The 121,896-nt window shown below is 45.5% G+C and overlaps 1 protein-coding gene and 1 long non-coding RNA gene across 2 annotated transcripts; one reads left to right on the top strand and one right to left on the bottom strand.

Annotated features, from left to right (window-relative positions):
* Positions 1-832: 832 nt before the first annotated feature.
* LOC116988914 (protein spinster homolog 2-like) lies at positions 833-77,748 on the bottom strand. Its single transcript, XM_033045942.1, has 13 exons — positions 77,167-77,748; positions 58,115-58,180; positions 37,559-37,695; positions 28,835-28,986; positions 27,563-27,629; positions 22,973-23,115; positions 21,333-21,485; positions 19,670-19,859; positions 15,381-15,446; positions 14,310-14,408; positions 13,354-13,517; positions 5,025-5,065; positions 833-3,262 (listed from the first exon to the last, which is right to left on the bottom strand). Exons 1-12 carry the CDS (start codon positions 77,378-77,380, stop codon positions 5,029-5,031), a joined length of 1,488 nt encoding a protein of 495 aa, XP_032901833.1. The 5' UTR covers positions 77,381-77,748; the 3' UTR covers positions 833-3,262; positions 5,025-5,028.
* On the top strand, positions 1,938-21,744 carry LOC116988916. Its single transcript, XR_004416086.1, has 3 exons — positions 1,938-1,973; positions 13,449-13,451; positions 21,729-21,744. It is a non-coding gene; the product is annotated as an uncharacterized LOC116988916 (long non-coding RNA).
* Positions 77,749-121,896: the final 44,148 nt, after the last annotated feature.

The raw sequence follows: 121,896 nt of genomic DNA, 5'->3' as shown, positions 1-121,896 counted from the left end.
ATATTTTTAGACGAGATAAGTTAGCTTCCTAGAATAACCGTACAGTATGAACTGAATGGTTGATGTGGTGGCGATGGTTCATTTGCTGGCTCTGGCTGGTCTGTAATTCAACCAGAAGCATTGAAGGAATTATTTTCAGAGTATCGTGAACCTTTCATTACATACAGTGAAAGATAATTGCAATTGACCAAGTAAAATTGGTGGTTTCTGCTTTATTACATTTCCACATCAGTGTAGTTGAATAATGTGTGAATTTGCATTACTGTACACTGCTATACTTGCTCCTCATTGAATTATTAACACCTTCCGATCACTCATTTGACTGAAGTTGGAGCAAATTCAAAGCTTGAATTTCGATGGAAAAGCTAGTGTTCATACCCGTTATCCCACTTTGTAATTAGAACTGTTATGGGAACAGTTAGCTTGATGAAAGAGGTTCAAGGTTCTTGAAATTGGATATCAGTTGATCAGATGAGTGCCTATTTCTTTCCTTCCCATAGGACCTCAAAGATGAGCACCACTTCTTACTGCCTACTTCAAACTTCCTGCAATCTTTTGTACTGAAAACAAATGTTTTGAATCCTGTAACTATGATCGTTTTGAATAACCATACAGTATGAACTGAATGGTTGATGTGGTGGCGATGGTTCATTTGCTGTATTTCTGCTCTTTTGAGTGTCCTGGATATTGTATGCAACCCCTCAAACTAATCCATAGCTTTTATAAAAACTGAAAACACAAGCTGCGATGTGCACTTGCAATGAAATATTCTGCTCTTGGACATTGATACAGTTTTGCTTAGGAGGCCAGGAAGTAAATTACAGGACAAATATGCATTCAAATAGTTTATTTAATTTACTTGACTATACATAAATTTTGCTACAACCTTGTGTATAATTTATATACTTTGGCTTTAAACAATAAAATATATCTGAAATAATCAGATAAAATAGATTATTTATTTTAGAAAATAATTCTTGTTTGACAAGAAATATCAGACACTTGACCAGTGCATGTGGAATTTGTATAGAAACACATGTATATGACACAAAAGATGCAGCTTACAGCCAGCGTATGTATAGGATATAATTACTAACAATATCAAGCAATGCCCGTTAGGAGTCTCGCAGCAAAGGAGAGAGACACCTTATTTGTAAGTGAACAAACCACTCTTGGCATCAGTTTGATTTCCAAAATGATAAAACTTGTAATCATAATTCCCTCTGGAAGAATTATTTTGATATAAAGGAAATGGAGGACAAGTTGTTCTTGTTGAGGAAAGCTTAATAATAATTTGGGCTTCACACGACACCAGATAACACAACTGAGACATCACGTGTTGATTAGATGCATCATTTATGATGCTCTTCATTTTTATGGTGTCTATATGAACCTTTTATATGCTTTGGATATTGGCAAGCCAAAAGCTTGGTGGCTATGAAAGCTTTATCTTCTTGGTTAAAGCTGATGATAGATGTTTAAGTAAATATCCAGATTTGGAGCACATTTAAAAGTAATATGGAAGCCATTATTTTGTTAGTAAAATTAGAGCACTGTGTAAAACAATGGTGTGACGTCAGGTTTAACAACATTCCATTGGGAACCCAGTTTGATTACAGAACTTACTTTTATATCCCACATCTATTTTCTGTTGATCAGCTATCGTGCTATAAGGTTATGACGCTGTTTAATTTGTAAGTGAGGTGAATTTTGACCATTCAGCCTTTAATTTTTCCTGCTGGAATTATGCTTAACACCACATTTCTACCAAACATCCTTGTGCATTTTTAACAAAGTTGTGCACAATTCAACATCGATAATATGACCACTTATTACTGGTGTCTTGTAACAATGAAAATCAATGCAGTTTGTTTTCAAGAGACATCTGCTGTAATATGCTGGAATAGAAGACTTTTTTGTGTTTTTTCTTTTTCAATACATGGCAGATGATTTGGTCAACATTATCTTCAGAGGTATATTTTACTTTCATTCTTGACGTTGAATTGAGAGAAAGTGATACTGGGTTGTGTATTAAGCAAATAGGGATGCTGGGTGTGCGGGAAGAGCCTTTGCATAAATCGTCCTGATGAATTCTGAACTTTGCTATCAGTGTTGTGGTAACAACGTGAGTTGACTTGCCGTGCAAATGTTGGGGAATTGTTGCAGGTGACGCCTTGCACAAGCTATTTGGTTCATGAGAAACATTCAACAGATTCCAGAGAGGCCAGTCTGTTCAGAAAAATGTTGGCGGCCTTATTACACTTTGTATGCAAAACCTGTGTTTAATTTAGTACGTGTCTGAGCCACTGGGCATACAACTGCATCATCTACACCCCCAGGGCAGTCTGTGACATTTCAGAAGATGAATAAAGAAATGGGAGGAGCTGGAAATTGGTTCAGGGGGAAAAAGGAACTGTCAAAAACCAAGTGCTGTTAGATATTGCACACTGCTAAACCCACCCACCAAGGTTTAACATTTCTACTGCCCCAATGGTATAAAACTCATAAGTAGCTGACCAAGGAAGAGGATGAAGATGGCTGGGAGCGTCTCCATTCACATCAAGTGAGTTTTAAGAACACTTTCAGAAGCCAGTGCTTGCATTGTTGTCACTTTACGATGGCAACACATCCTGACCAGTAATGCCTCTTGCTATGCTTAATTCACACTTAACATTGTTCATACGAGCAACACCTCCTCAGCTAACAGCTGGGTCACTCTGACTTCATTGTAATGTTCTGTGGCTGATATATATATATAATACTGACAGAAGGTGTCCTGTAGGTAACAGCTGCCAAAGACCACCCCCACAATAGGCTTTTCTCAGTCCTCAGTGACAATAGGGTTCAGCACTGAGTGAGGGGAAGGATATAAGGAGCTTCCTGGCAGCAGCCGACAACCCTCTCGTGTCACAGTCACCCACAGTGCCAATTTTTTTTTTTTTGCCTTGCTCTGAAATAAATCCGATCTCTACCCACAAATTGGCCTTGGGGAAAATATAAAAGCAGACACAATGGCAAAGGTGCTCTCACAGAAAGATTTCCATAATTTAAAAAAAGACCAGAATTGCAAGCTATGCCCTTTACGAAGGTGGGCTCCTTCTAGTTGAGCCATTCTTGGCATTCTTCTCATGATTCACCGCTTCCCCGGCAGTAGATATACCTCGTAACTTGGCGGTGGGAAACTTTGTTCTGTTGGCAGCAACCGCCTTGTGGATCGAAGGCGAGTGCGGCAGATTTGGGAGCCGTCTGAGCCTGCTCCAGCCTTTAATGTAGAGGAGAAATAAAGCATTCAGTACAGGGATGTGATGTGGATGCGTGAGAGAGAAACAAGTAGCAAGTCACATGGCTGGTGAAACAAGACGAGGTCAAAACAGCCATCAATACTAACGTGGAATCCTGGGCTAGCCTGAAATAGGGACCTCACTCCGTGAAATAAGCACTTTCAACAATCAAAGACTGTTGCGAGTCACAGAAACAGCCCACCAACTCCACACTCCACAGCCCACCAAACCACCCATTTCATTATCAAGCAAGCCCAATTTACAGTGACCAATTAACCCAACGACCCACATGTCTCTGGGATGTGGGGGGAAACTGGAGCACCTGGAGAAAAACCCACACAGTCACAGAGAGAATGTGTAAATTTCACACACAGACAGCACCAGAGGTTAGGAACTAAATGGGGGACAGGCACTTTGACGCAGCAACTCTACCTCCTGCACCATATGCCTCCATGATTTATAACCAGCCTCTAATCATGAATTCCATCCAGTCGGTATCATATTTCAGTCAGGTTACGCTCCAACCGATTGTGGTCTATTTCTGTCTGATCAGTTGAGAGAAAGTTCTGTGCTAATACTGCAACATGCACTGGGTCTAAGTAGCCTCACCTATACTTTATAACACTAAGGATGTGGAGGGCATCAGAAATCTACACTGGGAGCCACCCCATTCAGAGCTGGTCTTTGAGTGAATTCCCATCACCATGTCTAGCTTTGTCTAATTGTGTGCGGTAGATTCCTTAAGGTAATGTTCCCCCATTGAGTTCCCTTAATGATTCTGGGACTGATGTGTTTTCAATCTGAGATGAAGCTGCATTTCACAACCCTCGCTGGACATGTGCCAAGCTCACTCTTGTTTGCCCTTGGTGAGGAGCTCCCTCATCTCCATAACCAGCTTGAATCAAGATTTCTCTTTTAATCTTTTCCAAATTGGGTTAGGGCCAACTTTCCTCGAAACATTGTGGATAAATCAGTCAAAATAAGGAAAGCTAGCGCTGAAAAAAAAAGGGTTGGAGTAACTCAGCGGGTCGGGCAGCATCTTTGGAGAACATGGAGAGGGGACGTTTCGGGTCAGGACCGTTCTTCAGAAATAGCCTCGTGCTTATTGCCTCCTCCAGGTAACCCAGCCTGAGCAGATGAACTCACTGATGAATGGGAACTAACAGTAAACAATGCTGCAGCTTGTCATCTATGGTACAGCCCAGGGAATTTGCACTTGGGACAGAGACCCTGTTTGATTGTACGTTTTGTCACTCATAAACCACATTACAGAGACTGAGAGGGAATGACATACAAAGTAGATCACGCCAGAAGTGAGTCTACATGAAAAAAAATCCCCTCTGCGAGACTCACAAATGGAAAAAAAACAGATTATCTTCACATCAACATGAAATGGAAAGCTCGAACTACAATTCACTTTCTCTCATATCTGACATTTTCATGGAGAAAGGCCACACTGACACTAAACCACAGAAGCAAAACAACATCACAGTAAAAATTGCTCAGATCTGGAAGTGCAATTTCCTACACATCCTTCTGCTGCATTCTGTCCAAACCCAGCGATAAATCGCAGCCGTTAGTGCCCTGGAGTCTCGCTTCCTGTGATGCAGACCCCGTGACCTCCTCGTTCAAAGAAAGTTATTAAATAAAAGGAAATCAACACAAATCACATCACAGGCACTGTCCCGTTGTTTTACACAACTTAGCGTTTCGTTAAAATGTGTTTTTAGTTTCTTTGCTCACCTTATCAGACTTTCACGGAAACCAGCTTCATTTCTTCAACCCTGCGGAGAAAGAAAATTCAAGGGCTCAGGCAGAGAAGCAAAAGTGAACTGATGTGCTGCCCCCCCCTCCCTGTGCCCAGCACATTCAGAGGCTCATTGCTATCTTCCCGGGGCATGGTCCTGCCAGGCTGGTGCCACCCCAGCTCACAGCATCCAAGGTTATGCTGCCATCTTCCCAAGCATGGTACTGCCAGGCTGGATCCCCACTGGTCCCAGGTAATGCATCTCTCACATCACCCCCTTGGTCCAGTGGGCACAGATGCCCCCACCACTCAAATACCTTGCCGGCCTCCCTCCCCCACCACACACCGTTGAGCCCATTCCTTCCTCTGCAAGGCACATGCTGTCCTGCATTTTCACCTGTGCTGTGTAAGGATATCAGTAGCTTGGGAGGCAGGTCTTGTTTGAGGTATATATATATATATATCTCTATGATCACCAGAAATTAATTAGTTGGTGAACTGCACTATTGGGGCTGTTCATTGTATAGTAACATTGTGATTAAATGAGAATTTAAAAAAAAAATGCAGTTGATAGAAACCCGAATCACAATCAGAAAGTGCTGGAAACACTCAACTGGTCAGGAAACATCTGTGGAGAGAGAAACTGAGCTAACATTCCGGGTTTGAGACCCTCACTCAGCACTGCGGAGGAGAGAAGTTCTTACTGTGTAGGAAGGAACTGCAGATGCTGGTTTAAACCGAAGATAGACAGGAAAAGCTGGAGTAATTCAGCGGGACAGGCAGCATCTCTGGAGAGAAGGAAAGGGTGACAAGGAAGGGTGACAAAGGAGGAAAGCAGTTTCCCGTGACTCATTCTAGAGAAGTTCGTATTGTTAGCTTTGTGTTTCTTTCCACGGATGCAGCAGTCAATGGTGAATCAGCTCGGCCAGGAAACTGCAGGCAGGAGCTCAAATTCCACCGCAGCGGAGGTATTTAAATCACATTCATTAAATGAATCCTAGAGTTAAAAGGATCAGGATTTCCCCCCCCAAAAAAAATAACCATATCCTCTAGGGAAGGAAATCTACAATCCTTACCTGATCTTACTCCTGACCCAGTACAATGTGTTGCGTTTGAGGACCGAAGGATTCGTTCCAGCAACGCGCACACCCCTGCACTCTGCCTGCTAGTCCTTCTGCATTACAATACCAGCTGTTCACCATTTGCTGGAAAGCCCTTGGGATGTGAAAGCTGCTGGTCTTTCTGAGTATTTTGGAAGTTGCTGAGGTTGTGTAAGGTGCAGTGGAAAGGCAAGAATTTCCTCTCACATGGTGGGGAACAACATTCCATTGCCGGGTGCCTCTATTTATTTTTCTAAAACTTGGTGCCTTCTCCCCTCAATAATTGCTTTCTCAATAATGGAAAGGATGCAGCCATTGAAATGAATGGACTGAAATGGCAGATGCACTGGGTCTTGAACAAGGAACTTAAATATAAATGCAAAAGCTTTAGGGCAGGGTTCAGGAAAATTATTGTTTCAAACATTCAGTTGTGAAGCCCTCAGGAAGAAGTTTGGAGCAGTGACCCAATCGATGTTTAAAACAGGAAAGAATAACAGGGAAACAGAACTGCAGCTGCTGTCCATGTGGAGGAGATGTACCAGCATGGACTGGTAGGGCCGAATGTCCTGCTTCCGTGTTGTATGCATGTGACATGGACCAAGGTTCAACACCTTTAGTCCTCTTCTGTCTGGGTATGTTACTGCCATTGGGACTTATTGTTGAATGTAACAATTTCAAGTAACCCTCTTTTTACCCGCTCTCTCCACAGGTGTAGCTGTACCGTTCTGTTTTAATTTTGGGTTTTATTTTTCCAGTTCTTTTACCGACTGCGTGTTTTTAAAGTATTTGTTGCTGAGAACTCCGTACCCTACCGCAGATAATCCCCATGTTCTCCCCAGCCTTCCTCTACCTATGAAAGCAAGCATGCCATATGCCTTCTTTACTACTTTGGCCACTTGTGCAGCCACATTCAGGGAGTTCTGGACTTGGACCTCAAGATCCCTCTACATCAACGCAGTTAAGGGTATACCATTAATTGTATATCCCCCCCCCCCCCTCCACCCCTCCCCCCTACATTTGACCCCCTAAAGTGCAACACCTCACACTTGCTCAGATTAAACTCCATCTACTATTTCTCCTCCTATTTCTATGACTGACCTATATCAAGAGTCAAGACAAGTCGTGAGTTTATTGCCATGTGTCCCTGATAGGACAATGACATTCTTGCTTTGCTTCAGCACAACAAAACATAGTAGGCATTGACTACAAAATAGATCAGTGTGTCCATATACCATTATATACGTAAATACACACATGAATAAATAAACTGAGAAAGTGCAAATAACAGATAATGGCCTATTAATGTTCAGAGTTTTGTCCGAGCCAAGTTTAATAACCTAATGGCTGTGGGGAAGTAGCTATTCCTGAACCTGATCATTGCAGTCTTCCCGCTGTATACGTTGAGTGTCTTCCTCACGGTCTAGATTCCCAGCAATCTTGGTGTCATCTGCAAACCTACTAACCAACCCGTCTATGTTTACATTCTAGTCATTCATATTTATCTATCACAAACAGCAGAGGTCCATGCAGAACTCCACTAGTAATTTTCAGTCGACTTTTAGATTTTAAGGGAATCAAGGCGTGTGGGATTAGTGCAGAAAAGTGAGAGGCAAAAGATCAGCCACTGATGTTATTGAACGACAGAGCTGGCTTGAGGGGCCAATTGGCCTACACGCGCTTCTATTATATCCTTGAGGCTTGGCAGTGCACAATCAGAAGTTGTAAGTGGACGTGTTTGGCAATGATCTGAAGTGAAGGGTCGCAGGAGAGCACTAACAACTATAGTTGAACAGCCTCCAGATTGACATTCCAACATTCTGTAGACAGATTCCCCCCTTCCTGAGAACCTGCTAACACCCACAGTCCTGGGCAGGCGTAAACAGGCACTTCCTAAACAGCCATTGTTCTCCCCTTATCTGGTGGTGGCCTCACAATATCACATTTGAATTATTGTGTTAGCACTTCCTGTCAGTTCAAAATGCAAATTATGTTTTTAGGAAACATCAACATTCCAGAGATTTCTTGGGGTTACATCTGTAGCAAAAAAATAAATTGTTGACCAGTTCCTTAGAACAATAAAAATGCCTTTGGCCTCAGGGGGGAAGTCCACTAAACTTGTTTTGCAAACTTGGATCTTTTCATCAACTTGCCAAGAATAATATTCGGAATTAGTCAGGTGAAAACAGCACTTAGAGATAGTCATCACCTTGGTTCTCGACCTGCCCGTGACTGTCCCAATCTATTTTTTCTCTGCTCCCCGTGACAAATCTGTGAGGAATGCTCTATGGCTTATTTCATCCTGTTTTGGGAAAAAATATTTCCCTGACGGTTGGAATGGTGCTGGATAAGCAACAGAGGGACTTGCATTCAACAATGTATTGGGTGACACAGTGGTGCAACAGGTAGAGCAGCTGCCTCACAGCACCAGAGACCCGGGTTCAATCCTGACTATGTGGTTTGCACATTCTTCCTGTGACAGCATAGGGTTCTTCCGTGTGCTCTGGTTTCTTCCCACATCCCCAAAGACGTTTGTAGGTTAATCGACCTCTGTAAGTTGCCCCTAGTCTGCCGCTAGCAGCTGAGAAAGTGGGATAAGATAGAACTATTGTGAACGGGTGATCGATGGACCGAAGGGCCTGTTTCTACGCTGTATCTCTAAACTCTAAACTCAACAAATTATTGCAGTTGAGCTAAACAGTGAAGGAGTAAGTTGTTCCTAGGATTGAAGAACACTGGTGAAGCAATTCAATTATTAAAGAAAGGCATACTTGCAGTTATTTATTTAATGCCTTTTGCATTCTCGTCGGCTTCAAAACAGTTTATTGGCAGGTAAAAGCTTTGGAATAATGGTCATCGTTGTAATGTAGGGAATTGTATAATCTGTGTACATGGCACGCTCCCATAGACAGCTGGATGAGAATGGCCATCTGTTTAATGATGTTGATTCGGGGATTCATTTCGGGCAGAGCACCAAGCTGCATCTTCAACACATGCAACACTTCCTCAGAACTACATCCGAGCTCCAACTTATGCTTGGTCTCCAGGCCCTGAAACGACCTTGAACTGAAAGTAGATGCATGGGAGACAAGCGAACCTCAGGCGAGGCTCTCATAGTGGACAACAGGAGTGCTGGTCCTGCACTGGTCCACAAGTGTCATGGAGTCATAGAGTGATATATTCATAAAGTGTGGAAACAGGCCCTTCGGCCCAACTTGCCCAAACCGACCAAGATGTCAGAATGTAAAAATGAGGAACTGCATATGCTAATTTACACAAAAGGACACAAACGTGCTGGAGTAACTCAGCGGATCAGACAGGATCGCTGGAGAACATGGATAGATGACATTTCGGGTCGGGACCCTTCTTCATTAGAGTTAGATTTAGCTCTTAGGGCTTAAGGAATCAAGGGATACGGGGGAAAAGGCAGGAACGGGGCACTGCTTTTGGATGATCAGCCATGATCATATTGAATGGCGGTGCTGGCTCGAAGGGCCGAATGGCCTACTCCTGCACCTATTTTCTATGTTTCTATGTTTCAGATTGGAGTTTCCCCAGACGGCGTTGATTAAATCAGCTTGGCAGCGTGCTGTTGGTGCCATTGAAACTTGCTATTCTTCGAGTGGTTCTTTCAGCATGGAGGCTGATTTACTGTGTGTCCATTCAGGTCCTGGCTCTGAGTTAGGGCAGGAAGGCAGACGAGGAACATTAGATTAGCAACCTTCCTACTGAATTGCAGAGCTGGCTTGAGGGGCTGAATGGCCCATTCTTGCCCCTGATTGTTACGGTCCTGTGGGTGAGAAGCAGGTCCTCCAGTTGTAAATGATTTAGTTTCACACTTCACTAAACCACCATTCACATTCACAGCCTCCGGCCCACTGCCCACATACATTGGCTGCAGGAAGCAGGAATAGCTGGTGAACAGGCTGTGGCAGGTAACAAGAGCTCTGATTTCAGCTCCTTAGCTGGGGATGCAGTGCAAAGCCAGCTCCTGCAGAGGGCTCCTCTGGCCCACTTCTGCTCCCATGGCTGCGTCTGGTGTAAAACCTGCCATGCATCTGGGAGTGGGGTCCCTGACAACCATACCCGAGCTAAGGGGACAGTGCCAGGAAATCAGTCACACCCCATGAGGTAAGCTCAGCCTGGCAGGCTTATAGCAGTGGCGCAGCGGTAGAGTTGCTGCCTTACAGCGCCAGAGACCCGGGTTTGATCCTGACTCCTGTGCCGTCTGTATGGAGTTTATACATTCTTCCTATGACTGCGTGGGTTTTCTCCGGGTGCCCAGGTTCCCTCCCACATTCCAAAGACGTACATGTTTGTAGGTTAATTGGCTTTGGTGAGTTGTAAAATTGTCCCTAGTGTGTGTAGGTCAGCGCACAGGGATCGCTGGCTGGCCGGTGTGGACTCAGTTAGGCCGAAGGGCCTATTTCTACACTATCACTAAAGTAAAAGTCTGAAGTCATAGGTCGGTAGTATAGATCTCGAGCTCGTGCACCCATGTACAAGCTGTCACGGGTGCACACACGAGGGCTGATTCCTTTGCACAAGGCCGGAGTTCTGTGTATGCTCATTTTTTTGCCAACACTCAAAGGGAGGACACGCACCCACACAGAAGGAATTGTTGTTGATGAGTTTCAGACCTGTCGGGTAGCTCAAGCATTCAGTAAGACAAACTGTGGGAAGGATTTGCAAATGTCACCCGAATCAAATGATTTGTTTGGGATTGTTATTTTTTAATGAGACAAATACACCTATTAATGGCCACAAGATGAGCTCTGAGCTGTCAAGACAAAATAAATCTGCATAATTGCCATGTCAATTGAAATAATTCTGATTGGGTGTTGGTCCACATTGGTTAGATTATTTGATTTTATTATTGTCACATGTACTGAGTTTTGTTTGCGTGCTATTCAGTCAAAGAACAAACTATACAAGTCATCCCACAGTGCACATTCTCTGATGTATAGCAGATATTTTGAGATGTACAGATAGGAATGAAAGAAGGGGAAGGGTTTCGAAGTATTTAGAACATAGAACAGTAGGGCACAGGAACAGCCCCACAATGTTTGTGCTGAATATGAGGTCAAGATCAACTATTACCAGCCCGCACATAATCCATATCCCTCCATACCCTGTATATCACGTGCCTATCCAAACATCTCTTCCGCTCTCATAGCTGCGTTCACCACCACACCCAGCAGCGCATTGCAGGCACTTACTGTACCACCCTCTGTGTAAAAAAAACCTGCCCCGCACATCTCCTTTGAACTCTGCCCCTCTCATCTTAAAGTTACGCCCTCTAGTATTTGGTATTTTCATCCTGGAGAATAGGTTCTGACTGTCTACTCTATCTATACCTCTCATTATATAGTATATCTGGTCTCCTCTCAACCCTGGGCATTCCAGAGAAAACAATCCATCCAACCTCACCCTGGAGCAACAGCCTATAATCCAGGCATCGTTCTCTGCACCCATTCCAAATCCTCCACATTTTTCCTGTAATGGGGTGAACAGAACTGCACACTGCTCCAAACCTAACCAACATCCTATAAAGTGGCATGACGACTCTTTTACTCAATGCCTCGATCAGTGAAGGCAAGCGTTCGATACGTCTTCTGCCGTATGTCATATGTGCCACTCTATCTACTTGTCACTGTATAAATATAGCAGAACCTTTGACTTGGAACGATTTTGCATTTTCTCAATAACAGTGCTTCTGATGTAGGATCATTCTGACTGAAAGACTAATTTACCACATTCATCCTTCTCATCCAATGTATGTTTTGTGTGTGTTTGCTGAGCCTACGTGCCCGCGATGCTGCTGAATGGGAGATTTTCATTGTAATTATTCCTCAGGGTACTTGTGCATACGACAATAAACCTGACTTGACGAGACACATCTCACTGCTCTAGTATACCAATCCTGAATTTACATTGTGAGATACATCGCCTCAGGGCTGTAAAATGTTTGCAGCTACTGAAGCTCGTATTCTCTGAAATCATTCACATACGGTCTCCCAAAGCAGATTTTCAGGAATAAATCTACCTGATTTGCATTTGAAGGAATCAATAATAACTAATCCAATCATGTCCCCAGGATGTCTGTTCTGTTGTAGATTCATTACTTATTGCAATATTGCTGATGCAGTTTGGTTTAATATTTACCACCATTCAAATGCAGGACATGTCCTCTTGTTCCATTGCACTGAACATGGCAAAGTCATTAGAAATTATTAAATCCATTATCCCCCCCCCCCCCCCCCCCCTCACTGATTTCTAGTGAAAACTTGCTTAGCAAACATAATCACTCTTTATAATCCTATTCCACATGCCCACAAATATTCTGGCCCATCTATCATATCGTTGTACTTTCCAAAGGTTGTAACAACCATTTGTAGAGAGACATGGCCCCAATAACCATGGAAGCGCAGATGCTGGTTTATACCGAAGATAGACACAAAGTGCTGGAGGAACTCAGCGGGTCAGGGAGCATCAGAGAAAAAGGATGGGTGACCTTTCGTCTGAAGAAGGGTCCTGATCCAAAACGTTTCCCACCCTTTTCCGCCAGAGATGCTGCCTGACCCGCTGAGTTACTGCAACCCCTATAACCATGTCCATTACTCTGTATCAAATCACCAACAATATTCCAAGCAGCAAGGTCTCTATTCCCATTCGAGATCAAGAAGCGATTTTCCTTTTCGGCTTTTTGTCATGGGGCTTTATGTGGTTGGTTGCAGGAAGGAACAGCAGATGCTGGTGTACACAGAATGCTGGAGTAACTCAGTGGGTCAGTCAGCATCTCTGGAGAAAAGAAATCGGTTACGTTTTGGGTCGAGATCCTTCTTCAGAACGCATCTCAAGAAGGGTTTTGACTCGAAAAGTCACCTAATCCTTTTCTCCAGAGGTGCTGCCTGACCTGCTGAGTTACTCCGGAATTTTATGGCTATCTTTTATGTCGGTGGGAGTGGCCAGGTAATTCAACCTCTCCCCCGTTTCACATAACGGCCGCAGGATCCACCAAGATGCAAGACAGAACGCCACAGGAGATTCTTCTTCCCTGTGGCTATCAAACTTTACAATCCCTCCCCCTTCTGTCGTGTGGTAGACTGAGACTGAGACTGACTCCCCTCCCATGTATTTAGTGTTTTCTATGACTGGTGGCAGATCAATTTCCCTCCTGGGATAAATAAAGTTCTATCGTATCGTATCATAGGTCTTTGGTACTCACTGTTGATGTGCTCGGTTCCGGTCTTGGACAATGTAATGGGCTGTGGCCAGGAAGAAGGTCCCTCCGAGGACAATGATAAATGGGCACAGCATCAGGGCGTAGCCCAGGCTGAGGAACTCCCACAGATCCAAATCGGGCTTACTCTGCCTGATAACATCTGAGATCTGCAGAGATGAGAAAAGAGATTTCAAACAAGGGGTCAAGAGTATTTAATTGTCAACAGCACAGGGACCAGAACAATGACATTCTTACTTGCTGTGGCTCTCCAGGCACATTGACGTAACGACTCAATAAACAGCTCAACAATAAATATAAAATATTAGGTAACCAGGCAATAATAGTGCAAGGTGGAGAATGCATTGGAACATGATGGAGGGGTGAAAGAGCAAAGAGAAAGACTGGAAGGTCTTGGGTCAGAGGGCAAATGTCAAGAGTAGCTGTAACAATGGAGATGGGGCAATGAGAGGTCTGCCTGGTCCCAACTTTGAAATCTTGCTGGTTCAGTTTATCTATTGCCCCACTATTGTTGTCCGTGCCTTCAGCTGCCTCCTCTCCTCCCTCATTAAACCCTTCGTTGTTCGCCATCTTCCTTTGCAACTTGGAAAGAGGCCATTCAGCCCATTCCCTCACAAGCTCTCCCCCTTCCCTCACAGATTTTCCCTGGAATCTATCCTCCCCACATTATCATCGCCTCCTCCCGAGATTATACCGCTCACCTACACTAACTTCCCTATCAAGCTGAAACACCTGTACGGAGCCAGAGAGAGCACCCAGAGGAAACCCGAGAGGGCACAGGAAAAGCATGCAAACTCCACCAGACAGCACCGGAGGTCAGGATAGACCTGGGTCACTGGAACTGTGATCTAACAGCAATGCTCATTGCCCCATGCCACATCTGACTGCACTCTTGACTCATTAACATGCAGGAAATCAATGGTAAACATAAATATACTTACCACACCGATTAGGTACGGGCTTCCCGCATCTCCAAACAAGTGAGAGGTGAAACTCTGCAAGGCCACAGCTGTGGAGCGACGGGTCGGGATAACAACGTACTGGGAATAAAGAGGCAGGATTATTGCACCATATCGCGACAACGGAACGGGAAAAGCACATGGATTTCAATACACTACCGCCAGCGGCGGCACGGTGGCGCAGCGGTAGAGCCACTGCCTCATAGCACCAGAAACCCAGGTTCAATCCGGATTATTAGAACTTTACCGTACCCCTTGGGAATTTGGTGTGGCTTTTCAGTTAGCAGTTTGACAGCTTCCTAGCTCAATTCTACATTCTAGGTAAGCAGTCAATGAAGGCAGTGTGTGCTGGAGGCAGGTACAGGCTGTGCAATTGATGTCCTTCCCTGTAGGGATGTTGAGGAATTGATTTTGCTTTTTACAGCACTCTGACAGCTTTAGTGACACTATTAATGTAACACTCAACTTACTCTCATAAACCAACTTCAGATTCCCAGTATGGTGGCAGGATTGACTCTTGCATCCTTTGGTTTTAGTTTAGTTTAGTTTAGTTTAGAGATGGAGCGTAGAAACTGACCATTCGGCCCATCGAGTCCGCACCAACCCATACGCAATCACCCATACACTAGGTCTATCCCACAGATTAGGATCATTTACTTAAGCCAATTACCCACATCTCGTTGGAGTGTAGGAGGAAACCGGAGCACCCGGAGAAAACCCACACAGTCACGGGGAGAACGGTACAAACTCCATGCAGATAGCATCTGTAGTCAGGATCAAACCCGGGTCTCTGGCGCTGTAAGGCAGCAACTCTACCTGTGTGCATCACTCTGCCTCCCAGCCCATCCTCTGGGTTTTTTGATGTAACCAACACCTTGAACTTATCAAACAGGGAAGGGAAAGCCCATTGATGATCAGCATAGGCAGTCGGTGGAGAGAGGAGAGGGAAACATGTCCTGGTTCTCGTTCCCACCTTTGTTTCTTCGGACTGCCGGTGGGAGAAGCGAGCGGGTTTATCTGAGATAAATTGCAAAACTTGCAACAAACACTTACCATTAAGATGTCTGCTGTGATTGCCCAGTTCAAAAAGAGGAGTATTTCCCCAACAAATATACACATCTGTGAAGAGAGAAGACTTGTGGTTAGACTCTTCCAAAAAAAAAAAGTTAATACATTGCATGAAAAATGATTATACTCTAGCATCAATAATCGTCAACATCTCTGAGACGTTTGGATTCTTGGTTCTGGTGTCATGAGTTTCACGTCAAGTGTAGACCAGAGGAGTTCAGCCAGGCTGGGAGAGGCGAAGGGATGAGTGGGTATATCAGGGAGAGGATGCTCTCAGGCAGAAGACCACTAATTCCTGGTTGCTGACCCCCACCGCCAAATCTAATCACCGCAAGAGGAAGGGTGGGAGAAGAAATGAGGTACAGGAGATAGGAAGATGGCAGGAAGATAGAGTGGACATGGAGAGGATGTTTCCAGTAGCGATTCTAGGACCCGAGGGCAGAGTCCCAGGATAAAAGGACGCACCTTTAGAATGGAGATCGGAAGGATTTCTCTAGCCAGAGGGTGGCCAACCTGTGGAATTAATTGATGCAGAATGTGGTGTAGGCCAAGTCATTGGGAATTTTGAAAGTGGAAATTGATATGTTCTTGATTAGAAAGAGTGTTAACAGTTACAGGGATAAGGCAGTAAAATGAGGATGAGATGGGAAACCAGATCAGCCATGGTCGAATGGCAGAACAGTCTCAATGGGCCGAATGGCCTATTTCTGCTCCAATGCCATGATCTTATGAATTGGGCCCCATGGGTCTGAGATGTCACCTGTACATTCCTTCGTCAGATGCTGCCTGACCTGCTGAGTTCCTCCTGCACTTTATATTTTGCTCAAGATTCCAGCATCTGCAAGTTTATGGTGTCTCTTTTTTACTCCTGTTTCAGACTTGCCTTTATCAAGGGACTGCATTTTCCCTTTGGCATTCTTATGTAATATTTAAAAGCATTGATGCTGTAGAAGCTTTTTGGAAGGTGGCTCCCAATGCAAGTGAAGTCTTTCTGCAGAGGTTATTTATAGTCAATTATTAGAGGAGCTTTTATTCTTCAAAAACATCATGTTCCTGTCGCAGGTAATGTGTACTGAATGGAACGCATTCACCACCTCCTCAGCAATGAATCCAGGCTGCACAGACAAGATGGAAATCTCTGGCACATTTCCCAATATCCCCCGGAGTTGGTTGGACTAGATCCTCACAGACAAGGCAGTCGAACTCAAACTGGAAAATGATCAAATATATTTGGTGCTAATCAACCAGGAAGTCTAAAAGGGCAGCCAGTGCGGGAGACGGTGATGTTACATGGCTGGGAGCAATCACCCGGAAACATCCAGCAACATTATAAGCAAACAATTTCTCCAGGTTGTGACACTGTCTCAGACCTGACAGAGGTTACTCTGAAACACAATAACGACCCTGGCCTTTGCGTGTTTGTAATACTCCTCGGCAGTTTAATCAAAACATCCTCATAAATCTCAGGGCGGCGCCTTTAATCTCAAACGCATATGAGAAATTTAATAAAGGTTCACTCTGATTTTTCTTTCGGACTCCAAAGAGAAAATGATGGGAAGGCCATGCGGTCAGCCTGTCCCCCTGGACAGAATGGGCAAGCTGACATTCTCCGTGACACTTCTGTCAGGACCAGAGGTTGCAAATTGTCTCCGTATAAACCCGTGTTTCGAGGGGAATGGGACAAAGGGGAAGATGATGGAGGATCTTAAATCAGACAAGATGGCTTGTATTGATACAGTTAAAGAGTCACACAGCATGGAAAGTCTTTCAGCCCAAATTACCCAACCAAGCTGCCCCGTCTACAGTAGATCTACACCATCTGCCCATATCCCTCGAATCCTTTCCTGTACATGTATTTATGCTTGTATTTATGCAAGCTGTTTTACTAGAGGAGCCAACCAGTTTTAATAGTGCTGATTAAGTTATATTAATTGGTCAGAATGTCAAGAGTAATTGCCAAAAAACAAAGTGCTGGAGAGATTCAGCAGCACTAGAAGCCACGCAGGACAAGATGTTGGCGAAGGCAAGTACTGAGGAAGGGACTGTGACTGCGGTAGCGAGACTGGGTGAGGATGTGGTGGTAGAGCAGGATGAGGGGGAGCAGGAGGAGGGGAGCAGGAGGAGGGGGAGCAGTGGCAGAGGGTCTCAGAGAAATCCCGTCAAAGAGTGGAGGGAAACCTTCTTGAAACTGGGCACGCCTTGAAGAGACTTCACAATGGAGCAATAAAATGAAGAGACACAAGAGACTGCAGATACTGGAATCAAAAGCAAAACACAATCTTCTGGGGGAACCCAGCGGGCAGGGAACAAGAGGACTAAGTGGAAACATCCTCTCCACATCCACTCAATCCAAGCCTTTCACTATTCTGTATTTCAATGAGGTCCCCCCTCATAATTCTACACTCCAGCGGGTACTGGCCCAGTGCCGACAAACGCTCGTCATAGGTTAACCTATTAATTCCTGGGATTATTCTTGTAAACCTCCTCTGGACCCTCTCAAGAGCCAGCACATCCTACCTCAGATATGGTGCCCAAAATTGTGTGGCAGGTGCAGTGCCAACTCGATCTAAATAGACGATGGAATTCGCAGATTAAATGATGAAACCGTGAACAGCTATAAGTGGCCTCTGCCCCGATGGCGGGGTGGGGTGGGGTGGGGTGGGGTGGGCTGGGGTGGGCTGGGGTGGGGTGGGGTGGGGTGGGGTGGATGGTGGGACGAGTGCTGGTACATCTGCTGGCTGGTGTCTCTGTGATGCAGCTTGGAAGGAGCTCTCGTGACTTAGTGCGTCCGTGTCTGTGCTGATACTAAACACTCGGGCAAGACTGGAGTCAGTGGACTGGAGGGATGGGATGAGCTGAATGTCATTCCCCATCCCACACCTTGTTTCTGTTCTTTATTGAACCTCCCAATATTCCCCACTGGATAACGATCAGCCCAGGTGGGACACATTATACGAGGCAGTGAGCTGCAATTAAATGTCTTTGATTAAAAGCATCCCAGCTGGTGTCAGGTTTGACGGGGAACACGCCTGAAAGCAAGCCAGAGAACTGAACGACAGCAAGGGAACGCTCTCCGCACAGCAGTGAGCACAGCCAGCTGGCTACATCTGTGCTCGACGGCTGGGCAGAAGATTCAACCCTGTCAGACGTTATTCCACTACGAGTGCTGGGCGGTCCCTCGGGACCAATGATGCCGCCCGTCTCACAAGACGGAAGCAGCTGAGGTGTCACCCCCACCCCCACCACGGCGCTTCAGAGATGCTAGCTTTATTTTATCCTGATGGACATTGCTGCCAAAGTGGTCACCTACTGTCAGAACATTGACCGTGGGATGATACAACAGGCCTTTCAGCCCTAAATTGTCTGTGTCGATGCGATGCCGAGCTAAACTAATCTCATCTGTCTGATGAGAAAACAATCCTAGTTTGTCCAATCTCTCCTTATAGCTGAGGCCCTCAAATCCAGGCACAATGTTGTGAAATAGAGTCCTAGGAAACTGCAGGTGCAGGTTCACACAAAAAGACAAAAGTGCTGTAGTAACTCAGCAGGTCAGGCAGAATCACTGGAGATCATGGATAGGTGATGTATCGGGTTGGGATCCAGTCTTAAAAAGGGTCCCAAACTGAAATGTCACCTATTCAAGTTCTCCAGAGATGTTGCCTGACCCTCTGAGTTACTCCAGCACTTTGTGTTCTTTTTGTGGTAAACCTCTTCTGCACCCTCTTCAAAGCCTCTGCATCCTTCTTGTAATAGGGGTGACCAGAACTGCACACAATACAGTACAGTTAGTACGGATGTCAGGGATTATAGGGTGAAGGCAGGAGAATGGGGTTAAGAGGGAAAGATAGATCAGCCATGATTGAATGGCGGAGTAGATTTGATGGGCTGAATGGCCTAATTTTGCTCCTATCACTTCTGAACAATACCCTACATGTCCATGTGTTTAAGAAGGAACTGCAGATGCTGGAAATCGAAGGTAGACAAAAGTGCTGGAGAAACTCAGCGGGTGCAGCAGCATCTATGGAGCGAAGGAAATAGGCAACGTTTCGTGCAGAAACTCTTCATCAGACCTACATGTCCATCATGACTGTCCCCAAGAGAGGAGAACTTGGCCACCTTCTGTTGCATCTGGTAAATCCGCAAACCCTCAAAGTTCAATTTTCATTTGTACCAAATGTTTGTTTAATAAGGTTCAGGCAAACCATGTGGGGTCGAGAACCTTCATGGAGACTTGCACGAATGCAGCCACTGGCTGAAGCACAGGTTATACTCACATAGGCTCCCACAATGTTGAATCGGGCGAACACAAAGATCAGGCTGATGAATATGGACGAGCTGAGCATTCCAAACGCACACACCAGCGGATCGGCCCGCGAGCTTTTAGTCCGATACCATCGCGTCGCTGCCACCCCCACAATCAGTCCCAGGAACCCGGTCACGCAGGTGATTGCTCCAAATATCAAACTGGAAGACAATGAGTGGTCGGTCCACGTTAGTAACGATTCACCAGAAAATCACAATGGCCACACATGTCTACAAAGCTCCCAGACACCAACCTGAACGTGAGTCATTTTCACCCTCGAACCCCATTTCTGTCTTTTCATGGGTGGGTTATCTCTCCAACAATGTCAGCCCATATCTAAACCAGATGTGCTGAGGTTCTGAATAAATACCATGGATTCACGTAAGATTAGGTGATGTGACGTGGGTTTATTGGAGACGTTGTCACCTGTGGCCTTGGTGTAGACCAGGGCCCTCAGGACCTGACCAGGGGGAAGAGGTCAGCAAAGAGGTGGGAGCCGAGACACAGCTTGCACTACGCTGCATCAGGGGAGACATGATCATGCAGGGGGGAAACAAACCCTGGCACACCACTGATATTAAAACAGAAAACACTGAAAATACTCAGCAGGCCAGACAGCATCTGTGGGAAGCAGAAAAGAGTTAATGATTTATGTCACGGGCTCTTTGTCACAGCTGGGGAAAAGATATAAGCAGGGCAGTTTTAAGTTTGGAGAGGATGAGAGAAGGATGGAAAGGGAACATAGGGTGAGACTATGGATGTTATTGGGATAGATGGCAGGGGTTAATGGGGTCTATTAGAGGGTGATTACACCGATAAACTAGCCCAGTGTGTTGTTACCGGCAGTGGTGGGACATACATATCTGGCCAGTCAGGGTGCACTAACATTGAGGGGAAAACTGAGCTCTATTCAGGGATGGATGAGGTCAGATGCAAATTAACGTATCTTGTGTGGAGAGAGAGAAAGCATAAAGGAAGCGGTAGAATTTGGCATCCAGTCCAGAAGCCTGCACTGGCCAGAGGGAAGATGGTGGCTTCTCTTCAAGGGTACGTTGGGCCTTGTTGTAACAGTGTAGGAGCCACTGACACAGGTCAGAGTGCACGTGGGATGGAGAATTGAAGTGAAGGGTTGAAGGGTCTGACGAGAGTGGCCCCCACGTTCTCCCCGTGACCGCATGGCTTTTCTCCGGTTGCTCCGGTGACCTCCCACACTCCAAAGACGTGCAGGTTTGTAAGTTCATTGGCTTTGGTAAAGATTGTAAATTGACCCTAGTGTGTAGGGTAATGCTAGCGTACAGGGATCGCTGGTGGGCGCAGACTCGGTGGTCGATGGGCATGTTTCTGCGCTGTATCACAAAAACTAAAACTTAAACATTGGAGCAGAATTAGGACATTCGGCCCAATTAGGTCTACTCCGCCATTCAATCATGGCTGAACTATTTTTCCCTGTCAACCCCATTCTCCTGCCTTCTCACCGTAACATTTGACATCCTTACTAATCAAGAACCTACTGTATCAATATCTGCTTTAAAAATACCCGATGACTTGCCCTCCAAAGCCGCCCACGGTGATGAATTCCACAGGTTCACCACCCGGTGTAGTTGGTCTCACCGCGCTTCCCACGGCAACCGTACCTGTCTTTGCCGCTGCAAGGCTCCACAGTGCAGGGCTTGATGTTCTTCTGCACCACCTCTGCCCGGAACAGGTAGAGGGGGATCCAGACTCCCAGGACCCCGGTGGCAAAGGACACGGAGGCAGATGCCAGAGTGGAGAACACGAAGCTGGGTCTGTGGGAGAGGGAGGCGGGAGGGAGTCAGAAGCCGGTAGACATACAACCGCGCCGACGTTCCCCGTTTGCCGAATGCAACCCCAATCAGAAATAGACTGATAATCACCAGAACGCTTTCCCCACCTCGGCGCGCCAGGAAGGGCATCTCCAAGTCGGGAATACCATGGAATGCTTCTCAGTACAAACAATTCCCAAGGAGCTCAACCACATTCAGGCTGAAGCAGCCTGATACCGCAGACAGACACAAAATGCTGGAGTAACTCCGCGGCACAGGCAGCATCTCCGAAGCGAAGGAATGGGTGACATTTCGGGTTGAGACCCTTCATCAGACCATTCACCTTCCCGAATATGTTCGCTCCCTCCATCACCCCTACACAGTGATTGCAGTGTAGACCCACCATCAGGATGCACTGCAAGGACTACCCATGCCTCTCTGACAGCACCACATGCACACAAGACCTGGGGGATGGAGGACAAGGCAACTGGTGTTCGGGAACACCACAGGCATCCAGGTATTCCCTACTAACCATGCACCATCCCGACTTGCAAACGCGCCACTGTCTCTTCAGCATCTCCGCACCTCTACCTGGATCTCCCTTCCAATGTGCCTTCACCACATGAACTACAGAGGTGCAAGAAAGGGAGGGAATTCCCATGGCCAACTAAGGATGGGTCATAAAGACAGACTATCCTTGCCAGAACCCACACAAATATGTACAATATCACCTGTTCATAAGTGATAGGAGCAGAATTAGGCCATTCGGCCCATCAAGTCTACTCTGCCATTCAATCGCAGCTGGTCTAATTCTCCTACCTTCTCCCCAGAACCTCTGACACCCGTACTAATCAAGAATCTATCTATCTCTGCCTTAAAAATATCCACTGACGGCCTCCACAGCCTTCTGTGGCAAAGAATTCCACAGATTCACCACACCCTGACTAAAGAAATTCCTCCTCATCTCCTTCCAAAAGGAACGTCCTTTGATTCTGTGGCTATGACCTCTGGTCCTCAACTCTCCCACTAGTGGAAACGTTCTCCCTCCACATCCACTCTATCCAGGCCTTTCCCTCTCAGGCCATTTCTCTCTCTCTTGGATGGACACAAAAAAGCTGGAGTAACACAGGCAACATCTCTGGAGAGAAGGAATGGGTGACGTTTCTGGTCAAGACCCTTCTTCAGACTAATCAGGGGAAAGGGAAACAAGAGATGTTGAAACGTCATCCATTCCTTCTTTCAAGAGGAGCTGCCTGTCCCACTGAGTTACTCCAGCTTTTTATGTCTATCTTTGGTTTAAACCAGCATCTGCAGTTCCTTCCTACACAACTCCCTCTCTTGGATTCCTGATAGGAACGAGAGCTCACGTCAGGCCCCAGGAGCTCCAGCATGGTGTCCCTACTCACCCCCCCCTCCCCCCTCTGTTCTGTTGGGTGCGGGTCTAGTGGGAGCTCAGTTCCCACAACGTGGTTCCCTGTGCGGTCTCTTACATCTTAATGACGGCCTTCATGTCCTTGCTCCAGGACGTGCTGGCCCTGAGCTGGACCTGGTGCAGATCCGCCGCCCCTCTCTTAGGCTCCGGCACCAGCAGCATGATGAGGCTCCCAGCTGCAAAGCCCATGGCTGGAGTCACCTGCTCACACCGGAGAGAATAAAGACACAATTAAAGCAGGAACAGGTGGAGAACAAGCAGAAGAAACTAGCAGTGAGCAAGGCTAACCCTGCGCCTGTCACAGGGTTTTTCTTCACACACCCTTGCCCAGGAATGGTTCCAAGTCCCTGCGTTCCCGCCCCTCCCCTCCCCCCCCTCCTCCCCCCCATCATCCTTTATTTAGCTTTCAGCTTAAACTTTAAACTCTATTTAGAGTTTAGAGATACAGCATGGAAACAGGCCCTTCGGCCCACCAAGTCCATGCCGACCAACAATCCCTGCACATTAACACTATCCTAAACACACTATTTACATTTATACTAAGCCGATTAACCTACAAACCTGTACATCTTTGGAGTGTGGGAGGAAACCAAAGATCTCGGAGAAAACCCACGCAGTCACGGGGAGAACGTACAAACTCCGTACAGACAGCACCCATAGTCGGGATCGAACCCGGGACTCTGTCGCTGTAAAGCCAGTAAAGGGCCTGTCCCACTTGGCGATTTTATCGGCGACTGCAGGCGTCATTGACTGACGTATCAGGGTCGGCGAAAGATTTTGAACATTTCAAAATCCAGCGGCGACAAAAACAATGTTGCGACACTCGAGGAGACACCGTGCGTTAATGCGTCATCATGCCGCATCACGACGCGACTTTTTCGGTGACCTGATACGTCAGTCAATGATGCCGGCAATCGCTGAAATAATCGACAAGTGGGACAGGGCCTTAAGGCAGCAACTTTACCTCTGCGCCACCGTGCCGCCCCCAGTCACTGGAGCGTGTGTTACAGCTCTTCAAGGGCACGTTGGGCCTTGTTGTAACAGTGTAGGAGCCACTGACACAGGTCAGAGTGCATGTGGGATGGAGAATTAAAGTGAAGGGTTGAAGGGTCTGACAAGATTGGCCGACCTGAAACGCTGACTGTTTCTCTTCCCACAGGAGCTGCACGGCCAGCTGAGTGTTTCCAGCATGTCCTGTTTTGGCTCTAGGTTTCCAGCACGTGCAGTCTGCTGACGTTCACCCACCAGCTATCCACGTGTGGGGAGAGGTGGAGGGTGTGAGTTCCAGAGGAGCAAGCTGGGGCGAAGGTAGAGTGCCCTGGGGAGGTAACGAGGCATCAAGGAGAAAGATTCCCCGCTGGCCTCTCCGCATGTTGGCATGGCCACTTCCCTTTCGGGGTGGACTGCTGCCAGCCATACCCGCTGTGCCAGTTCACTAGGAATGCCCGGGGGCAGTGGTCTTCAGCCAAGGCACAAAATAAACCACAAATCTATATCTTTGTAGAGTTGCTGCCTCACAGCACCAGAGACCCCGGTTCAATCCTGACTACGGGTGCTGCATGTATGGTGTTTGGTCATTCTACCCGTGACCGCATAGCCAGAGGTGCCACTTCCCTTGGGATTTGTACCGCAGCCAGCCAAACCCGCTGTGTCAGTTCACTAGGAATGCCCGGGGGCCTTTTCCTTCACACAACCTTGCCCAGGAATGGGTCCAAGTCCCTGTGTGCCCCCCCCCCCCCCCATCATTCACTGGAGCTTGTGTTACAGCTGAATGCTCTGGAGGCAAACCATAGTGGGCTGCGGCCTTCACACAGAAACCCAGCCTTGCCCTCCACACTTGAAGGGTTTTAATTAAACTTTGGAACTCTTTGAACCAGTAAGATATTTAAGAGACTTCCCAGCAAATATTGGGGGGGTTTTTTTCCATGACTATAAAAAAACACAGAGTTTGCATGAGCAACTTGACAAATGGAGTAGAAATTGTGCTTCTCGTGAGGTCTATGATCTCAGCAAGAAAATCCATTTGGGGCTTTGTGTTTACCCTTCAATAAGACGTGTCTCCAGAAATAGAGAGAGTACCATGACTATGTCCTGAATACACTCGTGAATATGATCAAGAAAGCATTTGACAGGTTGAGTTTGGGAATGTTGCTGACATTTAACAAGGGCTTGATGGGCTGTGGCAGCAGTGAGGTGCTGGGGTGTTGGGGCCAGTGTTGGGCTGGGGCCTGGGCTGGCGCTTGGTGGCAGGAAGGGGAAGCCCCTTCACCAGTAGACCTGGCCAGCGAGGCATCGAACCAGGCACAGCATGATTCAGCCCCTCACCTCCCACAGTGTGGCACTCCCCTGTTCCCAGCACTACCCTCACCTCTGGCAGTGAAGGACACCCCCACCAAACCTTCCCCCCCTTCTCCCCCCCCCCCCCCCCCCCCCCCCCCCCCCCCCACTCCCCTCTCCCCCAGTCCTACATTGAAAGAACTGTCCAGATTGTGGCAAGTGGCACTGAGGTGAGAATTGAAGTGTGTCAATGAAGAGGGATATTGACACCAAAGATCCTATAGCGGTTCCTATAGCGGATCCTATAGCGGATAGGATCTTTGATTGACACCACTTGTACCATGGAGAATGGAAAAGAAGGTGCCTCACTGAAGATGTTCGCTGCCTTTGCATTTCAACGTGCTGAGTGGTTTAGATATTGCCCCAAGACATGTTATAAGCTGCGGATATTACTCGGGTTGGGCAATAAATGCCAGCCCTGTCAGCAGTGCCTGCATCCAGTAAATCAATAAAATAATAAACGGTTCATATTTTGTCCAGCGTATTCACTTGGGACCCAGAATACCTTCTGTACGTCAAAGAAAGAATGTGGTCAGCAGAAATGCAGCAATATCTAGATTCACAAGGCAAAAGCAATATTACACTGAAGCATTAAATTATGATACAATCTTATGGAAAGTTCCATCATGGTCTGACAGTGCGTTACTGTATCTGCGGCTTAAAATGGGCATTCATTGTTTTCAGCCACAACAGCTTCAGATGTGTTTTGCTGGCTCCACATGGCACAGCCATTCAGTGGAGATGGTTGTGTGTGTGTGTGCGTGCTTATGTGTGTGTGTGCGCGCGTGCGTGTGCGTGCGTGTGTTTCTGTGCGTGTGCGTGTTCGTGCGCATGTGTGCGTGTGTGTGTGTGCATGTGTGTGCGTGCCTGCGCGTGTGTTTGTGCTTGGACTGGGATCTACAACAGAGGAGTGGAGTGGACACCACAGTGATCAGCATCTTGTCACATCAAAATGGTGCCGGCAATTCGGTTGCACAAAGTAGTCTTTTTCATCGTTATGGACTTTTCCGATTGTGGAAGGTAACAGGAATGATTTCCGGATTGTTCTACATCACTCTGAGCGACTGCTGACGGTGTGGCAGATGTGGTTGCAGGTGTAATGTCAATTTCTGACCAATTCTCCCTTTGGAGCAATGAAGAGGAACCAGGACCACACGGGCTGAGCTGCCATGGATGGCCACTCCTGGGATGGCTCCATTACCAAAATCCAGTGGGCAAGTCCCATAACTACCATTGATCCATCTGGAGATCCTCCAACACTGAATCAAACAGCCACCAACCCCCCCCCCCATACACACAGTCTTGCTCCTGATTCCTCAAGGTTCTGGTTCCCAACCAACAGCCCTCGAATCCCCTCCACACAGATGCTAGTCACCCAGCACGACCACAGGCCCTTATTCCTACCAAGTCCATGCTGACCACCAAGTAGCTCAGGCTTCTCTGCAGACTCAGCAGTTTTAATCAACTTCACACATTTGTTCAACTTTGGCAAAATCAAACGGCAACCAACACATCAGCTGTTGAAGTTCCCTGTAAATGGCCAGTCAGCACGGGTGGAGCTGGAGTCTGTTCCGGCTGCTGAAGTTTAGTTTCGTTTATTGGTGTTTAGTCAAGTTGTGTTCAGCCACGTGGGATTGTGAAGGGGCATGAATTCCAGCAATTAGTTTCAAAATGGCAGTACTGCCAATTCAACCTATGTGTGTTCATCTGTGTGTGTGCTCACATGTGTATGCGCACTTGCATTTATGCATGGTCACACAAACCTTTAGCTGTATGTGGGGTGTGCCATCACATGCTTGCACAAGCATGTGCAAATATTTGCATGTGTTCCCTGTGTATGTGAGTGCACACATGCCTAAATCAGACGCCATCTTGGAACCAAATTGGCAGGTAACGCAATACAAAATGATTGTTCTGCATGCAGACTTGGCCTCATTGCGTATCACAGTGCAGGAATCAGCCGCTGCCAGCAGAAGCAGCCCACTTCTCTCAGTCCTTACTCTTTCACCAGAGCCCTGCAAATATTTATTTTCCTTCCAGGCTGGAACTATCCCCAGTATCTCATCAGCTGGGGCAGTGAGCTGATCCCCAGTGGAGTGCACCTCTTTTAGATGCAGCATCCCGGTCATTGCACGGAGAACAGAGAGGAAAGTGGAAAACCACATTTCCACAAGGACCCCTGTCTCTAGCTAGACCTACATTCCACAGATGTAGGTCACCTCGAGTAACACGGATCGCGAGCGAGAACATTTCCCTAATCCGGAACGCTGCACGGTCGGAAACCAGGCGAATGCGGGAACATGAATCTTACCCGAAGTGCCCAGTGCCAGTCTCCAGACGCCTGTGTCATGCTGGAGCCCAAGATGTATCCAAGGCCACTGTAAGAGAGTGGAAGTTTTAGTTTCAGAGATACAGCGCGGCAACAGGCCCTTCGGCCCACCGAGTCCGCACCGACCAGTAATCCCGGCACATTATCACTATCCTACACACACTAGGGACAATTTTACATTTACAATTAACCTATAAGCCTGTACGTCTTTGGAGTGTGGGAGGAAACCAAAGGTCTCGGAGAAAACCCACGCGGTTACGGGGAGAACGTAGAGAAAAAAAGCACCCGTAGTCAGGATCGTAGAAGTGTCTGGATTAAAATAATGGGATTACCGCACTCATTAGCCCACACTCCGAAACCCTGCAGCAACACATTCCCAGCCTCCCGGAACGACTGAGTGTGTCTCCCACTGCCTCACTAATTTAACTCTCCCACCCCAGAGGATAGCTCACCCGTGCAACCCCTACTCCACACAGACAACTCAGTGACATTGCCCGACCACAGGGAGTCACTACTGTGTTAAGTACGACAGAGATAAATATGCTTAGAGAAGGACTGGAGAGCAAGTTCACCGATCTCTGGCTGGCGATGCAGAGGGGCTCTGAGAGGGGAGGTTTGTAAAAGTGAAAAGTAACTGTAAAATGCTGGGTGGAGGTAAACCTAACTGACTCATCAATATGGTCATAGAGTCTGGGTTACAAGTGGCCATTGTCATTGGGACTTAGCCATCAAATCTCACATGCTTTGTGAAGGTTTAATAAGTGACTCTGTTTTGGGTCAGCATACTGGACAGCCACAGCAGTTTTAGTTTTAAGTTTTAGAGATACAGCATGGAAACAGGCCCTTCGGCCCAGCGTGTCCATGCCGACCATCCATCATCCATTCACACTAGTTCTATGTTATCCCACTTTCTCATCCACTCCTGACACACAGGGGGCAATTTTACAGAAGCCAATCAACCTACAAACCCGTGCGTCTTTGGGATGTGGGAGGAAACCGGAGAGCAGCCGGCCGAATCCCACGTGGTCACAGGGAGAACGTGCAAACTCCACCCAGACAGCACCCGTGGTCAGGATCGAGCCCGGGTCTCTAGCGACGTGAGGCAGCGGCTCTACCAGCTGTGCCGGTTCATGGAGAAGGGTCATCGCCGCCCTCTCAAAGGCAGGCGGTGTTAATACGGTCGCTAAAACCGTGCCGTGTTTCCGCTGGCAAGCGCTGGTGTTGGTGGGGACGGGCGGGGATGCGAGCACATACCTGCCCAGCGGGATGGCAAAGTAGAAGCAGGAGAGCATGCAGGTCCGGGTGTCCTTGGTGAACAGGTCAGCGATGATGGTGGGCGCAATTGTCGAGTAGCTGGCTTCTCCGAACCCCACCAACCCTCTCGAAATGAGAAACATCCAGAAGTTCTGGGGGATTCGCAAAGAAGGCACAAGTTGAAGGTGATACAGTGATCAACGTCTCTCCAGATACCAATTACAATTGGATTGTTGCTACATCCCTCCCAGCAGAATCCCAACGCTCCGTCTCTGGAGAAATGACAACTTAAACACCTTTCACCAAGACGCGCTCACACATCAGCCCCCGCTAGTGCAACAGCAGAACGGGAGGTGAGGGATTAAAGGAATCCCAAAATGTTTTGATGTCGACACTTTATAGAAGCATTCAAAAGAGAGTTAGATAGAGCCTGTCCCACTTTCATGATCTAATTCACGACCTCTGCCGAGTTTGCCCTTGACTCATACTCGCAGCATGGTCGTCACGAGGTCGTAGGTGGGTCGTAGCAGGCCGCGATGCTAGTCGTAGGTACTCGTGACATCAAGTAGGTCGGGGCTTTTTTTCTAGCATGATGAAAATTGTCCACAAGTAAAAAAGGTTGTGAATTAGGTCGTGAAAGTGGGTTAGGCCCTTTAGGGCTAGCGGAATCAAGGGGTATAGGGAGAAGGCGGGAATGGGGTTCTGATTGTGGATGATCAGCCGTGATCACATTGAATGGCAGTGCTGGCTCGAAGGGCCGAATGGCCTACTCCTGCACCTATTGTCTATGTATCTATGTACAGTATCTATGTATGAAATTTGCTGATTGGAACTGAAAAGCAGGTTGCAACCCTTATACAGAGGAGATGATTACACATGTTCACAACTCCATCTGAATATGCCATTGTCTCCTCCTTCAGACTGGGACCTGGCTCCCAGTTAATGTACATGTACTCAACGGCGCCTGTGTACTACAGCTTGGCGAGCAGAGATAGGATAACTTGGGTTCTGGAGTGGAGGTGAGATAAGCAGAACAGTCCCCAGTTTGTTCTATTGACTCTCGATGACTCTTGGATCTGCAACTGCGTTTAACGAGAGCTGAGTCCAGAAAATCCATCATGTTGCCTGGATGTGTCGTCAGCAATAAGATATTAATGGTCTGGAGTTCTCCTCCACCAAGCTATGAATCCCGGGGCATTAATTAAAATATTCAGGCCAGAGAGAGAGAGATTTGTTTTCCGGCTGGCTGTGCAGGAGATGGAGCAGAGGCAGATAGCTGTGTCTGACGTGCTCATCTCCTGACCTAATGGGATGGTACATCAGGATTGAGGGGCCAAATGGCCCTTCATTCCCATTCTTTAACCATCCACCCCGGCCTTCAACAAAACCACCGTTCTCCATCATCTTAAATGGTTTCTAAATGTCTCATTTTGCTTTGATTTAAAATAAAATCAGAAATCAAAAATACTTTTTGCACAAAATACACTTTATCATGCCAATATGAGTACAAATACACGAGGTCCATTATTCTTGACTGGCTTTTGGAAGGCTTCCAGAGAAAGACTTCTGAGTTATGAGTTTAGTAATTATTGTCGCATGTACAGTTACAGTGGTAGAGTGAAAAGCTTTTGTTGTGTGCTAACCAGTCAGTGGAACGACAATACATGATTACAATCGAGTCATTCATAGTGTACATGATCAAGGGAACAACCTGAAGCACGTTTAGTGCAAGATAAAGCCAGTAAAGTCCGATCAAAAATAGTCCGAGGGTCTCCAATGAGGTAGATAGTAGTTCAAGACTGCTCCCTAACTGTGGTGAGATCATTCAGTTGCATGTTAGCAGCTGAGAAGAAACTGTCCCTGAATCTGGAAGTGTGTGTTTTCACATTTCTATACCTTTAGCCCGATGGGAGTGGGAAGAAAAGTGAGTGGCAACTTATCCTTGATCTGAGTTTTAACATTAAGGTATTCTAGTGGTTAAATTCAAGGTGATAAGATAGAGAGATTTGTTTTGGCGTGGTGGGAGGAGCCACTCATGAAATAAATAAATAATAGACCAGGGGGTGGGGGGTCATGATCCAGTACATGCAACATGAAAAGATGTTGGCATCAAATAGATATACAGGTGAGAAGGAAAGATAATGAAACAATCAAGGGTTGGTACAGATCAACCATAATCCTATTGTCCTATAAGTCAGAACATGAGAAAGAGTGAAATTGCCTGGTCGTGCTTCCACATTAATGTTCTTATTAGTTAGGCAGGAGAATAGGATCAGGAAAGTGAGATTAATGAGATAGCTCCGACAAAGGGCCAGCACAGGAATATTGGGCAGAACAGCCTCCTTCTCTACTGCAGGTTTCAACGGTTGTATGACATGTAGTTCTGAGATTCAGTCTCATTAGTACCAGGATGACAATTGATTTAATCCCTGCATCTGTAATGAACATTTCTCTAGTGATATGATCCCTACAGATATTTTTAATCTATAATTAGATTTGCTTGGCTTAGTTTTCTTGTGTCAGAAATACTCCCGTTTGATTATTTTGTAACAAGGAAATGCCTGTGGGTAAAGAATGCATTTCAGAATGTTTTAATGGGCACTGTCTTTGCCGGGGGATAGGGCTTTTTTAACTGTGATTTGTGCACATTAGGAGATTAAATCAAGTCAAGTCAAGTCAAATTAATTATCAGATGCGCCAGTACAGTGAGGTCCAGGTATAACAAAAACCATACGTCACCTATCCATGTTCTACAGAGATGCTGACTGACCTGCTATTACTGTGCATTTTTTGCAAGCTAGCATCTGCAGTTCCTGGAATGTACTTCTTACTAGCAGCAGGATCAATAGGAGGTTGTGGTGAGGTGTGTCAACCCTAGTTTAGTTTAGTATAGTGTAGTTTAGAGATACTTTGCGGAAACAGACCCTTCGGTCCACCGAGTCCGCACCGACCAGCGATCCCCACTCACTAACATTATCCTACACACACCAGGGCCGTTACAATTTTACCAAACCAATTAGCCTACAAACCTGTGTGTCTTTGGAGTGTGGGAGGAAACCGGAGCACCCAGAGAAAACCCATGCAGGACATGGAGCGAACATACAAACTCCATACAGTCAGGATCAAACCTGGGTCTCTGGCACTGTGAGGCAGCAACTCTACCGCTGCAGCACCATGTCACTAGAGATATCAATCACTGCCAGACCTCGAAATGATGGACCGAGAACATGGGGGGGGGGCTCCATTTTGAAAAATTGTTCAATGGTTCAATGGTGCCATGTTGTCACATGTGCACGGTGAAATTATTTTCTTACAAACAGTCCAGTAGAGTATCACCATACCGCCCCTGATTAGCAATTGTACAGAAATAGTCCACTGAGCTCGCTTGCAAGAGGCGCCATGTTCAATCGCCATTTTCCCAGTCCAGTCCAGGCTCCAGTTGTTAACAGCGGTGCCCGGTTCAGGCAAGAAACTTGGCTGCTGCCGGGCTCCAGCTGTCACCTTCCCTTGGTCCACCAGCATCCGACATTCCCCTCCTTGCCCGTCCACCATTGTGCATGGCTAAGTGTTGAGTGACAAACAGTTTATATGGTTATATTCGGTGACAATCGGTTATTATCGGTGATGATCGGTGGAAGCAACGACCAATTTCTGCTGCTTTCCACAATCAGGACGAACAAATGATCATGGTATCCATCGAGCCCATCCTCAGCACATGAGTGGTGGAGACTTCCTTGGGAAATCCAGGTGGTTTTGTGGAGACTGGCTGACATTCTATTTACTGCATCTCCCGGTATTGCAGCTAAACTTGGCAAGTGGGAGCCAGTTACGTAAAGTGTTAGACAGATGAGATAATTACAGGGAACTGAGAACTTCTTGATGTAACCACAACAACAACTAATTGCATTAAAAAAACAGCTTCGGCTCAGGAAAACACTCCAAGAGCTTTACATCAGCATTTTATCAAACCAACTTTAATCCCAAGCCTCAAAAAATTCTTTCAGGTCAATATTGAAAATGTCTTGTGTTAAGAGGCATATTAAATGAGGAGAGACGGATAAAGACACAGAGACAGTGTGTGAAAGCTACAGCTGTACGGTCTTGGAGGCTTAGAGTACTGGAAATACATAGAGGGTGAGGGGGGTGGGGGGTGGGGGGGGGGGGTCAGGGTGGTGGGGGTTGGTGTGGAGATTTGCAGATCTCATTTGAAGATTTTAAAGCAAGGCGTTACCAGGCAGGGAGTCTACGCGGAGAAACATACACAGCAAAGTAACGTCACCCTTCCCTTCCCTCCAGAGATGCTGCCTGACCCGCTGAGTTACTCCAGCAGTTTGTGTCTACCTTCGATTTAAACCAGCATCTGCAGTTCTTTCCTACACATTTTTTCTTCTCTCTCCACATATGTTGCCTGGCCTGCTGAGTTTTCCTTGACTCCTTATTTTATTCGCTTCTCTTTCAAATTTGGAGCAACGGCTATGTCTAACAGTTCCAGCAATTCCCCCCCCCCCCCCCCCTCTCTCTCTCAGTTCTCTGCCTTTAACAAGACTTCACTCTCCCTCAGCCGACACCAATCTTTGCCATCCATTCATCTCCACACTCTCACAGACATTCCTCCCAATCTCCCCATCCCTTCACTGCAACTTAAACCTTCCTTGATCTTAATATTCCTCCCGTGAGCAGCTTCTCTCTCCACAAGCACTGACTGAGCTGGTGAGCATCCGCATCATTTTTCTGTTCTTATTCCCCATCATCATCCAGACCTCAGGAGCTCACGGATGGTGCAGAGTATTCGAAAGTTGGGACTAAACACAGATAATGCTGGCAGAATAAATTCAGGGGAAAGTAATTTGTTTCTTTTTCAACACGCTTGGATTAGTTTGTTAATGTTAGACGCTAGGTTTCACACAATTTAAACTGATGCACCTTTGGGTACTAATTTGCCAGCACCTCAGGGAACAGGCTGCAGAAGAAGATCTATGGCACCCCAGGGCCAAGCTGAAACAGGAGCAGAGCTGCAAACAGCAGAACCGCACTGAGGAGATGGGAAAGAAGACGGAGCAAACATGTACATCGTCCCTTCTGCCCAGACTTACAGCCTTCCCTGATTTCACCTTTGGTGGATTGCTATCATCTTTAGAAACGTTTCAGTAATAAAATGGAAATTCAAAGTTTGCATGACAGCAGTCCAAGAAAGATTGGTTGATGATTTATCTAAATCTGAAATCATTATTTGTTGTTATTTTGTAGGGCAGCACAGTGGTGCAGTGGTAGAGTTGCTGCTTTACAGCGCCAGAGACACCGGTTCAATCCCGGGCGCTGTCTGTACGGAGTTTCTACATTCTTCCTGTGACTGCGTGGGTTTTCTGTGGGTACTCTGGTTTCCTCCCACACTCTAAAGACATACAGGCTTGTAGATTAGTTACACTACAATTCAATTGTAAATTGTGCCCAATGTGTAGGATACTGCTAGCGTACGGGGTGATCGCTGGTCGGCGTGGACTCGGTGGGCCGTAGGGACTGTTAGAGCGCTATATCTCTAAATCTAAAGTCTAAAGCTAAGAAAACAACCACTCGATCAGGAGAGACTCCTTATGCTACAACAGAGGTTTGAATTTAATCTGACCATCACCTAGTGAAGAACATAATTTGATTATCCGAATTATCTGAATGTCTCGACGCGAAACATCACCCATTCCTTCTCTCCAGAGATGCTGCCTGTCCAGCTGAGTTACTCCAGCATTATTTGATTATCCCCGCTGTTCTACCTACCTCCCCACATCCTGATCTTCACCTCACGTGTTGGACAGAAGTGTTGGAACATTTTACACAGAAACATTTAACCACTGCACTGGTCCTCACTGGCATGCATCTTTCTTTTCTCCTTTGACATGTCCATCACATGGTTTCAGTGTAAACATATTGAATCGTAGAGATGAGTCATTTGGCCACCCTGAGCATAACACCGTTCAATAAGATCAATACCAACTCAAATCCACTTTCCATCAGGTTCCCATACGCCTTCATTCCCATTGAGTATGAACCTTGCTGATCTCAGTCTAACTGGGCATCTACAGCCTGAGTAGATTGTAGACTCTGTCCCAAGTAGATGACCCATTTTCTGAAGCAAGACCCCCTGTCTCTAAAGTCTGCAGTAAGCGGTAATATCCCTTCCTGTTCTATCTGAAGAGTCCGTGTCAGAACCTCGTACAACAGGGAGGTCACCTCATTTTACAGACTTGAGTCGGTAAGTTTCAATCATACGCAACCTCGGCACATCGGGAAAATTTATCCCCTCAATCTCCGGTGATCCTTCTCCGCACTGTCAAGTAAACCCTTTCTCAGTTCAGGCCATTACCAACACATCCCAGACTCCAGGTTAGGCTCAACAAAGCCCTGGGCGACTGGAGCAAGACTTCCCTTGTACCCCAACAACAACCAAAGTACAGGAGGAACTCAGAGGGTTGGGGGAACTCAGACCCGATCCTGACAAAGGGTCCCGACCCAAAACGTCATCTGTCCAACTCCCTCCACAGATGCTGCCTGACCTGCTGAGTTCCTCCGGCACTTTATTTTTTGCTCAAGATTCCCGAATCTGTGGTTTCTTGCCTTCCCTTGTACTCTGGTCATTCGGCAAGAAAGATCAATTCACCGTGTACCTTCTTATCCATTCCACTTACATTACTATCCGCTTCTTGTGAACGCACCATATACCAGCATTTACAAATAGTTCCGCCATTGAATTAGCTGGTACGCTATCAATACATCCACTACCCTCCTTTGCTCCACATCCCTTGATTTCCTTTCCTCCAGCTAGTGGTATTTATGTCATTTTGGAGAGGGGAAGAGAGGACATACACCATTATCATTACCGGAGGTCAGTTGTAGAGCTAGGCGCAGCGTTCTTCTAATTGGCTTGTTTGAACCAAGGGCTAGATTTAATCAGATGCCTCTCAAAATAGCCCGTCCATGGAACTGAAAGCTCGCTCACCCCCAAGACACACACCGTGAGCAGAAATGTCTGGAATGCATGAAATCATATCAGAAACTGACTCCAGCCATCCCTCCCTGAGGAAGTGAGTCTCCTATCTACGCTGAGATGTTATTAGGCATATTTTGTTTATTGAGACATTCTGGGTGGCATGTCATATTGAAAGAGAGAGGAGGAGCTCATCAAGATTTTAACACAACATGCACTTCAAATGCAGGAAGGCCTTTGCATGATATATGAAAACAATTTCAAAGCTCAAAGCCTTCCCAACTGCCGAACTTTAATCTTTCGTGAAAATCAACGTGGTGACAGGGATTTGTGATACTGATATATTAAATCCTTGCCGACATCCCCACCCACATTCAATCATTTATTTGATCCTTGTATTTCCGCTCTCATTAGTTTTTCCCATTCAAGTTAGGACACCTCATCTTCACATCCAGTCTCTGTTACTGAGGCACACAAGGCTGCCAACAAATTCAAACCCTCCCTCCCCGCAAGTTTCATTTTTGTGGTTTGGGCCAAAGAACTGATTGGAGCACTTTGTGAGTAAGTTCAGAAATGCACACAGAGAGGATGCTTTCTCCATTTCAGGAAAGGATAATACTTTGAAGGTTTAATCCAGGAAGTAGTTCATATGGGAGGCACAAGATGCTGATGCTGGTGAATGAGATCAAGATGCAGATGCTGGAATCTTGCATAGAACACAATTGTGATTCTATGCAAGATTGTAAATTACAATATAGAGACACAGGAATCTGGAGAGAGCGAGAATCTTGAGCCAAAAGCAAAGTGCTATGGGAACTCCACGGATCAAGCATCATCCGTGGACAAAATGGACAAAGGAATGTCTTGTTCAGGTCAGGACACATCTTCAGACAGATTTGGGTCGGGGGGAGTAAGCTGGAAATGAGGTGGGTGGGGGGAGACCCTGGCATGTGATGGGTGTGTACAGGTGATGAGGGAGGGAGGGGGAGCGGATGATTGGAAGATGGGTGGAGTAAGTGATACAGGTAGAGGCGAAAAGGAGCTAAAAAGGTGTAGGGTTAGGAAGGAATGGGAGAAGTGAAATATGTAAAAATGGAGGTTGGGATATGTGTGGAAGAGGTTGGAGGGAGGGAAAAGAGCGGGTATAAAGGGGAAGTGTGGGACTCGGGGATGGGAGATGAGTGTACAGAGGAGAGTAAAGGAGCAGGATGACTGGGTTGGTGGAAGATGGTGTTAGAAATGTGTGCATACCAAGGTGCAGGGGAAAGAGAGGAGGTGCTGCTTGAAAGCAGCAAATTCAATGTTCATACCATTGGGCTGCAAGCTACCCAACTGGACTATGGGATTCTGTCCTTCCACTTTGCGTGTGGTCTCACCCTGGCATTGGAGGAGGCCATGGAGAGAAGGGTCAGTAAGGGAATGGGAAGGGGAGTTATAATGGTTGGCAACTGGGAGCTCCAGTAGGCCTGGCAGACAGCATGCAAGTGTTCGGTGACACGGTCTACGCTTCGTCTTGCAGGCCAAGGTGACCACATCAGGACCACCGGATGCAAAAGACAGCGTAAAGAAGAAGACTACTGAAAAATAACAAGACATGAGTCCAAAAATACACAATTGAACGACAAGTCCCCGGAGGGTGCTGGTATCAGCAACATCAGATGTGGGCCCAGAGAGCAACCTGCAAGCAGCAACAGCCTTAACCAGAGCAAAAGGCCCCAGTTGATTAACTAGGAGCCCCTGGTACGTACCGGCTTGGTGATGAAGGAGCTGGAGAGGGTGACTGCTGACCAGAAGAATATCCCGCAGCTCAGGATTAACTTCCTGTTGAAGCGGTCGCCCAGGAAACCGAAGATTGGCGTGGCTACCATGAAACTGCAGATGAAAACTTGAGAAGAGAAGAAAAAGATGCAAACTATTAATGTTGTTACGGGAAACACTGAGCACAACTAGTTTGCAATCTTTCAGCTGTGACAATCGCCGAGAAATTCATTCCCTCTCAATGGGGTAATACACATGATTTTGTATCTCGAACTTCAACCGTTTCATTCAATGGATATAATGAATGTGTTTTAAACATTTCTGTTTATGCACCTTTCCTCTGCAATGCACAGACATCCTAATTTTTTCCCAACCCTCTGGTATACAGTTGTTTTGCCAATAAACTTTCTTGTGGTCTACTGCTATTTTTAACCTCTGTTGATTGCCACAACCGGACCTCTTTTCCTGGTGGGTCTTTCACTTTAAAAGGTATATTTATTACTTGGAAACAAAGTACTAATTCATTAACTTTGGCCATTGATCACCCTTGTTAATGTCCTTACCATTGCCAACTCACAGTTCTTGGCTTCTGGCTTTTTTAATTTTAAGACTTTTTATCAGGTTGAACTAAATCACTTTCATTTTTTGTATAAAGTCTATCGTGATTGTTAATGATTGTTTTTACTTTAGTTAATGATTGTTTTACATCAGAGTTCCTGCCGAATCTGTGTCCCAAAATAGTACCAGTGAAATAGACTGGATATTTTGAAAGAACATTCATGCATTCCACGGGTTGTAGGAACCAAGTCATCGTGTCATTGGTTTATAGATTAACATTCAGGGGGGATTTCAATGACTTGAATATATTAGCTTTAGTTGTTAGTTTAGTTTTAGAGTTGAAGCATGGAAACTTCAGACCACTGAGTCCACGCCGACCAGCGATCACCTGTTCACACTCGTTCTGTGATATCCTACTTTCACATCAACCCTCTACACAGTAGAGGCCAATTTTACATCAGCCAGTTAACCTACAAACCCACACGTCTTTAGGATGTGGGAGGAAACCGGAGCACCCGGAGGAAATTCACGCGGTCGCAGGGAGAACGTGCAAACTCCACACAGAGAACACCTGAGGTTAAGATCGAACACGGGTCTGAGGCACTGTGAGGCGGCAGATCTACCAGCTGTGCCACTGTGCCACACATTAATGGGGGCGGCGGGGGAGGGGGGTGTTGGGGGCGGGGCGGTTAGGGGGGGGGTGCTGTCTGCATTAAAGATGTTATAACTATATAACCATATAACAATTACAGCACGGAAACAGGCCATCTCGGCCCTTCTAGTCCGTGCCGAACACCTACATGTTGAGGACACATAAGTTCCTAAACTGCATTCAGAGGTTCTTTAAAGTGTAGCCGCTATAACAAAATGGGGGATCCCAGGTCTAGTTTCTGGAATAAAACTGGGCAGATGGAAAGTATATCAGCGGGAGACCGTAATTCACTTAGGAGGATGTTGCCGGGTCTGGGCAGTTGTAGCTGTGAGGAAAGATTGGATAAGCTGCAATTGTTTTCTTTGGAACAGATTGAATCGGAGTGCCCAAACTGTGCAGAGCTTGGATACAGTAAATAGGAAGGAGCCATTTCCCTTGGCAAGAAGGGTCAGAAAGCAAAGGGCAGAAATTTAACGTGATCATTAGAAGGAGTCCAGGGGGGAGGAGGAATGTTTTTTCCTCCATTCTTTTCTCATGGAGGGTGATGAGAGTCTGAGACCCTCTGTAGTAGTGGAGGCAGGATCCCTCATCACGTTTCGACAGGAATGGGACATGTACAGGAGGAGCCCTGAGCTGCAGGGCTGGGCTACTGTAGGAAGGCGGGTGAAGCTTCCAAGCACTTTGTCAGCCAGCACTGAAGTGTTGGTGTGCACGGACTCCCGTGTCAAAGCTCTACCGGTGCACCACTCATCTTGCTGTGGGTTTCCTTGCCCTTTCTTCTGGCTTGATCCAAATCTTTCTCCAGTGGAATAACAATGAGTTATTGGGATGAGATGACTTAGTCTGGAGCAATTGCAAAGCTGGGGCTGGGAACAACAGGACTAACCTCATTTCAGGCAGAGTCTGTTGCAAAGGTGGCGGTGTAGGGGGAGGGAGGGGGAACGTAGTGAGCGTGTGTGAATGGATAGCAATGTACAATGGGAGACGCTGCACGACTGCTTATGTGCGTGTGTTTGTGCACGCCGCATGCGTGTGCTTGCGAGCGAATCTGAATGCACATATGAGAGACATTAGTGCAGGTAAGATCATGCACAGAGAGATCTTCACACAGAGAGTGGTGAATCTCTGGAATTCTCTGCCACAGAAGGTAGTTGAGGCCAGTTCATTGGCTATATTTAAGAGGGAGTTAGATGTGGCCCTTGTGGCTAAAGGGATCAGGGGGTATGGAGAGAAGGCAGGTACAGGATACTGAGTTGGATGATCAGCCATGATCGTATTGAATGGCGTTGCAGGCTCGAAGGGCCGAATGGCCTACTCCTGCACCTATTCTCTATGTTTCTATGAATGTTTGCATGGTGTGTGAGTGGGTGGGGAGGGGTCATGAGAGAGACCTCTCACATCTTTCTCCCACATCCCAAAGACATGCGGGTTTGTAGGTTAATTGCCGCTGTCAATTGCCCCTTGTGTGCAGGGAGTGGATATGAAAGTGGGACAACATAGAACTGGTGTGAAAGGGTGATCGATGGTCGGCGTGGATGTGGTGGGAAGAAAGGCCCGTTGTCATGCTGTATCACTAAAATAATATAAACTAAACTCAAAACTATACTAAACTAATGTTATAAACTTCAACCAGATCTCTCCCAAACCTCTAATGCTCCAGAGAATGCCATCCAAGTTTGGTCAACCTTTTATTATAGATACTACCTTCTAATCCAGCAGCAAACCATCCTGTATCATATAGCACATATGCCCTGACTAGTCCAGCACCTCATCTTGTGCAAATGGGCATCTGTTTCATCATGGCCGTCTTGCACCAAAGGATTGTTGCCATGCTATATGACATATGAAGGGAATTTTTTTCCCCTTTCCTATGAATTTAATGTCCCCAAGGTGATGCAACAGTATTTCCACATGTACAGGGAGAGAGGAAGGTGATGTATAAATGTCCTGCGTTCACATTGAGAACACTTAGGCACTCCTGGGCCCCCAGCCTTTCGATGTCGCATATCCAATCGCAACATACTTATTGGCACGTCGAATTATTGTTATGTGACAGCAGGGACATTGAATTTATGGTTGTAGTGTTGGGCGGGGAAATGTGTACGTGATCCATGGTACGTGATGATTGGATGCTGGGCAGTTCCCAAGAAACAAACCCATGATCCATTAGCCATCCATTAATCTGCGCAGGGCTTAATTGGAACAAATTTGAAGTGGGGGGGGGGAGATCTGTAATAGCACGATAAAGAATGATTCCTTGAAATACATCAGCTGAACGAGCAGCCAGATCTTGCTCCTGACATGTAACAAGGCAGCGGTCGGTGTTGGTGGAAAACAGGAAGCGCACTCTGTAACTTTTGCCGGAGTTTCCTTCCCATGTTTACACTGTAGCGGCATTCCAGAATGGTGCACAGGAAGGTAACAAGATTAACAGCAGACACCGCTGAATAACGTCTGGCTGTTACTATGGCGCCGTTGTCAACTTGCTAACGCTGGCGAATAATTGAAACGTGAGCAACATCCCAATGTGACAATACACTTGTCCAAACCTCTCGATAATAATCCCTGGCCTTGCACAATACGGAGAGTCCATCAGTGCCTCCCGGAACCTGCTGATTCCTGCAGGAGTCCGGTGACTGGAAATTCAGCACAGAGGCAATTTATGGGAATTGCACTCAGAACGAGGGATGGAAGCTATATGAAGGGATTAGATCAACAGACTTTGTTTCCCTTCAAACAGAAACCAGGATTAGGTGGAGGGGTTTAACATCAAAAAAGGTGCTGTGTTAGAGAGGAAGCAACTGTTTGAACTGGCAGTGGGACTGATACCCATGAAGGCTGATCGAGGATTGCTGGCTGAGGAACAATAGACTCGATGGGGACAAGTTGTTTTCTGGCAACCAGTTGTTCTGGAATTTCCAATCAGGGAGGATGGTGGAAGCAGATTTAATAATAACCTTCTGAAGGGAGGTGGTTATTTACTGGAAAAGTTAACGTGAAAAGCAAGGGTTGTGAAAAAGCAGGGAACTGGGATTAATTGGAGGGCTCCATCAAAGGAATGGAGCGGGATGATGGGCTGGAATAACCGGAGTAAGATCTGGTGACTCTATTCCCCAAACCAAGCAGGAAAATGTTCATAGTTAGACACAAAGTGCCGGAGTAACTCAGCGGGTCAGGCAGCATCTCAGGCAGAAAAAGGATGGGTGACGTTTCGGGTCCCAACCTCATTATTAAAGGGGATGATCAATCTCAAGGCACAGTTTAGAAAGGCACAGATTAATCTGGGACACTGCATTGACTTCTTATAGTAAAGTAACATCTGAATGACAGTGATTTTTTTAATAGGAGGTAACAAAGTGCGTTGGTAAGGGCAGTGTGCTTGATGAAGTCTGCACAGATTTCATTCAGCAAGGCTTCTGACAAGGTCCCATTTGTCAGGCTGGTCAAAAAGATGAAAACTCATGAATTCTAAGGAACAAATTAGATCCATACCTGACTCTGTGATAGGAAGCAAACCAATGAATGGAGAATGTTCTTGTGATGAGAACAATGTTATTACAAGGCTCAGTACTAGATCCTTTGCTGTTTGTAATATGTATTAATGAAACACAGTTAACATTGGGCAATGATATAAAAAAACTTGCAGGTGATATCAAAGTTGAACTTGCCATTACAGGTGAAGAGTAAAGTTTCTGACTGCAGATATCTGTTGGCCTGGTCTGTTGGGCAGAAAAGTGTCAGTGAGATTTAATCCAGGGGGCCACAAAGTGTAGGAGTAACTCAGCGGGTCAGGCAGCATCCCTGGAGAACATGGATAAGCAAAGTTATTGGTCGAGGCCTTTCTTTATCCAGGAGGGGGTGATCTCAAACATTTGGGGAGGTGCAACAAAGCAAAGGAATATTCAGCAAACAGGAATATTAGGGGATATGAAGAAAGACAGGACCTTGGGGTCCACAGCATTTTAAGGGTAATTAAGGCGTGGAATGTAGTAGAGAGGTCTTGCATTCTGGATTGGCTAGGGTTGTTTTATTTTAAAGAGAAAGCTGAGAGGAAATTTATCCAGTGTTAAAAAATGGTGAGTGTCCTGAATAGAATAAATAGGAAGGCCCTCCTTAGCAGTTGGGTCGAAACTTGGTGGAAGGGTTGGAAGGGAAGCCAGGAAAAATATTTTTACTCAGAGATAATGGAACCCTGGAACTTGCTGCCTAAAGATCTGTGGCAGAAATGTCCTCACATTGAAGAACTGTAACCCCCGGCTACAGGCCCAGTGCAGAGCATTTATTGTCATTGACTGCCTTAACTTTGGCCTTCACTCTATGGAAGTACATTGGCCTCAGTCAAGAGTTTGCAGGTTCAAGTCTCATTCTAGGGATCTGCTCTTTAGCACAGGTATCTCGATCTCCTGGATATTGTGTGCACCTCGACAAAAAGAGATGATCTTGATCATTTAGACCACTGTAGTTTGTAGAGTTTGCTGGACACATCTTGGCTGTTGTGCTTCCTACAACACAGTGGCAGGCATATTTCCAATGTGCCTAACATGCTTTGGTAACATCATCAGGTGGGGATATGCATCACGGCATAATGAACCCCCCCCCCTCAATGCATGTGTGGGAAAGCTCACCTGAAGTGTTTAATTAAAGCGAACAAGCAGGAGCCCCTGCAGGTCGCTTGACAACTGCATCGATTCTCAGTTCAGTCGTGTGCTCCTTTATTGCAATGATTTATTTCTAGGTGGCAGTGACCCACACTCTGTACCGCTGCTCTCAACGGCGTGATTGACGAGAACTGGCTTGTTAACGTCATTCTCTGAGGTCGGGAACAATTCAATTGTCACACTCGCCAGAGAGGAACTCGATGTCCTGGTCAAACTGCTGGGGGGAGCAGGGGACACGGCGGCTGGCCAGTCCCACCAGCCAACCCAAGGACAATCTTGGTGGGGGACAATGGTGGAGCGAGTGAATCCACACAATTGTTACCTCCTGCAAACTTAATAGGGAGCAGGTTCTTTCCCAACCCTGCCACTGCTTCAGCTGTGTCAGGAAGTGCAAGTCCCCAAGGTCTGGAGTCGAAGGATGTGACTATTATTCCCATTGAAATTGAAATGCCGCGCATTCTCGTGAAACAAATAACATCCTTTCTTACAGGAATGTGTCGGCTACGACAAAAAAGCATTAAAAGTGAAACATGGCGAAACCTTTATTCCATCATTGCTCATTTCAATGGACTGTGTGTACAAACGGTGCTCTGTAGGACAACACCCAAGCATAAATGCTCCTGTGCAAATTGCACTGTTTGCTTTGTGACCATCCCAGGATCGTCAGGGCTATGGTGTCCTGTGTTTGCTACAGGATGGGAGGTCTTGGCAGCTCCTGACAGGTTGGCTTTTATCCAGAGGCATAACAACTCCTGAAAGTGTCTATACCCTCGACATCTCTTCTTGTCCCTTCCAGTTCACCCAAAGCCTACCCATGGATCTATGGATTTGTTGCACCAAACTGGATACCCCAGGTCGCCCACAGACACCTCTCTTGTTGCTTTAACATACTGAATAGTGCCTAATTCTTCCTCAATGCTGTCGTTAAGCCAGCCATAGCTCCTTGCGACTACGATGAACTTCTGCCCAGCTTGCCCTTCCTTTATACAAGTTTCAGTGTTGGGGGGGGGGTGACCTTTAACTCTGCTGACCAATGTCCAGGCCAATGACATGAAGAAGCCTTTGACATCCCAGCCCCTCCTTGCCTGAATGAGGGGCAGAACATTGGTGGGGAATATGGGGTTTACTGGCAAATCTTCAAGCAGGATAATACAGAGTAAAAGTAGCTGAAAGAACAGATAAAGTGGGTTTACTGTGTTAACTGTGTGATCAGTGTTGTCCAGGACACCAAGGGGGAACTCCCTTACTCTTCTATGAAACAGTATCCGGGCTCTGCAGTTTAATCTGAAACAGCACCTCCAGGAACATGAGAAACAGAAACAGGAGCAGGTCATTCAGAGGCACAAGAGTCTGCAGATACTGGAACCTAGAGGAAAAAGTAGTGCTGGAGGAACTCAGCAGATCAGGCAAAAAGATGGCCAACGTTTCAGGTCGAGGCCCTCCATCAAGAGAGCCTTCTGTACTTCATCACCATTAATAAGGTTATGGTTCATCTTTTGCTCAGTGTAACTTTCTGACAGTACGTCTTGCACTGGATGTTGGATTCTTTATCCTTTATCTGTACACTGCAGACAGCTTGATTATATTCATGTATAGCCTTTTCTCTGACCAGATGGCACGCAAACAAAAGCTTTACAAAGTACCTCGGTACGCATGAGAATAGTAAACTAAAGTGAACTAAACCAAACTAAACTAAATTAATCCTCTTTACATCTAATGACAGCACAGTGGCGCAGCAGTAGAGGTGCTGCCATACAGCGCCAGAGACCCAGGTTCGTCCCTGACTACGGATGCTGTCTGCACGGAGTTAGTACTTTCTCCCTGTGACCGCATGAGTTTTCTCCGAATGCTCTGGTTTCCTCCCACATTCCAAAGACGTACAGGTTTTGTAGGTTAATTGGCTTCAGTAAATTGCCCCTAGCTTGTGAGACAGAGCTAGTATATGGGTGGTCACTGGTCAGCACGGACTCTGAGGGCAGAAGGGCCTGTTTCCACGCTGTATCTCTAAAACTCAAACTCAAACTAATCACCTATTGAGCTCTGTCTTGAATAAACTTAGTGACTGAGACTCCGTGGCCCTTTTGTGTAGAAATTCCCCACAATCTGGGTGAAGAAGTTACTTCTCATCTCTGTCCTGAATGGCTAATCTGTAATTGTGATCCCCCCACGCCTTTATTTATAGTTGCAGTGCAGCACTCCTTTGGTGCTATGCAGGACTGAGGTGTGGGTTCAAATCCCTGGCAGTCAGCGGTATTCAATGTGCTATTTCATAAACATTCATGTCATGCCTCGGATAATCAGGGAATGCGGGAAAGGAACTCGCAGGAGTTTTCCTGGTTAATTTCACACTAGATCCAACCGCAACATTGCAGGGGGACTACTAATTTCCAGCAGGGATTCAGGTCAGCTAAATTGAAAGCAGCTCCAGATTCTCTGACTGTGACTGGAGTGAGATGCAGAGCAGCGTGATAATGTTAAGGCAGCACTGCGGTTAAGAACGTGCGGCGCGGGGAGTATGAACGATGACTGTGGGCTTTTGCTGTCATTACTTCAAGGACCCAGCTTCAAACATCCCAAATCATTGTTCTGCACCATTAGGGTCCCCAAGTATCCTCTGCACAGCACAAGTGTTCACTTGAACTTCTTCGGAGAACATGAGAGGTGCCATTAGGAGAAAGAGCTGAACACAGGAAAATGCAACTAGTGTAGATAGGGCATCTTGGTCAGCATGGATTAGTTGGGCTAATAAGCCTGCTTCTGTACTGTATGACTATGAAACATAGAAAACCAGGGAAAATAGGTGCAGGACAAGGCCATTTGGCCATAAAGATATAATTCATTCATTCATTCATTCATTCATTCATTCATTCATTCATTCATTCATTCATTCATTCATTCATTCATTTGGCCCTTCGAGCCAGCACCATCAACCACCTATTTACACTAATTCAACTCTGTATGACCTGGGTTCAATTCTGACCTCAGCTGCTATTTGTATGGAGTTTGTATATACCTTCTCCCTCAGTAATGGGTTTCCCTTGGATGCTCCAGTTTCCTCCCACATCCCAAAGACAGGCAGGCTGGAAAGTTAATTGGCCTCTAGAAAATAATCACCCAGAGTGTCCATCGACTGGTGGCGTCTGTGGGCAGTTGATGGGAATGTAGAGAGAATAAAATGAATTAGTGTAAATAGGTGGTTGATGGTCAGCATGGGCTTGGTGGGCTGAAGGGCCTATGTCAGTGCTATATTTCCCTATAGCTATGGTTTTAGTTGCTAATAAAGTGAGGGCATCAAACGTCTGTATTTATTGCCGTGTCTTAACTGTGCAGGTTCCTTGCTAACTGTGGAGCGTACCATCACTTTCATTGAGTAATAGAGTCACACGTCATAGTAACAGGCCATTCGGCCACATTCATCATGCTGCCCAATATGTCCATTTGCTCACGTTTTACCCATATTCCTCTAAGTCCTTCCTTCCTCTGTTATAGCTACAAGATTTTTGCCTGAACAACATCTCACCTCCATTGACACCCACTGACTTCTCACTCCTTCTTATAATCACATTGATTTCGGCATCACACAATTCAATTGACCCATTGCGATTTTCGGCAGCTTCCTGATTCCACCATTTATAAAATATTGGTTAGGCCGCATTAGGAGTATTGTGTGCGGTTCTGGTCCCATTACAGCAAGGTGGGGGTTTTGAAGAGGGTGCAGAAAAGGCTCAGTTACTATTTAAGACAGATGTTAAGATGGTAATGAATCAAGGGATAGGGTGGTCGTGTAAGTAAGCTGTGCTGTGATGAAATGAGATGAGCTGCTTCTATTTAGGCTGCTCCCTCCCTCCCTGCTTGATCTCCAAAGTCCCACTTGCAACCTCTGTTCTTTTACTATCCAGTCCCTTCCCCTCAACTCATTCCTTTAATGACACCCCTCATGTTCTCCAAAGAAGCCCTACTCATGGCATGCAGAGTTCAAGTTAACCTGGAGACAGAGTACAAGGATCTGAAGAAGGGTCTCGACCTGAAACGTCACCCATTCCTTCTCTCCAGAGATGCTGCCTGTTGCACTGAGTTACTCCAGCGTTCTGTGTCTACAAGGTATCCTGAGGCACATTAAGATGTTAGATACCGCTGGGGTCCAGGATGTTCTCGCTACAATTAAAAGCTACGTGGTGCAGGAGGATCAAGCAAGGGTGTTTACACCAACTGCAAGGAACTTCCTACATGTGCGGTTACATCATGTACATGTAAGTGATAACATCTCAACATCCTCTAAACGCATGGTTTGTTTACATCACTTTTTAAAATACATCATGCAGAATGAAAATAACTTCCTCTGGTGTTAGGAAGGATGAGGAGAATAGCTGGTCCACACTCACTGTGACCTTGCTCTCTAATGCTGACGCCGAGAAGCTTTTCTCTCCTTTCCCAAAAGAGGATATGTTCTCTGAGGGAAGGCTGAGTAAAATGTTTCGATACCCTCCAAAGTGGTGGATTACAGGGCGTTAAGATTGTGCAAGGAAATGGAAGGAGGGTGGAAAAATGGAGCAGATTACAACGTTGGCTCATGATATAGAACAGCAGATTAAGCTCCTGTGTCCTGGAGGTTGACACTATTGCTCCTATAGATGGATTCTTGCTTAGTACGGGTGTCAGGGGTTATGGGGAAAAGGAAGGAGAGTTGGGTTGAGAGGGAGAGATAAATCAGCCGTGATCGAATGGCGGAGTAGACTTGATGGGCTGAATTGCTTAATTCTGCTCCCATCACATGAATTTATGAACTTATTGCATACATGGTTATATTTAAATACATAAACTACATGAACAGCAGCTCCTGACAGCTGATGCCTCTGTGGGAAACATTCAGACACATTGATCTGAATTCTCTTACCAATAAATATTCTTGGCTAATAGTCACGCCAGTGTCTGTAGCCAAGTCAGCTATTCCTCCTCTACCAGATCACAGGGCTCTGCACTAAGGAAACAGGATGCAGTGCCCAGAGAGGAAGATGAGGTCCAGACAATACAATTCAAAATAGATATTATTTCAGATACGGTCAGCCCAGACATTTGCATCTCATTACCTACAGAGATTGCAGATGAAACTCTGCTCAGAGATTGCGATGAAGGTCACTCCTCACTTTGCATAAGCAATTAAATGCTTGGGCATCTACAATTGAGTAAGCACATGTGTTCAGCATCTGACGCTTGGCTTCTGTCTTGTTTGCGAGAAACTTGCTGTCTATTCCTAGAACTCCTCTCTCTCTCTCTGTGCGATATCTCAGCTGACAACAACCTTTTGGGTTCTTCCTTTATCGGAGGGATTTAATAATCTTGAACAGGGGAAAAAGATAGTCCAAACTGAATGATATTCTCGTATTATCCCAGGCACCCACTGCTAAATCTGATCCTTGAGGTGCTCGTCAGCTCCGTGAGGTCCTGAGGCAGTTCACCAGAGGCCAAAGCTGGGTAGAGAGCCACAGAGCACAGATCAAGCCCTTCAGCACATCTTGTCCGTGCTACCTGGTGTACCCGTCTATACTAATCCCATTTACCCACCTCAGGTCCTTAGCCTCCCATGCCTTGGTGATTCAAGCCTTTATGCAGATGCTTCTTAAATCTTGTGGAACTATCTGCCTCCACCAATTTCTGAGGCAGTGCATTCCAGATTCCAACCACTCTGTGTGAAAAAAATCTCCCCCTCAAACCTCCTCTAAACCGCTTGCTATTCACCTAAAACCTCCATCCTTTTGGGTCAGACACCCCCATCATATGAAAGCAATTGTTCCTATCTACCTTATCCATCCACTTCATGGTTTATATGACTCTCTTACATCACCTTTCAGCCTCATCTGTTCCAAGGAAAACAACCCACTCTATTCAGTGTGTAGGAAGATGCAGGTTTAATAAGATCAGGTGGAGTTACTCAGCGGGTCAGACAGCATCTCTGGAGAAAAGGAGTGTGTGACGTTTTGGGTCGAGACCCACCCTCTCTGGCTAGAATATAAAGTGGTCTGAAGAAGGGTCTCAATCCGAAACGTCACCTACTTTCTTAATGCCACTCAGTTTGCAGAGAAACATCTAAAAAATGCCATAACTCCCGTCTCCCACCACCAATCGCAACAAAGTGAATACATTGAAATAAATATTAGTCGCTCATGATCTCTAGGTTCTCATTCATTTTCAGCCTGGGAGGGTGGGTAAGTTTATAGACATTTTTATCTCTTGCCAAATGCAAGCTGCAAATCTCGCTTGGACCATAAAAGTACGTAGTCACTGTATTCCAAAGTTGTCAGCTCGTAAACTTTCCACGAACAGCCAATCTCAAGTATCAGCCTTCGCCAGGTTTAGTGCTGGGATGGGTCTGCACTCACCGTGATCATGGAATTCACGACTGATCTGCCCAATTTGTTTTTCTCAGAAAGTGTTTTATCAGTTTGCTCCAGATTAGACTGCAAGCTGCCTGGATGTACGCATCGCAGTGCCTCTCATCTCCAAAACGTCCCGCCCTCTTAGACTAACCATTGGTAGATTGGATTGTACATCATCTTGTGCACTCGCCCCCTTATAGTCATAGAGTGATACAGTGTGGAAACAGGCCCCTCGGCCCAACTTGCCCACACTGGCCAACATGTCGCAGCTACACTAGTCCCACCTGCCTGTGTTTAGTCCATATTGCTCCAAACCTGTCCTATCCATGTCCCTGTCTAACTATTTCCTAATCGTTGGGAATAGTCCCAGCCTCAACTATCTCCTCTGGCAGCTTGTTTCATACACCCACCACCCTTGGTGTGAAAAGTTACCCCTTAGATTCCTATTAGATCTTTCCCCCTTCACCTTAAACCTGTGTCCTCTGGTCCTCGATTCACCTACTCTCGGCAAGAAACTCTGTGCATCTACCCGATCTATTCCTCTCATGATTTTATACACATGTATGTGCATGTATGGAAACTCAGCAAGGTCTCGAATACATGACTGGTTGAATCCCTGACTGTCAGTAAGTCAGTATTCCCGTACTGCCATCTCCTGAATGTTCTTATATTCTATACTGTTATGTAAATGAGATCATTCCGCCCATCAAATCTGCACAGGTAGCTAAGTAAGAGTAATCCAGCTGGCTCCACTCTCCTATCTTCCCTGCAAATTATCACTGTCGTTGATTTTTTACTGCCTTCTGCGCACACATTCGCTGCACTTAACATTATGACTGGCATTTTCTCATTCCTCCATTTTATGGCACATGTACGGGGCTGGGAATAAATCCTTGCCCTAACATGTGCGATCCAGGCTGTCTATGGGTTTTTTAATGATACACAAACCCAGCTGGAACGGCGTCCCACTGACAAGCAAGAAAATACTCCACATGCTAGAAATGCCAAATGAAACTGGGATTGCTGTAAACACTCAGCGGGTCAGACAGCTTCTGTGGAGCAGGAAACAGAGTCAGCGTTTTAAATTTATGATGACCAGTTCCGATGAAAGGTCATTCACCTGAAATGTTAACCCTGTTTCTCACTCCATAGATGCTGCCTGACCTGCTGAATATAGTCCACATTCTCTGCTATTATTATGACACCAATGCCGGTCTTCTCAAAATGTATTCATCGCATTAAACAACGGTGAAATAATGTATTTATATGGTAATTAAATAACCTCAGGATGTCCCAAAGCACTTCTTGGCCAATCGCAGACATTTGAAGTGTAGTTATCATTATAACGTTGGAAAAGATGCAGACAATTTGCAAGTTGTAATTTCCCGAATTGAGGAACAGTGGCGCAGATGCAGTCTGCACGTTCTCCCTGTGACCGCGTGGGATTCCTCCGGGTGCTCCGGTTTTCCTCCCACATCCCAAAGCCGCGCGGGTTTGTAAATTAATTGGCCTCTGTGAATTGCCCCTAGTTTAACCATATAACCATATAACAATTACAGCACCGAAACAGGCCATCTCGGCCCTTCTAGTCCATGCCGAACACTTATTCTCCCCTAGTCCCATCTACCTGCACTCAGACCATAACCCTCCATTCCTTTCCCGTCCATATACCTATCCAATTTATTTTTAAATGATAAAATCAAACTTCTGGCTTCATCCGCGTTGTATTTCAGGATGACATCAGCCTTGTAATCCTGGTAGGTAATCCCTCAGCCCAACCAATAATGTCTGATGTATTTACCAGAAACATCCCAACCCGACCTGAAATGTCTCCAATGTCTTCTCAATTGACGTTGCCTGACCTGGTGAATTACTCCAGCACTTTGTGCCTATCTGCTGGAGGATATGCGAGATCAGTGGAGAAACAATTAATTACCGATGATGATTGTTACTTTACTAGCACTTCCTACTTGTGTTTATATTTGCTTCTTAAAACAATATAGATTCAATGTTTTGGACACCATGCAATGATCCTGCTGAATACCTTTGCCTCCCATCACTGACAATGTGAATCTTCATGTCCTACCTATTCTCCTACCCATACTCTATATTTTTTTTAATTGTCAATTTTGGCCCTGGATTCCTGTAATTTCAAGTTTAATTAGGAATTTTACATACAGAACGTTGCGAAAATCGATGCATCTTTCATGGAACGCCTTGAGTTCCTCCAACTCAAATAAATGTTGCACTGTTTAAAATCTTTTTTGATGCTTGTGCATCTCTATTGAATATTTCACTGACCTGAAACATTCTCCCCCCCCCCCCCCCCCACCAGCTCCCTCTGCCCACCCCCCCTTCCCCCCTCCCCTCCCCTCCCCCCGCCCCCATTCTGCACTGGGCAAGGATTGATTAATCGCTGCTAATAAGACCGAAATTATGTGCTGTGATTCGATGCTGAGCCCTTTAAGCACCTTCGCTGAACCTACCCGCTTAGGGTCTTACCTGTCAGGCAGCCCATGTTAAAATGCAGTGGCCTCGCTGAGCTCCCCTCTCTGCATGAACAAACTCTGCAACCTACTGGTAGAATCGCTGGGACCTGCCCTGTCCCAAGACAGGTGCCACATTTTAATGTCGGCAGTCCATGCAACCGTGAGCAAGGTGGGCAAGGGGGGGATCTGCGGGGACTCATGGAGCAGCAGGAAGTTCAAGGACACGCCTGAGTCTCGCCACCCGCTGCTACTGATAAAGGGGCTGCCAGTGACACTGTGCTGGGACTCAGTCAATTTATATGGTAATGACCTGGCAATCTGCTCTTCAGAAAATCCATAACAATTAAAAGAGATCGACTTAATCATAGAAATCAAAGCTCCCATGGTGAATGTGAAAATTGGGCCAAATAACTGCTCCTACATCTACCGAGTTTTCCGTGATCCCACTCTCTCTCACTGATACCTGCATAGTCACACAATCTCAATACTGACGAAAGTTTATTGACCTGAAATCTATATACATAACTAAAACTCTGATCTTGTGCTCTTCCAGTTTGCGCGGTTTTTCTATTTGCGCAAAAATGATACATGATAGCGCTATGGTTTTCCGGCACCTCACTCGCCGTTCTCCTGTGCTGCGAGTGCAACAAGTTTTGTTCCGAACGATGGTATATTGTAAAAGTTAGCGAGGTTTAAATGTCTTAAAAGCCGCGCGTGCGCAGATCGATCTCCTCTCCTGCCAGTCAGCACCGCGCGGATAGGTTTCTTCTCCTGTCACTCCGCGGGATGGTCCGCCCCTTCCTGCACCATTGCATCTTTACTGGAACTGAGGGACGCTGTGGGTGACCGGCTGAAGTCTCCAACAGGACACAATTTTCGGAAGGACCGGAAGCGGCCTGGGAGATGTCGCCAAACGGAAAGCGGAGAATCTTATCCCAGCGGAGGAGAGCATCCAGCGCCTGCTGTGTGTCCCAAATGCCATCACAACGCCCCGCAGCTCCAGCCCCTTCCCCTCTGGTCCTCCTCGCTGGCTCCTGCCCCCCTCCCCCGTGATACCCCCCTCTCCCCCATGGCTCTTCCCCCGTCTTTACTCCAAGCTTTCCACCCCCCCCACTCACAGGCACGGCCGTAGCTGCTGGTGTTTCCAGGCCGAGCTAAGGATCCACACAGACGGCTGATGCTCCTCTGGGGCACGCAAGAAGGGAGAGGAGCGGCAACCTCGAGATCCTGGTGAGGGAGAGTGGGGGAGGAGGGGGAATAGAGGGAGAGGAGGGGGGTAGGGAGGGGAGAGGATTTATGGAAGGAGTGAGTGACTGAGGGTAGGGGAAAGGAGAGGGAGTGGGGAAAGGGAGGAGGAGAGGGGAAAGAAGCGGGAGGGTGAAGAGGAGGGGGAGAGAGTGCTAGGGATGAGGGGAAATGTCTGTGTGTGTTCTCCCTGTGACCACGTGGATTTCCTCAGGGTGCTCCGGTTTCCTCCCACCTTCCAAAGATGTGCAGGTTTGTAGGTTAATTGACCTGTAATTTTACCCCTAGTGTGTAGGATGCGAAACTGGGATAACATAGAACTAGTGTATGGGTGATCGTTGGATGGCGCAGACTTGGTGGGCCGAAGGGCCTGTTTCCACGCTGCAAACAAACTATGCCAGGGTCATGCAACAAAACAGGTCACAGCCAAGAGTGGTTGATCCTATCCTTCAGTTACAATCCATACAGGGAATGCGGCTGGTGGAATAACCTCCACTCTGGGCTGGGGAAACTTTTCTGGACAGGCAATCTGCTGCAATGTGAGCCTTCAGATTTAATCAGTTATTATGTAAAGGCACTCCCCCAGCATCTGAGCGAGTTGTAAATCGAGTACCATTCATCATGATTTTTTCAGCACTGCAGACAAATTCATATCAGATATGTGGCTGTTGTAATGAAGAAGGGTCTCGACCCGAAACGTCACCCATTGCTTCTCTCTAGAGATGCTGCCTGTCCCGCTGAGTTACTCCAGCATTTTGTGTCTACCTTCATATCAGATATCTTCCAGTCTTTGAACCAGCGACATATTCACATTCAATGCAGGACAAATGCAGGTTAAATTTTACATATGTGGACCATTTGTTAAATTTACGCATATTAAACAAAGCCAGAGACATGGTGAGTCCGTTTAAAATGCTTCTTCACTAATGGGTTGTCGACATTGATGGCGGCTCTACCAGAGATTTATATCACACAACATAATTACCAGCACCGGGTAAAGAATGAACCTGTAACCAAATTAAAAACAACAGCTCCACTCTTGGCATCTCCGCTGTTCTCGGTGAAGCTATCATTGAACCTCGGGAGGGAAGAGAGCCAACTCTTTCAGTCTGGTGAGCAGTTAATGTAATGAGCTCCACGGACTGAGCTCACCCACTGTGCAGGTCCAGCATAGTGCCAGTTAGAAGAAAGTCAGCTGCTTCAGCACTGATTTTTGAAATATTAGAAGTATCTCAAATTGAGTAAGATGACAACAAACAGCAGGCAGTAAAGCTGGCTAAATTATCCGCTCCACTAATGCGGCCAAATGTGACAGCACATTTTCGATCCGTCAACACCATTAGGACCCATGAGCTTGGCCACCATTACCATTGCTGGGTCTAACTTCCTGCTGAGGCTAGGTACGGCTTAAGGTCAGAAGGAATGAGTAGTATTGGACCATTTGGTCCATCAAGTCTACTCTGCCATTCAATCATGGCTGATCTATCTCTTCCTCCTAACGCCATTCTCCTGCCCTCCCCATAACCTCTGACACCCATACTAATCAAGAATCTATCTATCTCTGCCTTAAAAAATATCCACTGACTTGGCCTCCACAGCCATCTGTGGCAAAGAATTCCACAGATTCACCACCCTGATAAAATAAATTCCTCCTCATCTCCTTCCGAAATGAAAGTCCTTTAATTCTGAGGCTATAACCTCTGGTTCTAGACTCTCCCACTAATGGGACTCGGGATGTACGTGGGCAGTGCGTGTGGTGATGGTTTATGAGACTTTGTGATCCTGAATTGAGATCCTTGGCCCTCCTGGTGTTTCTGGGGCAGTTTTGAGTTGGGCATAACTGAAAACATGGGGCAGGTTCGAGAGAGACATGCCTGGAAACGTGTTCGCCTTGCCCTTTGCCTTCAAATATTTGGGTGGCACAGTGGCGCAGTGGTGGAGTCGCTGCCTTATATCGCCAGAGACAAAAAACAGAAACTTAGCGGGAACTGCGCCATGCTCCAATTTTACTAAATTAGTTTATTTTTGTGAAAAACGGGAAAAATGTAATGTATAGCCTCCTTTAATACGTTTGTGTGTGAACGTTATAGCTCTGTGGTGCAGTGTGGAACCAAAGGTGTGGTGTTACATGGTCAGGATGGGCCCTTACAGGTGCAACGTATCCATTTGCAAGACTGACTCACAAAGCTTAGACTACCACAGCTAATAACATGTTTTATATACAATTCTGAAGCTAAAATTATTTCACAAAGCACCAACTTTGTAATACCTGATTGAATCCATTTAAACTGGTGGTATAAATGTAATGTTCTGTGTTTTAAGCTGTAAATATAATATTTTAGCAATAAGTGCCTGCAGGAACATGATTTGCGTTGCTTTGTAGGATGGCCATTCGCAGGTTTCGTTATTTAGTGAGACCCTGGCTGATTTCCCCAAGCTACGCGCTACATATTTGACGACACCCACTTTATCCGTCCTCCGCGCCTCCCTGCCATTCAACATCCTTTTCCTCTCCTCTCCAACCTTCCACCCTCTCCTCCCCCATTCCCTTCCTTCTTCTAGTGAAAGGCCTGGATAGAGTGGATGTGGAGAGTCTAGGATCAGAGGCCACAGCCTCAGAATAAAAGGATGTACCTTTAGAAAGGAGATGAGAAGGAATTTCTTTAGTGAGAGGGTGGTGAATCAGTGGAATTAATTGCCACAGAGGGCTGTGAAGGCCAAGTCAATGGGTATTTTTAAGGCACAGTTCGACAGATTCCTGATTAGTATGGGTGTCAATGGTCATGGGGAGAAAGCAGGAGAATGAGGTAGAGAGGGAAAGATAGATCAACCATGATTGAATGGGGGAGTAGACCTGATGGGCCGAATAGCCCGATTCTGCTCCAATAACTTATGAACTTCCCCTTCCCTTCCCCACCATCCCCTCTCCATCTCCCCGCAAATATGGAGCCTTCCATGTGAAAGAGGGAGATACAGTGGTGTAGCACCTCACTACGTTCTGAACTGTATTAGGCCAGAAGCAAAACACTGCAGATGCTGGAAATCTCAAATAACCTGAAGTTCTCCAGATATGACATTGCAGCTTTGGCCGACGGAGGGAGACATGCTGATTTTTAGCTGGCAGCCTGCCTGCAGCCTCAGGAGGGTCTCAGAGTATCGTCAGTATTTTAGCATCAACTGGCCATTATTTCATCTGTTTAAATTAAGGGCCTAGCTTAAATAAGGATAAAAGCAAGATAGATTTATCGAATCCCAGAGAGATAAACACTATTTTTATTTCTGGTTCTCTTCCATCATTAAGTTCCCACTTCGTCGTGTGCAGCTGCAAACCACTGACCTTGCCTTTCATTTCCTCCTTTATAATCCATCGCACAAATACTGGGCTTGCTTCGTGAAGTCCCTGTGCAGGGCTATTTGCATTGAAGTGATTTAGCTGCACACTGCAGCAAATGTTTAGCACACACGACTAATTCTCTTCTTTCTCAAAAAGGAGAGTGTTCCTCCACATCCTTTCACTGTAAACCTACTTTTGTCTCTATTGTGCCCAAGGAAATAATTTCAATTCCATTCAATATTTTTTTTAAAGTATTGATTTATCTTTGCAGTGATTCTCTCATATTTAAAACATTAGAACAAACGTTAGTTTTTCTTTTCAAATAATGACCGTTGTGAAAGTGATCTGTGGGGGAAGGGGGAAGGGGAAAGGGGAAGGGGATGAGGAAAGGGAAGGGGAAAGGGAAGATGAAAGAAAAAAGAGGAAAGAGCAAAGGAAAGAGGAAAGGGAAGGGGGGAGGGAAGGGGAAAGGGAAGGGGAAAGGGAGGGGAAAGGGGGAAGGGAAGGGGAAGAGGAAAGGGAAGGGGAAGGGGAAGGAGGAAGGGGGAAGGAGGAAGGGGTGACATTACAATATAAATGAAGCTTGGCATTAGTGAGTTTAAGTTTTCCCAGGATCAGAGTTTCGCAAAATGTCACTGAAGCTGAGAGAACTCGAATGTTCAAAAACATAACACAATCTTTATGATGGTACTTACTCACGCTTGTACAGTCTACAACTCATAGACTCATCAACGGTTCTCCTCCATTGGCCTCGTTTACAATCTCGTATGAAATTCCAAAACAGCTTTGACTCTTATCCAAGACTTGTCCATAATTACTGGTTAGTTTAGTTTAATTTAGAGATACAGCATGGAAACAAGCCCTTCGGCCTACCGAATCTGCACCAACCAGTGACCCCCACACACTAACACCATCATCCTACACATACTAGGGCCAATTTACAAATTTACCAAGCCAATTTACCTACAAACCTGTTCGTCTTTGGAGTGTGGGAGGAGACCAGAGCACCCGGAGAAAACCCACGCAGGTCATGGGGAGAACGTACAAACTCTGTACAGACAGAACCCGTAGCCGGCAACTCTACCGCTGCGCAACCATGCCACCCTAAACATTAAACGTGGAGCATCTTATATCACATTTTGGCCACAGGACTCCACTACTCACTGCCAGGCTATTGGAGAACCATGCCAGATGGAACCTGGTGTTAAATTAACCAGTTAGCGACGGGTCACTAACCTGTAGGCAACAATCCGGATTTGCTGTCACTAACTCCAAAGTGTCGCTGGACATCCGCCAATACACCTGGAAATAATTAAGACACTTAATTAGATGCAATGTTAACAAATGGCAAAAATATTGCTGGTTAATGCATTTGGGGCTCTCTAATGATAATGAATTCAGTTAATGGAAGAAGGCAGTCACAGCTAAGAACCTCATTTGAGTCGAGGTAATCCTGTTAATGAAGAGATCAGGGACAGTGCATTCTTTGATTAACTGGACTGCCTATAAATAGGGGCTCAATCTGCATTTGGTCATTGAACCTGACCTGCTGCTGGCTCTGAAGGAAGGAACTGGCATTAGTTTATGTGCCAAAGTGCTGGAGTATCTCAGCGGGTCAGGCAGCATCTCTGGAGAGAAAAAAAGGGTAGGTGAAGTTTCAGGTCGGGACCTTTATGTGCCACTTGTAATGTGGGTTGTATAGTGATTAGTTTCATCTATCCTTTGCACCGTTTGTGAAGATAGCTCAAGGACATTAAAATGATCAAGAATTAGAATTTACTTATTTTATATATATTTATTTTTCACTGTTTCTTCCTCCACCCTCCTCACTCTCAGACTGGAACGTACACCATCAACAGCATTTATTCCAGCAATTTGCTGAAGCATTTCGCAGAGCTGTGCGCCTTTGTTGCCCCGTAGTGCAAGAAACATTCCACCTCTCCAGGTGATTCTGACTTGGACGGAAATCACTGTTGCCTCACTGTCAATGGAACAAATTCTTACCACCCCCAGGTGAGAACAAGATGGGAACCTCTTTGTTACAGAAACGTCAGTGTTTTTAACCAAGGGTTTCTCTAGGGCTTGAATTGAATTGAATTGAATACTTTATTGTCACAAGTCACAGTGAAATTCTTTGCTTGCACACCCAAGTTATGTAAATAGTCGCCCATAAAGGGCGCTTACAAAGTTACACCCCCCCCCCCCCCCCCCCCGGGCCAGGTCCTCCTTTGTTCTCCCCCTCCCCTCCCCCGTCCCCTCTCCCTCATGGCAATCCCCCCCCCCCCCCCCCCACGCTGGGAATGGGCAATAAATGCTTGCCTTTCTAGATCTCTTAAATTGAATAAATAAAACAATTCTTAGACCTGTCAAGTGAAAGTGTACCCCTAAGGTGCTCCTTAACTTGGCCAGCATCCCAAAGACGGCAATAGTCACCTCTTCCTGCCTGAACAATAATCGGGGTTCACCATCTTTTGGTGACGAGCCTCTAGGAGAGGCTACACTTGATAACAATGGCTGGTTTATGAGAAGTGTAGAGCTGAAAGCAAGGCATGGCTAATCCATCCCCACTTTGACATGTTGAGGTCCAGGAGCTCCCATTCCCAGGCTGACATCAAAATAAAATTTCATACCAACATATCTCGTGGTTAACTCAAAGAGAAAGATCCTGATTAACCTGTTAGGTGACATGGAACTTGTGTGAGAGCGACTTTGTCTCCAGGAAATCCAAATGACAACACCATTAGGAGGGAGGAGGATTTGTAAGAGCAGTGATTAACATTCAATTGAATGAAGCCCATACTGTAGCCGTTTGCTTTTGTCAATCAAATGTCAAAACCATAATGATCGACTGGACTGATTATGAAGAGACCAGTCAGATGAGTACATGTACTCGTTTACCTTTAGGCCTCCACAGAGTGCATCAGGTCTCTACAGAGGAATGTTCCTGGCCCAGTAAATGGTTTGAGGCCATTGTCGGCTAGTGCGAACCGTACCTAACAATGTAGCCCCCTTGCGATTGCAAAATGTTGAATTCCTTTTAATGGCAAAATGATGCAGCTCGCATCTGCATGCAGCAAAGTCTAGACAACATTTAGGTGCAGCCTGACAAATGACAAATTAAGGCATTGCAGAATTGCTAGGAATGCACTTGACATTCACGTCACCGAATGAACCACCGACAGCATTCTGTCGGTCACCATTGATTCAAATGGGCCAGCCACATGTATAGCATGGCTACAAGAGCATGTCTGAGGGTGGGTATCCCATTGTGAGGACTTTGTCTATTTAGACCACCTAGAGGCAAGTCAAGAATGTAATGGAATGCTCTCCACTTGCCTGGATGAGTGCATTATAAGTTCATAAGTGATAGGAGCAGAATCAAGTCTACTCCGCCATTCAATCATGGCTGATCTATCTTTCCGAACCCCATTCTCCTGCCTTCTCCCCATAACCCCTGACACTCGTACTAATCAAGAATCTATCTATCTCTGCCTTAAAGATACCCATTGACGTAGCCTCCACAGCCGTCTGTGGCAATGACTTCCGCAGAATCACCACCCTTTGACTAAATAAATTCTTCCTTATCTACCTAAAGGAACGTCCTTTTATTCTGAGGCGAGGGCCAGAGGTCCCAGCCACTCTCACTAGTGGAAACATCCTCTCCACGTCCACTCTATCCAGGCCTTTCACAGTGTCCAACATGTTTGAAACTTGACATAATGCAGGACTGAGCAGCTTCCTTGTTTGGCACTCCATCTGCCCCTTAAACAACTGGGCGGTTGCTTGCCTTAATTACTCCATCTTCACTTCTGATATGCAAGAGCTTTACAACCATGGAGGAGGGCATGGAAACCTCCCACCTGGAGGTCCCCTCCACGTTGCACATCATCCTGAGATCATTCCGTTTCCTTCCTGATGGCTGGGTCTAAATCCCGGAACCCCTCACCCAACCACAAGGTCGGGAGGACCTTCCACCTGGACTGTCCACGTGATTGACAGAGGTAACTCAAGGACAATTAAAGAAGGACAACAAAAGGAAACACCCACATTCCAAGCTGTTCATAAATAACTTCCATCTAAGGAGAAACTGAACTCGGTTAATATACTGCACACAGTTGCTATGCAAATAAGTGTAAAGCAAGCATATCAATGGAGGCGATTTGGAAATGCTCAGCAGGTCAAGCAGGTTCTCACAGATGCAGCTTGATCTGCTGAGCATTTTCGGTTTTTGTTTCAGTTTTCCAGCATCTGCATTTTATTTTAATCTTTGATTCCAGAAAAACAAACATCCCCCATCGATATGACTTTTCATCACGTCAGATTTTAAAGTATTGTGACATCAATTATCTTTTGTATGCACTGCACAGAGTGTGTGGAGCCAGGGCCATTTATGCACACACACAGCAAGATCACACATTGAAAATGAGCAAAAAAACCTTCCTGAAATGAATGATACTGGACGAGCTTTAGTTTAGTTTGGAGAAACAGCGCGGAAACAGGCCCTTTGGCCCACCGAGTCTGCGCTGACCAATGAGCTCCGCACACAGGGACAATCTCCAATTTTACCAAGGCTATTAGCCTACAAACCTGTCGGTCTTTGGGATATGGGAGGATAAAAACCTGCGCGGTCACAGGGCGAACGTGCAAACTCCATCCAGACACCACCCGTGGTCAGGATCGAACCCGGGGTATCCGGCGCTGTAAGGCAGCAACTCTACCGCTGCGCCACCGTGCCATACGAGCTCACAACCCTGTCACAGAAGCAGCGCTGCTACTGCTGACAATTGGCATTCTAAAGATCTGTGATAGGAAATGCTGCCTTCAAAAGGAGTGCCAACAAAAATAAAAATCTGTTGAACGGAAATATCTGAAAATAATGACAGTATTTTATGCTGAGTTGCTAAATTTGGATCAACTCCTTTTTGTTTGTTAGTTATAAGGGAATCTCCAGCCTGTTCACCGAGTTATCTGATGTTGTTGCTACAGCTACCTTACACCTTCTGTTACAATGGTGCTGTCACTTCAATTGAGGCTACACTATGCCAACATTTGCCAAATGTTTTCTTTGAAAAGCCTTATTCAACACCTCACGAAGGTTAGGACTCCTAGAGAACGATTGTGTTGTATGCGGTACTGTATTCACCCAATTGATTAAATTGTTCCTTTCACCATTGTAGATACTTCCAGATTTTTTTCCAACATTGTTCAGAAATTTACCATGCACGTCTCCCAATAGCCACTGCTGAAATTCGAGGAAATTATAAAGACCGTGAGGATGTTTAGAAAAACTCATATGGTCGGTAAAACCGTATTGGTGAAGAAAAGACTAAAGAGGACCTCTCACAACCATACAGGCGACCCCTGGTGACCTCTCATGACTGTACAGGCGACCCCCTAGTGACAGTCCCCCTAGTGACACCCCGTGACACCCGCGACATGTCGTTATTTTCATGGACTTCCATTTAAGATGTCTGGCAAGGCATTTTACTGTAAAACCGATCCATTGAAATGAAATGAATGGGGAAAGTTGGACAGGGACTGCAGCCATTTCCTGCAGATCAGTGTTGATGAGCTTTCGCCGGGATGTACAGGAAAGTACTGGGATTTTTTTACCCAGAACAGGAAGAGGGAATCTGGAAAGGTCAAGGTTCCAGAGGAGGAAAGCAGCAAAGCCGTGCAGTATTAGCATCATCTATGTCTCATCACTGCATTTCGTTGTCTCTGTACTGTACACTGACAATGACAATTAAACTTGAATCTGAATCTGAATCTATGTCACATTGTATGTTCGACAAAACAGTGACTAAAGGCCTGTCCCATTTGGGCGACCTAATCTGCGAGTTCTGACGAGTTTGCCCTCGACCCATACTCGCAGCATGGTCGACAGGAGGTCGTAGGAGGTCTTCGTAACTCTCCTTCATGCTCGAGAGTGGTCTCCGCGTACTCGAGGCCTCAGCTAGGTCGCGGCGTTTTTTTCAATATGCTAAAAAATGCCCGCGAGTAAAAAGAAAAGGTCGCCATGGAAAAAATCAACACTTTTTTTACTCGTATGTTTAGTTGTAGTAGGTCGGCATGTTAGTCGTAGGTAATCAAGGGTAGTCAAAGGTAGTCGTAGATAGTCTTCATCATAGTTGAAGGGAGGTCGAAGGAGATCGAAGGAGATCGAAGGAGATCGTCTTCACTTTCTACTATTCGGTGTCCAATTTTCCCGGAGTTAGTCGTAGCTAGTCGAAGCTGGTCTTCAACATAGTCGAAGGAGATCTTCAACATGTCATTTTTTCAAACTCTTCTAAACTCGCCAATTAGGTCGCCCAAGTGGGACAGCCCCTTTAAAATATTGACAGATACAATAGCTCCCGAGGCTCTGAGCATACTGACACATCTTTTCAACGGCTGGTAAAGCTGTTGGTAGAAGTTGATTCACAAGAGTTTGCATACTGTTTGGGATCAGTTAAAACCCAGTCAGTCACTTTGTGCATAGTCCTGCATAGCTTATTTATTTTCAAACCCAATTTCTGACCATGCTTTAAACACAGACAATGATTGAACAAATCCCAAGGGACTATTTACCAAAAGAGCAGGTGAACCGTCCCAGGCTCTTGGCCAAAATCAATCAACCAACCTAAACATATGAGCCAAGTAAACATCCCACTGGTATCTGCAGGATGTCCTGGGGCACTTCATGGCCAATTATGTACTTTGAGTTTTGTCACTGTTGTAATACAAGGAGCATAGCGGTCAATCTGTTCACAATCAGGTCCCAAAAACAGCAATGAGAGAAATGACCTGATAACCTGCTTCAGTGATGTTGCTACAGGAAAAACATTTCCGGGCCAACAAGGAGAAATCCCCAGCACTTCTTGCAATAGCACACGAGCTCACCACTGTACTGGAATATGAACCTTGGCTGCGTGATCGATTTGCTGGAGCAGTATTCAGAGCTGAAATCCTTCTAATCCAGTTGGCCAGGGTATCCCACTGATGTGATGCCTGACTGTCTAAAGTGCCATCAACAGGAATTCTATCCCTCTGTTGAGCTTCAACTTATTCAGGTGTAGGAACCAACCATCCCTTAATCAACAAGGGATGTGATCGGCTTGTCTATCTACACCTTTTTCTCTCTGAACCAACGTAGTTCTGGAATTCTTCCAATCCAACTTAGCCACTGGCCAATTGTGATGAAAGGCCATCAAGCTGAGATGTTCAGTCTGTTTTCTCTCTCCACAAATGCTGCCTGGCCTGTTCATTATTTCCAACATGTTCATAACTTCTAGGAGCAGAATTAGGCCATTTGGCCCATTAGGTCAACTCCAGCATTCAATCGTAGCTGATCTATCCCTCTCAACCCCATTCTCCTGCCTTCTCCCCATAGCCCCAGTTCTGCTTTATTTCAGATTTCCAGCATCTGCCGGTGTGCCATCCCAGAGAGGTGGTGATGGACCTCCCTGGCCCATCCCCACCCCCTCCCCTGAGCAGCGGGGGTCATGGCAAACCTGAACAGGAGGGGCCGGGCCATTCGCTTTGCCCCTCCGCAGGAAGGGCCTGGGACTCTCTGGAGATGTTGAGCCACCCTCGTGGATTACTGTGAGGCTTCTGACGGGGTCCATAATGGTGATGGAATAAAACACTGGGGTTATGGAGCAAAGGCAGGAGAATGGGGTTGAGAGGGAAAGACAGATCAGCCATGAATGAATGGGGGAGTAGACTTGATGGGCCGAGTGGCCTTATTCGGCTCCTAGCACCTATGAACATGAAAATGCTCCCTGGCTGGGTGGACCTCGTTTGCCTTCCCTGTGGGTTCGGTAGTAAATGAGAACACTGACCCATCCCACAAATAATTTCCCCAGAGACGGCAACAAGAGCAGAAAGAAATGACAGGCTGTCTCCAGACAAGGACAGGAAGGCGATGATGTCTGTAAATGAGACCATGCAGCGAGCTCGCGGAGGGTGGTTTGGGTCAAGGTGCTGTGGAAAGGTGTGCGGAGTTCAGAGTAAGGCAGTAGCAAGGCCCTCGATTCTATGCCTGGCCCTGCTGTCAGTACGCTGACAAATCTCCGCACCGCTGCCTGACCGAAATAGAAGTGTTTAATTCTTCACCTTGATAGAATCTAAAAATTCATCCTCAGAAAAATACACGAAAAAAATCTGACAGTAACATGCTGTAAAAGTAAAGATCTTTGCACCCTCTGCCTTTCTTCACATTACAGCTATTTTTAAATGCTTGTCAGAGAGAGGATACAAGAGAGAATAAAAATTACCACTGCTTGCTTGGAGTCGAGTTCTCTGGCTAGCCTCAATTCAAGAATATTTTAAAGGCAATCAAATAACACAGAGGTAGAACAAACTGCCAATGCACTTTACAACATCCAGCTTTCCTAAGGCACTACCATCACACATGCTTCCCACACCAATAGCAGCAAAGTTACCACCGGAATAATGGGACAGTATGGCACAAGGTACTGTTTCCATCAATGGGAAAAGGTAGGTTGAATACCAAGTAATCTCGTAACAATATTAAGGATATGAATGGTTATCCAAATCCAATGATCAGCCATGATCACGGTGCTGGCTCGAAGGGCCGAATGGCCTACTCCTGCTCCTGGTGTCTATTGTCTTTCCATGGCGATGAAAACGTTGACAAAGACATTGTTTAACTTGGGCTGAGATAGGCTGAGGGCGGCCACGGTGGCGCAGCGGTAGAGCTGCTGCCTTACAGCGCTTGCAGCGCCGGAGACCCGGATTCGATCCCGACTACGGGTGCTGCCTGTACGGAGTTTGTACTTTCTCCCCGTGACCTGCGTGGGTTTTCTCTAAGATCTTTGGTTTCCTCCCACAGTCCAAAGATGTACAGGTATGTTGGTTAATTGGCTTGGCGTATGTGTAAATTATCCCTAGTGTGCGTAGGATAGTGTTAATGTGCAGGGATCGCTGGTCGGTGGGGAATCAGTGGGCCGAAGGGCCTGTTTCCGCACTGTGTCTCTAAAACTAAAAACTAAACTAAAAAAAAACTGTAATATTAGGAGCAGGTCATGTCATGGGACTAATAATAAACACGTGAATGTGAACTTAGATCCCACCCTGACAGCTTGAGCTGCTGATAGCCTAGGACTAGAGGTCATAGCCTCAGAATTAAAGGGCGTTCTTTTAGGAAGGAGAGGAGAAGAAATGTCTTTAGTCAGAGGGTGGTGAATCTGTGGAATTCTTTGCCACAGAAGACTGTGGAGGCCGTCAGTGGATATTTTTAAGGCAGAGATAGATAGATTCTTGATTAGTATGGGTGTCAGAGGTTATGGGGAGAAGGTAGGAGAATGGGGTTAGGAGGGAGAGATAGATCAGCCATGATTGACTGGCAGAGTAGATTTGATGGGCCGAATGGCCTAATTCTACTCCTATCACTTATGACTTTATGACCTTTTCAGATGCTGCCTCATGGATTCCTCCAGCACTTTGTGTGTTTTGCTCAAGATTCCAGCATCTGCAGTTTCTTGTGTCCCAACAGGTCTGGTAGGGATTGCTTCGATAACTAGCCTCTTCTACCAATGAGTATATGATCATTTTTAGCCCATAAAAATTACTAGCTGTGCTTTCTGAATATACAAGATGTGTTTATGGTTGTGTATGTCCTTAGCACCACAATAGACCCCATCAGCCAAGGACATGCTGTGGTTCCCACAGAACACAGTAAGCTGATTACACACTCACTAGTCACAGAGTCATAGGAAGATGTAGCAGGGAAATGGGCCCTTCTGCCCTGTTGGCTATTGAGCACCTATTTACACTAACCCTATTGAAAAAATTTAACATTCCGGTCACTCTCCTCCAAGGCTGACTTTCCAATATCAACCAGAGACTTTGAATGGAACTAGGTGAAACACAATGACCACAAACTGGTATTCTTATGGTCTCTTCCTCTCTACATTAACACATTTTTGTGTAGTTCCCGTTGCTTGGAAGAAAGATACCGATGAAAGCCCAGAGAGCATTTAGCAGTTAAAGGGTTAAGAAGCATGACAACACAAATACTGCAGGACAAGCTTTCAAAGTGAACAGCTCCAGGCAGAGAAGACATAATTTATCCTTCAAAAAATATTTCCCTGGCTGCGTAATTAAAATGAGCTCTGGATCTATAATTACCCGATGCTCCCATTCCCAATCCAAGCTGCTGAATCTGAAGGAGCATGGTTGGTGGTGACGGGCAGATGATGCCCTCACTCTTCACAGCAAGAGGAAGTGAGAGCAATCCTGGGAAAGAGTTGTCAAGTCTAGCAATCTCAGGGTCCAGAAACAGGTTGCGTCTGCCCTCAACATCGTGAAGTGAAGAGAAATGAAAGCGGGAAATGCCATGTCAAATAGTTTAGTTTAGCTTAGAGATACAGCATGGAAACAGGCCCTTTGGCCCACCAAGTCCACGCCGACCAGTGATCACCCGTACACTAGTGTGTAGGAGGAACTGCAGATGTCGGTTTACACCGAAGATAGAAACAATAGAAGATGATGCCTGACCTGCTGGAGTAACTCTGCGGGTCAGGCATCATCTCTGGAGAAAAGGAATGTGACATTTCCGGTCGAAACCCTTCTTCAGACACTAGTTCTATGTTATCCCAGTTTCACATCGTACACTCTAGGGGCAATTTACAGAAGACAATTAACCTACAGGTCTTTGGGATGTGGGAGGAAACCAGAGCACCCAGAGGAGACCCACACGATCACAGTGAAGATGTATAAACTCCGTACAGACAGCACCCATAGTCAGGATCGAGTCATTCATTCATACGAGTTCTATGTTATCCCACTTATCCACTCCTTACACACCAGGGACAATTTGTTTTACAGAGGCCAATTAACCTACAAACACGCACTTCTTAGGGAAGTGGGAGAAAACTGGAGGAAAGCCACGTGGTCACAGGGAGAACATGCAAACTCCACACAGATAACACCCAAGATCAGGATTTATCCTGGGTCTCTGGATCTGTGAGGTAACAGGTCTACCAGCTGCACCACTGTGCCATCCACAAAGTGGAAGTGTTTAGCTGGCAAATGGGAATTTGTTGCTTTTTTGCTTCAGGGATTTGAGATCAAACTTGACTTAGAGTGCGAGGATGAAATACAAAAATAACATATAGAGATGGGGTAGATTAATAAATTCAGACATGGCGTGGTAGGCACAACATGCCTTTGAGAAGCATACTTTGAATCTATGGTTGATAATGCTCTTGAGATCTCCTCACTCTTGGTACAATTCAATGGAATATTAATTGACCAAGATTGCACTTATTAGTGCTTTTATTTTGCCCAGCCATTCCTCTTCTTTGATGTCTATTCTTTGTCAATGGAACTGGTGTGCTACAATACTATAATGCTGAGAACTGTATTCTGTATCTTCCCCTAGCTGTTGTGTTTGAATAGAGTGGATGTAGAGAGGATGTTTCCACTGGTGGGGGAGTCTAGGACTAGAGGCCACAGCCTCAGAATTAAAGGACGTTCCTTTAGGAAGGAGATGAGGAAGAATTTTTTTAGTCAGATGGTGGTGAATCTGTAGAATTCCTTGCCACAGAAATCTGTGGAGGTCAAGTCAATGGATATTTTTAAGGCAGAGATAGCTGGATTCTAGATTAGTACATGTGTCAGGAGTTATAGGGAGAAGGCAGGAGAATGGGGTTAGGAGGGAGTGATAGATCAGCAATGATTGAAATGCGGAGTAGACTTGATGGGCCGAATGGCCTAATTCTGCTCCTATCACCTATAACTTAATGAACCAATTGTATCCACGTATGGGATATTTGATCAGTTTAGACGGCATGCAAGATAATCTTTTCAGTGTAACTCAGTACAAATGACAATAATAAACCTAAACCTATTCTTTGACAGCTATCAGCCCATAATTTAGGTCAGCTCATTGAAGCTCCCATAAGCACAAGTCTCTAATTGTAAAAATGGCTTAAAAGTCAGAATGTGTTGCCAGCTTGGCAGAGAGATTGCAGAGTTGGATGAATTTGTCACTGTGAGATAAACTCTCTTGCATATGTATTTCAGATGGAGCTGTAGCTAAGGAGCTTTACTGTGATGTTCTGTATGTCCCAGGCAGCAGAATGGCCAATCAGACAGCTGACAGATCAAGTATCTTGTTGGTGGGTTTTAGGATTTTATTGTGTGCTGCATATTTGCAAAATAGTTGTAGGAGTGATGAGTTTTTAAATAAAACTGTAATTGGCTATAATATATTTTGGGATGCTCCAAGTTACCAAAGGTGCTGACGTAAATATAACTCTGGCTTTCCTTCTAACTCTAGGTACGAGAGGTCACTTCAGTTTTTGCGTGCTAACCAGTCAGCTGAAAGACAATACATGATTACAATCGAGCCATTTACAGTGTATAGATACTGTACATAATAAGGAAAACGTTTAGTGCAAGGTAAAGCCATCAAAGTCTGATCAAAGATAGCCCGAGGGTCACCAATGAGGTAGATAGTAGTTCACAACTGCTCTCTAGTTGTGGTAGGATGTTTCAGCTGCCTGATAACAGCCGGGAAGAAACTGTCCCTAAATCTGGAGGTGTGCCTTTTCACTCTTCCATTCCTTTTGCCCGATGGGAGAGGGGAGAAGAGGGTGGCCAGTGTCCTTTATTATGCTGCTAGCCTTGCCGAGGCAGCAACAAAGTGGGGAAGTTGGTTTACTCTCAAGGTTGACGACGTCTGAAGTTTTTTTTTTACACACATAAAAACGATCTCTTTCAACAGTTCTGTCACCACGGTAGAATGATTAATATGCCAGTCATGATACACTTTCTCATTTGAGCCACGGTTGTGTTCAAGCTGCTTTGAGGGATAAAAACTGAGGCCTAAATCCAGTGTCAAAGGTGTTACCCTTTGAGGTACAGCATTCTCTCAGGTAAACATGAAAATATTCAATTTTGCTGCTTCAAAGTGAAGGAAGATTCTGCCAACATTTTGCCCTCTCTTAAAATACACAAAGTGCTGGGGTGACTCAGTGGGTCAGGCATATCAGCACTGTTTCTTTTCTTGTAAACCAGGATCAACAATTCTTTGTGTTTACATTTTGCCACACAGCAATTCGATGCCACAGTGGTTTTGAGGGAATTAGTTGTGACATTTGTGACATTGAAACAGTGATTACACCTGATTGAATCTACAGCATTTGAGATGTCCAAAAGCACTTTGTCTTCTCCAGCATTTCCAGCATCACTAGTAACGTTTAACCTTGAACAACAATATATATTTTTTCTCAGTATTAACCTATGTCCTCAAATATCCATGAACCGTAACCAATCCACTGAACACAATAATGGTTGTGTGCCTGGAATGTAGGAACTGTGTCTATGATTACTTGTTTCTCTCACAGTCCGATTGAAAACTCACTCACTGCTGTCACCATAAAGGTCTATACCCAGAGCCCAGAACCTATTATAAGGGTGTCCCTCATTGTGGCAAAGTCTGTTCACTGAGTCTGGACATCATAGAGTCATAAAGTCTTACAGCGTGGAAACAGGACCTTCCGCCCAACTTGTCCCCACCAGCCAACATGTCCCATCTAAACTAGTCCCACCTGCCTGAGTTTGGCCCATATCCCTCCAAACCTGTTCTATCCATGTATCCGTCTTAAATATTTCTTAAATGTTATGATAGTACCCATCTCAGCTCCCTCCTCCTGCAGCTCGTTCCATACACCCACCACCTTTTGTGTGAATATGACATGGTGACCCTTTTGTTTGAACGGTTCTGCAAAGAGTTTCATTCATCACAATGTCGGATATTACCAACATGTACACTGACACATAGATTAGTGGAAGCATTTTGCACAATCGTCAGTACTTGGCTAGTATTTTCTTATAATTTCTCTGGTTATCCGTTCACCTCTGGCATTGGGCTTCCTCACAACCTAATCCAAATTACTATGCCTTAAGTGTAGAGCTGCAGTCACTCCTAAGTCAGTCCTACCTCAGTGATCATACTGTGGGCATTTCCCAGGATGTGGTAGGAAGATTTTGGCGTTGTCCTCCCAGGATTGGCAGCCCAATTGATCCTCTAGATGACATCAATTAATTCAGCAGAAACTAAAGATCAAATTTGGCCCTTGTCTGGTTTGCATAGTCTGGTCCCACTGGGCTGTGTACTTAATCAACACACTTGCAGCAAGTGAATTAAAATCACAGCAAGTGGTTTTGAACTAAACAAAATGCGTCTAAACCCTCAGTTTGCTAATGACATTGAATCTATTGCTGCCACAGAATAACCATTCATAGAATAACAAAATGTATAGATCTTCATTTTTTTAATTTAGTTTTGTTTTTTGCACTGAAACACTGAACACACAGATATGCACAATCACACACATGCACACACATTAGGTGCACACGCACACACATTCATGCACAAACACACACAGGCACACACACACACAGCCACATGGGAATACATACATGGAAATGGAAATGGATACATGCACATGCAGGTACCTACATTGCAGTATAGCATTCCTTACAGTACAATGAATTACTGCCATGTCCAGCTAGTCTGCTTTCAGACCTGAGAAGATAAGTGCTGGGCTCAGCCTGCTCATTATAATTGGAGACACACAAGGCTGTAGATGCTGGAATCTTTACCAAAAATAAATAACTGGAGGGTCTCAGCGGGTCAGGCATTATCTTTGGAAGAGATGGACAGATGACGTTTTGGCTTGGGACTTTCTTCAGACTGATGTAGTAGAGGGGAGAAAGGTGGAGAGCATGTCGTCTGTTCATCCCCCCCCCCCCCCCCCCACCATGGATACTGCTTGGCCCAGTGAATTCCTCAAGCTGTGTTTTTTTTTGCTCTTTATAATTTTCACGTTGAAAATACCTGTTTTTTCACCCATAATCACATGTATTACGATATGATCGCAAATCAAACTGGCTTCCTTAAATTAACGTTGGGTGCACTTCTGGCATCTGCACTTACACTCTTCCCTGTTTATTAAAGTGACAGGTAATTAGAAGTTTCTGGTCGACCTTTCTTGCAGTTACCTGTTACGTTAACCATTTCCCTACTCTCCCGAGCTCTCTGTCCACGTATCTCACTCTGCTCCAGTGAATCCCAGGAACTGCAGATGCTGGTTTACACCAGCCTTATGTCAGAGTTGTACACAGTGAATGGTAAGGCTCTGGAGAGTGCTGTAGAGCAGAGGGATCTAGGAGTGTAAGTACACAGTTCTTTGAAGGTTGCGTCACAGGTAGATAGGGTGGCCAAAAAACGCATTTGGCACTTTGGCCTTCTTCAGTCAGAGTATTGAGTATAGAAGTTGGGAGGTCATGTTGCAGTTATATAAGAATTGGTGAGGTCACCTTTAGAACATTGTATTCAGTTCTGGCCATCATGCTATTGGAAAGATGATGTCAAGTTGGAAAGGGTACAGAGAGAGGATTTATGCGTATTGGGTCGAAGGACCCGTTTCCACACTGTATGACTCTAGGACGCTATAACTGGCCAGTTGAAATTAAAAACGAAATCTAAAGGTACCTCATCAACCAGAAGCATTAAATCTGTTTTTCTCTCTCCGCAGATGCTGCTTGATCCGTTGGATATTTCTAATATTTAGTTTTATTGCAGATTTCCAGCAAGCCTTTTATCTCTCACAGTTCCAGCGTTTTCAATTCATATTTCTCTGTCAACCATCTGAAACATTCATTCCTGCCACCACCACTACACAATGGCCACAGCGTGTGCCATCCTAAATACGCACCACAGTACCACGCCCAACAGTACACTCCCAAACCAGTGAGCCGGCCATCCAGTAGGTCAAGGACAACAAGTACATGCATGTGAACGTCATCACTATAGTTCCCTCCCAAGCCAGGCACCATTCCGCCTTGGAAAAAGTCGCCTCTCCTGTACTCAAGGAAACACTTTTCTCACAGAGAGTTGTGAGTCGGTGGAATTCTCTGCCTCGGAGGGAGGTGGAGGCCGGTTCTCTGGATACTTTCAAGAGAGAGCTAGATAGGACCTTTAAAGATGGCAGAGTCAGGGGATATGGGGAGAAGGCAGGAACAGGGTACTGATTGTGGATGATCAGCCATGATCACATTGAATGGCGGTGCTGGCTCGAAGGGCCGAATGGCCTACTCCTGCACCTATTGTCTATTGAAATAATCCACGGTTCCTTCACTGTTGCTAGGTCTAAATCCCGGTATTCCCTATCCAACATCTTAGTGGGAGCATCTTCATCAGAAGGGCAACAAAGGCTGAAAGGGTAATTAACTATGGGCAATACAGTTTCTTCATCCGAAACGTACAGTTCACCAGGTTCCTATCTGTGATATAAAATTGACTTCAAAGCTATGAACTATTAAACTATTTCTTCCCAGATCCATGAAATATACAATTACCCCAACTCCAAAATATATGCCTCACCCACTCCCTAACCATGAAACATACAATTAACCCAACTATGAAATATATAATTATTCCACTCGCTCCCTGTAAAATATGCAATTACCTACGTATAAAATGTACATGTAACTGCTCATTGCCATGCATCAAGTATATGAACAACACTCCCACTGACCAATTCCCCTTCAATGGTGATGGTGTTGACCTGTAGCCAACATAATCATTGAATGGACATTTTTATTATACATTTATTCTGCAGTTTAAGCTATCTAGCACTTCTACATTCTTTGTGTAGGAAGGGACTGTAGGTACTGGTTTACACTGAAGACACAAAATGCTGGAGTAACTCAGTGGGATAGGCAGCATCTCTGGAGAGAAGGAATGAGTGAAGTTTGGGTCGAGACCCTTCTATATTCTTATGTCAGGTCACTTGGGCAGGTGGTACAGGTACATCCCCCTTTAAATTGTTGATTTGTGGAGTGCTTCTCACACAAGGCAAGATCACAGGGAGCGCACAGCTAGAACGTTCCCAAACAAATGACTGGGAATTGGCTTGGCCGCCCACAGAGAGGTATCTACACTGATGGCCAAAGGCAGAAAATTACAGAAAGATTTGTCAGAGATTCTCAAACTCATGCCACTTGTTGAGTGACTGGAATTGGAGGAGCGCAGAACTTTGGAAAAGTTGCAGTACTGAGAGATTGGCAGATAATTTGGAGGGAGTGGGATGCTGTGTGAAGGATGGGAAAGACCGCATGGACTGTCAAAAGCAAAGATAGAGATTTTAAAGTTTGAGGCATTATTGAAACAGGCACCCGAAAGGATCTCTAAGCAGAGATGAAGCAGGTAAACTGATAGAGTGAGTTTGATATGGTAGTAGTGTTCTGGATAGCAGAGTGTTTACATTTACTAAGAGACCTTCATTAGCGCTTGAAGCCAGTTGCCTCATCGACTGAGAGTTTCCCATCAGATTTCTCATGGCTGCAGTATTACTGAGGTGAAAAAGGATTTGCTTTTACAGGAATGGATATGTTGATGAAACAACAGGTCTGTCCCAACTATAACACGGAGACACAAGGAACTGCTGACGATTAAATCTAATGTACAGAAAGTGTTGGAGTAACTTAGAGCGTTTGACAGCACTCGCTGTGGGTCCAAACCTGAAATGTCGCCTATCCATTCCCTCTGCAGATGCTGCCTGACTCGCTGAGTTACTCCAGCACTTTTGCATTTGCCAATTGTAACACCAATCTGAAGGGTCTTGCTCTGATGCAGCCAACGGGTTGAGCTGGGAATGGTGTCCAGGGAAGCATTTTGGTGGCAGTGACCAAAGACACTGGCATCAACTTTCCTGGGTTTAGGAAGTGTTGCCTTATTTAAGACTAAATAGGGCAATGTTTATGAGGCAACAACAGCCTGCTTGATCCAGAGAGGTGATTGAGAGATAGAGTTGAGGGTCAACTGTGTAACCATTCAAATCAACTTGGTTACCATGAGGCACTTTAACTTTCCAATTATCAACTGGGACTGTCATATCTTAAGGGCTTGGTTGAGATGGACTTTTTTTTAATTTACACATTTAAGTCTGTAAATTAAATGTGTTTAGAAAGGGGGAAAAAAGAAAATCTTAGTCAGGATGAGTTGGGCAGAAGGGCTGGTTTCCATGCTGTGCAGAATTTCCTCCGTGAATCTATCCAGTTGCAAACACCCTCATGCACATTGGGGCTAATCTATGCTACCAAACATTTCACACAATGACACTGCTACTTCTAAAAACGGTCCCAATACAGCAAGCGCAGTAAGAGCAAGGTTTAGATCTTGCTGAAACAGATCAACTCATGTTATACACCCAAAGCTGCATGAGCTGAAAATCCGAAACAAACGCAGACAATGTTGGAAGCCCACAGCAGGTCAGGTAACATGTATAAGGGGAGAAACAGAGTTAAAAACTGAAACCCAAAACATTACCCCTGCTTCTCATTCCACGAGTATCATTCGATCTGCTGAGTTTTTCCAGCATTTTCTGTTTCTATCACAACAGATGACCCCTACATTCAGAATGATTTTGTCTTATTGTATGAACTGTCAGTGGGGGAGACAGGCCATCTTGCATCTCAATTAAATGCAGTGCCATAACACACACACACACACACACACCTCTCCTTCATCAGACATGTTAAAATAAAAAAACAATAGAGAGAGAAACAGATTAGGGTGCAAAATGCGCCAAAAGGAAGACAAGGCTTGCAGAAGGGACAAGAAAATACCTTTAAATATACATTAAAACACCAAGGGGAAAAAATGTCATCAGTCTGAATAAAGCAGCACACTTTTAATTTGTTCACTTCTGGGCTGAAGATGTTCAGTGATGTTGCACAAACATAAATCGTGTTATTACATTGATAATTATGTCGAGCCGAACTTTCTGTGGCGAGTCTAACCGACAACTAACACTCAGATGCCGTTCGAAGAAACGCAGGGAACTTCTGGACAAGACCATGGTGCCTTCGTCAGATTACCAGCACCTTTGGCCAAGCAGCAGTGTGTTATCCTCTGCCGGCCGAGATCAAACCGTGAAGGTTCTGGTCTGTTTTATACGAGTAAATAAAGAACCATGGACTTAACTCTTATTGTCAGGGGTGGAGAGAAGTGGGAGTTTAATAATTTATAGCACTATACAACAATCTATTAAACTCGCACCTGCCGCCAGCCTACAGCTGATGATGGGTTTCCGCAGAGGGTGTCTGAACTATTTATCAAAGGCCTCCCCGGACCTATCCAACATTAGTGGCATTTGTGTCATTTTAAAAGGAATCCCATTTATAAGATTATTCTCAAGAGACCAGTCTGCAGCCACTCGCCATTTTAGTTCCTCCAGCTCTGGGGAGGAGGATGAAATATAAAAACAAGTAGGTCGGGCAGCTTCCTCGGCTTATCGATTACCCCACTGACTCCGCAGAGGCGCGGCGAGTAGGGAAAGGCTGCGAACTAACTGTAGATGGGGACTACATCGGCGAAGTACTTCGCATCGCATCCACTGACCGGGCCATTGTCATCCTTCCCAGCTGAGCGGCCGCTTGTTCGCTCGAACAGGTTAACGGTGTCCTGTCTGTGGACTGGGGTTGGGACCCCGGACATTGCCCACGGGCTGGCCCGGGACAAGCGAGGTTCAGGTACGCTCTCACCTGGGGGAACTCACCTGGAACAGGTGACCCCGCATCCTGCTCTCCCCTGGAATTGCAGCATCTCTGGAGAGTTGGAATGGGGTCTCGACTCGAAACATCATCTATTCCTTCTCTCCAGAGATGCTGTCTGACCCGCTGAGTTACTCCAGCTTTCTTTGTGTGTCTATCTTCGGTTTTAAACCAGCATCTGCAGTTCTTTCCTCCACATTGCTGCGCTGGTGAGAGTCGGGGTCAGGAACCTAGGGGGTGAAGCGAGGGGAATGCAAGGTCTTCTAACTTGTCTGCCCCGTTTGGACCGAACACAAACTGCCGGGGGGACTCAGCGGGCCAGGCAGGCAGCATCTGTGGAGGGAATGGACAGGGCAACGTTTCGGGAGAAGGGACGCAGAAACGTCGCCTTTCCATTTCCCTTCACAGATGCTGCCTGACCGGCCGAGATCCTCCGGCACTGTGCGTTTTGCCCATGGCCCCAGCATCTGCAGTTCCTTGTGAATCCGTTCAGACTGAAGCCGGACACACGGTGGGGGGGGGGGGGGGGGGGGTAGGACGCCTGGCCCTCTCTCCCCATGAGAGACCCGGGACAGACTGAGCTCAGCCCGGGAGAAGCAGTCTACACCCCCCTCCCAACCTCCCCTCCCGGCGCAGCTAGGTGACGGGCAGCAGCAGAACAGGTGCATGTGTATCCCCCCGCAAGGTGCCGGTGCTGGTCGAGCCGCCGTTACCTGCCACGGTGTAGCGGTCCATGTAATTCACCACGTATCCGAAGCTGAGTATCCCGGCCGCGATGTGAGGGCGCAGTCGGTAGAGAGCCCGGAATTTCTCCGCCCGGCTGGACGGCGCTTCCCCGGGCGGGATGGCGCCGCTCAGGGTCTGGATCTCCTCTGACGAGACGGAGACGGAGAGCGGGCAGTCGGACGTGTCCTTGTCCACACACATCTTCTTTCCCCGGGAGCCGCCGGCGGGTTGACTGAGGCCAGGCACCGGGCTGGTGTCAATGCCCAAAGCTCCTCCTTAAAGATGCAAGCAGCGCGCCTGTGTCTGTCCGATAAACAGCCGGCGTGTTTATATTCAGCCCGACTCCTGCAGCCGCCCCACGCTAGGATCCTGCGGCAGACCCTTCCCCAGCCGCCGTTCCGCCGACCTGCTGCAATCATTTACAATGCGATGCCTCTAAATTGCTTCTCCGCTACCGCGTGGCTTCCGATCTACCAACCCCCGTCCCTCCCCCTCCGGGTTTCCCTCGTTATTGTTAAACTTGTTATTGTTATACAATTGGACTGACAGGAGCAACGTTTCCTCTAAACCCGAGCGAGAGGTAGCTCAGAGCCAGCCCGCTGGGGACACTTGCAGTATCTCACTAAGTGAAAGGGAGGAGAGAGGGGATGGGGTGAGGAGGTGGGGTGGGGGTAAGGGGGGTAAGGGGGGGGGGGGAGGTATATATTTGCCTGTCTCCAGCCCACATTTACCCGGCGACCTGTCGTCTTATTTGCAATTATTCTGTTTTAAACCTCACTCCGTTTTGAAAGCAACATTATCGTGAACTGACTGACATGAAAGGCATCAAAGACTCCGCGCTATTATAATACATGCATGCTCGGCTTCCTGATTTTCTGGATTTAAAAAAAAAGTTTTATTTGAAACTTATTATTTTTGTGAGTTTAGGGCGGAGGAAAGTTGCTTACAATTACTCTTGTATTTCCCATGAGAACCTGGAGCTGGAAATCGTCCCCCTCATGGGCGGAGGTTCCGAAATTAATCCGAATAAAAGAGTACAAAGGAGGTTGGAGATCAGTTTGGGTGGACTGAGGTCAAGGAGTGAAACTGCCCGTTTGTAATTGACAAACGTACTCGAGAGAGGGCGGCACTGTTAGTTGGGAACCTGGAGCTTCAAGTCCCACTCTTAGGGCTTGAGCACAGTACACAGGGAGAGTGTGTGTTCCCTTACTCCAGTGAGCTGTTGAGAGGAGCCCCCTACTGCAGTGGGACATGATAGCTCCCACCTCACTGCTCCATGTCTTCCTCAGTTATGATGGAGGGTAGAAATGCTGCTTAGCAGCTCCAGAGACCCGGCACCGAGCCTGATTTCAGTCTGAAGAAGAGTCTCGACCCGAAACGTCACCAATTCCTTCTCCCCAGAGATGCTGCTTTTCCCGCTGAGTTACTGCAGCATTTTGTGTCAAGCCCGATTTCAGTGCACGCTTGCGTTCTCCCAGTGACCGCGAGGAGTTCCTCCGGGTGCTCGGCTTTCCTCCCACATCCCAAAGATGTGCGGGTTGCGAAGGTCCCTGAAACGTCACCTATCCATGTTCTCCAGAGATGCTGCCTGACTTACTCCAATCTTGTGTCTTTTTTTTCGGGTTCTGAGTTAATTGACCCAGTAAATCATCCACCGGGGAGAGGGAGGGGATGGGGGGGGGGGGGGGGGGGGGGGGGGGAGATTGATAGGAATGATAGGAGAATAGATGCCAAGGAATGGAAATTGTTCTGAGACTTCGAATCGGCGGGCCGAATTGCCTTCTTCTACGTCATAATGGAAAAAAAATAAAATAACAATCTCTCCACCAATTGCACAAAATAAACAGTCCGAAGAAGGGTCTCGACCCAAATCCTTTTCTCCAGAGATGCTGCCTGATGCGCTGAGTTATTCCATAATTATCTGGTTGTTTGTGGGAACTTGTGCAAACATTGGTTTGCTGTGTCTCCGACATGACAACAAGAACTGCATTCACAAAGTCTGAAGAAGGGTCTCGGCCCGAAACGCCACCCATTCCTCCTCTCCAGAGATGCTGCATGACCCGCGGACTTACTCCAGCATTTTGTGTCTACCTTCACAAAGTTCTTCATCTGTTGTGAAGTGTTTGGGGTCGAGGGATGTGGAAGGTGCTATATAAACGTAAGTTTTGGGACAAGTAAAGAGTGACATTGCGGTTATGTCCACGTTCCTTGATTAGCACTACTAATGACACCTAAACTTCCTTTCATCGCTCTGCTTTATGGCATAAAGCAGTGGGTTGACACAGGTTCTTTTATTCAGTTTGCATTTAGTATCACTGGTTGATATTGTCTATTAGTTAAATTCAAAGAATTAGGACGTTTTGAAATAAAAACTGAAAATGCAGGAAACACTCAATGGGTCAGGCAGCAACTGTGGAGAGAGGAAAACACAAGAGACATTTAAAGTTAAAGACTATTCCCCAGAACAGGTTTCCTGTCCTATCAAAGTTTGTTTGTTCACTTTGTTACAATGACTACAAACATCCAACCAACCAGTCAGGGCTGGACATAAACGCAAGGGCTAGGAGTCAGCGTGCTAACTCATTGTCTGCAGCATATAACTCCATTTCCTGTTTACTGGAACTAAATTTTGGTTGGCATCTCTGGTAATGTCGACTTTTTGTTTCTCTCCACATGTGTACGTATATCACACTGTAATTGCACTTTCTTACCATTGTTAGTGCTGCAGTATAATATTCTGATATCTGCAGCTTCATTTTGCTCACCTATGCTTTTTGATAATATGCTTTTGGAGTGTAAAAGATTACATTAAAAAAGATATCAAATGAGCAAAGAAAATATCATTTCAAAGTGTAGATGGTCAAGAGTGTTTTATTTTCATATGTCCCAGATAGCACAATGAAATTGTTAGTTGCAGCAGCACAACAGCATAGTACATTGTAAACAATAGAATAAACTAGAGAGGAAAACAAGTGAATCTCACTTCTGTGATCAGTGTTCAAACTTCACCTTAATGGAAGTTAGCTGAGCTGCCTGGAATCAGTTGGTGTAATGCGTTCTGAAACTTTTTTTTTTTCAAAATAGACTTTATTCAAATAATAAATATATACAATACATGAACCAAAACTGATTTTGTATTGTACTGTCTACTCAGGAAAGCAGTCAAACCATGGGGGGGAAAACAGTCACTTGGGAAGAACAGACACCTAAAATGGCAAGGCTGGTGGTTCACCAAAGCTGGTGGTTCATAGAAACATAGAAACATAGAAATTAAGTGCAGGAGTAGGCCATTCGGCCCTTTGAGCCTGCACCGCCATTCAGTATGGTCATGGCTGATCATCCAACTCAGTATCCCGTACCTGCCTTCTCTCCATAACCTCTGATTCCTTTAGCCACAAGGGCCACATCTAACTCCCTCTTAAATATAGCCAATGAACTGGCCTCAACTACCCTCTGTGGCAGAGAGTTCCAGAGATTCACCACCCTCTGTGTGAAAAACGTTTTTCTCATCTCGGTTTTAAAGGATTTCCCCCTTATCCTTAAGCTGTGACCCCTTGTCCTGGACTTCCCCAACATCGGGAACAATCTTCCTGCATCTAGCTTGTCCAACCCCTTAAGAATTTTGTAAGTTTCTATAAGATCCCCTCTCAATCTCCTAAATTCTAGAGAGTATAAACCAAGTCTATCCAGTCTTTCTTCATAAGACAGTCCTGACATCCCAGGAATCAGTCTGGTGAACCTTCTCTGCACTCCCTCCATGGCAATAATGTCCTTCCTCAGATTTGGAGACCAAAACTGTACCCAATACTCCAGGTGTGGTCTCACCAAGACCCTGTACAACTGCAGTAGAACCTCCCTGCTCCTATACTCAAATCCTTTTGCTATGAAAGCTAACATACCATTCGCTTTCTTCACTGCCTGCTGCACCTGCATGCCTACTTTCAATGACTGGTGTACCATAACACCCAGGTCTCGCTGCATCTCCCCTTTTCCTAATCGGCCACCATTTAGATAATAGTCTGCTTTCCTGTTTTTGCCACCAAAATGGATAACCTCACATTTATCCACATTATACTGCATCTGCCAAACATTTGCCCACTCACCCAGCCTATCCAAGTCACCTTGCAGTCTCCTAGCATCCTCCTCACAGCTATCACTGCCCCCCAGCTTAGTGTCATCCGCAAACTTGGAGATATTGCCTTCAATTCCCTCATCCAGATCATTAATATATATTGTAAATAGCTGGAGTCCCAGCACTGAGACTTGCGGTACCCCACTAGTCACTGCCCGCCATTGTGAAAAGGACCCGTTTACTCCTACTCTTTGCTTCCTGTTTGCCAGCCAGTTCTCTATCCACATCAATACTGAACCCCCAATGCCGTGTGCTTAAAGTTTGTATACTAATCTCTTATGTGGGACCTTGTCGAAAGCCTTCCGGAAGTCTAGATATACCACATCCACTGGTTCTCCCCTATCCACGCTACTAGTTACATCCTCGAAAAATTCTATAAGATTCGTCAGACATGATTTACCTTTCGTAAATCCATGCTGACTTTGTCCAATGATTTCACCACTTTCCAAATGTGCTGCTATCCCATCTTTAATAACTGACTCTAGCAGTTTCCCCACTACCGATGTTAGACTAACTGGTCTGTAATTCCCCGTTTTCTCTCTCCCTCCCTTCTTAAAAAGTGGGGTTACGTTTGCTACCCGCCAATCCTCAGGAACTACTCCAGAATCTAAAGAGTTTTGAAAGATTCTTACTAATGCATCCACTATTTCTGGAGCTACTTCCTTAAGTACTCTGGGATGCAGCCTATCTGGCCCTGGGGATTTATCGGCCTTTAATCCATTCAATTTACCCAACACCACTTCCTGACTAACCTGGATTTCACTCAATTCCTCCAACTCCTTTGACCCGCGGTCCCCTGCTATTTCCGGCAGATTATTTATGTCTTCCTTAGTGAAGACAGAACCAAAGTAGTTATTCAATTGGTCCGCCATATCCTTGTTCCCCATGATCAACTCACCTGTTTCTGACTGCAAGGGACCTACATTTGTTTTAACTAATCTCTTTCTTTTCACATATCTATAAAAACGTTTGCAGTCAGTTTTTATGTTCCCTGCCAGTTTTCTTTCATAATCTATTTTCCCTTTCCTAATTAAGCCCTTTGTCCTCCTCTGCTGGTCTCTGAATTTCTCCCAGTCCTCTGGTATGCTGCTTTTTCTGGCTAATTTGTACGCATCATCCTTCGCTTTGATACTATACCTGATTTCCCTTGTTATCCACGGATGCACTACCTTCCCTGATTTATTCTTTTGCCAAACTGGGATGAACAATTTTTGTAGTTCATCCATGCAGTCTTTAAATGTCTTCCATTGCATATCCACCGTCAACCCTTTAGAATTAATTGCCAGTCAATCTTGGCCAATTCACGTCTCATAGAATAGAATAGAATAGAATAGAATAGCCTTTTATTGTCATCCAGACCGAAGTCTGAACGAAATTTAAGCAGTCATACATATAATATAATACAATACAATAAAAAACAACAATAAACACATATTAACATCCACCACAGTGAGTCCACCCAACATCTCCTCACTGTGATGGAGGCAAAAGTCTTAGGGCTGCAGTCTCTTCCCTCCTCTTCTCCTTCTGCGCTGAGGCGATACCCCCCGGGCGGTTAAAACCTGTCCTCGCGGCTCAAACACCGCGGCCCGGGGTAGTCGAAGCTGCCGCTCACCAGACCTGCTGACGCAGCCGCTGGCCCGCGGCCGAACCCCCGGTCTCAGGCCACCGCCACCAGAACTGCCGTCCCAGCCCCCGGAGCATCGTTCCAGCCCCGAGCCGGATCGCCCTCACGTGAGTACTGCCACCGTCTCAGCCACGCGCCAGGCCGCCGCTCCTCCCTCGCGCCAGGCCGCCCCGACCGGGCGCCGCTCCTCCCTCGCGCCAGGCCGCCCCGACCGGGCACCGCTCCTCCCTCAGGCTGGGCCGCCCCGACCGGGCACCGCTCCTCCCTCAGGCTGGGCCGCCCCGACCGGGCACCGCTCCTCCCTCAGGCTGGGCCGCCCCGACCGGGCGCCGCTCCTCCCTCAGGCTGGGAACGCCGTACCTCCCCGAGCTCGGCTACTCCGACGGGAGCACCGTTCCTTCCTCGGGCCGGCCGTCACAGCCCCTCACGAAAGCCCTGTTCCAGCCCCGAGCCGGGCCGTCCTCACGGGAGCGAGCTCAGTGCGAGTCCCGGCGGGCTCTGCCTCCTGAGCCTCGAGGTCGCCAGCTCCGCCATTAGGCCTCAGCGCAGACGGAGGCAGAGAAGGGGAATACGACATAAAAGTCGCATTCCCCCGCAGGGAGAGACAGCAAGCCCCGTTTCAACCCCCCCCCCCCCCCCCCCAAAACACAAACTAAAAACCAAAAACTAGACTAACCAAAACGAAAATAAACAACCAAAAAACACAAAACAAACAGGACTGCCGGAGAGCCGCTGCAGCCAGAGCCGCGCCGACACTCGCCGCGCCGCCGCCACTCATACCCTCAAAGTTACCTTTCTTTAAGTTCAGAACCATTGTTTCTGAATTAACAATGTCACTCTCCATCCTAATGAAGAACTCAACCATATTATGGTCACTCTTGCCCAAGGGGGCACATACAACAAGACTGCTAACTAACCCTTCCTCATTACTGAATACCCAGTCTAAAATAGCCTGCTCTCTCGTTGGTTCCTCTACATGTTGATTTAGATAACTATCCCGCATACATTCCAAGAAATCCTCTTCCTCAGCACCCCAGCCAATTTGATTCACCCAATCTATATGTAGATTGAAGTCACCCATTATAACTGTTTTGCCTTTGTCGCACGCATTTCTAATTTCCTGTTTGATACCATCTCCAACTTCACTACTACTGTTAGGTGGCCTGTACACAATACCCACCAGCGTTTTCTGCCCCTTAGTGTTTCGCAGCTCTACCCATACCGATTCCACATCCTCCAAACTAATGTCCTTCCTTTCCATTGCGTTAATCTCCTCTCTAGGTTACATACTCTCAACGAGGCACATTAAGTGAGCAGGTCCTGTTTAATGATTTTTTCATTGGGAGCAGGAACACTGTGAAGGACCTGTGCACCACCAGCCATTATGCAGGGCAACAGAGTGGCCTGGGTACAATCCAGCCCTGTGGCTGTTTATGTGGAGTTTGCACCTTCCCACTCTGACTGTTTGGGTTTCAGATGTGCACGTTGGTAGGTTCATTGGCAGCTATTAGTTAATCCTAGTGTTGGTGGAGAGGGAGTTGATGGGCAGAACATATTACAAAGAGATAAGTGGAGGAATGGGATTGATGATGCTTTGAGTATCAGCAAAGGTCATAAGGTCATGTGGTCATAAGGGATAGGAGTTGAATTAGGCCATTCGGCCCATCAAGTCTACTCTGCCATTCAATCATTGCTGATTTATCTCTCCCTCCTAACCCCATTCTCCTGCCTTCTCCCCATAACCTCTGACACCGATACTAATCAAGAATCTATCTATCTCAGCCTTAAATGTATCCCCTGACTTGACCTCCACAGCCTTTTTGTGGCAAAGAATTCCACAGCTTCACCACCCTCTGACTAAAGACAGTTCTCCTCATCTCCTTCCTAAAAGAATGTCCTTTAATTCTGAGGCCATGACCTCTAGTCCTGAAAATCTAAGTACACAGCATCTACTGCCTCTCCTTTGTCTGTCCTGCTATTTACTTCTTCAAAGAATCAATTCCATGGGCTGAATTACCTTCTTCTATGTGGTGAGAAAATATATAAGATCTAAAAGCAAATGTTGCTTTTACTGTTGTAGAAATGTCTGGCACTGATTCTGTCAGGCATGTTCTGGTGAAGTGGTCAATTTACCAGCACTATTATTGCCACATTATGTTAGGAATACTGGATTCCTATAACAGCTTTCAGATAGACTGTCATTGAAAAGCACTTGCAAGGCAATTAAGTCATTATCTGTCCAAAAGGACAGATAATCTGATTAAGATGTTGGTTGAGGAACACATATTCTGAGAGCACTTGTTGTACCACAAGCAGCTCAGAGGGCAGGCATGATTTAATATCTCATCTGACGGAGCAGAACTCTCTCAGTTCTGTACTCAAGTAGATTTAGACTCATGTCTGATTGAATCAGAGGCAGGAGTACCATTCCTGCATCACACCTGACACCAGCAGATAAAGTCCTGAGAGCCAAGTGTGGTAACATTGTGGCTGTTAATAACGTCTCGTTACATTCTCCTGGTGACACATTAAATATTAAAAGAGGAAAGAAAGTAAAAATGTCCACTGTGACACATTTCACAAACTCAGGACACACCAACTTGCTTTACAACCAATTAAATACTTTCAAAATGTTAATAAGGTGGGACTTTTTTTCACTGATTGGATTTTGCCCACACTTACAATTGGTATTTAGAAATGGAATTGTTATTGTGCCATTAACTTTAAGATTTGCAGTGGTTTAATGAAAGCATGTTGTTGTTTACTCTGTCGGTGCAGGTTCCTTCGCCCCATGCTAATAACAAACAGTTCTAGCCAAACGTCTTCTACCTGAAACTCTGTATCTTTAGCCACACATGCTGCCTATCAGTTCGTAAGGGACAAGGAATTATAATAAAAAAGCAATTCAAGGTAATATTTGCTTTTTATCTTTATTGGGAAGTTCTCAAGGTGCCTTTGAGTCATGGAGCTACGCAGCATGGAAAAATGCCCTTCAGCCCAACTTGCCATTCTGGCCTAGTCCCATTTGCCTGCCACTGGGTAAAAACATAAATGCTGGCAGAAATGAGATTGGCTTCTTGCATTTAGCTTGTTATTATGGTCCAGCACCAAGTCGTACTGACCACAAAACTATTTTTGCTCTATAACCAATGTTTGGCAATTCCAGTGCTGTGCAAAGACATTTTTTTAAGTGCAACATTTATAATAATTTCATACCCAGACATTCTTTAAAGATAAACAGTGAATGTTTGACGGTGTAAATTAAAGAGTCTTCAAAATGCTGTTGGCTGAGGCATGGTTTAACTACATGGAAGAAAGTGATTTTGGAGAACCTAATTACAGTCGAGAAGAACTGCAGTTCATACATCTCCACCCATAATTTCCTTTTTTTTTAAAGTAAATTTGCTGAAGCATTTAAATAAAAGGAATGCACACAGGCAGAATGATCTTAGAAGGTCACCTCGTGTAAACGGTTAGGTATCGGGGAGCAGGAGTCACAGAGGAGCTGCTTCATAATGAGCCAGTGGATTAACAAGATTATTACAGTTTATTGGGGTGGAGTGAGACATTTATTGCGTGTCCAAAGTTGCCCTTGGAATGGGTTGAGTACTTTCTTCTTAAAGAGGTTGCGATTCAACAATGCTGACGTGGGACTGGAGGCACATATGAGCCAGATGATAGAAGAGCATGGTGGGTTTCAGAACCGTCTGACGACCACATGGTCACAGTTGCTGTTACTAAACAGTAATACAGCACAGAAACAGACCCTTCAGCCCACATCAACTGCACCAACCGTTAAGCTCAAGTTCAAGTTCAAGTGAGTTTATTGTCATGTGTCCCTGATAGGACAATGAAATTCTTGCTTTGCTTCAGCACACAGAACATAGTAGGCATTTACTACAAAACAGATCAGTGTGTCCATATACCATAATATAAATATATACACACATGAATAAATAAACTGATGAAGTGCAAATAACAGATAATGGGTTATTAATAATCAGAGTTTTGTCCGAGCCAGGTTTAATAGCCTGATGGCTGTGGGGAAGTAGCTATTCCTACCTAAATTAATCCCATTTTTCCTTCCGCATTCCCTGTAATTCACCCCCGATTCTCCTGCTACCCACATACCACAGGGCAATTTACAGAGACCAACCCACATGTCGTAGAAAACCCATGCACCCGGGGGAGACCCACATGATCACAGGAAGAACGTGCAAACTCCAGCACCTGGATGTGTATGCTGTCTATACGGAGGTTGAACGTGTCCTCCCACACTCCAAAGACGTCAAGTTTGTAGGTTAATTGGCTTGGTATAAATGTAAATTGTCCCTAGCTCATGCGCTGTATCTCTAAAATGGAAAAATATATATCCCTGGGATTGAGCTATTTGCTCCCCTGTGTATGACTAGTGCCTCCTTTATTGTAACAGGTTGCTATTGGCATTTAGAAATTCTGTAAATGTACTCTCCGAGGTTGTGCATAGAAGATATGGTTGATTTATGTAAAATTCCTCTCAGTGTTTTCCATAGATCTCATGCAATTTTGATAAAAATTTAAATGTCAGGATGTGGGTGTTTGAAACCAAAGCCACCACTTTCTGCTCATCTTTAATCGTCTCAATTATATGTCACCTTGAACTGGTGCAGCCTGACAAATAACGATAGGCATACGGCACAGATACAGGCCTTTGGCCCACCCTATCTATGCCGACCATCATACCCATGTATACTAATCCAATTTACCAGCACTTGGTCAGGCGTCTGAATGGTCCTTCCATAAACTAGGGTACTGTCCAATTCACCTCCACTCAATTGCGGAATATGGAACCTGTGAGCTACAATGCTGAGAACTATATTCTGCACTCCGTATCTTCCCCTTTGCTCTATCTATTGTACTTAAGTTTGACAATTGTATTTGTGTATAGTATTGTTTGATCTGACTGGATAGCCGGCAAAACTAATTTTTTCACTGTACCTCGGTACACATTACAATAATAAACCTACATCTAAATCTAAATCTAAATCTAGTCATTCAAAGTTTTCTCAAATATCAGTTTGAGATACTGGCTGGTGGGGTTGCAGTTGACTGTATTGGCTGGGGCAGAATCACATGTAAACATGTAGAGAGTGGTGAATCTCTGGAACTCTCTGCCACAGAGGGTAGTCGAGGCCAGTTCATTGGCTATATTTAAGAGGGAGTTAGATGTGGCCCTTGTGGCTAAAGGGATCAGGGGGTATGGAGAGAAGGCAGGTACAGGATACTGAGTTGGATGATCAGCCATGTTCATATTGAATGGCGGTGCAGGCTCGAAGGGCCGAATGGCCTACTCCTGCACCTATTTTCTATGTTTCTATGTTTCTTTCCCCAAAGGACATTAGTTAACTGTCTGGGAAATTACAACAATCCAATTTCAGTCACCTTTCCAATATCAGCTTTGTATTCCCAAAATCTTCAAACTACCAGAGTGAGATTTAAACTGCTGTCCCTTTGTTTCTCATCCCAGATCTCTGGATTTCAAACCACTGCCACAAGCACCACATTACACATGTACACTTGGTCGTGCTCGGAGGGCAGCACGGTAGCATAGTGGTAGAGTTGCTGCTTAAGGCCAGATAAAGCCTGTAAACCCTGACTACGGGTGCTGTCTGTACGGAGTTTGTACGTTCTCCCAGTGACCTGCGTGGGTTTTCTCCGAGATCTTCGGTTTCCTCCCACACTCCAAAGGCGTACAGATTTGTAGGTTAATTGGCTTGGTATCAATGTAAAATTGTCCCTAGTGTGTGTTAGTAAGAGGGGATAGCTGGTCAGCATGGACTCGGTGGGCCGAAGGGCCTGTTTCCGCGCTGTATCTCTAAACTAAACTAAACTAAAATACTATACCCTGGGACTGAGCTAAATAAGCTGCAACGTGATGGAGAAAGTTTGAAAGAAAGAGGATTTCCCTAAGCAAATTATAACATTTCCAGGGTGAGAGTATTGTGAAATGTGAAGTAATGTTAATTTTTGGCAACATGTGGATTCAGAGCCCACCATGACCACACAATAAACTGAACAAGGCGGAGGGAGTCAGTGATTCCTGCTGGCGTGATTGAAGGAGATTAAGCAAGATGTGCCTCTGGACGCCTTTGTGAATCCACTCACCTCCAACTCGAAGCAGTTGCTAGGCAGGGACCCCCTCAGGACCCAGTCCTCGTTAGCAGGAGTGTCGCTGGCAGCTGTCAGAGCAGTTTCCAGGTCAGTGTCCCTTTCACTTCCTCCTCCCACCCCAGCCTTTGTTCAATTGTGGAGCAAAAATAAAAGTCTCAAGTATTCCTGAGTACAGCTGACCTGCTTCTATGTAATCCATTCCTCATGTCATACAACTGTGTACAGACACGGATATGTACCACCTTGGAGACTTTGGGCATGAGGGCTTACATTGCTGATGACTGTGTTCTGAGTATGGTTGGATTTTATATTTTGCTATCCACGCTGTAACTAGCAGGATTGTCAAAGAAACGTAGGAAATGGGGTGGAGAGGCCTGTTGTTGCTTCTGGCAGATATCTGTCTGCTGCGCCCATGGAACTGTCTTCCCTTCCTGAAGTCACATAGATCCCGAAACATGGGCAGTTAATATGGGATAATCGGGCAGATGGTGGAATGAGGCAGATAGGAGCTTAAATCCCCCATGACAGACACAAGGACGATTTAAATTCAGTTAAAAATGTAAGGAACAGCTATCATTAATTAAATTAATCACAATGCTGGATTGTCATAAATACACATTCACTGATTCACTAATATCTGCTGCAGAGGGAACCTGGTGTTTTTGCCCAGTCTGACCCACAGAGAACTCCACACTGACATGGTTGACTGTCTGTGCGGGGGTTAGGGTACTTTAAGAAGTGTGTCCAATGTTGGTTGTGAAGAGAGCACAGTCTTTCATGCTATATACACAGGTTAAGTGAACAACCCTAACATTAAACTTAGCCTCCATATGCTATGCTAATCCAGATGCTAGTTCGACACTTGGTCAATATTTACCCCTTGAAGAATGCTAAAAATTAATATTCTCCTTTATTATCGGTGGGAGCTTGCTGTGCACAAATCAGTTGCAGCTTTTTCACAGAGAGCATATTTCATAAGGAAGACAGATACAAAATGCTGGAGTAACTCAGCGGGACAGGCAGCAACCCTGGAGAGAAGGAATGGGTGACGTTTCGGGTCGAGACCCTTCTTCAGACCAGAGATGCTGCCTGTTCCCGCTGAGTTATTCCAGCATTTTGTGTCTACGGTGTAAACCAGCATCTGCAGTTCCTTCCTACACTCTTCAGAAGGAACGCTTGCTGCAAGCATTTTAAGACATCTTAATGGAGGATGGTTAAGAGGGATCTATCAAGGCAAAAGTTTTTTCTAATGTATAACTTCTGGAATAGTGTTCGTTGTTACAGTTTTTGTTTCCTAGAAAATCAATCTCAGTAAACGTTATGATGCCTGCCAAGTCATTCACGCCTGTCTGTTCCTGCACCAACCTTGATATATTGCACTGTTAAAAACAATCTCTCATCTTGCTGTAGGTGGCCTGCTTATCCCCTCCATACTGTTTGTCAGCTGTATATTAAATCTGGACTTCTGGATATTTTTAGCTACAGACGGCAATGAGTAGAAGTACCTGTGCTGCTACAGAATGAGTTTAATGTTGCTTCGGAGATTCCAGTTCCAATGTTAGCGGAATGGAGAACTTTGCATTGATAGGTCCACGACATCTTTCCACAAGGTTCCAGCTTTTAGTATCAATTCATGGTAGCCGGATTCCTCTAACCTAACAAGCCCAGGTTTATTGATGATTCTGGGCTAGGCGGGAGCAGGAGCTGTGAGGAGGGTGCAGAGGGATATCAGTAGTGTATAGACAGGCTTGGTGAACAACAAGTGAAATATTAGCTGGAAAAAGGTGAGATTGACTAACATTGTTTGAAAAATTAGAAGAGCCAAGTGTTGAGGGATCGGAAAATGTTGGTGTTCAAAGGGATCTAAAGACTCACTGGAAATTGGTGAAGATGAAAGACGTCACTGAAAAGGGAAATGGTGGACAAAGACACAAGAGGCAGCAGATGCTGGAATATGGAGCAAAGCACAAACCTGATACCGAGTCTCGACCCAAATGATCGACAATTCCATTGCCCCCACAAATGCTGCCTAACCCACTGAGATCCTCAGCTGTGGACCCAAAGAACTGCAGATGCTGGGTTATACCAAAGATAGACACATAGTGCTGGAGTAACTCAGCTGGTCAGGCAGCATCCCTGGTGAAAAAGGATGGATGACATTTCTTCAGTCGGAAGAAGAGTCCCAACTGAAAACGTCACCCATCCTTTTCCTCCAGAGATGCTGCCTGACCCGCTGAGTCCCACCGTGCTGGTATGGAGGGAGTTCCAGAATTTAGATGCATCAACCATCACAGAGCAGTGATATATTTTCACTTCAGGATTCTTTGTGACTTAGAATTACAGAGCCTTTCTGTGTGGAAACAGGCCCTTCGGACCAACTCCTCCATGTCGACCAAGCTGCCTAACTGATCCAAGTTGTATTTGCCTGCAGCTGGTCCATATATCTCAAAACCTTTCCTATCCAAGTACCTGTCAAAGGTGTTTTATATATATTGTAATTGTACGCGCCTCAATCTCTTCCTCTGGCAGCTCCATGCAAATACATACAAAACTCCATGAAAAAGTTGCACCTATGGTCCCTTCCTAAATCTTTCTCCCTCACCTATGCCCTTTTGTTTTAGACCTTTGGTTGTTCATCCAAAGCATTGACTCTGTTTCTCTCTCCACAGAAGCTGCCCGATCTGTTGAGTGTTTCCAACCTTACCTTTATTTTAAAATTCTTACTGGATTTGAGATGTTAATGCAGAGATGATGTATCCCCGGCTATGATGTTTAGAACCAGGGGGTCTTGATCTCAAAATAACGGATGGGCCAAAGATAAGGAGAAATTCCTTCACCTGAAGGTGGTGAATCTTTGGAATTCTATTCTCTACCCTAGAGGTTGTGGAGACTCAGTCACTGAGTGGACTGTATGCAAGACAGGTTTCTGGATGTTAAGAAAATTAAAGAATATCTGCAGGAAAGTGAAGCAAAAAAGATCAGCCCTAATGTTATTGAATGGTGGAGCAAGAATGAAGGTCTGAATGGTCTACGCCTGCCTCTATTTCTCATGCTCTTCAGTAACCCCTGTCAGAGTTGGACTGTGCTTTCCACAAACCCAAAGGACAGTAAACCCTGGTATCCCAGAGCAAAATTGGCCAGTGCTCTCCCCAAACCCAGAACCGGACAGGAATGTCTCCTCTCTCACATAGAACAAGACATCACCTCACCCATCAATACCCTAAATCTGAAGAGTGACTGCCCCCTTCACTGTCCAAGCGTTCATGCAATGAATCAGAAAGGGGATTGATGTAGGAATGGTGTAAATGGGCACTTGATGGATGGCAAAAGGCTATTTCCTTGTTGTATCGTTCTATGATGCTCTGACCCTGATGTACAGCAGTGTTTCAGTGTGATCTTGTGGGGCTGGGTCTCTCTCATGAGTGCTTATCCTGAGGAACTGTACATGTCAGAAGCAGAACGATTCTTATTAGTACATGTATCAGGAGTTATGGGGAGAAGACAGGAGAATGGGGTTAGGAGGGAGAGATAAATCAGCCATGATTGAATGGTGGAGTAGACTTGATGAGTCAAATGGCCTAATCCTGTTCCTAAACAGTGCCACCTGCATACTGTAATAATCTAAGATTCAGGAACATTAGTAGGCCATCTGGTCCATCGTGTCAGCTTCATCAGGATTGTGGCTGATCATCTACCTCAATGTATTTTCCCAACATTACGATCATATCCTTGATTCCTTAATGCCCAGAAATCCATTGCTCAGCTTTGAATAACATCAGTGCCTGAGCTTCCACAGGCCTCTGTGGTAGAGAATTCTAGAGGTTCATCACACTCTGAGTGAAGACATTTCTCACCTCTGTTCAGACATGTCTGACACCAAACTCCAAGACTGCAGCAGCTGAACCGAGACTCCTCAGCCAGAGGAAAGACCCTCCCTGCATTCAATCTGCCGAGCCCTTTCAAAATGTATTGTTTCAATGACATTTCCTCTCATTCTTTTAAACTCGAGAGAATATAGTCCCAGACCCAGTCTATTCAACTCTTACCGCAACCTACCATCCCAGGAACTGGTGTAGACATTATTTACTGTCAAGTCCATTCTTTCCTATATAAGGAGACTAAGACTGAACACAATGTTTCAAGTGCAGCCTCAACAATTGCAATAAGACTTCCTTACTCCTGCACTCAAATACTCTCATAATAAACACTAACATACCATTGCCCTCCTTGTTGCTTGCTGCACCTGTATGCTGGCCTTCAGTGACTTGTGTACAAACCCCCCAGCATTACTTGATCTACAGCTCACCCCCTCCATGACACGCTGGTCAACCTGAGGAGTGCCTTTAGCAACAGATTGGTTCCACCAAGATGCAGTACAGAACGCCACAGGAGATCTTTTTTCCCAGTGGCTATCAAACTGTATAACTTCTCCCCCTTCTGTCGTGGGGTAGACTGACTTCCCCACCCCACCCCCCCTCCCCCATCTTTGCACATCTCCGATCCTTTCCACTCACCACTTTAATTCATGTTTCATGTATCTTGTGTTTTTATGACTGTTGGCAGACCAATTTCCCTCCTGTAATGAATAAAGTTTTATCATATCATGTCATATCATCATTCAACAACACTCTGCTTTTCCGTTAAATGCACTGCTGCAGACGACTTTGCATTTTACCTCATTATATTCTATTGTCCATGTTCTCACACATTCAGTCAGCTTGAAAATTCTTTACATCTTCCTCCATTTTTCACAACCCCACTTAGTTTAGTATCATCAGCAAACTTGATCCTCGTACCTAAATCATTGACATAAATTGTGAAAAGCCGGTTCCCCAGACCCTGGTTCTCACACAACCACCGGCAGTCCACCATGCCAAGATGAATTCTCAGTCCACGACAGTACATTATCCTCACCTCCATGTGATGGAATCTGTACCCCAAGCCTCTGGAAACCCAAGTACATCGCATCCACTGGTTTCCCCTTCTCCATTTTATTAGTCATATCTCCAGAGCTCCAACCAAAACTTAATTTTTGCCTAACACCGACATTGGGGAAACAGATTCCAGTTTTCTCTCCCTCCCTTCTTAAATAGTAGATTCACATTTGCCACACCAACTATTTCAGAGTCTGTAGGACCATGAAGGATGATAACCAGACCATCCACCATCTCGAAAGGTGCCTTTGGCTATAAATCATCAAGTCTTGTGGACACATCAGCTTTTCGCCTCAGCAACCTCGAATACCATTTTGTGACTACCAGTTATTTCTATCAGTTCCTCATTCTCACTAGACCCATTATTCTCTAATATATCTGGCAGATTTTACCTGTCTGCCTCCATGAAGACAGACACATAGTACTTTTTTAAATTCCTCTGCCATTTCCTTCTATCCATTATAAATTCTCCTCTGTCTGTAAACATGCCCTTTCCTTCTTCTGTGCCTATAAATCCTCATATGGTCAATTTATATTATCTATCCTTCCCCAACTATTCACAATATCCACCTTGGTTTCTTTATCAGTTTGCTAGTCTTCCATTATTGCGTTCCAAAATACTCCCAATCTTCAGACCTGCTGCTATTTCTGGCTTCTTAATCAGCTTCCTTGGATTTTACACTATTTTTAATTTCTCTGGTCAGCCACAAATGAATCACTTTTCCGGTTGGGTTTCTGTGCCTCGAAGAATGTTTTTGTTTGCAGTTTGTGCATTATTTCTTCAAGTGCTCCTTATTGCCTGTCCACCTTATCCCTTTCAATATATTGGGTGGCAAGGTGGCGCAGTGGTAGAGCTGTTGCCTTACTGTGCCAGAGACCCAGATCCATTCCTGACTACGGGTGCTGTCTGTACGGAGTTTGTACGTTCTCCTCGTGACCTCGTGGGTTTTCTCCGCGTGCTCCGATTTTCTCCCACAGTCCTACAGGTTTGTAGGTTAATTGGCTTCAGTTTAAAATGTAAAAATTGTCCCTAGTCCGTACGATAGTGTTAGTGTTTATTTAGTTTAGTCAAGTTTAGTTTATTGTACCGAGGTACAGTGAAAAATGGTGATCATTGGTCAGCACGGGCTCGGTAGGCAGAAGGGCCTGGTTGCGCGCTGTATCTCCCAATAAAGTATTCTCCCAATCAGCTACTGACAACTCCTCTCACACCTTCTTACTTTCCTATGTTCAGATTTAAGAATCTACATTTGCATTGAATAACATCACTTTCAAACCTGGTGGCAAATTCTATCACATCGTGGTCGCTTTGTCCGCAAAGACCCTGGGCTGCCAGCTCCTGGGCAATGGTGGCCCCATATCTCCTCTTGACCAGGAGGGTTCATGGGCTTCTCCCCAAGCTCAATTCCCACACTGCAGGTAAGCCCAGCTACTAGTGAGCATTGGCAGCTACTAGACTGGTGTGGCACCCCTCATGCTTTCCATTAGGATGTGTCCACCTCACATACGAAATCAAGGGATATTGGGATCGAGGTACTGATTTTGGATGATCAGCCATGATCGTATTGAATGGCGGTGCTGGCTCAAAGGGCCGTATGGACTACTCTTCTATGTTGCTATGTTTCTATTCCAATGAACGTATTCTTTCAGAAACTCCTAGCTAATAATCACCCTTTACAATCTTTGAATCATCCATATTAAATGCTAATTAGGGCATTATTTAGCATTCCAGTGAAGATTTTTTTAAACCGTGGAGTCTTCTCCCCTGGCTATTTAGTGAAATAAATTTAAGTTTTTTTCTCCAGCTTTTCTCCTCTTTGTACTATATCTTAATTTCATGAAAATTTTCTACCAGGACTCAGCTTGTGCACTTAGTTTCAAATTTGCCTTTGAGGTAAGCAGAGGCTTACTTTACACCGAGGAATACCTCTTAGCTCATTGAAGTTAACTTCACTTACATTAGCTAGTCCAGAAAGAAGTGTCAGGGGAGCCATTGGAACATTGTCAGAGTTGTACCTAAACTCCATGTCTCTGCCTTTGCTCCCTGTGCCCTGACCCTCCGCCCCAGCCAATCTGTCCTGCAAGAGCTGTTTGACCCCAACCCCACTTCCTCAGCCCCCTGATAGGATCCATAGCTTGTTGGAATAAGAGGGCTCCTGGTTTCCACTGGTCCTTGTATGAAAAATGTTGTTTCATTTACAATTCCACTGATACGGTATCCATCCCCAAATGTACATGGACAAGCGCTACATGGTAGATTGAAAGATTCACTATATGTAAGGGTCACATAGTGAATCCTATGATACTGTGGGAGTGCTGGTCAATTCTACTTATAGAATCAATTACAAGATACAAGAAATTCAAATAAATTTCACACAATGGCGCAGACGGTGGTTTGCTGCCTTATGCCCCTGTCTCACTTAGGAAACCTGAACGGAAACCTCTGGAGACTCTGCGCCCCACCCAAGGTTTCTGTGCGGTTCCCGGAGGTTGCAGGTGGTTGCAGGTAGTGGAAGCAGGTAGGGAGACTGACAAAAACCTCCGGGAACCTCCGGGAACCGCACAGAAACCTTGGGTGGGGCACAAAGTCTCCAGAGGTTTCCGTTCAGGTTTCCTAAGTGGGACAGGGGCATTACAGCACCAGAAACCCGGGTTCAATCCGGACTACAGGGACTGTCTGTACAAAGTTTGTACGTCTCCCTGTGACCATGTGGGTTATCCCTGGTTTCCCCGCACATTCCGAAGATGTGCAGGTTTGTAGGTTGATTGGCTTCTGTAAATTGTCCCTAGTGTGTAGGATAGAACTAGTGTAGAGGTGACCATTGGCCGGCATGGACTCGGTGGGATTGTTTCCACACTATATCTCTAAACTAATCTAACCTAAACTAAACTGAACTGAACTAAGCAAAACTAAACTAAATTAAATGAAACTGCTTACTTCAGACTAACAGCGAGGAGCTTCCATAATGGCTCATTATGTCCTCTGTTCTCATGTTACAGTATTTACATACCTCTTTGAACAAATATGTACAAACACCTTTCATAGCTGTGCAATGTTCACAGACCCAATCCATTTGATGGCTTCCATCCAGTAAAACTGACAATACACTCTCCATCTTTTCAGAAATTCGGATACTTCGGATCTCGCTCATGGGTGATGTTCCCCATGCTTCCCTGAAACTCGCCTGATCCCTGGGTTCATTTAAACTCGTTTGTGTAGGAATGAACTGCAGTTGCTAGCTCAAACCAAAGAGAGACACAAAATGCTGGATTAGTTCAGCGGGACAGTCAGTATCTCTGGAGAGTAGGAAGGGGTGACGTTTCTTCAAACTGATCCATCAGTCTGAAGAAGGGTCTCGACCCAAAACATCACTCCTCTCTTTAAATTCATTGGGTTCGCTAACATATTTGTTATAATAATGTGTCATTTCCACAAAAAATTGAATAAAAAGCCTATTAGGATAATAACGAGAATAATATCCAATAGTCTGGAAAAATTGTCAGTCCAGTACAACCCAAGCTCCGAGAGTGCTGGATTATCAAAGTTTACTGAAGTTGGTTTGATCTCCTCATCTATATCCTGACTCTAATGCTTTACTCATTTCTGATACTGGCATGCTTGATTCACTGTGTTTGATCAGTAGCTGACTTTGCATCAAAACCAGGAATAGATCACATATTAGTTCGGGCCACGGGTGTGGTGTTTGCATAGGCAATTCTAACATGCTTTGTAAAACAAACTAACAGGTTGTCGGGCTGCAACTGTAGATTATTTAGAAACATAGAAACGAAGAAAATAGGTGCAGGAGGAGGTCATTTGGCCCTTCGAGCCTGCACCGCCATTCATTGTGCTCAGGGCTGATCATTCACAATCAGTAACCCGTGCCTGCCTTCTCTCCATATCCCTTGATTCTGCAAGCTCCTAGAGCTCTATCCTACTCTCTTCCTCACCACCGATGTCAGGCTAACTGGTCTATAATTCCTTGTTTTCTCTCTCGCTCCTTTCCTGAAAAGTGGGATAACAATAGCTACCCTCCAATCCACAGGAACTGGATCTGATCCGATAGAACATTGAAAAATGATCACCAATGTGTCCACAATTTCTAGAGCCACCTCCTTGAGTACCCTGGGATGCAGACCATCAGGCCCTGGGGATTTATCAGCCTTCAGTCCCATCAGTCTACACAATACTATTTCTTGCCTAATGCAAATTTCTTTCAGTTCCTCTGTCTCCCTAAATCCTCAGTCCTCTAGTATATCTGGGAGATTGTTTGTGTCTTCCTTAGTGAAGACAGAACCAAAGTACCTGTTCAACTCTTCTGCCATTTCCTTGTTCCCCATAATAATTTCATCTGTTTCTGCCTTCAAGGGACCCACATTTGGTTTTACTAATCTTTTTCTCTTAACATACCTAACGAAGCTTTTACTATCCTTCTTTATATTCTTGGCCAGCTTACCCTCGTACTTCATCTTTTCACCCCGTATTGCCCTTTTTGTCACCTTCCGTTGTCCTTTGAAAGTTTACTAATCCTCTGGCTTCCCGCTACTCTTTGCTATGTTATACACCTTTTCTTTTAGTTTTATTCCATCCCTAACTTCCCTTGTCTGCCACAGTTGCCTCTTACTCCCCTTAGAATCTTTTTTCTTCTTTGGAATGAAATGATCCTGCATCTTCTGGTGTATGCCCAGAAATTCCTGCCATTGCTGTTCCACCATCATTCCTGCTGGGATCCTTTTCCAGTCGACCTTGGCCAGCTCCTCTCTCATGCCTTCATAGTCCTCTTTGTTCAACTGCAACACTGACACCTTCTCCCTGATTTAACCTTCTCCCTCTCAAATTGCAGATTAAAACTTATCATATTATGGTCACTACCTCCAAGCGGTTCCTTTACCTTGAGTTCCCTTATTATATCTGGTTCATTAGACAACACTAAATACAGAATTGCCTTCTCTCTGGTAGGCTCCAATACAAGCTGCTCAAATAATCCATCTCGGAGGTACTCTACAAACTCCGTTTCTTGGGGTCCAGAACCAACCTGATTTTCCCAGTCTACCTGCATATTGAAATCTCCCATAACCACAGTGGCATTACCTTTGTTACAGGCCAATTTTAACTCCTTCTGTAACTTGCACCCTATATCCAGACTACTGTTTGGGGGCCTGTAGACAACTCCCATTAATGTCTTCTTACCGTTACAATTCCTCAATTCTATCCACAGCGACTCTACATCGTCAGTCCCTATGTCACCCCTCGCAAGGGACCGAATTTCATCCCTCACCAACAGAGATACCCCACCTCCTCTGCCTACCTGCCTGTCCTTTCTATAGGATGTATAACCTTGAATATTCAGTTCCCAGCCCCGATCTTCCTGCAGCCACGTCTCTGTAATCCCCACAATGTCATATCTACCAATCTCTAACTGAGCCTCAAGCTCATCTACTTCGTATACTTTATGCATTCATATAAAATACTTGAAATCCATTACTCACCTCACCTTTCACATCAATTCTGATTTCACGGCCACACTCTCCTATCCCCTCCTGAGCTTTCTGTCTCATTAATTTGGGTGTCTATCTTAACTTTTCCTATACTTTCTTTCCCTTTAACTCCATCCTTGTATTTCCAATTTGTCTCCAACCCCCACTATTTAGTTTAACCCACCTGTGTAGCAATGGCAAACCTACACGCCAGAATGCTGGTCCCCCGCCTGTTAAGGTGCAACCCGTCACTTTTGTACAATTCACCCTTACCCCCAAAACAGATCCCAGTGGTCTAAGAATCTAAATCCTTGGCCCCTGCACCAGCTCCTCAGCCACACATTCAGATCCCCTCTCTCCCTGTTCCTGCCCTCACCAGCACGAGGAACTGGAAGCAAACTGGAGATAACCACCCTGGAGGTCCTGCTTTTCAGCCTTCTTCCGAGCTCTCTAAAGTCACGCTGCAGAATCTCTTTCCTCTCTTCCCGTCATTCGTGCCAACATGCACTAGCACTTCCGGCTGCTCCCCTTCACCCTTGAGGATGCTCTGCAAACAGTTTGTGACGTCCTGGATCCTGGCAACAGGGAGGCAACACACCATCCTTGAATCCTGCCTGTTGCCACAGAAACCCCTGTCTGTGCCTCTCACTATGGAGTCCCCCGGCTACCACGGCTCTGCCTGATGTCTGTCTCTTCAGCTTTGCTTCAGCGCCATGTTTTGACTCGCCTTTACTTCCCTGAGGTCCCGCGGCTGAGTCTCGTTCACTGGCCTGGTGAATGGATCTCACTGAATTGTTTTTCTTTTCCTGTTAATAAAGCCTCCTGGTTCATTTGCTGCCTCTGCTCCCCTCTAAGTTGGTCCACACTTTGCCCAATGGGAAATGCAGCTGGTGATGGAGTCAACCCACTTGCAGAGTCATACAATATTTAGCCAATCTATGATGTATTATGAAAATACATCAATTTTGGAGCATTTTCTTCTTTAATGATTCTTTTAACACTCAGGTAGATTCCTCTGCTCTCCCGCTAGAAGGAGGATGATTCAGACGAATCAATAAATATTTTCTATTGTTACGTTGCGAATGGAGACACACTGGTGTGGAGTTAGCATTGCTGCCTCACAGCTGTAGTGACCCACTTTCCTCTCATTGTCCATCTCACAATGCTGGAGCAGTACCAAAAGCACCCTGACAATAACTTCACCGCACATTTCAAAAAGGGTAGGCAATTAGCATTGACCCCATTGCATCATGCAAACACTTCTGAGTGAAATGATTCAATGTGATTGTTCCCCCATGCGACTCACAAGGTTGCCTCCAGCTTAATGGTAGCTGCATTGAGGTAGAGATTATAGCCTAAAGGTTAATTCCAAGGAAAGATACAAAGTGCTGGGGTAACTTAGTGGGTCAGGCAGTATCCCTGGAGAACATGAATAGGTGACGTTTCAGGTCGGGACCCTTCCTCCGACTCTTCCCAACCCGAAACATCGTCTGTTTTTATTTTTGGCTCAGAAAATATCTCCAGGGAAGGAAATATCTCCAGGGATGGCTTTTTATCCCCCTTTCCTCTTTTTTGTGAACCCATGCCATACAATATGGCGGTGGTTAAAAAGTTATCTGGTTGGCCTAACAAAACCTTCATTCAAGGGCAATTGGATGTGAATCTGAAGAAGGGTCCCGACCCAAAATGTCGCCTAGCCATGTCCTCCAAAAATACTGTCTGACCCGCTAGGTTACTCCAGCACTTTGTGTCATTTTTGTATATCAGCGACTCCAATTCCTTGTTTCTCTTATTCTTTGTTCATTCCAAGGACTCTAGCTGATATTCCAGAGCAGCACAGCGGGAGTGCTGCTCAGTCAAAAGTGCCGCTGACACTTATTCCCACAATAGGTTATAAATGACCCTAGGGGACAATTTGAAAAAAAAACTGCAGAGCTGGTTAACATTTACCCCTCACTTGGAGGAACAAGTCATTTGGTCATCATCACATTTCTATTTGGGGGACTGTGCAGCAGGAGCTCATAAACCTATTGAATACATGGTCAGGAAAGAAACCTGTTGTACATCAATCAACTCATTGACCAAAATATCCAACTAATATGTTTTCATCTAAATATGTTGTTCAGTTATTACAAACTCTAAATCCCTGACACCACTTTAAATCCCCCCCCCCCCCCCCACAACACTAATAAAGTGAGGAAATGCTGGAAACATTGAGTAGGTCTGGCAGCATCTGTGGAAAGGGAAACAGCTCAGTCTGAAGAAGGGTTTCAACCCGAAACATCACCCATTCCTTCCTTCCAGAGATGCTGGCTGTTACTCCAGCATTTCGTGTCTATCTTCAGTTAATGTTTCAAGTTGTGTATCCTTTGTCTCTTCCACTTAAGTCGAAGTCACTAATAAATAAAGGCGGCACAGTTAGCTCAGAGGTAGAGTTACAGCGCCAGAGACCTGGGTACAATTTTGACTACGGATGGGGTCTGTACGGAGTTTGTACATTGTCCTTGTGATTTTCTCCAGGGGCTCCAGTTTCCTTCCACACTCCAAAGATGTACAGGTTTGTAAGTTGATTTGGCTTCGTTGTAATCGTCCCTGGTGTGTAGGATAGTTCCAATGTACGGGGTGACCGCTGGTCGGCGCGGACTCGGTGGGCCGAAGGGCTTGTTTCCACGCTGTATCTCTAAACTAAATGCTAACAATGAGAAATGTTCTTGATAGCAACCTCACACTTCCTCTCTAGACCGAAACCCAACTGCATAGCTCTCTTGTTTTAAGCCCATCTTAGCCAGTTTTGCTTCCACGTCACTCCTGCTGTTTAATTCCACGGCCTCTACATTTGCTTAAAGATCACCAGCCCTGGGGAAATGAACAGTGTCAAAGATGCAAATTACCTCCACAAGCTGTTATCCGTGACTCACGCACTTGCTTCCCCAAGTCAGCTATTCTCCCGCTTCCAAGGAAGAAAACAAATGTAACAAAGAGCCTGGACATCAACATCATTCTGTGAGAGTGCTCTTGTGCGGAGCTCTGCTCTTAGCATAGGGTACCAAAACCTGCAGCACAATGGCCTTCCCCAAGCATTTCAGTCTCCCTGCCTTCGTGTTATGTTCTTTAACCAGAAAGACTGGAGGACAGGTAATGGATGGAAAAATATTGATCAAAGGGAAATTAAGGAATTTTGCCTGATCAGCCCGGCTGCAATATAGATCACATGGTTACATAAATCAGTTCCAGTTGAATTAATCATCACAATGGTTTTGCAGGATAAAGAAGCGATACTTAGAATGCACGTCAATATGCAAAGTCACTCTCTACCCACCCTCTTTTCCTGGAAGATGCAGTTTAGGATTAAATTACTTGACCAGGCCTTTTTTGCTCTCTGTTCGTATGTACCCCTTTGTGGCTTGGTCGAGTTGAATCTCATTACTACATTCCTGTGAACTACTTTCTGACGTGTTGCCACGTTAAAGGTAGTAAAAGTATTTAAAAACACAAAGGAGTAACTAAAGTGAGCCTACTTTTAGTGGCAAGAGATTGTGGGTGGCGTGGCGGTGCAGCAGGTAGAGCTGCTGCCTGACAGCTCCAGCAAGCCAGGGTCAACCCTGGCCTCTAGTGCTGTCTGTGGAGCTTGCACGCTCACCCTCTGGCCTCCTGAGCACCCCCAAGTCCTCTGGTTTCCTCCCACGTCCGCTGGTGGGTAAATTAATTGGTTACTGTGATCAATTAATTGTTTACCCCCCTCCTTGGTAGAAAGTTGGGGGAGTTTAAGGCAACGTGGGTGGAACAAAGTGGGGGGGTGCCAATGAGTGAAAAACAAATAAATCTACTCATGCTGGAAATCTAACAAAAAAGATGTAAGCATGTGTAAGCATGATGGTTGGTGTGTACGGACTGGGTAGAATAACCTGCTTCATGTTATTAGACCTTGCAACCCAATTATGTAACCAGAGCATGCAGACTTAATGTAAGTTGCAAACTCGCCAGAGGTCACATTAGGCATAAGCAGCTTTTCCCCCACAATGACTCATTGGGTTTTGAAATCCGCTGGCTGATAGATGGGGTCAAAACAGGGTTCCCTTTCATAAAGAAGACGGATAAATACAGGGGGGGGGGGGGGGGGGGGGGAATCTGCAGTGATATGGGCAAAAGAGCAGGACCATAAAGACCGACTTTAGCAAGAGTCATAGAAGATTTAATGGCCTTGATCTGTACCACTTATCTATCTTTCCGACATAAATGCATGTTGTTGCCGTTCAGGGTTCCAATAGGCCCCTGTCCAACTTAGGAAACCTGAACGGAAACCTCTGGAGACTTTTCGCCCCACCCAAGGTTTCCGTGCGGTTCCCGGAGGTTCCCGGAGGTTTTTGTCAGTCTCCCTACCTGCTTCCACTACCTGCAAACTGTGGCAGCCACCTGCAACCTCCGGGAACCGCACAGAAACCTTGGGTGGGGCGCAAAGTCTCCAGAGGTTTCCGTTCAGGTTTCCTAAGTGGGACAGGGGCATTAGGCAGCTGCATTTATACTCAGTGCCCCAAGGTCTTACTTCCTTGAACCTTTGCTAGACTGGGTGTGTGTTCGGGATCAAGCAAGGGATAAGAATGGAGCCCCCAAGATGAGATTTTGAAACTATTCCCTCAGATCAGCATTGGAATGATCAGAGAAAAAATAAGGCAGCGTGGCATTCAAAATAGAAATGTGCTTGAGACATGCGGTGACAGAAACTATGTAATTAACATCAAAACATTGTAGAGTCGGAACCTGCCTGATCCAAAGAAGAGTAAGCACATTCAAGAAAATACATCTAATTGATGTGCAAAGACCTATTATATTATACTCTGTAAATATATATTCAAGAGCGCTTGGTTTTTGCAAATTAGTTGGAAGTCTAAGACCTCCTGAGAGTCAAAAGGCCACGGGGAGAGCACATCAAACAAGAAGTGCCAGATGTTGCACTTTGGCAGGTTGAATGTATGGTGAGAGTACAGTTTAATGGCAAGACGCCTAAAAGCATTGATGTACAGAGGGATCTTGGACTTCGTCCATAACTCCATAAAAGTAGCAACATAAGTGGAGTTGTGAAGAAGATGTTTGGTACTCTTGCCTTCATCTGTCGGGCCATTGTGTAAAAGACTTTGGAAGTCACGTCGCAGTAAACTCTCCCGCAGTCATGGTGGTACAGCGGTAGAGTTACTTCCTTACAGCGAATACAGCGCCGGAGACCCGGGTTCGATCCCAATTACGGGTGCTACCTGTACGGAGTTTGTATGTTGTCCCTGTGACCTGCATGGGTTTACTCCGGGTGCTCCGGTTTCCTCCCACACTACAAAGACTTACAGGTATGTAGGTTAATTGGCTTGGTAAATGTAAAAATTATCCCTAGTGGGTGTAGGATAGTGTTAATCTGCAGGGATCGCTGGACGGCATGGACCCGGTGGGCCAAAGGGCCTGTTTCCTTGCTGTATCTCTAAACTAAACTAAACTAAACTTTTGGTTAGGCCAAATTTGGAACACTGCGTGCAGTTGTTGTCACCCCATTATTTGAAGGATGTGGAGGTTTTGAAGAGGGTGCAAGAGGTTTCCAGGACGCTGCCTAGATTAAAGCGGATTAACCGGAAGGAGATGTTGAAGAAACTTGGATTGTTTTCTCTGAGCATCGGAGGTTGATGGAAGACCTGATGGAAGTGTATAAAATTGTGAGAGGCAGAGATAAGGTAGACAGCCAAAGCCTTTTCCAGGATGGAAATGTCAAATACCAGAGGCTATTCTATGAAGTCAGAAGGAGAAATGTTGAGATATGCGGAGAGTGGTGGGTGCCCTGAATGCATTGTCATGGGTGATGGGGAAGCAGATATGGTAATGTTATTTAAGAGGCCTTTAGATAGTGGTGAATCTCAGGAATTCTCTGCCCCAGAAGGTAGTTGAGGCCAGTTCATTGGCTTTATTTAAGAGGGAGTTAGATGTGGCCCTTGTGGCTAAAGGGATCAGGGGGTATGGAGAGAAGGCAGGTACAGGATACTGAGTTGGATGATCAGCCATGATCATATTGAATGGCGGTGCAGGCTCGAAGGGCCGAATGGCCTACTCCTGCACCTATGTTTCTATAGGCACATAGATATGCAGAGAATGGAGGGTTATGCAACACGTGCAGAGATATTTGGTTAACTTGGCATCAAGTTCGCCACAGGCATTGTTGGACAAAGGTGCTGTTTTGGTCTATGTTTTTTTCTACTGTCTTCCTCTTCTTTTTATGTAGTCCTTTGAGGTCAAGAATGACTTGTTTCTACTCCGGTTCTACAGGTTCTGAGGTGAATGACGAGACCGATATACCGACAGATTGGAACCTGTGGAGATATTATGTCTAGATTTCGAACCTGTAATGTATTTAGATTTCCAAAGGGCATTTGACAAGGGCATAAGAGGACAGTACATTAATTGAAAGCACATTCTCAGAAGTAGCGTGTCAATGTGAATTGAAAACTGTCTGTTACATAAAAACATGACTTGGAATAAAAAGATCATTTTCAAGCTAGAGGAATATAACCTGTGGATTATTCCGGTTCTTTTTGCCTTCATTTGTTTACTGTGTACATCAATGACCTGGAGGGAACAAAGTGAAATGAGTCTGCCAAAGATACGAAAATAAGTGAAAGGGACTGTTGTGATGAGAGATCAAGTTTCAACAACAGGGTACAGAAGGCTGAGTGAATGGGTGAAAATCAGGCAAATTAGTTTCTTGTGGAGTACTGTGAGGTTTTAGCCAGTGGAATCAAAAGGCAGATTATTATCTGAATGGAGAGTGCACATGAGAGAGGGCCTGCGCTATCGGCAGTGGCGGACTGGGCCTAAAAATATTGGTTGCCAGTAGACAAAGGGGATCCACCCACAACTACAATGCTATCATTTAACAGGGGCCCACTTGCCATCACTTGCTATCACTTCATCAGGGGCCCACTTGCCATCGGACAAGCAGACACCCTGGCCAGTCCGCCACTGGCTAGAGGAAGCAGTTAAGAAGGCTAGGACTCTATTGCTTGGAACGCAAGTGAACAGGGAGTGATCTTATGGAAGTGTACAAAATTGTGAGAGGAATAAATAGGGTAAACACACAGAGTCTCTTGCCCAGAGTAGGTTAATCGAGAACCAGAGGACATTGGTTTAAGGTGAAGGGGCAAGATTTAATAGGAACCTGAGGGGTAACTTTTATACAAATAGGGTGGTGGGTGTATGGAACGAGCTGCCGGAGGAGGTAGTTGAGGCAGGTACTATCACAACGTTTAAGAAACATTTAGACAGGTACATGGCCAGGATAGGTTCAGAGGGATATGGGCCAAAAGCAGGCAGGTGGGAAGAGTGTGGATGGGACATGTTGGTCAGTGTGGATGGGACATGTTGGTCAGTGTGGGCAAGTTGGGCTGATGGTCCTGTTTTCACGCTGTATGACTATGACTGTGACATGAGTGAAGTTCAGAGGAATCTGGGTGTTGAAGTGTATGAATCACAAGTTCGCAGGCAGGTCCATGAGGCAATTAAAGAAGGCAAACAAAACATTGGCCTTTATTGCACAGTCATTGGAGTTTAAGAATAAGGAAGTCATTGCTGTAGTTGTGTAGGGTGTCGGTGAGGCCACACCTGGAATACTGTGCACAGTTTTGGTTTCCTTATCTAAGAATGTCACAGTCTGCCCTCTCCTCATTCTCATCCACTTCACCTCCCAGTACTTTTCCACCGGTCCCTCCTTCTCCTCACCTGCCTGCCTGCCACTCCCCTCTCATCAGCCCAACTCTCCTCACCTGTTGCACTCAGTTGCCTCTGATCACCAATTAACCCGGTATATAGACTCTCCTCACCGTTCACACAGTGCCAGATTGTTCTCAGCATTCATGCAAAACTCTCCAGCGATTTCCCGACTACGTCTCCTGCCTGCCCCTCTTCGGAACCCTCGCTCCATCCTGAGCCTCTGTGTGAGTACGGTGTACCCATTCCTGTGTTACTACTCTGTGTTACAATATCGTAATAAAGTTCATTACCAACTATACCTGCCTGATTCTGTGCTGCTATTGGGTCCAAGCTATACCCGTTACAAAGAAAGGATATAGTAGCATTGAAGGCAGTGCAAACATGATTTGTGTTCTCATACACAGCACTTGTCTAAAGCAGTGATGCTTCAAAATATTGTTGTGTTAATACATGAAGAATGTCAGTGCATGAGGAATGAGCTGAGATCTACAACCATCAGCTACTCATTCTTCTTCCCACTCAATTTAAAGTCTTCCTTTCAATTCTAACCTCTGTTTCTGACTTGTAACCTCTGATACCATAATACTGACAATACAATACTGACAATTTTGGATTTTGTTTTCCGCATCATAGATATTTTGTCAGACATACTTGACCGGAAACGTTACCCATTCCTTCTCTCCAAGTGATGTTGCGAGTCATGCTGAGTTACTCCAGCATTTTGTGTTTAATTTTGATGTAAACCAGCATCTGCAGTTCCTTCCTACATATACCTAGTATATTGATGGTTGGGTTTTGATGTGATTTGATTATTTTGATTTCCTTCCTCTAATACCCACATTTCTTCACCTCACTCCTTCCCACTTGCGGGCAAGCACCTCAAATCTTATGTGACCAATTTGAAAGCAGTATTCAGGATGAGACCCATGCATGGGCATTGAGTATTTACTCCAGTGATCTTTTCACCCTGCTATCTCTAGTGTGGTGTAGACTTGAGATGTTTTCAAGAGAGAGTTAGATATAGCTCTTAGGGCTAAAAGAATCAAGGGATATGGGGAGAAAGCAGGAACAGGGTACTGATTTCGGATTTTAGATGATCAGCCATGACTGGTGCTGGCTCGTAGGGTTGAATGGTCTACTCCTGCACCTATGTTCTATGTTTCTATGAGCTCCAAACAGTGAATGCAAAATTATTCTTGTCTGTTTGAAACAATGAGTTGCATTGGTTGTGAAACATTTAACAGAATCTGTTGCGTGTTCCTTTTTACAATAAGATAGTAATAAAACTCTGAAAGATTGTAATGGAGTAAACTGGGATTAACATCTTTAAAGCAGAGCTCACAGATTTAAGAATCACGAGTTGTTATGAATTTGCAAGCACTGCCTGTAGTGCGGTGCGGCAGATTAAATTGTATATTAAAAAGGAGATCTGAAAGTGAAGAAAATGCAGAGCTACTGTGGAGGAAAGCAGAGGGCTGAGATTAATTGGGCACTTAAGGGAAAGGCTGTATAGGCCAAATGATTTATTTATGTGCTTTACCTATCATTGCCTTTAATGAGCAAAATAAAGGTTTGATTCACTGGTCAAGAAAGAGCATTCCTGCCCTAGGATCGCCAGTAGAGTAGTGAATGTTAAAGTCCAGGACTCTTGGCAACTGAAGTCCAACATTCAACTGCCATCTACACCCCACCATCAATCTAACCTGCTCCCATCCATTTAGAGTCTTATGCCCCTGTCCCACTTAGGAAACCTGAATGGAAACCTCTGGAGACTTTGCGCCCCACCCAAGGTTTCCGTGTGGTTCCCGGAGGTTGCAGGTGGTGGAAGCAGGTAGGGAGACTGACAAAAACCTCCGGGAACCGCAAGGAAACCTTGGGTGGGGCGCAAAGTCTCCAGAGGTTTCCGTTCAGGTTTCCTAAGTGGGACAGGGGCATTAGAGTCTTACAGAGTGTCAGGTTTTATTCCCATTAAAGAAAGCCGAGCATATTTTCACTCTGAGGATAGTTTTGAGCAGTTCCAATGTTGAACTTGGGCGTGGAAATAAATCAGCCAATTGTTCTACATGGTGCAACGGATAATTTAATTAATCCCATATATTAATTTACCAGTGTAATGAGTATCTGGGGAAGGGATGAACTGGAAGTGCTAATGGTCAGTTTGAACATTTTGTGTGTGTGGCCACCATGCAGTATGCATTGGCTGCTAATTTCTAAACCATTACAAGGTACATACAGATCTGTACATCACTGAGTTAGACCAACAATGAACACTGCAACTGCCAAGGGGGTTGTAAATTCCAACACCTAATCACATTACACAGTATATAACCTCAACCAACATTGAAAATATATGTTTGAATAATATAATGGGCCCCCATATCTGAGAAAGGATTTGCTGGCGTTGGAGAGGGCCCGGAGGAGATTTATGAGAATGATCCCAGGAATTAAAGGGTTAACATATGATGAAAGTTTGGTGGCGCTGGGCCCGTACTCGCTGGAGTTCAGAAGGATGAGGGGGTGCCTCATTGAAACTTACCGAATAGTGAAAGGCCTGGATAGAATGGATGTGGAGAAGGTGTTGCCACTAGTGGGAGAGTCTCGGACCAGAGGCAATAGACTCAGAATTTAAGGATGTTCCTTTAGGAATGAGATTTTTTTTTTTACTTTTTATTTTTTATTTTAATAGGTGCAGGAGGAGGCCATTCGGCCCTTCGAGCCAACACCGCCATTCATTGTGATCATAGCTGATCATCCCCAATCAATAACCTGTGCCTGCCTTCGCCCCATATCCCTTGATTCCACTAGCCCCTAGAGCTCTATCTAACTCTCTCTCAGAGCTCTATCTAATTCTCTCGATGAAGAGAAATTTATTTAGTCAGAGGTTGGTGAATCTGTGGAATTCAGTGCCACAGACGACTGTGGATGCCGTCGATGGATATTTTTAAGGCGGAGATTACCAGACTTTTGATTAGTACAGGGGTCAAGGTTTATGGGGAGAAGGCAGGAAAATGGGCTTGAGAGGGAAAGATAGATCAAACATGATTGAATAGCAGAGTAGACTTAATGGGTCAAATGGCCTCATTCTGCACCTACAACATCGGAACATAAACAGTAAGCTCACTTTCTTTACTGCACGAACCCTATGTCAATGGTGACCACCACACCAATAGATGCTCACTTAAATCTTCCCCCATTCTGTCCCTTTGGGGAGAGGGGCAACTACAGGACTTGGAATCGCAGATGATGTATGAAAAAATTCACTCTTGGTGCACTGTGATAATGAAAAATAATAAGATATTTATGACACATCGCCCCAATTGCTAGCCAGACAGAAGCAAAATCTATGTTGAACGTATATTTAATTCTACACAATATCCTGGTACCCGACCGAGTCAATTGTTCCCTGCCAAGGCAAAACGATGTTGAGATGAAAACGCAGCTCACTGAAGGATGCAGAACAAAACATCTTCTAATGGAAGTCCTTGAGGGGCCATTGCAAACTTCAGAGCTGCTTGAAAGGAATGGAGCTGTTGGGATGGAAGGATGACACAGTTCCATTGTGAATGGGACCAGAAGAGATGTAAACACAGGGCAGAACTTCTTATAGACAATAGGTGCAGGAGTAGGCCATTCGGCCCCTCGAGCCAGCACCGCCATCCAATGTGATCATGGCTGATCATCCACAATCAGTACCCCGTTCCTGCCTTCTCCCCATATCCCTTGACTCCGCTATCTTTAAGAGCTCTGTCGAGCTCTCACTTGAAAGCATCCAGAGAACCAGCCACCACCGCCCTCTGTGGCAGAGAATTCCACAGACTCACAACTCTCTGTTTCTTACACAGACGTGTCAAAGAGGATGATCATACAGTCATAGAACCATAGCACAGAAACAGGCCTTTCGGCCCATCTTGTCCATGCTAACAACTATGCCTATTTTACGTTACGCTGGCCCGCGGCAGCCGGCAGCCTGAAGCCGCGGTCTGCAGAACTCCAGCTGGTGCGGCGTCTACAGCCCGGGATCTCACGTTGGGGACCCGGGTGGAAGAAGCTTCCACCGCCGACCCGCGGCCATCTTCTACCGCAGGCGTGGTATGGACATAACATCACCCCAGGAGGGGAGCTTCGACCGCCGGCCCTGCAGACTGTGGTGCTTCCGGCTGCGGCACGGCAGGTACTTTAAAACTTTGACCGCCGGCCTGCGGCCTACACCAGCCTGAAGCCGCGGTCTCTGGTTGGGAAGAGCCGATCCTGGACTCACCTTGACTTTGACTTTGTCCCTTACCATCTGGACGCCCGCAGCAACGGCTGTGGAGGGTGGTGGTCCCGACCACGGGGGAAAATGGAGGAGGACTGGCCAAGCTCTGTGCCTTCCACCACAGTGATGAATGCTGTGGTGGATGTTTGTGTAAAATTTTAATGTGGTTGTGTTCTTTATTATTGTACCGCTGCTGGCAACCCAAATACCACCGACCTTGGTTGTGTGGCAATAAAATTATTTCTATTCTATTCTATTTACGCTAATCCCACTTTCCTTTATTTAGCCTGTATCCATCGAAGACTACATGTCCAAATGCTTTTTTTGAATTTTTTGTTGTACCTGCCTCCACTATCTCATCTGGCAGAAGTTTCAAATATTTACCATCCCCTGTGTGAAAAAAATACCCTTCAAATCTCCTTTAAATTTCTCCCTCTCACCTTGAGCTTGCACACTCTGGGGAAAAGACTCTATCTATCCAATTAATGCCCCTGGCCTAAATGTTTTATAAATCTCCATAAGGCCACAACTGTGAGGTGGAAATGAACCCAACCTACCCAATCTCTACAGCCCTTCATTTCATGGTGAATCTCTTCTGTGCTCTTGTTGCCCCTCAATCCTTCCTGTAATATGGAGATCAGAACTACCTACACTACTCCAAATGCCGTCTAACCAATGTTTTTTACAACATGGCATCCCATCTCTCATACTCAATGCCTCAGCCTATGAAGGCAAGCATATTAAATGCCTTGTTCACTACCCTATCTACCTATTGAGGTCGGCACGGTGGCGCAGCGGTAGAGTTGCTGCCTTACAGCGCTTTCAGTGCCGGAGACCCGGGTTCAATCCCGACTATGGGTGCTGTCTGTACGGAGTTTGTACGTTTTCCCCATGAACGCATGGGTTTTCTCCAAGATATTTGGTTTCCTCCCATACTCCGAAGACGTACAGGTTTGTAGGTTAATTGGCTTGGCATAAATGTAAAAATTGGCCCTAGTGTGTAGTGTACCATGCGAGGATCGCTAGTCGGTGTGGGCTCGGTGGGCAAAAGGGCCTGTTTCCGCGCTGTATCTCCAAACTAAACTAAACTAATCCACACGTGTTATCACTTTCAGGGAGCTATGGACTTATATCCCAAGGTCTGGGTATTGATTTAGGTTTATTCTTCTTCCCCGTACTGAGGTACAATGAAAAGCTTTGTTTGCATACTATCGAATCGAATCAGATAGTATTAAACATCAATACAATTAAGTCAAACTCGAGTACCATCGGCAGAGCAAAAGGGAAGATACAAAACGCAGAATATACTTCTCAGCATTGTAGCGCAACAGTTCCATGGACAAAGTCCAATGTCAGTCTCATTGTACATCAAAACTCAGCCATTTATTCTGAATGTCCTACCAGAATTCGACGTATAAAAGTGTATTACCTCACACCTCCTTCACCCACCTTCCAGTTGATCCACGTCCCACTGTATTTTTCAACAACCTACATTGCTATCGAAATAAGCAAAACACAGTGGCACAGCGGTGGAACTGCTGCCTTATAGCGCCAGAGACCCAAGTTTGATCCCTGACTACGGGTGCTATTGGTACGGGGTTTATACATTCTCTCTGTGACCACATAACCACGCAAGGACAACAAAGAAGGATTTTGCTCTATTCCTGTGTCTCAAAAAAATGGAATCATGATATAGAAACAATCGTTTCTATAAAGGGAGAAGGTCTGAGCCCCCAGGAGTAAATCACTTGGTTGAACACAAAATTCAACACGAGTCTGGCATGTCAAGCAACCACAACATCAAATCGGCAATTGATAAAAATGTCAGAGTTATCCATTTGGCCTTGGGCTAACATTAGTGTTGATTTTGCAGTTCTGTATCCTTGTTTTCACATCCCTGTGATTAACCATAGCAGAATTCGGGTGGTATATATTGGCCATTCCTCATCTGTGAAAGCCACAATTTCACAGCTCAACCATGTGTTTGCGCTAATTGCTTGGTAAGGATAGATAACGGTAACGATTTGTTCAAGTCTGGCAACTGCGTGCATTTCACGCGTGGCAAGATTTCACCTCACTTAGGCACACGCCAACAGTGAAGCAGAATGACTTGTACAAAAGAAAATCACATTTGCTGCTCAAGCGGAAGGGAAAAGCATGGAAGCAAGAACTTTGTAAAGGCTTTTACGGAATTGCACTGAAACACCAATTTACTGTGGGAATACCACCAACTGTTTTTTGCAGGTTCAAGATACACATGCCCACCTATAATATCCCACGAGATGGATGTTCAACGTCTATGCCAGCAAGACAATACCAAGAAGAACGGCCAGATGTACTAACATTGTTATTTTGCTGAAATAGACACAGCGTGCTGGAGTAACCGTCAGGCTGTATTCTTGATGCGTTCTTCAAAGATGCTGCCTGACCCACTTTTTTTGTAAACCTGCATCTGCAGTTCCCCGTGTCTCTGTTGTTATGCTGTTACGGGTTTTATTCAATAACACTGTGTATTTCCTCTTTAAGATGGTGTATATGTGCCAAATTCTAGCCGGCAGCTGAAGGCACTGGAGTATACCATCAATGAAACCGCTGTAAAATTCTCTACCTGAAGGAGCTGGCTGGAAGGAAAGAGATAGTGGGCACTACATAATGCATCAACATGGGCCTGGTAGCTAATCTGAGATGAGTGTCCCAGTTATTGGAAGGGGAGTTCCACAACGTTTCATTAATGACACGAATTCACAACCGCAGAACAAGTTGGTGAACATTCACATGCGGCGTCAACGTACAAATAGTGATCAAATCTAGCGAAGATTTTATTGTCTGTCTGCAGAACTGTAACAAATAAAATTTCAAGCAAAAAACAAACAGTTGGAGGAACACGCCAGGTCCGGCAGCAACCAGGGGGAACAAAATGAACGGGTGACATTTTGGGTCAGGGCCTTTCTTCAGACTGATTCAATGATTTAATTAAATGGTTCAATTATACTTTGTTGTCACATGTACCTATGTACAGTGTACTGTAGCGAAAGTGTGGAGGGAGGAAAGCTAGCCTAGCCACGGGAGATGACAGGGAGGCATGGGGCAACATTTCAATTCTGGCCTCGCACGCTGGAAAAAAACATTGCCAACTGAAAAGTGTTGAACTAGTTAGGAGAAAAGGCAATCAAATGACTAGAGCAGTGGTTCCCAACCTTTATTAGCTCATGGCCCCCTTGGGATCTTTAAATTTTTCTGTGGCCCCCCCTGACATTATTAGCGGAAAAAAAGTACTTCAATATTATAATACCGTCCATAAAAATATCGGTGTCTATTAATTGCACATATATTCTCTTTTATTCTATTCCACAAACATCAAAAATTACATAGATTTAAATTTATTAGAACTGAAATTTAGGAGGCAACAGGGTGGTAGCTCTGTGGCCCCCTTCATTGTACCTGTGGCCCCCTAAATCCCAAACTTTTTCTGTGGCCCCCCTGAAATTTGCCTTATGGCCCCAGGTTGGGAATCACTGGACTAGAGCATAATGACGAAGCCTTTCCCAGCTCTGGTGGGGCCTCATCAGGAACATTGCATTCAAACTTTGTCACAGTGTAATGGACTGAGGGGGGCCTGGGTCAGTATTAGATTTTAACACGGCACAGATTGAGACCATTCAGCCCTTCTTAGAACATTCCCACCCCCTACTTACCTTCCTGCAACCTCCTTCATCCCACATTCATTAACTCCCAGTTGATTCCCCTACCACCCACCTACACAACCTAACGACACATCTTCAGGATGTGGGAGGAAGCTGGAGTTCCCGGGGGAAATCCTTGCAGTCGCAGTGAGAATATATATACTCCACACAAACAGCAGCGGAGGTCAGGATGGAACCTGGGTTGTCGGGGATGTGAGGCTGCAGCTCCATGCATTACACCACAGTGCCGCTTTTGTGAGGCAGCTCAATGAGTGAGATGCGGGGATAATCAGTACTGGGGGAAATATGAACTCATTCACTAAGTAACTTTCTTCACCTGGATAAAAGAATGAGAGTGAAAACCTTAAAAATTAAGGTTAATACATATTCCTGAAAGTCATTGAAAAATGTTCTTAATAATGAAAATATAAATGAATTATAATCCTATATCCTTAAGTTCCTCCTTCAATATATATTTAATCATACACGGTTATGTTTTTCATTTTCATTTTCAGTACCAGGTTTTTGCAGCCTCTGGCTTCCTGCTCTACATTCCTCTAATTGGAATTACGTCCTGGATATCGGCATAATGATATATTTAAGAGGTGATTTGACTATAAAAACATGGAATCTATGCAGCACAGAAGGAAGGCATTTGGCCCATTGTAGCTTTTGGCAGAACTATCTGTGAGAGATAAAAAAATTCTAACCTCTGCTTATCTTTGTATCATTTATCTGGAAACTGTGTCCACAACAGGGCTCCTCCATCTGAACAACTATCATTTTGAGCACCTATACTCGTGGAAGGTGTAAATGTAAAAGGGAGATTATAGCTGGAGCCCACAGCAATCCAGCTCAACTCGACACTGATCCCCTACTGTTTGACACAGAATGAGAAGAAGTGTCTCACAACCTTGGGTTCACTTGGGTCTTCCCTCCTTACTGGGCGCAGTGTGAGGAAACACATGGTTAACCTTCATCTGACAATCACCGGGGAAGGATATATTCCCTGTAACAAGGATGTTCGTTGGATCACTGCTTCTATGGTGACCATAATATAGTGTGCCCATTTCTCCCCTCCCAATAGTGTCTCTGTCCCGGTACCATCCAGGGAGAAGATGGACCCTGAGTCTGAGAATCCTGCTGACGACATGCCACAGCCAACCTGTGGAGGTGTGTTTGATGTAAAATGGCCAGCAGAACAATGACTCGTCAGCCGCCGAGAACAAAGACCCAACGGCCACATGTGCGGGGGGAAGCTTGGAGCCCCGAACACCGGAGAGTCGAGGAGGGAGCTACTTGCTGTGACAGACGCGAGGAGTGGGCCGGTAGGAGAGGGATCGGGATATTACTTCCAGCGCCTGCAGAAAATGCCCAGGTCGGCAGAGGAGAGGGACCCAGGTCGGGCCTACCTGATCGGGGGCAATCCAGGACTTCCAACACCTGGACTGGACATTGCACTTTGAACTGTTTGTGCTTTTGTTTTGTTTTTTTTCCTTTTCTTTTTTTTTTAAACAGCAGCAAAATTGTGGCGACTATGCATTTGTGGTTGTGCAGAAGAGTTTCACTGTGCTATGCATACGTGACCACAAATAACCATTGAACCATTGAACTAATCCAAGCACCAGGGGCTTGGTGGAGTTCCCATTCACCAGCCCACATCTCACCTCAGATATCTCAGACACAAAATTTAACTCAGAAAATATTTCAGACACAAAATTTGATTCTGTTTCGTTCCCTACACATGCTGCCTGATCAGCTGTGTATTTTCTGATTTTACTTCAGACGTCTAGCATCTGTGTTTTGCTTTGCATTTTCATTTACTGGCAATCACATATTGTCTCCCAATGCTTAAGCAAATTATAATTAAACGTCTTGCTCCTTTGGTAGCTACAACGAGGCAAATTCAATCAAGGTTATTAAATTTCGTTCACAAGATTACAGGATAACTATGTTGAAGAGGTATTTATACTATGCAGCTACTACCTGCAGGCTATGTAGGGCGGGGTGACATTCTAAGCAATGCATATCATAAAATTATAGTATCACATCCCAACTGACTAAGTTTAAGTTCCCAAAGGATGACCTAAATATAACCCAGTGACAGTATAACAAATAATCCACAGGTTTGGCTGGCTGTCTTGGATATGACATATCGAAGTGATACAGGTGCAACACTTTCAGCTCTGTAATATTCAGTATCTACATTGTTTCTCGCCTAGGCAACAGTAACCTATGATGTTATTGAGAGACAATTTGGAGAAACCACCTTTGATCATTTGGCCAGGTCTGCATTCACACTGTCGCCTCTGCCGGTCCTACCACCCTCCGAAATGCAAAGTCTGTAGGTTCTCAGTTCCAGTCTTGCACAACTTGGGTGGTACAGTGGTGCAACTAGTAGAGTCACTGCCTCACAAGATCTGAAGCCTGGGTTCAATCCTGACCTCGGGACCTGTTTGTATGGACTTTGCAAGTTCTCCTGGTGACCACATGGATGCTCTGGTTTCCTCCCTTATCCTGAAGACATGTGTTGTAGGTCAACTTGCCGCTGTAAATTGTCCCTAGTGTGTAGAGTGTGTGGTAGGATCGGTGGTAGTTCATGATAACGTGGGGAGAATAATGTGGGATTAAATTAGTGTTAATGGGTAGTTGATGGACTCTATGGATGAAGGGCCTTTATCCATGTCATATAATTCTATCCATGCTCCCCTTGATGGTTATGGTGGCTGGGTCTAGAGCCCTAAACTTCAGCATTTCCTCCATAATCTTCTTCTCTGATCACCTTTTGAATATTGCTTAAAACCAGCAATTTGACCAGCCTGGTTATCAATGATAAAGGGTGTTGCATTTTTACTTTAAATGCAATGTTAAGGGTATTCTGTACATACCCGGGGAGTAACAGAGGCTGATTCAACAGAGAGCTGACTAAGTATCTGAAAAGAAAGAATTTGTGGGGGTTTTGGACAAGGTGTGGAGAATGGGATTAGCCGGATTGCTCTTTCAGAGAGTTAGGACAGACATGTTAGCCCAAATTGCCTCTTTCCACAGTGCTCCCCGCCTGTTTATAACTTCCCTATCCAATAGGGGCAAACATTAACACACACTCAAGCTGCAACCGTATCTCCCATTTCTTCGAACTGAACATCCCTGCAGCAGAACACTGAAACACAAGTAGCAGGCTGGGTTGAGGTGCTAAGTTCGGCTCCACCTTAACTTTTTCACCATCAAGGGGAACATCAATTAAATGGAGAAGGGGAAGCTCCAAGACCAAGCCAACAGGGTTAAACTAAGAAGCAGGTTGCTAAAGGCAATGATTTAACCACATTAACCCTTCTTTCTGTGTTTTTTTAAGCTGATTAAATTTCTTGCCTGTCTTGCTTGTCAACTTTAAATTGAATACCACTAGTGGAATAACAGGGGAAATGTCTTCAATAAAGATGTGCCTTTTAAACTATATTGAAACAGCAGACTCATTATTAAGACAGCAGCGCTGAGAGAAAGCCAGTGGAAGCATGCCACATTATTCCACTCAACGTCTGTTTATCTGACTGCAATATATATTTTTTAAAACACATGCTGCCAACATGTCCATTTAGAAATTCACATATCTTTAAAGGGACAGGCAATGCACATGGTCAACCTGGAATTATAACCTCCCACCACAGGTGATGCTGCAACACTTTGGACGGAACTTCACATAGGCAGTTTAGTGCATGGTCCTGGTCCTCTCTGCCTCAGAGGGCGGTGGATGGCAGTTCTCTGGATACTTTCAAGAGAGGGCTAGATAAGGCTCTTAAGGATAGCAGTCATGGGGAGAAGGCAGGAAAGGAGTACTGATTGTGGATGATCAGCCATGATCACATTGAATGGTGGTGCTGGCTCAAAGGGCTCAAATGGCCTACTCCTGCACCTATTGTCTATTGTCTATTGTCTATTGTGATGGTTACAATATGAAAATCAGTGACTTGTTTCCGTTAAAATCTACAGATTTGACAATGGACTATGAGAATTAAAAATATTAAGATGTGCTGTTCTATATTGTAATGGCTGATGGAGTTAAACTATTGGTCAGCCTTAATCAATTGAAAGGACTAATAGTTTTGAAGAGTGCAGTGGGCTATACTATATTTCTTGATCCGTTCTAATGGGTTCAGGACCTCTCACAAGCCTTTCTTTCAGTCATAAGATCACGATCATAAGTGATAGGAGCAGAATTAGGCCATTCGGCCCATCAAGTCTACTCTGCCATTCATCGTGGCTGATCTATCTCTCCCTCCTAACCCCATTCTCCTGCCTACTCCCCACAACCTCTGACACCCGTACTAATCAACAATCTATCTACCTATGCCTTGAATATATCCACTTACTTGGCCTCCACAGCCTTCTGTGGCAAAGAATTCCAGAGAATCACCACCCTATGACTAGAGAAATTCCTCCTCATCTTATTCCTAAAGGAACGTCTTTTAATTCTGAGGCAATGACCTCTAGTCCTAGACTCTCTCACTAGTGAAAACATCCTCTCCACATCCACTGTATCTAAGCCTTTCACTATTCTGTACGTTTCAATGAGGTCCCCCCTCATTCTTCTAAACTCCAGCGAGTACAAGTCAAGTGCCGTCAAACGCTGTCAAGAGCTGATGGTTTAATTTCATCTTTCCTGTTTCCCTGAATGATACCTGCTTCAGTTGTCCTGCAACCACCACCTTTTTCAGTGGAAGACAATGTCCCAATACTTTTCCCTGATCAAGGTAATGTTGCCACAGTGACCTGATGGGGAAGGAAATGATGCAGTATTGTATATTGTTTGGTTGGCAAATACACCTTATCTTTGTCTGTGCATGGATATTCATGGAAAGTGTTCAGTAAAATCTTTAATATGCGATACATGTGAAACAACTCACACAGTTTTACAACGTCACCTGCAAAACAAACAAATTGCTGGATGAGACACAGGAAAGTGCAGGTGCTGGAAACTTGAGCAAAACCCAATGTGGTGGAGGAACTTAATGGGTCAGGGAGGATTCGTGGAGGGAATGGGCAGCAGGCATTTTGAGTCAGGTCCCTCCATCGGTCTGCGAAGGGAATGGACAGGCAACATTTCGGGTCAGGACCCTCCTTCGGAGCGATGGAAGGTCCTGAATCAAAACACCTCCTGTCCATTCCCCCCACAAATACTGCCTGACCGGCTGAGTTCCTCCAGCAGTTGGCCTTTTGCGTAGATTGCTGAAGGAACTTAACAGATCGGGCAGCAAGTGTTGAAGGAAATGGTCAGATTTCATTTTGGATCAGAACCCTTCCATAGCCTTTTTTTCTCCAGATTCCACTGTATTTACCATCACCACTTGAAAATGTTTGTTTTTATTCTCCTTCTCTCAGCAAGTTTTTTCCCTGATACTATCAGTGGTACACATAGGCGCTTTGATGTGTCATAATTGGCTCATGTAACATTTTCAAACAATAGCTGCAATTAAAAACAACTTGGAGAGACTGTGAATATCTGCACGTCAGCAGCTGAACTGAGCACCAGTCTCCTACTAAAATGCCTAATTACTCTAAACTGCTTATACAAGTTCCAGGTTTTAAACAGGATTTACTAAATCCAACCTATTAAGTCTGAAAGATTTCAGCTCCACAATTTGTGAATACATATTTATCTATCCTTTTGGCAATATTGTTAGTCCCCTGACATGCTCCTTTGTCTCTGTTCAATTCCCTAAAAATACAAGTCTTTGGACTGACAGACCAGGACCATGGTTTCAAGCTCATGGTTTGGATGATGCAGCTCACATGACACGCTGGTCAACCTGAGGAGCACCAACAGCAACCGACTAGTTCCACCAAAATACAGCACAGAACGCTACAGGAGATCCTTTTTCCCTGTGGCCATCATGTGTACAACTCCTCCCCCTTCTGTTGTGGGGCAGACTGACCCTCCCCAATCTTTGCACATCCCCAATCCTGGACTTTCCACTCTTCACTTAATTTAAAGTTTTGTAGCGGCACCTGCTAGCGCACGCAGATATCGAACCCGCCATTCGGAAGCCGCGGTCACGTGACTCGGGAGGGGCTGTTGTTTTCGCGCGTTTTTTCCTTTGCGCGCGTTAGTTCAGCGCTGACCACCGATGTGGGCAGACGGGTCTGATGAACCTGTATGCTGCAACTTGAGCTTTCGTATAAAGTTTTGTTGAAAACTCCAGACCGCTAAAGTTTCATGTATCTTGTGTTTTATGAGTGTCGGCAGACCAATGAACCTCCTGGGATAAATAAAGTTCTATTGTATCGTTTCGTACCAAGGATGAACCATTTCTATTTGGAATTATTGGCCTTTCCATTGGTTCTTCAGAGACCTTAAAGGTAGATGAATTAATACCCACATGAGGAGGGACATCAATGACCTGAACACCAGGAGCATGGGTCATAATCGGCTGCCATGTTGACGGTTCATTGGCCTCTGAGTGTGGTGTCCTTCGTGATGTTTAGGTGGGTTAGTACGTGTGGGACATGGGTGGATGAATAGTTCTGTCAGAAAGCCGGAAAGAAGGACAGTTCTTAAATAGTTGAGTCACTTACCTTGGCAGATTGGTGAATTTCCTGTTGTGCTTCACCTTGTTAGAGTTCAGAGGTCAGAGGTCATATTGACCACCTTCCCCGTGTTCTTCAAATGTGGCCCTGCAGTCTATCCAGCCCTTGATCTCTGCCCTCTGTGCTTCCCTCCAGCACC

Source organism: Amblyraja radiata, chromosome 28, assembly GCF_010909765.2.
Source record: "Amblyraja radiata isolate CabotCenter1 chromosome 28, sAmbRad1.1.pri, whole genome shotgun sequence".
Classification (NCBI taxonomy): domain Eukaryota; kingdom Metazoa; phylum Chordata; class Chondrichthyes; order Rajiformes; family Rajidae; genus Amblyraja; species Amblyraja radiata.
Note: the sequence above shows the minus strand (reverse complement) of the source record. Positions and strands in the feature narration are given on the sequence as shown.

Bases quoted from the DNA above. Each gene is read 5' to 3' on its own strand.
- LOC116988914 (XM_033045942.1), bottom strand. From the start codon at position 77,380: ATGTGTGTGGACAAGGACACGTCCGACTGCCCGCTCTCCGTCTCCGTC. The intron at 28,987-37,558 runs GTACGTACCAGG...CGAATCCCCCAG, and splicing joins GCTCCTTCATCACCAAGCCG to AACTTCTGGATGTTTCTCAT. The intron at 27,630-28,834 runs GTATGTGCTCGC...ACTCTCTTACAG, and splicing joins TTTGCCATCCCGCTGGGCAG to TGGCCTTGGATACATCTTGG.